Below are 118,355 nucleotides of genomic sequence, written 5' to 3'. Positions count from 1 at the left end.
TCTTACTGTGCCTAATATATAAATTAGATTTTATCATAGGTATGTACGTATAGGAAAAAACATAGTATGTATAGGGTTCAGTACTACCTAAGGTTTCAGGCATCCACTGGGGGTCTTGGAATGTGTCCCCCATGGATAAGGGGGGAATACTGTACAAACTAAACTTTGATGATAATATCTACCTGGAAGATGTAGGAATTGAATGAAATAATATACTATTATTGGAATACATATATTGTATATATGACTGGAATCACTGACATATAGATGCAAATCCAATTCTATATACTCTTGGGTTTAGCTCCTATGAGACACTCAAGTGGAGATGTAGATTAGGCTGTTGAAGATATATAGATATATAGATATATATAGTGCTCAGAAGAAAGGTCTTGGAAAAGGCAAAATTTTGAGATAGCAGCATACACACAAAGTAGCATATGAAATTACTTTGGGAGAGAGTGAGGTACAATGAGTGCTAAAAGGGAATCCTAAGACTAAACCTTGAAGGCAGGACATTTGGCCTTAAATTATGGTAAACTAGATAATTTGTACCTACCTTCCCACTGAAGATAACTGAAACAGCTAGATAAACTATAAATGTCTTCTTAAAATCATGAAACAGCTAATAATTTAGTGAGGAATTACAAGGCAAGATATGGGAGAGGACTGGGGCCCAGAGAGGTGAGCCATTTAGGGGAAATTTTTTTTTAATTAAAGTGTGATTGACATATAAAATTGTATTAGTTTCAGGAGCACTTTTGTCCTAGGTATGTATGCCAATCCTAAAATGGCAAATCAGAGACTAAGCTTCACTTTTAGAAGCCTTGCTGAGCTGAAGGAATGAGGATTGATGGATGGTGCTCACCAAGGGTGGTGACCCAGCCTCAGCTTTGGGCTAGGGCTATGATGGCCGATTCTCTAGAAGAAAGGATATGGACTGGGCCCTTTCTTCACATATCTGGTGGAGCAGCAAACTACACACCTTGGTCCTGCTCTGCTCACCACCTTAAGCACCTGACAGAGACAAACAAAAACCCCTTGTGGAGAAAGTTAACATCAATAACAGGTTTCAGATGATTTTTATAATAAAATTTCAAGCACAATGTCCTGAATACAAAGATAAAGAGGCACACAAAGAGACAAGATGCCGTAAGTTAGAACCAGCAGAAAAAACAATTAGCAGAAAAAGATTCACAGGGACTCAAGAAATTGGAATTACCAGGCACAGACTTTGTAAACCAACTGTGATTATTGTGTTCAAGGAACAAAATCAAGCTTCAAAATTTTAGCAGAGGACTGTAAACTATAAAAAAAGAGACATAGCAGATGTGGGGGAAAAAACAGAAATCCAGACATGAAAAGACAATACCAAATTTAAAAAAACTTGATTAGTAGATTAGTCACAACAGAAGAGTGAATTAGGTGACAGGAATAAATTTCAGAAGAAACTATTCAGGATGAAGCAAGGAGTAATTTAAAAATAGGTAATACACTGGCCGGCCCGGTGGTGTAGTGGTTAAGTTCACTCAATCTGCTTCTGTGTGCAGGGGTTTGCAGGTTCAAATCCCTGGTGCAGACCTAGACCACTTGTCATGCCATGCTGTGGTGGCATCCCACATAAAATAGAGGAATATTGGCACAGATGTTAGCTCAGCAACAATCTTCCTCAAGCAAAAAGAAGATTGGCAACAGCTGTTAGCTCAGGGCCAATCTTCCTCACACACACAAAAATAGGTAATACAGTGTAAAGGGCAAAAGATGTATCAGATTCAGTGAGGGAATCTAACACGTTTAATTGAAGTCCCAAAAGAAAAAGAGAAAGAATGGATCTGAGGCAATATTTTGAAGAGATGATTGTTGATAATCCACTGACTCAAGAAGCCCTACAAAACCTAAGCAGAATAAATAAAAATAAACCCTCAACTAAACACATGAAAATGAAACTTTAGTAAATCAGGACAAAGAGAAAAATCTTAAAACAGCCAGAAAAAAAGACAGATTAACTTTGAAGAAACTGCAGTGAAACATCATTGACGTCTCAATGACAAGAGCTTCAGAAGACAGTGACATATCTCCAAGGTGCTGTGTGAAAATAGCTACCACCCTAGAAATATTTCAATATTGAAGACAAAATTAATACACTTTTGAGAAAAATAAAAGATATTGCCAACAGCAGATAAGCATTAAAGAATATTCTCTAAGTTGTTATTATGTAGAAAGAAAACCTTGCATGAAAGGTCAGATGCAGAAATTGATGGAGACCAAAGAAAACAATAATTATGAGGATAAATCTACATCACATTGACTGTGAAAGTAAGGGATGTGAAAAACAATATTAATGTCTTGTGGCATTTAAGCGATGTAGAATTACAGTACATACATGACAAAGATGTTGTAAGTGATGTGTGTGTGTGGGGGGGCGGTGTATTGGTAAATGTGGTTAAACCCTTTATAGATTCTTCCCCAGGAGAAGAATAAAGTTAACAATATTAGGTTTTGTTAAGTAAGGATGACTGTGGGAATTTCTAAGGTAACCACTAAGACAATAAAAGAGTGTGACCATAATGAGATGCCACTTTATACCCACTAGGATGACTATGACCAAAAAAGGCAGATAATCACAAGTGTTGACGAGGATATGGAGAAATTGGAATCTCATATATTGCTGATAGGAATGCAAAATTGTGCAGGCACTGTGGAGAACAGTTTGATGGTTCCTCAAAAAGCTAATCACAGAATTACCATATGACCCAGCAATTCCACCCTTCTTTTGGGTGTATACCCAGAAGAATTGAAAACAGGGACTGAAACAGATACTTGTACATGAATGCTCATAACAGCATTATTCACAATAGCCAAAAGGTGAAAACACCCTGAGAGTCCATCAAGAGAGGAATGAATAAACCATTTTAGAATTTTAGAACTCTTCTTCAGTTCTGGGAATTTCTTATCTCTTTCATAATTTCTTCTCTCCATATTCTTTGTTCTCCCTTTCTGGAACTTCTTTTTTTTTTTTTTTTAAGATTTTATTTTTCCTTTTTCTCCCCAATGCCCCCCAGTACATAGTTGTATATTCTTAGTTGTGGGTCCTTCTAGTTGTGGCATGTGGGACACCACCTCAGCGTGGTCTGATGAGCAGTGCCATGTCCGTGCCCAGGATTCAAACCGACGAAACACTGGGCTGCCTGCAGCAGAACTCACGAACTTAACCACTCAGCCACAGGGCCAGCCCTGGAACTTCTATTAGATATTTTACCTCTAGCATTGGTCCTCTACAACTTTTACCTTTTCTCTCATATTCCTTTTTGTCTTACATCCTGGAAGATTTTCTTGCTTTTATCTTTCAACTTTTCTGTTGAATTTTAACTTCAGAAATCATAATTTTAATTTCTAAGCAGTCTCTCTTGCTTTTTTCGTAATGTCCTTTTCCTGATACAAGGATGCAGGATCATTTTTTTAATTTCTGAGCATATTAGAGGGTATAAAATATTTTTCCCCTTCTGTTTGTTAAATTAGCTCTACTCTCTGTAGTCATTTTTAAAAAATGTTTATCTTGGTCTCATTGATGTTACAGTTTCCCACAAAGGTCTGGCATATCTTCCTTGTCAGTAAATATTTTTAAATGATGTAGTATAAAAACTAAATGTGAAGTCTGTGTGAAAGGGTGATGCCTACTGCCAGGCAGCAGTGGGCAGGTGGGGCCTGTAAGTATCTAGCATGGATTGTCACACAGCTGCTCTGGATCTCAACTAGTTCAATCTGTTTCTTTATGAACTCCTGCCCTTGTTTTCTGCCTAGGACTTCAAAGCCTAGATGCCATGTTTTCCTTATGCAGGGAAGAGAGGCAGGGAAAGGTTTGACTACGCTACATATAAACTCACAATTAACCTCTTCTTCTTTCATTTCTACATTTTTTTCTCGGCCTCCCTTGCCTTTGGCCTGAGTCCCTAGCCTCTGGTGAATTCTGCAGGGCATATGAGCTCTTTCACTGGTGCAGCCCCTCTGGTAGTATTTTCTGGTGTACCTTTTTTTCACTCTGCTACGGCAGTCACTAGTTCTCTATCTGATTTCTATCTTTCAGATACTTGGTGGATTAACTCGCTTGCTGAAGACCTACTCCCATTTTCTTATTGTTTTGGGTTCATACCTTTTTGATTCCTTTATTATCTTCAGGGTGATGTTGGGGATGATAAAACACATGTGGCCAGTCTGTTATTTTTCTCCTAGCAGGGAGCACTTAGTTGAATAATTTTTTAAAGAAAATTTTCTGTATGAAGATCCTCTTAAATGCACATCTTTGAGGAAAAAAAAGCTAGAACTTTACGTGTTCTGAAAAAGGAACTTACTGTTGAGCTGTTTAAGTAATTTTGATTCAGTAGGTGGCACTCTTTCCTAGTTTAACTCAATCCTAAATTAGTGTTGGAAGGGCTCAGAGTGGAAAGATCTTATTTATCCTTATAATCCAAACAAGTAAGGTTTCAGAGTTTGGTCATCATCGACTTTGACACATTTATGTTTTCAAAACCAAAATTTTGAGTAAATATCAAAATAAAGATATTAAACTAAAATCTCTAAACGATCTTTCCAAATTTCTGAAAGAGTAATGTAATAGTGACTTATGCTCTATCAAAAGTTAAAAATAATTAAAATCTTACCAGAAGCCCTAAGTATTAAAGGCATTCAGATTCAAGTTGTTAAATATTTTTAAATCTTGTTTTATTACATGGGCAGTTTCATTTCATTTTCTTCCTTCTTCTATATCCTTGTTTTTGAATATTCCCCAAATATATCAATATTTTAACTGTACCATATAACCTATAAACTAAGTAAAGCATAGTCTTTGTTTATGATCCTGTAACCCAAAATGGTAGTCAAGATACACATTAGGCAACTAAAGAAATACTAACATAGTTTAGGAAAATATTTAATGTTTTTGGAAAACTTTACACGATCTATAAATAACAAGCAAGTATATAGAAACATCTTTACTTTCTGTTCTGAATTTGCAAATAGTTTACTAGTATGTAAATCACACTTGAAATTGTAATATCCACAGGGTTCACATAAATCTTGTTAGATCTGAAGCAAACCATGAAATGTCCGAGCTCTAAGGGACTTCACACATTATACAGCCTAACTTTTTAATGATCGGAAACTTGTGAATTTTTTATATTGCTAACAGAAGTGAATCCTTTAGAAATTGTGGATTTTAAAAATAGCATTGCAAAAAACATTCTAAAAAGAGTTAAAACACCTTAGTATAAAAGTTCAGTGGTAAACCTATGACTAACTTTGACCAAGTGTATAAAAATACTGGTAATTAACAGACTAAACTATTTCTGAGAACAATTATCAATCAATTCAGACACCACTTACACTGAGGTGACACGAGGCTTACATGGGTGGATGATGGCTTTGTCTTTCATTTTTGTACAGTTTTGCTTTAAAAATATACTTTCAAGAACAAGATGGCCTCAAGCATACCCAGAGTTTGGTCAGATAGCCAGAAATATTTCCAGATACTTGAAATTTCAAATGCTTGTCTACAAAATTCCAGGCATTCTATATCTCCTTGTTAGTCCATGATTTGTTCCCTCAGTCTTTCAGAAACTGAGCCATGCTGATAGTATTAGACTAGATAATTCAAATATGTCTTAAAGGTTGCATTCCAAAGACAATCAGAGGAACTTAAAAAACAATAAATACCTATTAAAATTGTACTGTCTTTTGAGGTTATCCTTCCACGAAATAGCACCTCAATTTTTCAAAATCTATGATTCCATTGACTTCAAAAGAGTTTAGTAGTAGGAAATAAGTGCTGTGTCTAATGATACTTCTCTCTTTCTGTTTCTCTGTCTCTGTCTCTGTGTGTATAATAAAGATTATGATCTCAAATTAAACACAATCTGTTTGCAATCTTATAACCCGAAATCAAATTTTTTATATAAAATTTTAATGAGGACCTGTACTGCCTCAGCTAAGCCAGCAGTGTTGTGGAATCTATAAAATTTTCCTTCTGGCTTCAAGTTCCAGTGATATCTTGGTACATCAATAAGAAAGTAAAATGTTGTGAATCACTAAGTGTTCTGACTAGTGCACCTCTTACATCCTTTTAATTGTTCCCCCAAATTTTCATCTGAGGTAAATATTTTCAACAAGTTCCCCAAATCTCCCTATCTCCTTGCATTAAATCTCCAACCTTTGCTCATTTTCCTCCAAAGAGCTCACAAAGCTGACCACATAATCAGTTACTCTCACTTGTAAACTTTGTTCCATTTTGAAGTATGCAATGGATGGTGGGTGTACCAGTCTTTCCCTCTGATTCTTGTAATTTTTAGAAATTTTCCTTTTCTCCACTTATTGCAGGTAACCCAGTAATTCAGCTCAGTATTTCCAGGTTTAGAGCAAGCTCCTCAAATTCCTGCCTACCAGATAGTTAGGCACTGCTGGCCCATGTGTGCAGGCTAATTTGGTAAATATCACTTTACTGCTGTTTCAGGCAGGCTGAATTTGGTTTGGACTATATGTTGGATAGTCCTGATCTTTCCAAGGGTGAGTCAAATTAATTTTTGAAAGAGTTCAAGGGACTTGATTAAGATTAAGGATTTCTGGTTTCTTAGTGGCAAAACCGAGACTAGAACCCCAATCTCCTTATTCAGTAAGTTTAGTAAACATTTACTGAGTAATATTTTTCAACTAAAGGGAGAAGGACATTATATATATATTTTTTTTATTTTAGTTTTTTGGAGAAGATATGTATTATAATTATATATAATTAATAATATATTTGTACTATTGTATTAATTTTGTATATAATATATTATATATAATTTATAGTACTTAGAAGTATATACAAAGATTGAAGAGAATACAAAAGTGGGAGTGATTATTAGTTCTATTGCAGGAGCTGGGGAGAGAGGTAAGAAAATGCTTCATGAAAGAGGGCTTTGAAGAATGGATAAGAGTTTGCTAAGCAGATAAAGCAGGAGTGAGGGCTGTTGGGGAGAGAGGGAGGGTATTTTGAGACAAGGAATAGTAGGTGCAAAGGCAGGAAGATATTGGAACAGTATTTTTTTCTGGAGAACTATAAGAAGTTTGAGAAGTTTGCTGAAGTCTAAGCAGGGGAAGGGAGCAGAATGGTGGGAAAGGGTGGCGTGAAATGGCACTGGAGAATCTGGATGTTGAAGAGCCTTATTTGCTAAGCTAAGAACTTAGGACTTGATCCTGAAGGTGATGGAGGGTCATTGAAGGATTTTAAGCAACCTGGTGTCTCCATCAGTTTCTGCCATACTCTGATAGTGCTTTAAGCTTGAATTGGGAGTGGTGTGATGATGGTGTTGGGAGCAGAAGCGCAGAAATCAGGAAACTAGTGTATGTAATTCAGGTGAGGGATATTTCCCACCCCTATAATCTATCATTATTCCCCTAAATACAACCTCATGGCACCTGTCTTCTCTGTCTCATCCCTTTTCTGCTCTGGGCTTCCTACCTTTGATTTCTTGTCCATCTACTCTCCACCATCATGTTAGTGACTATGCTGATCTTTTCTCTCTCTCTTCTAATTACTCTCCACCGAACCATTTCCCAACCTGATATCTTAGTAGATGGCCTTACCTCATGTTTCACAGAGAAACCAAGGTCATGCACTAAGCAAACCCTCAATTTGACCCCTGAAACTAACAATTTATTTGTACAATCCCTTCCTCCTCCTCCTCACCTGTTTCAGTGAAAGGACTATCCCTTCTACTATCCAAGGCTAATTCTTCCATCTGAGCTTTGAATCCCATTTCCTCTGCCTCCATTGGGCATCCCTTTATTTCCACTATCTTTTGCTTCTCATTTTCTGCTGGTTCTTTTCCCTTCAGCATACCAAACAGGATTCAAGTCTCCCTTTTCTTGACTCCATATCCTGCTACATATGTCTGTCTTTTCATTTACTATGAATTTCATGAAAAAGTACTGGTCCTTTTCTAACTACACTGTTCAGTCTTTTCTAGACCAGGACTTCTCAACTGGAATATTATTGGCATTTCAGGCCAGATAATTCTTTGTTGTGGGGGCTGTCCTGTGCATTGTAGGATGTTTAGCAGCATCCCTGGCCTCTTGTTAGTAGATGCCAGTAGCCACCCCCCCCCTTCAAGTTGTGACCATCAAAAATGTCTCCAGATATTGTTAAATGTCCCCAGGGTAGGTGGGGGGGCGGGGGGAGAAAATCATCCACTTGAGAATTACTGATTTAACTCAATATATCCAAAATATTATTTGAGCATGCAATCAATATTAAAAAATTTTAAGGTTTTTACAATTTTTTTGTATTGTATCTTTGAAATTTGGTGCATATTTTTCACTTACAGCACTACTCAATTTGTATTAGCCACATTTCAAGTGCTCAACAGCTACATGTGGCTAGTGTCTATGGAAGAGCTTAGGTCAAGAGCTTTAGAAAACAGGTTAGGTCTGGAAATACATGACTTTGAGAAGTCGTGAGTCCATAACAGTTTTAACTGTTATGGCAGTAGATAAGATAGTCCAGGTAGAATTTTATATTTAGGGTGAGAAAATAGGAGGACTGAGGAAAAATCCTACTCTAATGCTCTTCCAGTTTCCCCAAACAATCTGCTACATTTTCTTATTTATTATTATTTTTAAATATTTTCTTTACTGAACAGTATGGAGAACATGAGTGCACAAAAGAAAGGGTATTGAGAAAGATAAGTTGATGACAAAGGGAGGGAATTAATATTTATTAGACACTTGATTGGTAAGTAATGTTTGAAGCATTATATAAACTGCCTTATTTAATCCCACAAGAACGCTTTCAGGCAAATAATATTATCTCAATTTTTAGAGGAGGAAACAGATGTTTTTTGGGGGGGCTTTAGATATGCTTTTCTTTTCTTATTGGGATGTAATTGACATTTTATTTCTTTTCTCTTTTTTTTGGAAACTGAGATTTATAAAGGTCTAATAAGTAAGGCAACTGTTAATTGGCATCACTAGGATTTGGAAAGGAAGTCTGTCTGACTGATTCTAAAGCCTACATCCTCTTTCCCTACATCCTCCTAATGCACATAATGAAGCGTTTGCTATCTACTGATTTTTATAAAATAGTTAAGAAGTCGTTATGTGATCGTACAGTCAGTTCCCAGGATATCTTATTACCACTTTTGATCTGATTCTGGAAGCAAATTCACCTTAACAATGAGGTGCCATTATCTTTTTGTCATTAGCGAGTATCATTTGGTATCATTTGTTGTGCAAGACACTAAAACCATGATGTTTTTGTTTAATTGTACCGTTAAGAATAGTCAATTATTTTGTGGTTAGTTGTAATTTTTAGTTACCAAAAAATTAGCCAAAACGTAGTCAGTATTTTGGTTAATTATTGAACGCGTAACCACCAACGCAAATAAAATAGCGAGCTTTATGACACCATTCGGCTCCGCCGGGCGACTGATAAAGCGAGTACAAAAGGGGAGGGCCGGCGAAGAGGGGGCGGGACAGGGAGAAACCAGAATCTGAGCAAGCGCAGAAACAAACCGATGTTAATGGAGGCGTGAAGGCTGCTGCGCTCTCGCTTTCCGGACTGTCGTAAAGGCCCGAGTGTCGTGCTCGCTCGGTAGAAGAGGGATTGGTTAGGCGGCGGCAGCGCCGGCGGCGGCAGGAGAGCAGCGGCAGTGGCGGCGACGGTGGCGAGGTGTTCGGTCTGCGCAGCATAGAAACGCCCGCAGCGTCGGGGAAGGAGTTCCTGTGGGGCCAAATTAGGCATTCTGAACCTAAGCCGGGTGAGCTGGGCCGAACCAGGCGCTGCCGCTCGTACAGTTTTGGTGGCGGTGACAGACGCTGCTCTTGACTATAGGGGCCTATTAGGCCGAGATCTGAGGCGCCGATCACTGGCCCTCGACGCATCCTCGTCCCCCCCTTGTATCTCCTGTCTTCCTTCCCGGGCCAGTGGTTCCGGGACCCTGGGAAGAGGGTGGCTAATGATTAAGGTGAGGGGCCAGGGGGGAGGGGATCGATTGGAGGCCGCGCGTGCGCGCAACGGGGGAGGGGCCGGCCCGGAGGGGAGAAAGAGGAAGGGCTGCGGCCGCGGAAGGCTAGGGTCCGCGACCCGCCGGTTAGTGCTGGCTCCGCAGTGACTTAGGGTCTGGGTCTCCGCGGAAGGCTTAATTGTGTTTGAGCGAAGCGTTTCTCTACAGACACACCCACACCCCACAGTAGGGGAGTGTGGGTGCGGGGATTTCTTTCCCCTTTTCGACTCTGCCTAGAGTCTTAGGATGGGGGCTGAGGACTGAGGCGTGGGAGTGCGATTTGACAATGGAGTGCTGAAGGTAACGCGCTCCGGGGTGTTGGGGGGCGCTGGGTCAGCTCCCCCGGGTAGGGAGTTGCCTTCGTCTGGGCTCAAGGAAGCGTAGTCCGCGGAGCGGCAGAAATAACAGGCGCGTCGGATTTGCTATAGGGTTGGCTTGTTGGGTCATTCAGAGGAGCTTGATATTTCTATTATCCGTAGGTGATTTATCAGAGTCAGTGATAATGCGGTAGTGGAAATGTCTGTTCTATACTGCAGAAATAGAGGTTTGTCACAGTAGTTCTTAAATAGGTTGTTGTAGATCTGTACAGATACTTCTTAACCCAAATCTAAGTTTTTAACGTTTAAAAAAATACCAGGAAGTGTAGAGTATTCATTTAGTTTGTTCATGTTTGTAGCGTGGGGTGACTCCATTGTATTGTATGCTTTCCTGTTTCTTGATTTATGTGCAGTATGAATTTAGAACTCTGGAGTGGTGAGATGCCAGCTGACATGGACTTCGTTTTATAGTTCTTACAGCTTTTGAACCCGACTTAATCCTAACTTTACTTCATTTGATATTTTATGTTTAATTTTCTTGTTTTAGGGACCTCTTCAACCAAAAAGAACAGACTGTGGAAAAGATAAGCTAAGGTTCCATTTCTTTTCCCTTTTTTGTTTTTTTGTGTGTGTCATTGCTTTCAAATGTTAGAATGTGATTTCAGTATTACATAGAAGTTCTATAATACTGATTTTACTAGCCCTATTAGGGTGAGGATCTACACTTTGTTTTTTAGTAAAAATTTTCATATCAATATAAACCATGTTGTTTTTCATATACAGTAGTCTTTGGTTGTGTTTGTGAGACAAAATAGATAGGATGAGAGAAGCCCCATTACTCTGAAAATAATCTTAAATTGTTTTGTGCTTTTTTTGTCTTGAATTATTTTGCTTTTGTCCATCTCTTGCCTCTTAACCTTGGACAAATGACATCTCTCTCGTCTGTTTGCTGCCCAACATTCAGAGTAGTATTCTCAAAACTGGTGAGGGTGTTTATGAATTGGTCTAAACAATATTGTAGGAAAAACTAGGAAGAGTTGAGTCTCTCCTGCTCTCTCAGGGATGCTGTATCTGTGTGGATTCTTCTGTCACTTTTCCCCTTTTGTTTGGTGTCTTTTGGTCACTTGCATGTTAGTTCTTTCACTAGAGTTGGTTTTTGAAGAAAGATATAATCAGAATTTCATTTTAGTGAAAAAGGCATTATAGTGGAGGTTACAGCTTGACAAATTTCACTTTGATACTCTATTTCTACAGATAATTGAAAAATAGCTACACTGATGTTTAAGAGAACAGCAATTTACACATCCAAAGCAAAGGAATAGTCGGCAAATTTTCTTAAATAGTTATTTTTACTTAATTTAAAATGTGGAATAAAAACTATTGAATCAAGCCAATTAGATTTTTTTATACATTTCTTTTATTATTTTGTCAAAGAGGGATTCTGTAACGTGTTTTACTTAGAGCATAATTATATTTGGCCCTGTTTTGACTTTTCCCTCTGTGGGCTAGAACTTCAATAGGTGAAAAAAAAAAAGTGACTACTCAAAATGATCGTCATTAAAGTATATTGTAACTTGACATTAACATTCTATGTGACATTATCTTACGAGACAGTATAGGACTAGAGACAGGAGACCTGGATTTTAGATCTAGCATCGCTTGCTGTTCATTAGATCTTTGACTTTATTGATAACCATCCTGGGCTTCAGATCTCTCTCAACTGTTAAATGAGAAGTGTGGGATAGATAACTCTAGTTTTCTCTAGGTCTCAAATGTAATGGTTTGTATTTTGAGTTAGGTGTTTTTGGTATTCAGTGTTGTATTCATCATGATCCGATCCCCAGAAGGAAATGTTATACTGAGAGTATAAATTCCTTCATGATATGTATATATTAGGGAAGAAAACTATGATGACTCCATGTTTGTTGTTGCAGATACTACTGCTGCCCCATTGTAGATATTACTCATGATTTAATAGCTCTCATATGATCCTAAAAAAATGAAACTTTTGTTTTACTCCTGGTAATGCTCTTTAAATCATCCTGAATAATTTTTCTTTCAGAAAACTAATCATTGTTCAGTAAAGGCATTTGATACCTTACATCTCTGTTCTTTCTTTCCTTCATCCCACAGATTCTTAGTACCAGCTGGCCCAGGTTTCTACAGGTAGTCGATTTGTATCGTTACATGAGGAGTGAGCTATAAATGTTTAAAACAAATACTAAGTGGAGCTTACATTTTAAATAGAGGTACTGCATTATTATTTAGTCACTCAGTAAGTATTTATTGAATGTCTTGTTCTCGGTCTTCAGTGAAGAACGCACTCTGCCTGCACGGAGTGGACATTTTACTGGGGAAACAGATAATAAACAGAATAGTTTTAGGTAGTGGTCAGTGCCATGAAGAAAATAGCACCATGTAATGGAGAATGAATGGAAGTGGGGCCCTATTATGGGTTGAGTGGTTAGGGTGAGCCTCTTTGCAGAGGTAAAACATGGCTTGTGATCAATAACTAGAAAGAATCAGCCGGAGTAAGGATATGGAGGAAGAGTGCTACAGACAAAGGGAACAACAAATGTGTTAGATTAGATTGGGTTTGATTCTGGAGAATCTACAAGTGTAAATTAATTGTTTAGTTTGTTAGACTTTTTTGTGATTGCTGATAAACAGTGTAAAAATAAAGGTCAAACACATTTTATGTGTAGTAACCAAATGTAACATGTTGACCTTGTTTAAATCCTGACTCAAACCAATTGTGGGAAGTCATTTTGAAACACTTTGGAGGAAATTTGAATGTGGATGGGTATTAGGTGATATCAAGGAATCATCAGTAATTTTGTTAGGGATGATAATGGCTTTATGTTTATGTAAGAAAATACCCATATTTTTCAGAGACAGAGACTGAAGAATGAGGAAGAGAAATAAGATGTCTGGTATTTGTTTAAAAATACTTCAGAGCGAAAAAAAGGGGGGTGGTGATGAGTTAGATGAAGCAAGCGTGGCATAATCTTCATAGTTGTTGGGTTGGGGTAGTAGGTATGTGGGTATTAATAATATTGTGGTCTGCTTTTTTGAGGTTTGAAAATGTTCATATTTTAAAAAAATTATTCTGTATTTAGATGTCTTCTCCCTTTCTCCCTCTTCCTCCCAATTTTGATAAAATGCAGTATTTTGTTCCTCTTTCTAAACATTCAGCATTTATTCAACAAATGTGAGTTCTGTATTTCAGGCACTGTGTCAGTGCTTAAGTAACGACAAAGAGCAGGACCTGAAGGCCTGCCTATGAGGAGCTTATGGTTTGCTGGAGGAAGGGAGAGTCCCTCAGTGCGGGCTGTGTTACATGAAATCATAGATTTCTGTGTTTCCCTGAGGGTATACAGGATCAGCATTTTACTGTTTATATGGTTACTTAAAAAATATTTTTCTTTTTCTAGAGAATTGAAAATTTAAGAAGTTCACTGTGGGTCTATGTGCCAGTCTGCGTCACTGTTGTAGTCATTTCCCTTATTCATATGTGAATAAATCACTTGTTTTCACCACCTTTTGACATCCCAATTTGCCTTTATTTTAATTTTTTAAGTAGTTTCAAACTTACAGAAAAATTAAAAAAATAGTACTGAGAACTCTTAAATACCCTTTACTCAGATTTACCAGTTTTTAACATTTTGTCACATTTGCTTTCTCTTTCTCTCTTTTCTGAATCACTTGAGAGTAAATTGCATGTATTATGCCCATTTGTCTCTAAAGATTCACTTTTATTGTATTCTCTTGCATTATTACAGTACAGTTACTAAATTCAGAAAAATTTAACGTTGATAATAGTATATCTTTATCTGATCTATAGCCCCTATTCCAGCTTTGTCAGTTCATTCCAATAATATTTGTACCTTTATAGCATTTTTTTCCCATAGCATACAATCCAGGATTGCAAATTGCATTTAGTTGTCATATCTCCTTAGTCTCCTTTAATTTGGAACCAGTGCCTTAGCCTCTCTGTTTTTTTTTTTTTTTTTTTTTTGGGGGGGAAGATTAGCCCTGAGCTAAGATTGGCTGCCAATCCTTGTCTTTTTGCTGAGGAAGACTGGCCCTGAGATAACATCCATGCCCATCTTCCTCTATTGATATGTGGGACGCCTACCACAGCATGGCTTGCCAACCAATGCCATGTCCACACCTGGGTTCCAAACTGGTGAACCCCAGGCTGCCGAAGCAGAATGTGTGAACTTAACCACTGTGACACTAGGCCGGCCCTAGCCTCTCTGTTTTAATACATTGACATTTTTGAAGAATACAAGCTATATATTTTATGGAATATTCCTCAATTTGGATTTGTCTGATGTTTTCTCATAATTAGATTCAGGTTATGCATCCCTAGCCAGGGATTTTATATCCTCCTTAGAGTATGATATGGAAGGAAGCAGGTGTCATTGGTCTGCCCTTCATTGGCGATGTTAATTTTTAATTACCTGGTCATGGTGTTGTCTGGTTTCTTCACAATATAGTTATTATTTTTCCCTTGTACCTACTAAGCAATCTGTAGGGATAACTTTGAGGTAATGCAGATATCCTGCTTCTAAATAAATATTCTGAATCCTCATCAAGTTCCTCTCCTGGATTTAGCATCCATTGATGATTCTTGCCTGTATTGATTTTTACTTTAATGATTGCGGAATGGTTATTTTCTGAGTCTTCCACTTTATCAATAGGCATTCTGTTGTAAGGAAGAAGCATCCTTCCATCTATTATCAATATGGACTTATGTACTCCCTTTTTTATTCAATAGGTTATAATCCATTACTGCCTTTATTTATTTTGATGCTCAGATTGTCCCAGATTTGTCCAGTGGGAGCCTGTCCACCCTGGCTTCTGTGTCTTCATAATTTTTTTTGAGTATTTCCTTCTTTTCTGGCACAACAAGGTGTTCCAAGCTCATCTTGTATCTTTCCTTTCTCAGTCCTGGAATCAGTCATTCCCCAAAGAGCCCTGGTTCCTTTTAGTTGGGAGTCCAATTTGCTTTTGAGTTGTCTATTTATATATAGAAATAATCTCTTCTTTCCTGGATCAGGACATCCTCTGAGAAACTAAATTTAAATTAGATTTTGGTAGTGGGTTTATATTTCTGTGAAGATTTTGATTATGAAATAATTACATAAGATTTAGCAATTTATTACATTTACCATAAAAGAGCTATTTTATTCTTGTTTTCTTTTTTAGGTAAGTTCTGATTTGATCTTAATTATGTCCAAACAAAATAGAAGAAAAAATAAAAAGTTATTTTACTTTGTGTTACTTTGTATGTCTGTATGTAAGGTTTAAACTCAAAAACAACTTAGGATTTTAGGGTTTTTTATGTACTTAATTGTTTTTAACTAAGTCATCAGATATTCTAGTCTGAAGGAAATTGTTGCTTTTTAGCTAGCTTTTTAAGTGAAATTTTAAAATTATAATACAGAATATTTCATATATGAGTGAAAACTCAGAGACACATTATTCCAGGCAGTTACTGTTACATCTTGGTATATTTCACAGTCGTTTTCTCCCCGTGCCTGGGTATTTGCTTTATTTGTTTATCTTTAAAACCTAACTTATAAGTGTTTTTCTAGGAAATATTTTGAATGATTTTTATTTTTAAACCAATTAGTATCTATATGATTTTAAAAGTCAGTTCCAAAAGGCTTACAATGAAAGACAGCAGTTCTCTATGCCACCCCTCTTTATCCCCTAGTTTCACTTCCTAAGTGGAAGCACTTTCAGCTCTTAAAAATTATTTTCTGGTATTTACCTTTATATTTCTAAATAGTGTGCTTATATGTCTACTTAGCCATATACTTAGCCACTTTTGATGTCAGTTTGCATTTTTTGTTTTTTAAAAAATTATTTTTTAAGATAAAAGTAATACAGATGGTACCAAATTCACAAGCTACAAAGGGTGTACAGGGAAAAATAAGTCTGCTTGCCATCCCTCTCTTCATGCTACCCAATACTTTTCCCTAAAGAAATGGCTCCTTAAGAGGAAGAGGATATGTTTTATATATCTCTCCAGAGCAGCTTTCTCAAAGTGTGGTCTGTAGACTCTTGAGGGGGTCTTCAAGAGTTTGAGAAAGTCTGCTAGGTTGAAACTATTTCATAATAATACTAAATTCTTTGCTACTTAACTATGTTGACATTTGCACTGTGGTGCAAACTGCTGGTCCTGCAGTGCATAGCAAGACAGTGGCAAAAACTGTACTAATAATCATTATGTTCTTCATCACTATACATTTACAGTAAAAACCAAAAACCAAAAAAAAAAAAACACCCCAGTTTCATTTAAGAATGTCCTTTATGAAGCAATAAAACTTGTTAATTTTATTTATCTTGACCCTTGAGTACATGTCTTTTTAGTATTTCATGTCACAAAATGGGAAGAATGTTACAAGGTGCTTCTGCTGCATAGCAGAGTATGGTGCTTGTCTAGAAGAAAAATACTTGTGTAATTGAGTTGTGAGATGAACTAGCAAACTATTTAGTTGCTTTTTTCATGGAACACTATTTTTACTTGAAAGAGTGAACTATAGTTATTTAAACTTGGGTATTTGTACATACTTTCTCAAAAATAAATGAAGTGAGCCTGTCACTTCAGGCAAAACAACTGACAGAATTTATTGCCAAGATAAAATTCAGGCTTTCAAGCAAAAAAGTAGAATTTTGGAAAATGTATCTGCCAGTGTGAGCTTGGCAGCTTCTTAGGACTTTTCTGATGAAATTGATGTTGATAGTAACAAATGTGGTTTGTGTTTTTTTTTGTTGTTATTGTATAATGAAATATATCAGTGTTTGGAAGATGTATGTAACTCAGTGGACCAACTTTTTTCAAATGACCTATGCCTGATATTACAAAATCATGTTGTAGGTGAAAGATCACTGAAGTGCAAGAAAGAAGAATGTGTTTTTAGTGAAATGGTATGAAAAGTTTCACTGATAGGGGTTTAGATTCCACATTGCAACTTACCTTTATAAAATTACACTTAAGTTTTGGTATAGTTTCAGAGGATAATATCCACACTTATCTGAAAAGGTTATTAAAAAATACTCCTCCCTTTTTGAACTACATATTCATATGAAGCTGGATTTTCTTATTAGATTGAATACAGAAACAGATATAAGAATCCAGGTTTCTTCTGTTAAGGCAGACATTAAAAAGATATGCAAAAATGTATAACAGTGCCACTCTTCTCAATTTTTTGGGAAAATATATTCATAAACATTACTTATATTAGCATGTAATGGTTTTACTGTTGCTGTTTATAAATAAGCATTTATCAACTTTATTTTCTAATATTGTATCGATATCTATAACCCATATAATAAAAACTTTTTCAGTTATTTTTCAGGGTGTAAAGGGGTTCAGAAATCAGAAAGTTTGAGAACTGCTGTGTCAACTGGAGGACCAACCAGTTTTAGGCATTATCTTTTGAGTGCTTGTGGAAAAATGAGTCCTTTCTTCTCCCTTCACTCTTTCTCCCGATATATTTTTGTCACAATTTTAGATTATTTTGAATAACAATTCAGCATATATTTATTGAATGCCAACTGTGTGTTCTAAGCTTTGGGTTTTCATAATGAGGAAAAGAAAAAATCGGCTCTTGTGGGAAAACAAATTTTACAGATGAAGATTATGGAAATAACTGAGCTGGAAAAAGAAGATGGGGGTGGGGTTAGCTTTTTAAATATAAGGTGGTCAGGGATGGTCTCAAAGATAAGGAAACATTTGAGCACAGACCTAAAGGAAGTGAGTGAGAGAGCCTTATGGACATTTGGGGGACAAGCACTCCAGGCAGATTGAATAGCAATAGCATGCTTGGCCTGCTCAAGGAATAACCAGGAAGCTGTTGTGGCTGGAGTGGAGTGGATGAGGAGAATGGTAGTCTCTGAGGACAAAGGTAGCAAGGGCTTATGCTCTTCAGTTTTAGGAAGTATTCTTGTATTAGCTTTGATAACTTCTTAGTTGTTTTATCCTTTGTTCTCTTTTTGTAGTTGCTATCATTCAGATGATAGGATTTTGTTGTTATCTCTTATTTGCTATTCCCTTTTTTTGTTTTTGGTGGCTTTTATAAAATTTTCTTTTACAGTCACTTTGGTGGAGATTGGAAGGGAATTCGAGATAAAGATATGTGTATAATTCACCATGTTTAGACAAAATGAGAACTTCTACTTTTGATAATTATGAGAATTTTACCAGGAGCAAGTTACATTATTGATATGGAACTAGGCGCTCTTCCCAACTCTTAGTGGTAAAATCATATTTAAATATGTGAATGAGTACACTTTTCATGTATGCAGTGAATAGGTTCACTTTACTGTTCTTTAATGCAAAGTAGTCATATTAAGTGAAGAAAATCATGTGATATAAGATTTTTATTACAGAACATCTATGGAATGTGATTTGTCTTGAATTTGGTTGTATTTTCTTTTTCTTTTTTTTTAAGATTTTATTTTTCCTTTTTCTCCAAAAGCCCTCCAGTACATAGTTGTGTATTTTTAGTTGTGGGTCCTTCTAGTTGTGGCCTGGGGGATGCCACATCAGCATGGCTTGATGAGCAGTGCCATGTCTGTGCCCAGGATTCGAACCAGTGAAACCCTGGGCCGCCGAAGCAGAGCGCGTGAACTTAACCACTTGGCTGCGGGGCTGCGCCCCTAATTGTATTTTCTATGAAATCACATTTCTTTAAAGAACTACATATAGTACTGGATGCAACTGGCCATTTTATTTTTGTAACCATCTTCCTGCCTGCCATTCCTCTGATAGGCTCTTGTCCTTGTTCTCCACTTGCGGAAATCCTACTTTTAAGGACCAGCTTGTAAACTTCTGTGAGATTTCTCCTCCTGAATCAATAGCTCTTCTTTCTGTTTTCCCATAGTATTTGGTCCTTATCTTGCAGCACTTATTACAGTTTACTAGAACCTTAGCATTCTCTCACTGTGGAGGCTAAGTTCTGAAAATCTCTGTGGTAAATAGAAGAAAGTGTGGTTGAGTAACATAATAATCTTATGTAAAAATAAAGTCGTGGGAACTGAAGTTGTGAGTGATCATGTAAAAGCCCTCATAACTATACATTTAGTTTAAAAAAAGAGAGAGACCAAAACCAGTAATTTATATAAGAATTAAGATCCAGATATTTGTGTCAGACCTTAGGCGCTTCACTTAGCTTCTGTAATGCTCAGTTCCCTGGAGATAATAGTTTTTAGTGAGGATAAGATGAAATAAAAACATGGCACCCAGTTCCTTGCAGGTCTTACCTGACCTAGTCCTTGACTGCCTCTGATCCCGTTGTGTGCTCTCTCCCTTTCCTCCCACTCCTCTTATTTCTGTTCTTTGCATCTGTTAGGCCTGTTCCTGCCACATGATCTTTCCTTACTGTTTCCTCTGCTGGGAATGCTCTTCCTCCAGAACTGTGTGGCTTGGCTGACTGGTGGCTGGTTCCTTCTCATGAGTCAGGTCTTTAGCTTCTTAGCGAGGATCCCACTGATGGTCAACATTTACCATTTGTTGTGTTTCCTCAATAGCACATATTTCTCTCTAAAATGATCTCAATTGTCTATCTGTGTCTTGTTTGTCCTCATTTGTATGTAACTTCCATAAAAGCAAAGACTTTCTCTATCCTGTTCATGACTGATCCCAGTACCTAGAACAGTGCCCAGCTTATAAAAGACTCTCAATAAATATTTATTGAATGAAAACAATAAGTGAATAAATGGTAGCTAATGTATTATCAGTGATACTGTATCTTCTGAAATATTAATGAACTACTGTAAAATTAATTTCTATTACCTGAGTGGCATTTCCAGATCCTGGTCTGATCCCAGATGCTTGGGATGGAAAAAGTTTGAAAACCTAACTTGTACTTATCCTGTTTGCCATAGCTGAGTTGATCTTTCTGAAACTCTCTTCCTAGACTCTTGGGTTTATCCATTTTTTTCCAGTAAGAATGAATATTTTCCTTCACTGATAGCAGTTCTAAGGCCTCTACTTACTTTCTAGTTATTTTCCTTTATCTTGAAAAAACTTCAATTTAAAATACTTTTTCTTTTCTCTCTCATCATCTTTACTAAGCCTCAGTTGCCTCTTTTTCTAATTATCCCTAAAAGGAAGAACTCACAGTTTATGTGTACTGAAATCAAAATTCTGAAGATTGCCCAAAAAAGTATATTAGTAAATGTGTGTAGCCTAGACTTACATGTATGGGATTCCCCATTAGGGTTAGGATTACTATATTGATCTAGAATATGAAATTCTTTGGGTCAGAGTAGCATCTTAATTATCTTCTTAATTATCACTTTGAGTAGTGACTGATAGCAAAAAAAATTAAAAAAGCTTTTTGAATAAAGTGGCTGACATGAGCATACAGGATAATAAATCCTTGGTTTCCCCAAACCAGTATCCTAGAATTGTTTAACAGCTTGCTATTTTTGTTTTTTGCCACAAGGATTTTCACTTTGCTGTGCGAATACACAGATCCAAGGAAGACAGAAATGTCATTTGTCAGAATAATCTTGGAAATCCCTAAAGTTGTCCATAAAATAGAAAATGCAGACACAGTCTCTCAAAGTCCAACACAGACTGTTTTTCCTTCAGTATTGGAACAAATCACGTTTCATTGTTAAACACCAGATGAAGTAGTAAGCTGTGTTTATGGTCCATGTTGTGGGAAAAATAAATGCTTTAAACATTAGAATCTGACAGCACAATGAGATGCTCGTATCCTGAGAGGCACATGGGAAGTGAGACCAACTAGAGGATAGTAAAATTTTATCTTTTTGTGTTCATTCTGGGCATACAATCATTGAGTAGAATGGCAAACATAATCTACATAGTTTAAATGATTTTTTTCTTGTCTTTATTCAGTTGAATTCACATTTTGGGTGTGCTTTTTATCCAGAGGTGTTCTCCCTGATCCAATTTTCACATGCCTTTACCTGCAGTCATTAAAATGTCAGTGCCTCTTCCTGGTTTTTCTCTTGTGACTCTTGTTCTCATTCTTTAATTAATATCCTCCAGGTTACATATTTTGACCTGAATCACTTAGGTAGAGCAAAACAACTTTTATCTAAATAAACTTGTTGGACTTCATTCAAGGAGAAATTGTTTCCTTGGGCAGTTTTGCTCACCACATTAGATCTTATATTCTCAGGGCAGCTGCCATATTTCCTAATCTGGTTTTCCATTTTATTTTTATTTATTTTGTTACCCCAACCTTTGCTTCATGGCTATAAAAAGTCAGGGTTTTGGTCTGATCTTCAAGAGGAATTTGAGGTTCACTCGAATAAGATAGAGTACCTGGGGTGGGTGTACTAGAGAGTTGAAGGCCTGCAAGAAATAAAAAGGAAGAGCTCAGGGGGAAAGCTTGTGGACTTTTTTGCCAGGATGATTTCTAAAAGCTGCTTAACTCTTCAACTTTAAAAACAATAATAAAAGCCAGAATGTGCATACATTATTTTGATAACAACTCTTTGAGGTAGATATTTCCATTTTTCAGATGAGGAAATTTAGGCACAGAAGGGTTAATAACTTGCTAAAGACGTGCAGTAGTGATGGGGCTGAAGGGATTTAAGTCAGTAGATTTTGAGTCACGTGAGAAAGGAATTCCAGGTTTCAGGGGCATAACCCGTATTTCTGTATTGCCTTTAAGGAAAACAGTGAGTGTTTTTACCTCCAAAGGGCATGGCCTTTGTCACAAGAGAAGGAAGGATGGTGATATTTTATTTGGATGGTGTAATTAGGGAAGGGGGACTTAATTTCTCTCTGCTTTTTCTGTCTATTCCAGATTTTCTATAGTAAACGTATTTAAAATATCAATTTAATTGAGGAATAATTTATGTACAATATAAGACACACATTTTACTGTCCAGTTCAATGAGTTGTGGTGAACGTATATGTCCATGTAACCAGCACCCCAATCAGGACGTAAAACATTCTCTCACCCTGGAAAGTTCTTTCCTGCTTGTTTGCCAGCTCTCACCCCCATCTCCTGCCTCAGGCAACCACTGATCTGATTTTTTTTTTTTTTTAAAGATTTTATTTTTTTCCTTTTTCTCCCCAAAGCCCCCCAGTACATAGTTGTATATTCTTCATTGTGGGTCCTTCTAGTTGTGGCATGTGGGACGCTGCCTCAGTGTGGTTTGATGAGCAGTGCCATGTCCTCGCCCAGGATTCGAACCAACGAAACACTGGGCCACCTGCAGCGGAGTGCGTGAACTTAACCATTCGGCCACGGGGCCAGCCCCCACTGATCTGATTTTTGACGTTATGGATTAGTTTTGTTTGTTCTAGAACTTCATATAAATAATATCATATAGTAATATACTTTGTGTCTGACTTCTTTTGCTCATCAAATCTTTTCCCTCAAGCCTTTTGTTGTGAAAATTTCAAACATATATAGGTTGAAAGAATTGTACGTTGAACACGCATCTCCCCATCACCTAAATTCTACAATTAATATTTTACTATTTTTGCTTTATCACCTATCCATCTATTCGTGGTTCCTCTAAAGCATCTTGGTCAGTTGTTTGTTTGTTTTCATTTTAAAGTAGGTTGCAGGCATTAGTTCATTTTACCCCTGAGCAAATTCAGCTTCCATATCATTAACTAGAGTTGAGTATTTGTTTACAGTTTTCTATTTTTAAAGTAAAATTTACATATAGTGAAATGCACAAATCTTGTGTACCATTTATTGTTTTCCCAAATGTATACATTTGTGTAACCCTATTTCTTATGGAGAAAAAGAACATTACCATCACCTCAGAAAGCTCCCTCATGCACTTCCTATTCAGTCCTTTCCCCTGTCCTTTGTAGAATACCGCCACTGTTTTGATTTTTTTCCATCTTAGATTAGGTTTCCCTGTTCTAGAACTTCTTATAAATGGAATCATATAGATACTACGTATCTGATTTCTTTCCCTCAGCAGGATGTTTTTGAGATTCATCTATAGTGTTATGTGTATCAGTAGTTCCTATTTTGTCGTTGTTGCTGTTTGGTATCCCATTGTATCTATATATCGTAACTTTTTGTCCATTCACTTGTTGGAGATTTGTGTTCCTTCAATTTTTGGTTATTATGAGTAACACTGTGAATATTAACATGCAAATCTTTTCGTATACCTATGTTTTCAAACCTAGGCATGGAATTACTGAATCACAGGTTAGATGTATGTATAATTTTATTAGAAGCTGCCAAAGAGTTGTGTGTAGAGTTCCAGTTGTGCCACATCCTTGTTAACATTTGGTGGTTTTGGTCTTTTTACTTTTAGCCTTTTATTGGGTTTGCAGTTGTAGCTCATTGTGGTTTTAATTTGCATTTCCCTAATGACTAAAGGTAGTGAGCATTTCTTTGTGTACTTACTGGCCATTTGTATATGTTTTGAGAAATGTTAAAAATTGTTTTTCTGGGACAGCCTGGTCGTGTAGTGGTTAAGTTCGCGTGCTCTGCATCGGTGGCCTGGGGTTTGCAGGTTTGGATCCCGGGTGTGGACTTAGCGCTGCTGGTCAAGCCATGCTGTGGCGGCATCCCACATAAGGTAGAGGAAGATTGGCACAGATGTTAGCTCAGTGATAATCTTCCTCAAGCAAAAAGAGGAAGATTGGCTACAGATGTTAGGGCCAATCTTCCTCCCCACACACACACACACACACACACAAATAGTTTGCCTATTTTTGGGCTGGGGTGGATGGGGGTTGGCTTATTAAGGTCTAAGAGTTTTACATATATTCTGGATTCAAGTTATGTGTGTGTGTGTTTATATATACATATACACTACATATATATACATGTAATTTTCTTTGTGTTTAGCTTGCTAGCTTGCCTTTTTGTTTTCTTAATGGTATCTCTGAAGAACAGAAGGTTTTCATTTTGATAAAGTTTTATGAATTTTTAAAAAATGTTTTTTGTGTTCTACAAAATCTTTGCCCATGGTGTGATCACATAAATTTTCTGCTATGTTTCTTTTAGAAGCTTAATGGTTTTAGCTTTTAGATTTAAGTCTGTGATCCATTTTGACTTAATTTGTGTCCAGTGTGAGGTAGGGATTGAGATTTTCTTTGCACATGGTTCACTAGTTCCACCACCATTTGTTGAAAATACTATTCCTTCCCTCTTATCTTGGCACTCTTATTGAAAGCATTTGATGATATGTATGAGTCTATTTCTGGACTCTCCAGTTTATCCTTTTGCCAGCAGCACCCTGTTACGATATGGTTGAGTTTTAATCTCTCATCTTACTTTTTGTATTTTATTTGTCCCATCTGTTCTCTGTTCCTTTTCTTTTCTTCTCCTGCCCCCTTTAGGCTTGAGTTTTTTTAGGTTTTGTTTTGTTTTGTCGTGTTACAGTTTACTTCCACTGTTGGCTTATTGGCTATACTTGTTTTGCTTTTTTATAAAATAAAGGGTTTACGCTATGCATCTTTAACTTTTCACAGTCTGCCTTCAAGGAATAATAGACTATTTCATGTATAATGTAAGAAACTTGGAACAATCTACATCTATTTGTTCCCCTTCTGTTCTTTGTATGATTATTGTCATACATTTTACTTTTCCATTTTATTAGTGTGGGGGGATTTCTTTGTTCAGATTTTAGGGTTATAGCTAGAGAATAATCCTTGATTTATGAGGGGAGATGCTAGTAGAACTCTTTTTTATTCCATTCTGCTTTTACAAAAATGACCAGATGGTGGTGATTTATTAAAAAGTCTTTAAAACGTGATATAAATTCAGACCAGAAATTTTTGATATTTGAGTCTGGAAAAAGATGGTTGTATCATATGCTCCCTTTTTATAGACCAAAATTAGAACTTGGAGCATTGGTGAGTGAACGTCTCTGAATATTACCCAGTTACTGACTTTGGGCAAATTATTCAGTGAAAAATAGTTTTAAAAATTCCTCCCCTATGTCTTTATCTGTATATAAGGTAAATTTAGTTGTAGTACTTTATATTAAAAAGTGTTTATTTTTAAGTGATTTTCCTAATCATTCTAAGGTTTTATTTTCAGGTCCTGATTTTGTCATTCAGTTTATATGTTATTCCTTTTCAGCTTTGTGTCATTTGAGAATATGGTGAACATTCCATTTATGCCTTCACATGAAATCATGGCTAAAAACAGATTTTGGAATGCCTATTGTAGGCTAATTTTTAATTATACAGCTTGTTTTATGTTACTGATCATTTATGCATTTCTAGACAAGTTTTAGGATTGATCTTTATTCTGTTTTAACTTTCAAGTGTATTATAGCTTATAATTCTTCTCTTTGTCCTGAAGGGTAATGAAGTTGGCACTGTGCTGCCTGAGAGAGGTCGGGAGGTTAGTGTTAATGTTGAGGATTAAGAGAGAAGATAGGGTTTTAGTTCTTGTAAAGTAGATTTCTCCCTCTATTATTAAGCTGAAACAAATTCTGGGGGAAATTTTGTTAATTCTGTAGACCTTTGTCTAGTCTTTTCCCCTTTTCTTCCTAATAAGAATTCAAACAAATAGTTGTTTGAAGTGTAATGGTATGTTTGAAAATTATATATTGTCTATCAGAAGATCATATGTTATCTTTCAGTCTTTCAGATAATTGGCTTTATATATTTGTAGATGTACTTCATCATTAAATATGTAGTTCAGAGAACCTCTATCATGGAAAATAGGGTAATCAGGTCTCATTTTTTAGTCATTTCACTCTTTTTCCTTTTTTTTTTTTTTTTTTTTTGCCAAGGAAGATTCGCCCAGAGCTAACTTCTGCTGCCAGTTCTCCTCTTTTTTGCTTGAGGAAGATTAGCCCTGAGCTAACATCTGCACCAGTCTTCCTCTGTTTTTTTGTATGTGGGACACTGCCACAGCATGGCTGGTGAGTGGAGTAGGTCCATGCCTGGGATCCAAACCTGCGAACCTGGACTGCCGAAGCAGAGCATGCGGAACTTTAACCACTAGGCCATGGGGCAGACCTCCTTTTATCCTTCTTGGAAAACCTTCCCTGGTACACTCCTTTTCAGAATCAAATTAGGTTGTACTCTAAATTTGTTTTTGTGCGTGCCTCTATCATAACACTTACTGTATTTCCATTACCTACCGATATGTCCCCTAACTTCTAGATTGTAGCTTGTTAAGGACAGATCTTTGCCGTGTTCACCTTTGTATGTACAATATTTGGGACAGTCTAGCACATTTAAGATACTCAGGAAATGTTTATTGCACATGTATTAGTTTGCTAGAGCTACCATAGCAAAATACCACAGACTGGCTGGCTTAAACAGCAAAAAGCTATTTTCTCACAGTTTTGGTGACTAGAAATCCAAGAATAAGATGTGTCCAGGTTTGGTTTCTCCTGAGGCCTGTCTCCTTGGTTTGCAGATGGCCACCTTCCTGCTGTATCCTCACATGGTCTTTTCTCTGTGTCTGTGTGTGTGTTCAGATTTCCTCTTTTTATAAGGGACGCCAGTGGGATGGGATTAGGGCCCACCAATATGACCTCATTTAACCGTAATTACCTTTTTAAAGGCCCTATATGTAGTCACATTCTGAGATATTTGGGGTTAGGATTTCACCATATGACACAGTTCAGTCCATAACACTTGGATACTTTGATTTGGCATATGTTCCAGGTGAAGGTGATTTCCTTTTTTTTTTTTTTTCTTCTTCTTCTCCCCAAAGCCACCCCTGCCCCCAGTACATAGTTGTATATTTTAGTTGTGAGTGTTTCTGGTTGTGCTCTGTGGAACGCTTCCTCAGTGTGGCCTGATGAGCAGCGCCATATCCACGCCCAGGATCCGAACCAGCAAAACCCTGGGCTGCCGAAGCGGAGCTCACAAACTCAACCACTCAGTCACGGGGCCGGCCCCATGAAGGTGATTTCTTAAGGTCCAACACTAAACCAAGGTTGTCAAAGTTGGGACGAAAGATTTCCCAGCTTGTATAAGCACAAGTGGTTTAATTTTGGTGTTTTGTCTTAATTCCCACTTAGGTAATTGTAGCATTTAATAATTAAGACCCTGTAGCCCTTAGTGCTTTGAAGTATTACCTAGCTGTTCTCATTTAATAATTGGTTTTTTCCTTTACTCTTTATGTCACAAAAAATTGGTAAAACACACACACAGTCACACTCTCTTGGGCACATGTATGCTTTGTGTACATATTGGCTTTTAATGCATGATTGCTGAACATTTCAACCCAAGTAAAACATGTTTATTTGCCAAATTCTTGGTGGTAATTTGGAAAGGTGACACCATTCAATAAATTCTCTATATAAATTTCATAAATTACACATAATTTCCCAGTGCATACAGATAGATGCCTTGTTATCCCGGTGGAGCAACCAGATGGTTTTAGGCCCTTTCTTTTCCCATAGTAATCCCAGCTTTAGATTCCCACTCCTGCCTTCCCTTAAGGGTCCACTGTAAGATTTTTGAAGATATTATTGGCGGTAGTGAGGGGATGGTGATCAGGGTAAGCTCCATTGTCGCTCATTTGTCTCCTCCCTTTCCTAGGGATTGGGGGAAATTTGCAAATAATACCCTAGAGCCCCCTTCCCTTTTTTTTTTTTTAAATCTTTTATTTTATAATAGTTTTACATTTACAGAAAAGTTGCAAAGATGGTACACGGACTTCCCATATACCCCTCACCCAGTTCCCCTGTTGTTAATATCTTATCTATTGTACAACTGTCACAACTAAGAAACCAACATTGCTACATTGCTATTAACTACAGATATTTTTTGATCTCCTCTGGTCTCAACAGTTTCTCAGTCTTTCCTTGTTTTCATCACCTTAATGGTTTAGAGGTGTGTTTGTCAGGTATTTTGTAGAACCCCCAATTTGAGTTTGCCTAATGTTTTTCTCATTGTTTTAACTGGGAGTTGTGAGTTTTGGGGAAGAATACCACAGAGGTGAAGTTCCCTTATTAGCAACATGACTTATGATTGATAATATTAACCTTGATCACCCGGCCAAGGTAGTGTTTGCCAGGGTTCTCCACTGTGAAGTTACTCTTCTTTCACCCTTAAGTCTTTTCTTTGGAAGCAAGTCACTAAAGAGGGACAAGTTGTTAAGCTCCACCTCCTGGAAGGGATGTATCTACATAAATCATTTGGAATTTTTCTATAAGGAAATTTGTCTCTTCTTTCCCACTAATTTATTTTTTCAATCATTTATTTATATCAGTATGGACTAATGGATATTTATTTTATACTTTGGGTTAGAATCCAATACTATGTTATTTATTTATTTATTTATTTAATTTTTCTTTTAAAGATTGGCCCTGAGTGAACATCTGTTGCCAATCTTTTTTTTTTTTCCCTTCTTCTCCCCAAAGCCTTCCAGTACATAGTTGTATATTCTAGTGATAGGTCCTTCTAGTTCTCAGTGGTGCTAGGTCCACGCCCAGGATCCGAACTGCCGAAACCCTGGGCCACTGAAGCAGAGCGTTGGAACTTAACCACTTAGCCGTGGGGCCCGCCCCTATGTTATGTATTTTGTTGCTACAATTGTTCTAGCTGTAGCCATTGGAAGCTCTTTCAGATTGGCTCCAGTGTCCCTTTGACATGCCTCTATCCTTCTGTTTTCTGTGTTCCTTACTTTCTGACATTGCAGGATGCTCCAGGCTCATCTTGTATTTTCCTTGCCACAGCCCTAGAATGAGCCATTCCTCCAAGGAGCGCTGATTCCTTTTATTGGTATTAATAGTATTAAAAATCAGAATCTGAGTGCTGAGTCCCTGTGCCCTGTTTACTTGACTCTTCAGTTCCTATGCAGAGTGCCTGGTAAGTCTGAACCTGGCTATTTGGATGAGTGGTGAAGGGGTTTCAGCATCACATGTTGTATCATAGTACTTGGTAGTATCTATGTGTGTTCACTCCGTCTTCTGCTGTGGAGTCATAAGAAGTAGCAATGTAAAAGCACTTCTAAGTGTTTAATATAGAAAAGTTAAGTTAGAAAGCTTTAGAAGGAATGTATGCTTGTTTTAGGGGCAGGCAAGTAGGAAAACATCATTAGATTTTTCTGTTTTTTTCTGAGCCTCAGAAAAAATGAGCTCTTTGGATGCAAGAAGAAAGGGTGTCATCAGGAAACCTGCCACAGACAAAGGGGTATATTTGAGAACTTCCGCTAACGGGAATTGCAGACTTCCTAGAGCCTGTTTCTCTCCCTCATCATCGTCATCATCATTGATATTGTCATCGATAATGTTAGTATTATTTTGCCATACTGCTGTTATTCCAGCTTTACCTCTCTTTTCCCATAATGCTGGCTTTTTTTTTTTTTTTAAATCGTATAAGTCACCTACAGGTGATTGTAGACTGTCAGGGCAGGTGAAGGTTGAGAGAGAGTGGAGTTCCTTTCCAATTGCTTTGGCTGGAGGTTGGGTGTTAGTAATGGAAATTGGAGCTTTTAAATGTATTTCTGCCTTGAAACTTTATTAAACATGTTAGAAAATGAATGGAGTTGGATCTAAGAAAGAGTTTATTGCTGAATTCTCTTCCAAAACCTGATTTGAAATAGCGGTTGCAGCTCTAAGAAAAGGTTTTAGTCAGAACAGCAGAATTTGTTTTTGTCACAACAGTTTGAAGGAAGAGCCAGTGATATTCACAAGGTTTTCTGAATTTCCAAATATCTTTTTTTTTTCCTGCTTTTTCTCCCCAAATCCCCCCAGTACATAGTTGCACATTTTAGTTGTGGGTCCTTCTAGTTGTGGCATGTGGGGCGCCGCCTCAGCATGCCCTGATGAGTGGTGCCATGTCGGCTCCCAGGATCCGAACCAGCAAAATCCTGGGCCGGCAAAACCCTGGGCCACCAAAGAGGAGTGTGCAAACTTAACCATTCGGCCACGGGGCCGGCCCCGTGAATGTCCCAATTTCTTATCTTTTAAAAATTCTATGGTTCAGGGCCAGCCTGGTGGCGCAGCGGTTAAGTTCGCACGTTCTGCTTCTCGGAGGCCCGGGGTGTGCCGGTTCGGATCCCGGGTGTGGACTTGGCACCGCTTGGCACACCATGCTGTGGTAGGCTCCCCACGTATAAAGTAGAGGAAGATGGGAACGATGTTAGCTCAGGGCCGGGCTTCCTCAGCAAAAAAGAGGAGGACTGGCAGTAGTTAGCTCAGGGCTAATCTTCCTCAAAAAAAAAAAAAAAAATTCTATGGTTCAGCCTTTGTCCTCCTTATATTTAGCTTATTTATTTTATTTATACTTAGATTTTGGGATTGGCACCCACTGGGCACCAAAGTTTTTACATAACAAACCTGAGTCTCTCTTTTTTCCCCCCATTTGGTTATTTTACTTTATAAATTTCTCAAAATACAAAGAACATAAAGAATAAAAATACATTATAGATGAGAGAAGTCACCTATGTTTTTCTTCTTATCAGTTTGAAGAAGCTCTTTGCGTATTAGGAATATAGTTTCATATTTTTCAATATGTGTATATTTTCAAGTGTGCCTATTTTCAAATTTTCTTTTACCATTTTTATGAATCTATATGCAGTTTTTTGCACTGTTGAAATTTTCATCTTATTTTGTACATTTCAATAAAAACAGATAATATTGTCAGTCACATTTGGCATGTTACCATGTTAACCTAGTAAGTAACTAAAAATTATTAACCATATTATTGTAAATATACCTGAAACATTCTATATGCACATTTATTTTACTGAGAACAGTGTTTTCTGGATGGCTCAGAATTGTGATTCTGAATATCAGCTTTTATTCATTGTTGTATTACAGTGTTGCCCTCAGAATCTTTTCACATAAATAATGTTTAAGCAAACTGCCTTCTTTTTAGTTATTGGGATGAGTGACTTAGTTGTTCTCTCTTAATTGTTATTAGGTGCTACCACTAATATTCTGTTCTGCTTGGAATCCAGAAAACTAAGCTTATTAGAATTATTTGTAAAATAAAATAATCTCTTGAGTATTGAATTGCATGTGGCCTTTCTGACAATTATTTTGACGCTTCAGAGAATCATTTTCCTTTAGGCTGTGTTCCCAAGAGGTGAAGTTACTGGAAATCTGGCTTCCAAAGAAATGGAGTATCTATTACTTCCTTTCAGAATGAGAAAAGGGGAGTTATTTGAACAACATGATAAGACTGAAGAGTATTTTATGCAAGGGAATTATAAGTAACTGAACTATGAAAGATACCATATTTTAACATGAATATTTGCTTGGGTGGGAGTATGAGATTTAAAGCCAAGTGTTATACCAGCAAAAAATAGCATTTATTCCAGAACGGCATACTGCTGTAGTGTTCTGCAGTTTGTTGTTCTAGTTTCTTGTTGAGCATTGCTCTGAAAAATCGTTGAAGGCTTCAAGATCATATTTTGATATTTTGGCTCACGTTTGGTCTATTCTGGGGATGTAGCCCTTGACTTGGTAAACCAGTCCTCCCTCCTCCCTTCCTTCTTCCATGTTGGGAGAGTAGGTACAAAAGAATATGAAGTTATGCTAATCCAATAAGTAACTGATTATAGTGGCTTTTTGTTGGGCTGCTTTAACAGCATAAAGTTGCCAATTTAAGTCCTTTTTTGAGTAGAGAGATGCTTTTATCTATCTTTTCCAATACAGGATGGCATATTTGATAAGGTGTGGGTCCTGATATAAATAGAAAAGTTAGAGATTGGGTAAAGAGAAGAAAGATGTTAGAATTTATTCTTAATAGTCTCTATTTTCTCTGGAGTAAGAAAGTCATTTGCTTAAAATGAGAGGATGTAAAAAGAGTATAGGGCTTCAGGAAATAAGTAAATATTTGGGTCCTTTACTATGGGGAATGGGGAAGTAGGTATAAAGAAGAATTGCCGGGTAGTTATTGGTCTAGTTGAGAATTTAAAAAAAAAAAACTTTCAATTAAAAATATTTGATACTGGTCAGGATGATTTAAAAAACATAGCAGTAGCCTAAAAGCAAAGGCAAGTGGTTTGATTGGTATAAAATTAATGATTGTTTGGAAGAGTGTTTACAGAAGAAAGGGATTAGGAATTTAGAGCAGAGCTCTTCAGCTAGTGTACCATGATCACCTCAGCGCTCAAGGAGTCAAGGGAGGGCCCTCAGTGGCTGGAGCCCCAGGGCTGGCATCTTGTAGTGAGCTGCCTTATCTACTTAGGGTAGATATCCCAACAAATGTAATATTCTAGGTGTATCATGACAGAAAAATATTTGGGAAGCACTGATTCATACAGCTGGTGAGAGCAGTTCTGAGATGTTTTACTGAGATTTGCTGGTTAGTCAAAATGTAAAAGTCAGGAGAGAATTAATAAATAGGGAGAAAGGCTTCCCGGGCTTTGTCTTCTCAGAGTTTCTCTTCTCAGACTTTGTTAGCTGTTTTCTAGGTTTTTTTGTTTTTGTTTTTTTCTTGCTGCATTCTATTAGATACCCTCCAGTGCTTTTAGCTGTTTGTTCTCTATATTCACAACTTCACTTTTATGAAAGTAATTTATTGACTCTAGTGATTTTTATCTTCCTCCGAGAAGATAATGCTAAAATCTGTATTTTTTAGATCTGATATAGGCATATTTCCATCTGGTTGTCTTACTATTATTTCAAAATCAAATTATCCAAAACTGAATGACTGTGACTTACATTTCTTCCAGATAGCCAATCAAGAGGCCTCAGAATTGTCATTGGCTTTTCATTTCCTGTTTCCGTATCTTAGTTCTTTGTCTTAAATGACTCTCACGTTTGCCTGCCCTGCCTCAGACTTCACTTCACCCTTCACCCCTAAAACCGCCTTTTGCCCCTATCGCTGCAAGACTTTCTCCCTGGTCTCTGGCTTTCCCTCCAGCCTACTCCTGCCAGAAGCTCCTCAGTTAAATCTTTCTAAATTGTGTTAAGCAGAGGCATCACTTCTTGATGATTTGACTGCATCTTATTCTCTCCCATTAAGAAAACAAACACCAAAAACCCACATTCTAAACATTGTTTAGATACTGCTATTTCTTGCCATGTTTCAGCATTGTTTGAAATGAAGGGTTTTCTCTGCCTGCCATCACCTTGTGCATCCTTCATAGTTTGACTTGGATGTCACTTTTTCTGTGAAGCCTTCACCAGAGATATCAATTGCTTTCTCCTTTGTGTTCCTATAGAGTGCTTTTATTTATATCATTTTTTATAGCATTCTATATTTTGGTTAGTTATTTTCTTTCTGTTGTAGTAAGTTATGAGCTTCTTGAAGGATAGGACCCTATATCTTATTTAAATCTCTGCCCACAGATCCAGCATACGAAGTAGTTATTCTGTAATTATTTGAATAACTGGTCATGTACCAAATTAGTCAAAATTTTTCATCTTGACTTTTGTAGCCCACCGTAATTTGATTCCATACTACCGTTTTTGAATATTGTTTCCTGCTTCTCACGAGGATATGCTCACTGCTTCAGTGAGGATGTTCTCTTTGAAGAGTCTTGTGTAAGCCCTAATAATTTTTATTTTTGTATTTTTGATTTTGATTTCTTCTTACTTCTTTAGCCTCATTCAACATATGTGACTGCTCATTCATAAGAAAAGGATCATCATTTTAAGTTATTGGCAACAATTAGTTAAAAATATTAAATGTCCTCCTGTCAAGATTTAAAATTTTATTTGGCACTATGGTTTAATTTCTACATTTAGCTCTTACAGATTGTTAAATTTTGATAAGGTATTAGGCATGTTAAAACAGATGTCTTTCCACATATAAAAATATTAATCCTGGGGCCGGCCTGGTGGCACAGCAGTTAAGTTTGCACGTTCCACTTCTCAGCGGCCTGGGGTTCGCCGGTTCGGATCCTGGGTGCAGACATGGCACCGCTTGGCAAAAGCCGTGCTGTGGTAGGTGTCCCACGTATAAAATAGAGGAAGATGGGCATAGATGTTAGCTCAGGGCCAGGCTTCCTCAGCAAAAAGAGGAGGATTGGCAGTAGTTAGCTCAGGGCAAATCTTCCTCAAAAAAAAAAAAAATTTAATATTCTTTAAGTTGGCTTCTGTCACTTTAAAAAAGAGAGAACTCTCAATTCACCAAGTTCCAATTTCCAAGGAAACCTGGAGGCCCCTTGAAGTTCAGTTTTAGAAACTAGAAATTTAAATAACAGTAATGTCTAAGAGTAGTTTCTAGATTTGAAGCTTTGAAAGTTGGCAGATTGATTACTTGAAGTATCAAGAACGAAAGATTGTAGAGGTTTGTTTTCCTTGCACATTTTTTTAAACTTCTAATTGACACTTTTTCAGTTAACCCAACGATAATTATTACTGTACTTTTGATGATGAATGATCTGATGATAAATGATTACTTTCCAAGCATTAAAATTTCTTTATAGAGGTAAGTCAGAAACAACATGCCTAGAACCTTAGACTACTATCAGTAACTGAAAAGCATAATCAACTCTCAGATTTGACATCTCCATTCAGATTTGTCAGTGATCAGGTGCTATCTGTCAGTTTCTGCCTAATTCTCTCATTAAACTGTCCAGGATTGGTGGTCATTTCTAATCACTAAGGATGAATTTTATGCCTAGTCAATGTTTCTGTAAAAATCATGCTATCATATATTTAATTTATTTAATAACCTGCTATTAACAAAGTTGCATCCTGATCCAGTGGAAAAATAAAATATATTCTGTTCTCATTATTTTTTATTCCTTTAAAAAATCCTGTATCTTGATTTCAAAAGTAGCAAATGATTGTTTTATAAAAAATTTAAACCATACAGAAACTTGTAACACAAAAGGTGAGGGCTCCCAGCCCAGTGATGTAAATCTTCACCCTACAATTTCAATCCCAAATTAAGCGTATATTTTTCTGTATTTTCCCCATGCATATATAAATATAAGTTGTTTTACAAAAAAGGACCATATTTATAACAGACTTATTTGCAACCTGCTTTTAAAAAAATGATCTTTCTATATCAGTTTGTACAAAACCTACCTCATTTTTAAAGGCTGCTTCGCAGTTTATGGATAGACCCTAGTTTTTTCTTGGTTGTAAAAATTAAAGCTTGGTAAAAAAGGGGAAAAAAACCACTTGAGTTCATATTTTCCCTTTTACTTCTGCCCTCCTCACTTGTACATGTACCTCTGTACAGTTGTTACTATTTTAGTTAAATGTTGATTATTTGAAAGTTCCAGTGAACAAAATGATGAGAAACTAAATGCAAACAATATAAATTTGAATTAATCTTGAGATTTATATATTCAGACTATTCAAAAAACTACAGTGTTTTCAAAGGCCTAACATATCCATGGTGATGGTATTTATGTTTTATATTAAAAAAAAAATGACTTTCTTCCAATTTGTAACAGAGCCAGTTTGGAGTCTTTGCTCATCCAGAAATGAGGTGTGTCTCCTCTTGTGAGGATTGTCTTTTATGTTGTACAGTTTTGCAGTTTTTTGCATATAGGTCTTTTTTGGTCGATTCTTTTAGATTTTCCTGATAGAATATATTTTATGTAATAGATAATTAGCAGTTTCCTTATAGCTCTTATTTCATGTTGCAATGTAAATTCCAGAGTCCAGGCTTCCATGCCAGAAATGTTAGATGTTTGTGTGGTGTACCGTATGATTTGTAGTGCTACCTTCCTAACTAGTTGAAACTGATTACCCAGTACTCTGTAGGCTTGCCAGAATAGGTACACCCTTCATTTTGCTACTGGCCAAGATAAAACATAATCGTGGCTAGACAGTAAACTGTCTATAATATATTGAACTCCACCCAGTTTATCCTGATAGGAGACCTAAATAGATATTAGACATGTTTTTCTTTCATGACTAATACTTAGGAATTTTAGGATACTTTAGACAAGACAAACAAGAAAATCATTAAGTTCATTGAGTAATAGAAACCTGTTATTTAAGAGATATTTATCTTTTTCCAAAAGTAGAATTAAGCTGAAACATCCAGCTCCCCAAACTCCAATACTCCATAGTAGAGGAGAGTCTGTGGAATTATTTGCTTTCATAGGTTTTATGCCAAAGAAACTTAGTCCTTTATTTCTATCCTTTAAGGTTCCATAGGAAGAGGTGATTTTATGCCCTTCTTTGACTCTAAGGATTTCATTTATTTCTTGGTATTAAGGGAAGGTCTTAAACATTATATACCTTATGTATGTAACTGTGCCTCTAGAAAAGGAATTAATAATAACAGCCATTATGCCAATTACTCTGCTAAGTAGGTACGCTCATTAAACCCTCAAAGGAATTTTATAAGGTAGATAGCATTATTACCCCACTTTTGTAGACAAGAAACAGAGAGTTTAAGTAATCTCAAGGTTATATAGCTGGTCGGGGCAGAGTCAAGACTTGAACCCAGATCTTTTTAGTACACAAATAGATGGCACCTTTGCTTGACTGTTTACTCCTTTTTGTCAGTGATCCCATTTAAACGTGGAAAATCACCTTTCCTGTTTATCACTTGGTATCCTTTGAACATGTCATTTTCCATAATGTTTTCCCATAGTTCTTAGATTTGCTATAGCTTTTTTGGTTATTATTGAAATGTCTTCATTTTCTCTAGCTTCCTAGAATATTTTGAAAATATTTTATGACTTCTAATCTTGAAATCTTCCTCTTTGTGGTTTGGTCTATCAGCTAGGTCCTCACCCTAAGTCATTTGAGGTCAAGTTTGTACTTAGGCGGGGACAAGGACTCTTCACAGAATAAGCTTTAGCTGAGATAGTCAACCCATGGGAAAGTCTCTAAATGTAAACATGGTGCTATCTATGCTTCTCAGGTCCCCTTTACCCTTTCAGAGGAGATAGTGATCCCAGGCAGACCTCTCAAGGCAGCGTTCAGAGTCTGACAGTTCTAACCTCCGTTGTACTATACCTTCATTCTTTTTAATACCATAAACAATAATATCCAGAGCAACATGGAATGGAAGATGTTTCTGAATCTCCTCACATGGGTATCCCATGTCCACTTCCTCTCAAGTCATTGTCTCAAGTCATTGTGTCTATGATGTCTGTTTAGGTTAAGGAGTAGAGTGAACATCTTTGGATTTAGGTCTCTTAATCCGATCTTCACTCTCCGTGTAAATCATTATTAATGCATTGACTTTTAAATGCAACCATAAGACTGACCGTGTGACTCTAGGAAATAATAGGACACTCCCCATACTATCAGCATAGAGCCATCCACTGAGACTCCTTGTCCTTCCTCCTCTCTACCCAGAGGGTATTAAGCTTTACTTTGATTCTAAGAAAGGTAAGAAGAAATTGTGAGCTGTGTTAGAACACATCCACAGTGTTCTGGAGGACTATGGATGACAGAGAATCTTTAAAGGTGAAGAGAACTAGAATGCTGATTTCCTGTTTTATAATTGAAAAAGTTTGCTAGTATTTTTTCAGAAAATTCTCAATTTTTTAAATTTAAATCTTTTTTTTTTTTTTGAGATTGCCGCCTGAGCTAATATCTCTTGCCAATCTTTTTTTTTCCCATCTTCTTCTCCCCAAAGCTGCCCAGTACATAGTTGTATATTCTAATTGCAGGTCCTTCTAGTTGTGCTGTGTGGAACACTGCCTCACCATGGCTTGGTGAGTGGTGGTAGGTCCACGCCCAGGATCTGAACCAGCGAAAATCTAGGCCGCCAAAGCGGAGTGCATGAACTTTACCACTTGGCCATGGGTCTGACCCCAGCATTTGCTAGTATTTTGGGGTCACATTAAATTTCCCATTGATTTTTGCTTAATTGGCATAATAATAGTTGTTTTCATATAGGTCCTGTGTGTCTCTTGTTAAATTTGATACTTTGTATTAAATCTTTTCACCCCTATTGTGAGTGGTATATTTTTGTTATTCTGTAATATTTTCTAACTAGCTGTTGTTTGTTTAAAGGAAACTCGTTGACTTTGGAGTATTGTTGTGGTATATGTATGTATAAGCATACATATAACTGGACTGTCTTAACTGTTTCCAGCAGTTTTCTTGTCGATCTCATCTGCTGATGTTATCTGCAAATAATGACTAAAACCTCCTTCTGTTTAATATTTATGTCCCTTCTCTTGTTTGAATGACTTAACTGTCCTTTCCGGAACAATGATATAGCGATGAAAACCCTTTTGTCTTCTTGATTTTAATGAGAATGCCTATAGTGTTTCACCATTAACCATCCGTTTTGTTTTGTTCTTCTAAATTTTGCAGGCCAGAGAAAACATGTCTGTAAGCTGAATCCAGCCAGTTCTCTGGTTTGAAGATTTATTTTTTAACTTTGGACCTGGATACCCTCAAAGACATGATACGTGATCTCTGTAGACTTTCTGGAAGATGCAATCACTTTCCTATTTGATACTTATTGTGAATCAAGAAGCAGCATGTAGATCAGGTTACCAGTTTTATAGAGGAAAAAATCTGTTGATTCTCTACTGTTCTCTTTTGTGATCAGTTTCTCTATTTTAAGGGCTTGTGGGACCCCCAAATATATGATAAATGTCTTCTATGGTTCTAGAGCTCCTGTAACTGAAAACTGGGCCATGGTAAATGTTCAAGAAGTCTTAGACATTATTATTACATAATTTCGTTATTACTATTATTCTCATTCTTCATATTCTACTCTCTTTCCTATGTTAGTGATTGGCATCACCATATTCTTAGTTACCCAAGCCAGAAATACAGCAGTTTTTCTTTTTTCCATTCATTCTTTTACTGATTAATGGGATTAAAATTATGCATTGGTGCCTTCTGTGTGCCAGTCAACTCTTTTAGTTCCTAGAGATCAGGCAGTGAATAGGGCAGACCAGGTTCCTGCTTTCTTGAAACTTGCAGTCTAGTGAGGAGATTTGTACAATATACAATAAATAGGCTAAGGAGATAATTTCACTTGCTGGCAAGTCAAGTACTTTACAAAAATCAGGATGTGATACTGAGTGATGGGGGAAAGAAGTTGGTTCTTTACATGGAGCGTGTGTTATTCCAGGTCCTCTGAGAAACAGAGGCCACAACAGGATTAAATGTGCAAGGATTTTTTTTTTTTTGGTGGTAAAACATACATAGTATAAAATTTACTCTTCTAACCATTTTTTGGTGTACAGTTTGGCGTTAAATACGTGCACATTGTTGTGCAGCCATCACCACCATCCATGTCCAGAACTTTTTCATCTTCCCCAGCTGAAACTCTGGACCCATTTAACACTAATTCCCATTCTCCCCTCCTTCTAGCCTCAAAGCAACTGCTATTCCACTTTCTGTCTCTATAAATTTGACTATTCTGGGTACCTCATATAAGTGGAATCATGCAGTATTTGTCCTTTTGTGACTGGCTTATTTCACTTAGCATAATGTCATCAAGGTTTATTCATGTTGTAGCATGTGTCAGAACTTTATTCCTTATTTTTTTTTAAGATTTTATTTTTGTTCAGAGCAGTTTTAGGTTTACAACAAAATTGGGGGAGAACTAGAGAGATTTTTCATACACACACTCCCTTCCCCCACACATGCATAGCCTTCCCCATTATCAACATCAGTCACCAGAATGGTACATTTTTTTACCAAGGATGACCCCAAATTGACCCATCATAATCATTCGGGCATTGGCCAGGAGCAGCCTGTGGGAAGTGTGACTTTGGGCAAATGTAGTGGTGGATTTCAGAGCACAGCAGCTGGGACTCTCCATCAGGTAAGCTCTCTAGTTGGAAGTCTGCAAGTCACATTCTCATGGCTGCTACAGAGCAATTAGAGAAGATCTCTCCCAAGAGGTGACATTTAAGCCAAGAACTGAATAGTGAGCAGAAGCTAGTTAGCATTTCAAAAATCTTTGGGAAAAGCATTGTAGGCATGGAGAACATGAAGTGCAGAGGCCCTGAGGCAGAGAAAGCTTGCCAGGTTCAGGGAACAGGAAGAAGACTAATTTGGCTGCAATCCAGGGACCAAAGAGGTGAGGTGGTAAGAGATGTAGATAGACATGAGATCATAAAGGGTCTTGTAAGAGTTAGATTTTACTTTTGAGACATTTGGGAACCACTGGGAAATTTTGAGCAGAGGTATAATATCTGATTTATATTCTTAGGGTATACCTAAATTACTGTATGAATTGTTGGTAGAAATAAGAAAACCAGTTAGGAGTCTGTTGGAATAGTACAGGCAAAAGATTATGATAATTTGGACTAGGATGGTAACCATGGATATTGCCTCTCCAAAGATTATCAAAATCATGATAGTTCGTTTCTTATCTCTGGATTTTGTGCTTTCCTTGTTCCAGTTCCTAATCCCATATTGTCTATCCTTGTATTTTCTCATCTTTAGCAGTGGCCTCTTAACTGTTTTTTTCTGCCTCCTGTTTTGGCCCACTTCAGTTCATTTTTCACAGATATTACCAGATGATCCAACTAAATTGCAGCCGTAATGATATAACTTTATAGTTAAAGATTTTTTCAAGGTGTGCCCATTGTCTTACATTTTAGAATAGCCTGCCTCTTTTGCTTCATCTTCACCTGCACTGTTATCCCTGTTCTGACTCTTATTTATCCTTCAAATTATAAATTCCTTCCTGAAATCTTCCATCGTCACTATCCCTAGTATCCAGGTTAAGTATCCTTGTAGCGTCTTCCTTTTGGTGCCTTGTAATCTGTTTTAGTCTGTCTTCTCAATCTGTGAATTCTCCGAGGATGAGGACTGTGAGGCTGTTTTGTGATTTTGCTCTTAGAATGTTGGTTTGCTGATCAGTGTCTTATGCAGTCTCTGATACGCACCATAGCAGACCTGCTGGAACTGTTGATTCAACAAGTACAGTTTTTAGTGTTTTTTTTTTTTTTGTCCTGCAAGTCCCTTACACTATCCTGTTTTTTTCTGTGCTCTAATAACGTTGTATCTATACTTGCCTCTTTAGAACTTTTAGTGAATTATCTGTAATTATTTGTTTATTTCATCTTGATTCCCTTGGTCAACAAGAATTCAAATGTCTTTTGATAATAGCTAACAGTCTTTCTCCTGAACTTTATTGTCTATTCGGGGTAGGTTGTCTGATCATTGGTCTTTTTTTCATGTTTTTATTTTACATCTAGCATCCTAAAAGAAATTGAGTTTAAGTCATGGCAGTTTCACAGTAGTTATTCTGAATATAACTTCTTTCTTTCTACTGGGTATCAATCTGTAAGTTAATTATTTGCTAGTAAGTTTATCAAGGTGCCCTCCCTCCTTTTCATAATTGAGTATATTATTAGATTGTGTGCTCCTACTACATATAAGAGCAGAAATTTCTCTTTAAGAAATTGAATTTATTTTGGGCACTTTGCTAATGTAGTTATAAGCCCAGAATAATGCTTACTGGGGGGAACTATCTTCCTTGCTAATGAAATTTCGACTATTCAGAATATGTAACAAAGCATATTGTCCATACTGTCTGGCTATAAGTGGTAGTTACAAAGCACTTAGGTAGTAGGGGAGAATATTCTGTCTGTTAAGGTACTTGATTTAATCTTCTTATAAGAATTTAAACATAAAATAAATATCAGTGAAAGAACTAAAAGTTTAAAACATGCCCGAAGTAATATCCCTATGGTACAAATATTAATTTTTCCACTTAATTAAATGAAAAATTAAATGAAAAAATATAAACAGTGGACATATTTCTAGTTTATTTTCTGACCATCTAAAAACTAATAGAAAAATGCAAAATTATCTTATTGATTTCTTTTAAAATCTTGTTCCTTTAGAGTTCTGTGAAATTAATCATCAAAGTTTTATTTAAACTTAAGTACTTATATTTATCATTGGTGGTGAAGATTCATACCAATAATAATGACTTTCTAAACCGTATTACAGTTCAGAAGTAGAGTTCCTCAAAGTTGTTTCGTAATCTTAATGTTTCTACCCCACTTATGCTCACATAAGCTTAATTTATAATGTAAATTGCCAAATCCTAACCCTAATTTTTAGTTTTGAAAGTTAGCATTTTTTGCTGTTGTGTTCCTTTCATGCAAAGTTTACTCCTAGCGATGTATCCTATGCTAATATCAGTAGTAATTGGTGTGCGACTGTTGTGACATAGCAATAAAATGATTGGATCAAACCAGTACAAAGAGTGACTAGTACTCTGATTTTGGTTTTGAAACAATGTATAATAGCAAACTGTTCATAATGTGACCAAGGAGATAGATAGCTCTAGTACATCCTTGCCTCTTTTGTAAATGAGATCAGCCAATAATTTTTACAGAAATGAAAGATTAGATTATGATTTTACCAAATAGCAAATGGTTCAGAAGATTCTTTGTTGATCCTTTATGTTAGTTTTACTGCTTTTTTAGTTAAAAAATGTAGTGCTGGTATTTATTTCTTTTTTATGAACTTACTCTACTTCTTGTTCTCAGTTCAAAATAGAGCATGAATTTTGACTTCCATGGTGGGAACATCTCAGGTAATATGGGATGTTAATTTTGCATTTAATGACTGCATGACGTGATAACTCAGTTACTGGTATACAGACACCACACACCACATGCCATGTCTCCCACTTTCTCCCTCCCCCTCTTCGATTGGACAGACAAAATTCACCAAAAACCAGAGCGGAGTTAACCATAAAGAGTTCATTGTTTTGGGGCATAAACTGATGGAAAAGAAATTGAGTTTAGTAAATTATACTGTGAATCACTTCTTTGTAAATTCACTTATCTGTCCTTTTGGCAAGTTTTACTGCCTCTCAGGATCTCCATTACCAAGACCCAGAGGGTGACTTAGTAATTAAGGATGAGTGTAAATTTTTTTTCTTCAGCATGTAAAGACTGTTTTCCTTAGAGATCCAACTCAGCACAACTCCTGGGAGATGTGGACTTCTGGAAGAACTCCAGATCTTTCCAAATGACATGCCTCTTTTGATGCTGATCAGAAGAGGAGTCTGTAGTTATCTGATGCCCAGAAATCCTGATACTTTCTGTCTTGACTTTTGGCAACAGCTTTATTGAGATATAATTCACATTACATATAATTCTCCCTTTTTAAGTATACAATTCAGTAGTCTTTAGAATATTCACAGAATTGAACACCATCACCGCAATCAATTTTAAAACATTTTCAGTTCACCAAAAATAAACCGTATTCTCTTTGGCCATCACAACTCATTCCTCCTATTATCCCCAGCCCTAGGCAATTGCTGATCTACTTTCTCTCTCTGTAGAGTTGCCTAATCTGAACATTTCTTATAAAAGGAGTCATACAGTATGTAGTCTTTTGTGACTGGTTTCTTTGACTTAGCATAGTATTTTTGAGGTTCTTATTTTGTAGCATGAATGAGTACTTCGTTTCTTTTGGTAACTGAGTTATATATAATCCATTGTATGGATTTATTTATTGATCAGTTGGACGTTTGTGTTGTTTACACTTTTTGGCTTTTATGACTGAATATTTTATGTGAATATTTGTGTATAAGTTTTTGTGTGGATGTATGTTTTCGTTTCTCTTGGATGTATACTTAGGAGTGGAATTGCTGGATCAGATGGTTACTCTGTTTAATCTTTTGAAGAACTGCCAAACTGCTTTCCAAAGTGGCTACACCAGTTGACATTCCCACCCTCAATGTATGAGGGTTCCAATTTCTTTACATTCCTTGCCAACACTTTTTATTACCTGTATTTTTTATTATAGCCATCCTGCTGGCCTCCCCCATCTTGAATCTTGAATCGTGTATACCTGTACCTTATTGCTATGACTTATATTTTCTTGCATTTAGTTATGGTGATCCTTGTCTGAATGACTGCCTCTTGTAATTTGCTCATTGATGTGCCCATGTGTTCACCCATCTCTGTATTCTTCTTTTACTACTGATCCTGCTGAACTCCAGACAGGGCTTGATGGCTGATCTCTGATACAGCACCTCCTGCCCTTATAAATAAGAATAATAGATGATAGAGGTTTTGATAGCTCTGTATAGAAATCGGCTGTTTAATTCACTGTTATCTATTCTGATAATAGTTATATACTAAAATAAAAGAGACCTGTGAGGGTGTACATTCCTATAACTGTCATTTGTGGAGAAGGAAAAAACTTGCTACTAAGTATCTTTTTTCTTCTCCCTTTAAAAGGAAGTGGTTTAAAAGTGCATGTTAGGTACACAACTAATTTATGGTGTTAAAAGTTAGAATAGTGGTTACAACTCTTGGTGGGTAGAGTGACTGGGAGGAGATTCTAAGGTGCTGTTTATCTTACGTTTCTTGATCTTGGAACTAGTTACATAAATGTGTTCACTTTGTGAGAATTCATCAAGCTATAAACTTAGAATATGTGTGTCTGTGTTATACTTCAATGAAAAAATATTTTTTAAAGTCTTTTTTTTTTTAAGATTTTATTTTTCCTTTTTCTCTCCAAAGCCTCCTGGTATGTAGTTGCGTATTTTTAGTTGTGGGTCCTTCTAGTTGTGCTATGTGGGATGCCACCTCAGCATGGCTTGATGAGCAGTGCCGTGTCCGTGCCCAGGATCCAAACCGCTGAAACCCTGGGCTGCCGAAGCGGAGCACACGAACTTAACCACTTGGCCATGAGGCCAGCCCCCATTATTAACTTTCTTGTATGTACATTGCATTGATGTAGATGTTTTAATTTCAAGTCTCCTTTTTCAGCAGCTCATAATTTCAGAGGTTGAATGATTTAGATACATTTAGATTAGCCATAGGAAGTTTGATTTTATGTTCTGATGTACTGCTTTAACTCAATGATCTTCAGCAACTCATAGTGTTGTTGACTTGAGCCTTCCTGTATGTATCAAAAACTTTCTGAAATGCAGTAGTTGTGCCTGCTGTCATATCAGTGAGTTTGAATTCTCATTAGAGAATAGAGTGGTATGAAGGAAAGAGCCATGGGAAAGAGAAGCCGTATTCATGCTAATCCATTATCTGTAGTAGCCTTTCTAATATAGTAACTATCTAGATGTGCAGAAAATATTTAATATAATTACCGCTTTAAAATGTGATATACCAGGATGAAACATTGTTGACTGATCAGTCTTTTGAATTCTAATCCTTTAATCTATTTCTACTGTAATAGGTTTTGAAGAAATTGTTTGATTTTGACCAAATATGTTATGTTCCTGAAGATAGGAAGATATACAGTAAGATCAGCTTTTGGTTACTAGAAGTTTTCAAGTAGGCTTATGTTCTGTCATCTTTACTGTATTTCTAGAAATTGGATATATGGGTAGATGTATCAGAGAAAAATGTTTTCTAAGAACAGTAAAATGACTCGCTTTATATCTTGATGAGGAAAAGGCAGCTCTGGCCTATTACAGGAATGTTCTCAGTGGAATCTGAGACCTCTTCAATTAAATAGTGTAATAAAACACATTAACAATCTTTTTAATATCTAATTGTGTCTTCTAGGCCTTCCTTAAAGTTTCCCATGTCTCAATGGACTCCTGAATATAAGAAGCTCTATACCTTAGAAGTGGATATGAAGAGTGAGATTCCTGCTGATGCGCCCAAGACACAGGAGAGTCTGAAAGGGATCCTCTTGCATCCAGAGCCCATTGGGGCAGCCAAAAATTTTCCTGCAGGAGTTGAGATGATTAATAGTAAAGTGGGGAATGACTTCTCTCATTTGTGTGATGATTCTCAAAAACAAGAAAAGGACATGAATGGTAACCAACAAGAGCAAGAAAAAAGTGTTGTTGTGAGAAAAAAACGCAAAAGCCAGCAGGCTGGCCCTTCATACACGCAAAATTGTGTTAAAGAGAACCAGGGAATATTAGGATTGAGGCAACACCTAGAAACACCAAGCGATGAAGATAATGATTCGTCTTTTAGTGATTGTCTTTCTTCTCCTTCATCTAGTCTGCATTTTGGAGATTCTGATACGGTGACTTCGGAGGAGGATAAGGAAGTCTCTGTAAGACATTCCCAGGCAACTTTGAGTGCTAAAGGTAGGACTCACAGTGCACGGTCCCAAAAGTGGCCTCGGCCTGAGACAGAATCTGTGTCAGGATTGTTAATGAAAAGACCCTGTTTTCATAGCAGTCCATTAAGGAGACTTCCATGTAGAAAGAGGTTTGTAAAGAATAATTCCTCACAGAGGACACAGAAACAAAAGGAGAGGATATTAATGCAGAGGAAAAAACGAGAAGTGTTAGCCCGAAGAAAATATGCCTTGCTCCCCAGTTCTAGTAGTTCCAGTGAGAACGACCTCAGCAGTGAATCCTCTTCCAGCTCCTCCACTGAAGGAGAAGAAGATTTGTTTGTTTCTGCCAGCGAAAACCACCCAAACAATCCCGCTGTTCCCTCAGGTAAAAATGTTTCTTAAGTTGAGTAAAACAAGGAAGCTATTGCATTGTGTTCGTGCTTGTCTTCGTCTATATTTCAGTGATTTCATTGTATTTAGAAGGAATATGAGACTCTTATTAGCTTTTATTTTTAAGCTGTATAAATAACAAACTGTAGTATTAAACCATGACTCCAATTCTGAAATAGAAATTTTAAAATTTTCTAAAATCTTAAATAGAAAATTTTAAAATTTCTGTTTTTTGATAAAAATAAAGCAAGCAGTTTTTTTTAAAGAAAAAACAATTTTCACTGTTTAATATATATTAGATTATATTTTATGAGTTGTTGATTTATGGTAGTTTTTTTTCCTGTAGTGTTTCTTTAGTATGTTTAACTTTTATGAATACTTTTTCAGATAGCTGTGTGATGGATTTCTTTCACATTCAACCACAGTAAGAACAATTCTAGTCATTAAAAAGACTACTTAATATTATTTTTCCTTTATGTACTCTGTTCTTATTGTTTACTGTTACCTTGTCATGTTCTTTATAACTGAAAAATAATTTTAAGTATTTGAGAGGTAACTCATATTCTGATACTGGAACACAAACTTTTGGTCCTAACAGTGCTCAGTAGAGCATATGACTAATCAGTTAATAGTGAATTGATAGAGTGTTAGCTTTAGTGCACTCTCCTCCCTCACAGTAGATGTTATATTTAACTAGAATAAGTTTATGGACAGTCTCTGAAGAATAAGTATGTTTCATATATGCCATTTTTACAGTTTGTTGTAATTTAAAGGAAGTTGATGAAGTGAGCATTGAGGAGTAAAGTCTGAACTGAGGGAAAAGATAAATGTCTTGTGAAAGTATAAGGAAATGGGGAATAGGGAGAGCTTTTTAGAAGGCTAAGATCATGGTTTCTGATACTGACACAAAGCTTTCCCAGTCTGTGCCTGATGGCCTGCCTGGTAAGGGCAGAGCCTGCTAGGCTTCTGTGCAGATATGCCATTTCCCCCTCTTCTCTTCTTCTATATGGGTCCCTTCTTTTTTCAAGACTCTTTTTCCTCTTCCTTTTCTGTTTTTCTCTCCTTTCCAGAACCTGGAACATGTAACTTTGTTCTTAATTTTAGTCTTAGCCATGTTCACTTAGTTTTTTTTAACCTACTCAAATATTTGTTTTAAAAAAAGCTCACTGAGAGCACCTACAGCTGGGAGGAGGTTACAGCAACCATTCTCTGAGGTCTCTTGAGAATGAGGGAGATGAGAAGAGGAATTGTCTTGCTTCATAGTCATATTTCACATTTTCCTCGGGTGGTTAGAATGCGAAGACATTAGTTTTGAGAGAGGGAGCCGCAGAGCCCAGTTTCTGCTTGAAATTAGGGAGGCAAGATGGTTGGTGAGGTGAAGCAGAAGTTCCAAGGAGCTGATATTTGTAGGAGGCATGAGAATAGAGTAAATGTAAGTCAGTATCAGTGTCTGTTTCTAGGAAGAAAGGAATTCTTATGTTCTCAAGTATTTAAGATAAATGCAAACTCTGTAATTCATTTTTAAATCTTGTTTAATACTTATTGTAGCATGTGGTTTTTTTACTATCTTGGAAGAATTACGTTATTTCAATTACATTATTTTCAGACATTATCCTTTAATATTTGTCTCTGGAAACACAAATCCAAAAGTTGAAACCATGTACTCTTGGTGTTTTCTTGATTCTAGACCAGTGTTTTGCTTTAAACTAGTTGTGGGTTTTTGGTTTTTGTTTTTTTTTTAATGATGCTTTAATAATAACATTCACATGGTGTGGAATTTTAGAAGTACCAAAAAGTGTAAAATAACAAATAAATGTTTACTTCGTCTTCTTGGATCCCAGTCTTATTACCCAGAAGTAATCAGCAGTTTCTTATTCCTTCAAAAAACGTGAAACCATATGTAAGGATAAATAAACAGTGTGGGGTTTTTAAATATCAGTATGTATAGTTATCTCTTTTTTTTGTGTGTGAAGAAGATTGACCCTGAGCTAACATTTGTGCCAACCTTCCCCTGTTTTATGTGGGATGCTGCCACAGCATCGCTTAACGAGTGTGCTGTGTCTGTGCCTAGGATCTGAACCTGTGAACCCCAGGCTGCCAAAGTGGAGTGAGTGAACTTAACCACTACGCCACCAGGCTGGCCTCATAGTTATCTCTTTTTTTTTTTTTTTTTTTGAGGAAGATTAGCCCTGAGCCAACATCTGCCACCAATCCTCCTCTTTTTGCTAACGAAGCCTGGCCCTGAGCTAACATCCATGCCCATCTTCCTCTACTTTATATGTGGGACACCTGTCACAGCATGGCTTGACAAGAGGTGCATAGGTCCGTACCCAGGATCAGAACTGGCGAACCCCAGGCCGCCGAAGTGAAACATGCAAACTTACCTGCTGCACCACCGGGCTGGCCCCAATTATCTCATTTTTAAAAACAGTTGCATACTATTCCCTTTGTATGAAGATTCCGTAATTTATTTAACCAGCTTTTGTTGATGAATGTTGGCTGCATTGAACAGCTTTGTACAAACATTTTTGCACATCTGTGCAAGTGTATCTTGAGGAGGAATACTTTCTAAAAGTATATATCAGAGGATATATACATTTAAAAATTCGCTAGCTCTTGTTACCAGAATGTCCTGCAAGGAGTTTGTATCAAGTTCCTTTACCACCCAACAGTGGATGATGTCATTATGATAATAAAAATACCTAGCATTTGTTGGATATTTACTCTGTGCTGGTAATGCACTAAGTGTTTTATATGTCCTAATGAAGTGGATTCTGTTATCACCCTCATGTTACAGATGAAACATCTGGAAAACCATTTTAGAATGATGTATATTCAGAATAGTTAAACTGAATTATTGATGAGACCTAGCTCTGTTACCAGGAAATATCAGCTCTCAAAAAATTGGCTTCCTTAGGTTCTTAAGAGAGAGTTTCTTCTAGATATATTTTTAATGCTGGCTTTCTGACTCCAAGTCCATTACATTTTACTGTTAGGAATTGGGAGAGGGTTGGAATATCTCAAATTTTAATTAGATTTATCTACTAAACTTTAATAATATGATTTGTATGCATGGGTATTAGTTACTCTGGAGCTACTGGGACAACTTTTCATACACTGTCCATCAACACTTATTGGCTATTGCCGTAGTGAACTGACAGAATGTTTTACATGTTAAGTATTGTTATATCGTCAAACTCACTAAGGCACAACAGTTGTAGATAATTAACTGGTTTTACCAAATCACCTAAGAATGAGTTATTTAAGTCAGTACTTTACATTGTATAACAAACATTAGTTCATTTGTTGGAATTAGTAGATTTCTAGGAAGTCCCTGTTTTCTTCTTGCTTCATCATTAATTGTCTTTTAGATTTATTAGGGCTCTCTATTCAAGCCTGGAAAGCCAAGATGGTATGTCATTTGGGTTGTTAGACATTGAGTTATTCCCAGTTAGCAATCAGGTTGAGAATTTGTACATCCTGTTTTGTTCCTGATAATATTTGCAAAACACTTAAGATATTTTAAAATAACCTAATAGAAGCTAAGTTTGAGAGTAGATGTTGATTTTAGTGACATATTTCTGTGATCTCTTCAGTGAGCCTTATCTGAACTGCTGCTTACGTTTTTATTTTTCAGTGCTGAAGGCTTGGGTTTTCTAATTAAGTGTGAATATGGTGTTAGTGCTGTCGAGTCTATTCTGACTTCTAGTGACCCTGTGTACAGCAGAACAGAACCCTTCCCAGTCTTTTTTCTGCCATCCTCTCACCTCCTGGTGCTGTATCAGACAATGCTCTGCTGCTATTCATAGGGTTTTCATGGCCAATGTTGTTGTGAGTGGGTGGCTAGGTCCTCCTCCTTAGTCTAGAAGCTCTGCTAAAACCTCTCCACCATGGGTGACCTTCAGGTATTTGAAATACTGGTGGCATAGCTTTTCAGCATCACAGCAACATGTAGCCACCACAGTATGACAACCGACACTGGGTGGTCTGGTTTCCCGACCAGGAAACGAACCCAGGCTGCAGCAGTGAGAATGCTGAATCTTAACCACTAGACCACAGGCTGGCCAGTTGTGGATATGAGGACCTTCTTATTTATTAACTTTTTAATTAGTTAAGTATTTGTAGATCATATGTCCTCCAGACTTGAAGGAAATGTAAATACCATATATGCTCCCAAGTAAGAGAGCCTGAATATGCCAGTCCCATTTTCCTATTGAGGAGAAAAAAAGTTTTGGTTATTTTGAAGTATACACTTCTAGGGCTGTAGTTAAAATAGTCAGATGTCTTATAACTAAATTACTTATTTATTTGCATATATAAAATATTGAGTAAATGTTAACTTAGAAATATTGCCTATTAGTACTCATATTTCCTGATAATAGTTTTATTCACCCAGGCATCTTAGACATCAGTAACTTGACATTGCTGGAACCATTTTTTTTTTTAAGGCAGTCTGACTTTTGCTTCTCCAAAGACAAATCTTTTTTTTTTTTTCTTTTTACTGAGGAAGAGTCACCTTGAGCTAACATCCACTGCCAATCTTCCTTCTTTTGTATATGAGCTGCCACCACAGCATGACCAATGACAGATGAGTGGTGTAGGTCCCTGCCTGGGAACCAAGCCCAGGCTGCCGAAGCAGAGCGTGCCGAACTTAACCACTAGGCCACTAGGGCTGGCCCTAGAACCATTTTTTAAGTCATCCAACACAGTTTTCAAGAGCATATCATCCTCGTTTACTTTGTGTGAGATATAGTACTTACTGACTCCAGGAGTGATGCTGTCACTAGAGATTTTATCCCAAAATATAGATACCATTTTACCTTATATTAGGACTGGGAAAATCCCTATTTCCCAGTTTGGTTTTTTTAATCCAATAGCTGTATATTTTTGTTTATAGCTTTAAAAATATATATATCCAACATATGTATATTCATATTTTCAAAGTACACTCCATACTGTACTGACTTAACTGTTTCAAAGCTTTGCTTAAGAAGATAAACCTTGGAATTGTGAAGTCCTAATACTAGGAATTTTATCTAAATCTGTGAATGTATCATTCATAGAGGATTTTTTGGTTTTTTTTATAATGGAAATTTTCGCACGCAAAAATAGAGGTATACAATGAACTCTCACGTATTCATAATTTAGCTTCAGTTTTCAACGTTCTGCCAATCACCTCTCACTTTTTTCAAGAGAGAGAATTCAGAACAATTTCTAGACATGATACCATTTAGTTCATTTTTATATACTACGTATTTCCTGCAAACTGGTAGTTAGATAGCTAGAAGCTTGATTACATTCAGGTTCAGTTCAGCAACTCTTTTTCAGTGGTGCTGTGTTCTTTCTGTTGCATTACATGTTAAAATTGATCGATGGTTCAGATGACATCATCCTGATCCTTCTACTATAAAGTTCCCCAATCAACATTTCACGTAATATTTTTAGCAGCTTTGGTGATTTTACCTAGATCCATTATTTCATTAGAGGTTGCAAAATGTTGACTTTCTAATTCTATTGTTCTGCTTAGATTTGTTAACTGAGATTCTTCTTTAAGGAAGAATTCTTCCTTCATCAACTGGTTGGTTACTCTGAAATACAGTCAATACAGGAAAGGTAGGATGAATGCTTGATTCTTTGTCTTCGTTTACCACTTTTCAGAATAAATTGGTACTCTAGCAATATCCAAAGAGGTTTTTCATTTTCAAGTATTGTTATGAATTTGTGGGGTTTAGCATAGTTGATGTGTTGCAATCTTTTTTATTATTTTTGATGCTCAAATAGTTTCATCTTTGGTCAGTGGGAGCATCCAAGTTGGATGTGTGTACTTTTGCTACCACCCCAGTAGTCTTTGATAACTTCCTTACTCTCCGATATAGCAGGATGGTCCAGAGTCATCCATTACATTCCCTGCCCTAAACCTGGAAACAATCATTTCTTTACTCCTGATGTCCTTTGATTGAGAAGTGATATTTAGAGGCTATAAACTGGAAATTAAGGTATTCATTGCTCTGTTGGGTTATCAGTGCTTTTTGGTTGTTTTAATGGACAAAATTAGGAATGTAAAGATTTTAGAAAGGGATCAATCATTAATTTTTTTTTTTTGAGATTGGCACCTGGGCTAACAACTGTTGCTAGTCTTTTTTTTTTCTGCTTTATCTCCCCAAACTCCTCCTGTACATAGTTCTATATCTTAGTTGCAGGTCCTTCCAGTTGTGGGATGTGGGACGCCGCCTCAACGTGGCCTGACGAGCGGTGCCATGTCCGCGCCCAGGATTCGAACCCTGAGCCGCCGCAGCGGAGTGCGCGAACTTAACCACTCGGCCACGGAGCCAGCCCCAATCATTAATTTTTTTTTTTTTTAATTAATGTTATGATAGATTACAACCTTGTGAGATTTCAGTTGTACATTTTTGTTAGTCATGTTGTGGGTACACCACTTCCCCCTTTGTGCCCTCCCCCCACCCCCCCTTTTCCCTGGTAACCACCGATCTGATCTCCTTATCAATATACTAACTTCCACCTATGAGTGGAGTCATATAGAGTTCGTCTTTCTCTGACTGGCTTATTTCGCTTAACATAATACCCTCGAGGTCCATCCACGTTGTTGTGAATGGGCCAATTTTGTCTTTTTTTATGGCTGAGTAGTATTCCATTGTGTATATATACCACATCTTCTTTATCCAATTATCAGTTTCTGGACATGTAGGCTGGTTCCACGTCTTGGCTATTGTAAATAATGCTTCGATGAACATAGGGGTGCAACGGACTCTTGAGATTTCTGATATCAGGTTCTTAGGATAGATACCCAGTAATGGGATGGCTGGGTCATAGGGTATTTCTATTTTTAACTTTTTGAGAAATCTCCATACTGTTTTCCATAGTGGCTGTACCACTTTGCATTCCCACCAACAGTGTATGAGGGTTCCTTTTTCTCCACAACCTCTCCAACATTTGTCACTCTTGGTTTTGGATGTTTTTGCCAATCTAACGGGTATAAGGTGATATCTTAGTGTAGTTTTGATTTGCATTTCCCTGATGATTAGTGATGATGAACATCTTTTCATGTGTCTATTGGCCATATTCATATCTTCTTTTGAGAAATGTCTGTTCATGTCCTCTGCCCATTTTTTGATCGGGTTGTTTGTTTTTTTGTTGTTAAGCAGTGTGAGTTCTTTGTATATTATGGAGATTAACCCTTTGTCGGATAAGTGGCTTGTAAATATTTTTTCCCAATTAGTGAGCTGTTTTTTTGTTTCAATCCTGTTTTCTCTTGCCTTGAAGAAGCTCTTTAGTCTGATGAAGTCCCATTTGTTTATTCTTTCTATTGTTTCCCTCAACTGAGGAGTTATAGTGTCCGAAAAGATTCTTTTGAAACTGATGTCAAAGAGTGTACTGCCTATATTCTCTTCCAAAAGACATATTGTCTCAGGCCTTATCTTTAGGTCTTTGATCCATTTTGAGTTTATTTTGGTGTGTCGTGAAAAAGAATGGTCAATTTTCAATCTTTTGCATGTGGCTGTCCAGTTTTCCCAGCACTGTTTGTTGAAGAGACTTTCTTTTCTCCATTGTAGGCCCCCTGCTCCTTTGTCGAAGATTAGCTGTCCATAGATGTGTGGTTTTATCTCTGGGCTTTCAATTCTGTTCCATTGATCTGTGGACCTGTTTTTGTACCAGTACCATGCTGTTTTGATCACTGTAGCTTTGTAGTATGTTTTGAAATCAGGGATTGTGATTCCACCGGCTTTGTTTTTCTTGCTCAGGATTGCTTTAGCAATTCGCTGTCTTTTGTTGCCCCATATGAATTTTAGGATTGTTTGTTCAATTTCTGTGAAGAATGTTCTTGGGATTCTGCCAATCATTAATTTTTATGAATATTTCCATGGAAAGTTTAGGGTTAGGGTTTTTATGTAAGCTTGTGTTTTATATTTGGATCTTTACTCTTACATTGAAAATCTTGATTCTTTTTTTTTTCTTTTCTGCTTTGTCTTCCCAAATCCCCCCTGTACATAGTTGTATATCTTAGTTGCAGGTCCTGCTAGTTTTGGGATGTGGGACGCCGCCTCAAAGTGGCCTGATGAGCAGTGCCATGTCCGTGCCCAGGATCCAAACCCTGGGCTGCCGCAGTGGAGCGCGCAAACCTAACCACTTGACCGCAGAGCCGGCCCCGAAAATCTTGATTCTTAATAATAACTTTTTTGCTTTATCCTGTATATACTATAAATACATACACGTAAATGAACATTCATAAATGAATGTAAATGAAATTATTTACAATTCTTACAACAATAATTCTAATGAGTATAATGTATTTTTTGTGTGTGGTTCCTTTTTGCCCTTGGCCAGTTTTATTTGTGGTTATGCCACTAATTTAATATGCATTTAGCTTCATTTGTTTTATAGTTGTTTTAAGATTTTTTTTTAAAGTGCTTTGTTAAAAATTTTAATTTTGCTTTTTAATTATGTAAAACATTTACCTGGTTTCAAAGTCAAAACTTTTAAACAAGATATATATTCAGCGAGGTCTAGTTTTCCACCTCCGCCCCCTCTTCCTATCTTTCTCTCCCCTATAGATAACCATTTTATTAGTTTTTTGTTTTTATTTGTTATTCCATTTTTTTCTCTTCAAAAATATAAGCAAATATGTATATATATTCTTATCCTTCCCCTTCTCATACTCAAAAAGTGTCTTTTGCTTTTTTCACTTAATAATATATATAATTGTTAGGGTATAGAGATATTATAGAGGAATAAAAGTGTGTAATGAGATATAAAGCATATAATACATACACTTTTATTCATCTATTCATTTTTTTCATTTCTCTTCTTTTTTACAGCTTCGTAGTACTCCATTGTATAGTTACACCATGGTTTGTTCTGCCAGTCTCCTGTTGATGAACAGTCTGTAGACTTTTGCTGTTATGAATAGCACGGCAGTGCATATTTTTTGTATATATCATTTAATATTTTTTGCCATTGCGTCTTTGGGGTGGAATTTTAGGAGGGGATTGGTGAATCAAAGATCAATGCATATGTTTTTTTAAAAATATACTCAAATCTCTCTCTATGGGGATCATAACCATTTTGGATACATACCAGCAGCGTATGAGAGTGCCTGTTTTCCCAATGCTTTTCCAACAGAAATTGTTGTAAAACTTTAGTTTTTTGGGTTCATCTGATAGGTAAGAAATAGTATGTCAGTATATTTTTAATTTATATTTTCTTTTTTTATGAGTAATGTTGCATTTTTTCCATATGTTTAAAAGTTATTTACATTTCTTGTGATCAATCTTTTCATACATTTTGCCTGTTTTTCTGTCAGGATGTTGATCTTCATTCTTCCATCCATTTTTAGAAGCTTTTTATGTATTAGAGCTATAAATCCTATATAATAACATTTTCCCCAAATTTGTCATTAGTCTTTTTGACTTTGCTATAATTTTTCACCATGCTAAAATTTCTTTTGCTTAGTCATGTTTGTCGACCTTTATCTTTACTGTTTCTGGGTTTTCAATCATAGCTAGGAAAGTTTTTCCCACTCCAAGTCTATAGGGGAATTAACCTATTGTTCCCCTAGCCCTTATATTGTTTACTTCTTTTGTACATTGAAAGCATGGATCTATTTAATATTTATCCTCATGTACAATATGAAGACTGGATCCAATTTTTTTTGTGCCTGCAGCTGTTCAATTGTCCCAAAACGCATCATTAAAAATTTTCTTTTTCCTATTGACTTGAGATGCCACCTTTGTCATATATTAAATTTATAGGCATTTGGATCTATTTATGGAATTTTCATTCTGTTCCATTGGTCTGTCTATCCATGCACTAGAAGCACACTTTTAATTATAGACCCTTTTATAATTTCTTGGTTATTCCTGCTTGTTTGTTCTTCTAAGTGAACTTATAATCAACTTGTTTATCTGAGGATGGTAGTAGTATAGTAGGGAGACACATGATGGTATTTTTATTGTGGTTGTATTTGTAGGCTAAATTAGGGTGAACTGACATCTTTAGGATTTTGGATATTCCTATCCCAGAATATGGCATGTCTTTTCCTTTACTGAAGGCTAGTTTTGCATCTTGCAGGGAATGTTTTGTAACTGAAAAAAGAAACCCCAACAGCAGCTTTATTGAGGTATAATTTACCTACCATAAAATTCATATATTTTAAGTGTACAATTCACTGATTTTTTAGTAAATTTAGGGTTGTGTAACCATCCCCACAATACAGTTTTAGAACATTTCCATTAATCCCGAAAGATCTCTCCTGCTTGTTTGTAGTTAATGCCTGTCCTGCCCTCAGTCCTACACAACTGCTAATCTGTTGCTGTCTCTATAAACTTGCTTTTTCTGGACATTTCATAGAAATGAAATCATACAATATGTAGTCTTTGGTGTCTGGCTTCTTTCACTTACCATAATGTTTTTGAGGTTTATCCATGTTGTAGCAGCTATCAGTAATCAATTTCTATTTATTTTATTATTTAATTTCTTTATAGTGTTTCATTGTACAGATATACCACATTTTGTTTACCCATTTATCAGATGATAGAAATCAAATTGTTTCCAGTATTTGGCTATTGTAAATAATGCTGCTCTGAACATTTGGGTACAAACCTTTGTGTGTGTGTGTATGTGTATATATATAGTATATGTATGTATATACCTGTGTTTTTTTCATTTCTGTTGGATGGATACCCAACAGAAGAGTCCAAAGAAGAGTCACAGCTGCTACAAACTTCAGTAACTTTGTGACCACAAAAGACAGAGAAGCAGTAGCAAAAGCAACTGGTAGCAGGAAGATGCTTTTGATCGTGACCAGCATTGACATGTTGGGTAGTTATGGCACTGTGATGTAGTTTATGTGAAGAGTATGAGCCTTGGAACTGGAATTGGGTTTGAGTTTCAAGTATTGCTTACTCTTTGCTTGAAAAATCATTTAAACTTTCCAAGTTTCAGTTTCTTGATGGAGCTAGAATGTTGTACATGGCACAAAGGTACATGTTCACAAATTGGAAGCTATTCTTATCATTAGCATCATGCTAGACTTAAGGCACAGAGGGACCAGGGTAGTCAGTGATTACGGTGGCTGACATTGCTTGTAGCTGCTGCAGAGAGAATCTCTGACCCCTTATCAGGGATTGGAAATGGATGTTGAGTTCATGAAGAGCTCTGTCAGAGAAACCGCTGTTTTTGTTACCATCGTTACACTACCACATTCTTTCCAGGGTGTTACATTTTTCTCTCATGATGTTTTAAAAGGTACAAACAACATAAGTAATCTTAAAAGAAATAGTTAGAAGAAAATCACCTAGAGTCCCACCACCCTAATGTCTTAGCTGTACTGAAATTTCTTATCCTTTAATATTTCTAAATGTGAAAGACAACATGAAAATAAAATTGGCCCAATAAAAACTGACCTATTCTCCTGAGTTTTTAAAATCTGTATTAAGGTTAACTTCATAATTTTAGGAATGTTTCCTTTAAATTTTGTTTTAAATAATTGTCATCCTAGAGAAGACACTAGATTGTAGATGCCAAAATCTTGCCTATTGTGATTGTTATTTAGTTACATAATTTTTATGTATTATGTTCAAGTTATGCTTGTAAAGGTCCTTTTTAGAAATATAATGGTGTTAAGTAATAGAGTAAGAGTGCCTAAGTGAGTTATTTATATACCCTTTAGTTACACAATCTGTTTGATCATAAAAAATTATATAAATTGGGGGCTAGTCCCATGGCCTAGTGGTTAAGTTCAGCACCCTCTGCTTCAGTGGGCTGGTGTCACAGGTTTGGATCCTGGGCACAGACCTATACCAGTTGTCAGCCATGCTGTTGTGGTGACCCACATATAAAATAGAGGAACATTGGCACAGATGTAGCTCAGGGCTAATCTTCCTCAAGCAGGCAAAGAGGAAGATTGGCAACAGGTGTTAGTTCAGGGCTAATCTTCCTCAACAAAACAAAAGAAAGGAAAAGTATATATAAATTCAATTTTAATGAATTAGCAGAGCTAGCTTTGTATCATTTATCATTGGAACTTCAAAATGTTACATTTATATTTGACTTTGCTTAACTGTGTAAGAGATGTTTAATAATGTTATTTTTTTACAGACTTTTAAAGAAATTTAATGTACACATACATGGAGAGAAATCGCTAATTAAGTTGATATGTTGATGTAGCTTTCTCCATGTAGAATGGTAATATCCAGTTGGTAGGTTAAAATAAGGGAAGTTTTAAAAAATCCATGGCATTTTATTTATAATGCTTATAGTTTTAAATATACAGTTCTTTTTGTACTCTTATGTTAAGCTACCTCGTGTACATGATTATGAAGCAAGAATTGGAAAAGTAATTTGGAAATTGAATCTAGAATATTATTTTAAATGGCCACTTGAGTGCTGCTATTTTTCCTCTGCCTATAAGATAAAAATATGATGTTAAAAATACATTCTCCCTCAATATGTCTGTGCGTAATCTTTAGAACTCAGAAACTACTTTAAAAATGTGCACATTTCAGAATTCTTAAATCTTAATTTTTTTCTACTTAATATAACAATTTTCAAATTTTCCAAAATGTAAATACAATATTATGAAATATTCAGAAAAATAGCTTTCTCCAAATCAGATCATTTTGCATTGCTTCTGTGATTTACTTAGTGCCTGCTTTGTTCTCCTCTTTGGAGTATCAGAGTGTGTGTTGTAGATCTTTGTCATGGACTTGTACTTCCTCCAGATACTGGCCAGCTTTGGAAGTAGTGCAGATGTTTGATGGTGTAGAGATGTATTAGAGATGAAATTCCAGGTTGCCAAGGAATGGCACCTTGGGTGAAGGAATGTTGACTGTATAAATTCCAGTGGCAAGAAGGTTGAACCGTTTGTTGTCATTGTGATAAGCAAGAGTTATAGGAGTTGGATAAAAATGAATATAGTATATCAGTGTTATTCCTACGTACTAGTAGGAAATATGGTGAAAAAACAGCTCAGTTATAAGAGCAACGAAAAAAATAAAGTGTCTAGAATAATTTTAATAGGAGTATATTTGGCTTCTATGAAGAAAATTATATAGTTTTATAGAGAGTTGCATTTATGATCAAACCAAACTGTAATTTTTCTAAAGATGGCAAGATATATTCTTAGATGAAAAAAATATACATTATGGAGATGTTGGGGCTTCATTAGTGTTGCTTAATGTCAGTCTAGTTCAAATCTCAGGAATTTTTCTTTCCCCTTGATTTTATGGTCCTGAAGAATAATTGGGAAAACCTCAAACTATGAGGTTTCAGAATAGAATTATTCTAGTCTTTTCAAAACATGGTGTTGGGACAATTGTAGATCCACATGCAAAAAATATGAATTTAGACCTTATACATCATGTCAGACACAAAAACTTAAAAAAATGGATCATAGACCTAAATGTAAGAGCTAAACTATACAACTTGTAGAAGAAACAGGAGAAATTCTCAGTGACCTTTGGTTAGGCAGAGATTTCTCAAATATGTCACCAAAAGCATGACCTATAAAAGAAATTGCTAATTTGGACTTCATCAGAATTAAAGGCTTTTATGCTTTAAAAGACGCCCCTAAGAAAATGAAGACATGCTACTGACTGGGAGAAAATATTTATAAATAATATATCTGATAAAATACTTGTATTCCAAATATATAAATAACTCTTAGACAACTCAACAGTAAGACCAAAGTTCAAGTTAAACATGGGCAAAAGGTTTGAGTAGACATTTCATCAAAGTGGCTAATCGCTTGAAAAAATGCTCAGCATCATTAGTTGTTATAGAAATGAAAATCGAAACCACAGTGAGATACCACTGTATATCCACCAGAATAGCTATAATAAAAAAGAGACAATAACAGTTATTGGAGAGGATGTGGAAAAACTGGAGCCCTCATTTTCCTCTTGGGAATGTAAAATTGTACAGCCACTTAGGAAAGGAATTTGGTAGTTCCTTAAAAGGTTAAACGTAAATTTACTGTAGTACCCAGAAATTACATTCCTAAGTATTTACCCAAGAGAAATGAAAGTACGTGTATGTATGAAGCCTTACAGACGAATGTTCATAGCAGGTTTGTTTGTAACAGCCAAAAGTGAGGAAAATCCAGATGCCCGTCAACAGAAGAATGGGTAAACAAATTATGGTATATTCATATGCTAGGATACTACTCAGCAATAAAAAAGAATGAATACTGATATACACAACAACATGAATAAATCTCAAGATAAGTACACTGAGTGAAAGAAGCCAGACATGAAAGTATATGTAATGCATGACTCCATTCATATAGAACCCTTGAAAATACAAACCAATCCATAATGACAGAAAGCAGATCAGTTGTCGTAGGGGTATAGGGATGGTCATGGAGGGATAATGGTTGACTGAAATGGCATGAGGGATCTTTTTAGGTTGGTGGAAATGTTCTAAAACTGGATTGAGGTGATGGTTACCCTGTATAAATTTACTAAAATCAGTGAAATGTACAATTAAAATGGGTGAAATTTTTAACTCTTACTGTTCTCATTATGAGAAAATTCTTATCACAAATATAGCTTATAAAATGTTGGCTGATCTTGTTGGCTGACATTGACAGGTGATAGTAATGAAGAGGGAGGAATGTTTAAAAAAAGAAGACATTCAGCACGAGGTTTGTGAAAAGTACAGCAAGAGAAGAAATGCAGCATAACTTTTTTTTTTTTACCATCTTAGCTATTTTTAAATGTACAGTTTAGTAGTGTTAAGTGTATTCACGTTGTTTTGAAACAGATCTCCAGAACTTTTTCTTCTTGCAATCTGAAACTCTATACTCATTAAACAACTCCTTTTCCTCTACTCCCCCCAGCCCTGGTAACCACCATTCTGCTTTCTATCTATGAATTTGACTATTTTAGATATAAGTGGAATCCATATGGTATTTTTGTGTGGGTAACTGGGTTTTTTCACTTAGTGTAATATCCTCAGGATTCATTCATGTTATAGGATATGATATGATTTCCTTCCTTTTTAAGGCTGAATGATATTCCATTGTTTGTGTATACCACATTTTGTTTATCCATTGATGGACATTTAGGTTGCTTTCACTCTTGGCTGTGAGTGTGGGTGTGTGAATATCTTGTTGAGGCAAAATGTGAATTTTTAAAGTATGAAAGTTATACCTCAGAAAAGCTGTTTAAAAAAACAAATGCTCTGACACAGGAATCTATATCAAAGGGGTTAAATAGATGACTTCAAATGTAACCTAAAACAAGTAAAAATATTAAGGGAGTTATCAAGATTTAATGCGGGAAAAGAGAGAATTTCTCAGTAAGTGGTCTGGTGATAGCCAGTTAGCGATGGAAGGACAGGGCTGGATTCTATTTATAATCTTTTCTAATGCCATAGACAAGAATTAGTTCTAGATGAAGTAAATAACTGAAGGAAAGACCTTGAACCAAATATAATGTGTATCCATCCTCCAAATAAGAAAACACTTTCCAAACTTAGAATAATTTAGAAAAGTGCATGTACAAAAAAAATTACAGATTGATAGCATAAAACTAAAAAAGCTGTGTGTTCTTAAAAGAGTGTCATATCGTGTGAATAGAAACAACCTTGGAGAAAACATACAGCAAATGTATTATCTTTAGTTGTTAAAGGGTTAATATCTATAGAATGTGGCTATCTTATGTAAGATCTTAATACCTTTGGGGGTTAATATCTCTATATAAGATCAAAAAAATTCATATGAAAACCACTAAGTTTGTAAGGAACAAACAAAAATCATAAAAGAGGAAATAACATGAAGATGTACAGATTAAGAGAGTAAGTACTGTTTTCACTATGTGTGTTTAGATCTGTTTTTTAAGAAAAACCTTTCATTTTGACATATTATTTTTACTTTTGTAATGAATTTCATAGTTTTCAAAGTCAGAATAAAAATTTTTGTCTATCAATTAGCTGACGGGCAGATTCCTTTTCAGTGTTTTTTCTTTTTGTTTCCAGGAAGTATCGATGAAGATGTTGTTGTGATAGAAGCTTCCTCCACTCCCCAGGTCACTGCCAATGAAGAAATTAATGTTACCTCAACTGACAGTGAAGTAGAGATTGTGACAGTTGGAGAAAGCTATCGGTAAGATTTTAATTGAATATTTGAAGTTTTCAATAGAAATAGTTAAACATACTTGTGCTGCAGATATTTGTGTTCTTTTACTTTTTTGTTTCTGTGTTTTTGAGACCTAGTTTGAGTATGCATATACCAGAGCAGTGTTTTTCAAACCAAGTTGCATCAGATTCACCTGGAAAGATTATAAAATAAAGATAGTTGTTGCCTGGATCATATCCCAGACCAGCTGAGCCAGAAGCTCAGGGGTCATTATTTTTTAAGCACCCGAAGTATACCATGAGAGCTAAGAGTCATTGCTCAAGATAAACAGTAGTTTTACTTAGTGTTTGACAAAACTTAGTTTGTTCTATGAGTCATAGAATTCGTGAACTCCTTTGAAATTTAGATGTGACTAATACATAAGTATTGGGGATGGTACCAATATGAAAGGTGAAAAAAATAATATTGAGGAAAAATAATGATGTTGAACTATTCCTTTTTAATTTTTTTTTTTTAAAGATTGGCACCTGAGCTAACATCTGTTGCCAATCTTCTTTTTTTCTTCTTTTCCCCAAAGCCCTCCAGTACATAGCTGTGTATTCTAGTTGTAGGTCCTGGTTCTGCTATGTGGGACGCCACCTCAGCGTGGCCTGATGGGTGGTACTAGGTCCACGCCCAGTATCTGAACCAGCGAAACCTTGGGCTGCCCAAGCGGAAGTGCGAACTTAATCACTCAGCCACGGAGTTGGCCCCTAAACTATTCCTTTTTGTTATGATCTACTTATTTCAAGATTTCATTGGTACCAGTGAAGTTTGTGCTCTTATATTAGGGCACCATAGTATAAAACATATTTTTTGAAATTTTTTGTCTCAGTAATTTCATCTAATCCCTATACTAAAAGATGAATGAAAATCCTCATTTGTTTTGATAAATAACTGGAAATGACATTGCCGTTTTGGGAATCCCTTTGACCAAAAGAAAAGAAAAAAAGAAATCCTAACACTGTATTCATCTTGTGCTTTAGATGATGACAAATATTGGTAAGAGAAACAGTAAAGCATTCCTGTCTTCCGTTTGATGCACCAAACTAATCTATGGATGAATCTTAATTTTTGTATTTGAATGAATTTAGAAATGCATTTACTCATTGTATTTTAACTTGTGTTGTTATCGATTAACAAAAAAAAAAGATTCTTATTTAGGAAGCATGTCACATGTACCTAGAATGTGCTTTTCCACTTGCCACTTTTCCATTGGAGTGCTACTTCTAATGGCGTGCAAGAGAGCACTCTATAATATATCGCTGTTTAAGTTTTAAATGATTTTCCCAGGCTGTGGGGAAATTGATCCTCCATGGTGTGTGCCACAGTTATCCTATGACTGCTTAGTGCTTGGTACAACACTGACTCAATTTTTATGAGCTACAAGGATTGCCGAAATTAAGGACCTATTTTTATTTGTGGAATTGGAGATCTTTCTTTGTCATGGAGATGCTTAATGTTCAAACAGATGCATTTACCATGGTAATGTAAAAAGACACAGTGCTCATTACCCATATTTATTTTTCTTATTGTTACCTGGGATATTAACTTTATCACTGTTTAGCTGGCTCTTGGCCCTTCCTCTTCAGGAGAACGCATCTGTGTTTCAGATTCTTTTGTGTCAGGATTTGACAATTGCCACTAATCGTAGGGGCCACTAAGGCCTGGTGAAACAGTTCCTCATACATTGTTTTTTGCTGGTGTTCCATTTAGCATAATATTTGGAGTTAGGACATTCTGTGCAGTTTTCACAAAAGTACTACAAAGTGGACCTGGAACTTTCTATAGCTATTAACAGCTTCCCAGAAATAATAGACTACTCAGTATCATCACAGACTCTTGATTTCTCAAGAATTTTAAGTAGTGATCTGTCTCCTCATCCAAAACCATTTCATCCTGAGATGTTTGTTTACTATGATGCTCAGTCAGTACCGTTCTTGCTGGATGTGCTGTCCTTTTTTTCTTTTTTTTTACTGTGTCTCAGGAATTAACCTTTATACTCCTGTTACTTGAGAATTTTATTTTAGAATTTGAACTTTTTTCTAAACTCTTAGGCTCTACAGTTGCTGAGGCCGTTTTCAGCCCAGTTTGAACTTTTGGAGTTCTTCTCTGAGGGGTCAAGCTCACACCCCTGATGACTGCATGCATATTAATGGATCTGGCTCACCCTTTCCATACACGCTGACAATGAATAGTTTTACATTCACTTTGGGCAGGAGAAAAACCAACTTCATAAGTCTCACTTTTCTAAAACATTTATTTTTCTCCTGGAGGTTTAGGGCTGTATATCACTCTGTACCCTCAGTCTAGATCATTACAGTGAATCCTTAAAAAAAAATTTTAATGCAATATATACCTATAAGTAATTTAGCACAGTACAATGCCACACACATAATTAAACAATGATAAAAGTGTTAGGTATTGAGGGTTTGTGGTTACATACTTTAAAAGCATAAAGTGGCTCAAACAAAAGATGTTTCTAGGCTACCCAATTAGTAAATTAACTGGAACTATCTTGACCTCTCTGTATCCCAGGAAATCTCTTTGGTGCCTTGAATCTCTTTTAGGACAGTACCAGAAACTGAGTTTGGTTTAGGACTACCAAAGCCATGTTTTGCAAGTCCACTCTGGACTAAACATACAAGATCATGTGGATGTTATTAAATGTAGGCTGTTGATATTTTTGTTGCTTTACCCATGGTGAATAATTTTAGGTATTAACGTAAAATGTAAATAATTCATTATAACCCAGTTGAATATTCAAAATGACCGTTGAAAATAGAGCAGCATTCTTGAGATTTTAATTCTGTTATTTTTTTTTTGGAGAAGTATTGCATGAAGAACTTCACAGCTTATTTTCTAAGAAAGGCTTATGATTTCTTGGGTAACTAAAAATTTTGTTCATTTTTTTTATATTTACTAATTTAATATTGATGTCATTAAAGGTCTCGTTCAACCCTTGGTCACTCCAGATCTCACTGGAGCCAAGGTTCAAGTTCTCATACAAGTCGGCCACAGGAGCCGCGAAACCGCAGTAGGATTTCTACTGTTATACAGCCCTTGAGGCAGAATGCAGCAGAAGTTGTGGACCTTACTGTTGATGAAGATGGTAAGTCGGAGTAGTAACAGTGTAGAATTATGAAGAAAATTTGGTAAAATGAGATATCTTAATATGCTAAAACTCCTACTACTACTTAATGATAATATATTATTAAGCTACAGGGAAGTTGCCAGATTTCTTAATCCTATTTTTCAATTGATATAATAACCTCGATTTGTAAATTGTGTGTAAAATTCTTTCTGGTTACTGCTTCATTGCTTGGTAGTTATTCTCTTAGAAAAAAATATTTTGGGGCCTGAGCCAGTGGCATAGTGGTTAGGTTGGTGCACTCTGCTTCGGTGGCCCAGGGTTCGGATCCTGAATGTGGACCTGCACACCACTCAGCAAGCCATGCTGTGGCAGTGTCCCACATGCACAATAGAGAGGAAGGCTGGCACAGATTTTAGCTCAGTGACAATCTTCATCAAGCAAAAAGAAGAGGATTGGCAACAGATATTAGGACGAATCTTCCTGACCAAAAAGAAAAAAGAACGAAAAAGGAAAAAAAATCTAGTAGTAGTTTGATCTGTCCTCATTATTATATGTCAAGCATCAGACAGAGTGCTTGGTATATGTGATCTCAGTTCATCCTCACAACAGTTCTATGAAGAAAATTCTGTACTTTCCCAGTTCTACAGATGAAGCAGTGGAGAGTGGTTAAGTAACTTATCCATGATCATACTGTCAGTGGTGAAATCAGAATAGTTTTCCAAGTAGTCTGACTCTAGAATCCATACTGTACCAGAGAAAGTGCAATTTGTAACACTGTTCTGACAGCCTTGACAACGTGTATGAACATAACAGAGGGACTTTTACTTTCCTTCCCTCTTTTCTTCTTTGTGATAGATCAGAAAAGGTACGTAGTTGTTACCCCAAAAACAGTGTTAGTCATCTGAATTAATGGAATATGCTTATATGTGTTGGACTTGTTAAATGCAGTAATCGTATTTTAGTAACATGTCCCTTTAATATTGCAGTTTGGTTTATGAAAGTTTTTTTTTTTTACTGTAAATTATACTTATTAGAGAGTTCATATTTTTTAAGTTTGCTTTAATAATTATCATAAAAATGTTAGCTTGGATTAAAATATAATTTTTACCTGATTTGTTTTGAAATGCTAAATAAATACTTTGTATTTTGTAGAACCTACTGTAGTACCAACCACTTCTGCGAGAATGGAATCACAAACCACAAGCGCTTCCATTAACAATTCAAATCCGTCTACCTCTGAGCAGGCCTCTGATACTGCTTCAGCTGTCACTAGTAGCCAACCCTCCACAGTATCAGAGACCTCAGCTACCCTTACAAGCAATAGTATGACTGGTACTTCTGTAGGAGGTAAGTAAAAAAGGGAGGGAGGAGGGACTCTTTTAAGTATCATAGCTTAGCTGAAAGAGATTGGGGAAAATTAAATGGCTGACACCAAAAATATGAGCAACAAAAGACAAAATAGGTAAATTGGACTTCATCAAAATTTAAAACTTTTGTACATCAGAGGACATTATCAAAAAAGTGAAAAGGCAACCTACAGCATGGGAGAAAAATATTTGAAAATCATGTATCTGATAAGGGTCTAGTATCCAGTCTAAATAAAGAACTCACACACAACTCAACAAAAAAAGACAAACAACTGAGTTTAAAAATGAACAGTAGATTTGCATAGATAGTTTTCCAAAGAATATATGTAAATGACCAAAAAGCACATGAAGACATCATTAATTATTAGGGAAATACAAATGAAAACCACAGTGAAATACCACTAGGATGTCTATAATTTAAAAAAAGAAAAGAAAAAACACCAAAGAACAGGATATCAGAAAATAACCAGTGTTGACAAGAATGTAAAAAAATTGGAACCCTTCTGAATAACTAGTGGGAATGTAAAATGGTGCAATCACTGTGGAAAACACTTTGGCAGTTCCTCGAAAAGGTAAACATAGAGTTACCACATGACCCACAATTCTGCTTCTAGAGAATACCCAAAATAATTGAAAATGGGGATGGGAGTTTTAAAAAGTTTGAAGATGTCCATTTCTCAGTATTTTTTTTTTTTGTTTGTTCTTGGTGTTGATTCTAAGAAAACATTGCCTAACGCAAAGTTACAAAAATTTACTCCTATGTTTTCTTTTCAGAGTTTTATAGTTTTAGTTTTTATCTTAGATTATTTCTTATGTTTCAATTAGCAGTAGCATCTCTGGTTCTTTCTCCCATCAGCTGAGTAACTGAGCCTTAAAATAGCCTTCTTTCTCTTTTGAACGATGACACAGAGACAGGAACTTGTTGTTTACTAATAGGGAGACCATAGACCCTGTAGCTCGTAGATTGACTATATCACCATAATAATGAAACCACTTTATATTTTCTATATTTTTTTTCTTTTACTAGTATCTCATTTAATTCTTATACTATTCATATATCTTACATTGAACAGATTGGAAAACTCTTGTTGGCTGTTTGTTGGATTAGGTTTTCCTTTCCTGGAAAATTGAGGGCAGAATCCAAGGAGATTTCCCAGGAGTATCTTTTAAATACTATATTCTTTGAAAAAAATGTAAGCAGAAATGAAATAGGCTAACTTTTATTTCACTTATTGAGTGCATACTTTACCCAGTACTTTACTGAATGTCTTATATGTTATTTTATATATTGTGATTTAATCCTTAACAGCTTTCTTGATGTTGATGTTACTCTTCCCATTTCAAAAATGAAGAAATATGAAAAGTTAAATACTTTCAAGGTCAATAATAACCTTTGAGGCAAAAGATTTGAACTCTTCTCACTCATTCCTCTCTCCTGGTAGCTTTATGTATCCTTATTCTCATCTAGATTTTATGTAACACAGTTCCAACTTCATTTCAAGACAGTCTCACCTGAAGATTAGGCCTGAAACAGTAAGTTTTCTAGAAGAGAATACAGGCAGTACACTCTTTGACATCAGTTTCAAGACAGTCTCAAAGCTTTTATTTACTTACTTTATTTTTTTTTGATGAGGTAGATTCACTCTAAGCTAACATCCATTGCCAATCTTCCTTTTTTTGCTGGAGGAAGACTACCCTTGAGCTAACATCTGTGCCAGTTTTCCTCTATTTTGTATGTGAGGCACCGCCATGACATGGCTTGATGAGCGGTGTAGGTCCACACCTGGGATCCAAACCCACAAACCCAGGCTGCCACAGTGGAGCATGCCAGACTCAACCACCACGCCCTGGGGCTGGTCCCTTTACTTATTTATTTTCCAAGACCCTTGTTCACTCAGAATTCATATTTAATCTCTTAGGTAGCAGCTTGACTACCTGAATGCCTTCTTGTGATAATAGTCTGCTGTACTGATGACTACCTTTGGGATAGATGTGCACTTGTATTTCTCTAGACTAGGAGAACCTTGTTCCAGGCCAAATTGTTCCTCTGTATAAACCTTGATAGAAGCACATACAGATATTGAGATAACATTAGGGGCACTCAGTTCTGGTGGCTTCATTTCCTTCCAAGACTGTAGAACATCAGTCACCTATTTTCTTCACTTCTTGTCCTTTCTTTGCATCTTCTTGCACATTTGCAACCTTGAATCAGTCAAGCCATCTAGCTTTGCTCTTATCCAGGTTCCTGACGGGGGCTGGTGAAAATCATAGAACCAAGCAGATTGGCGCCTGATGAATTTATGGTATCTAATTTTGGGCTTTTGGTAATAAGTTGCCATAGTGTGATGTATGTCAGTCAGTTCCCTTTTCTTCCCTTCAGTGGCTATTTCAAAATTCTCATTCTCCTCAAGACTTTCATTCTCCCAGGGAGAAATAAATGAAAAATAAATGAAAGTTCTCAAGCATGAACACCCATAACTTCCAACCCCTCCATAAAAATTTTTCTCTATCTATATCTATCCTGCCCTCCTAAGTCCTGGTCTCTTAACTCCTTCCTGTCCCTTCCAGTCCCTTTCTCTGTGCTCTTCCTCCTGTCCCTTCTTGTGTCCTTGACCTTGCCCCAACAGTTATCTTCCCTATGTCTTCAGGATCCTTGCTGGTTCCATTCCCCTTAGTACGTGCACGTGTACATTTGTTTTAAGTCTGTGTACATGTAATTGGATCCTCTTCATCTTAAAGTCCTTTAACTTGATTCTGACTCCTTTCAAAACAAACATGCTGTTAAAACAATCTGGCAGTAATTTTCTCATCTTTGTTTTCTCTCAGGACTCTTTTCTTATCCCGTTTCTCACAGGCCCACCTCATAACTGTAGATGTTTTTCACCTACAAACAGTACCCTGGTGACTCCCCATTTTGTGTTTTCAGAGCCCTTTCCTTGTTTTAAACTTTTATATCCAACTGCCTATTGGACATCTTCATTGGACCATTCTGCAGTCACTTCAAACTCAGCATGCCCCAGTCAGCTCATCATCTGTCTGACTTTTCCATGTGTTCCTTGTTTTATTCATACATGGTATCTTATATGTTTGTTTATTCAACAAATATTTATTGATTGCATACTATGTATTAGGCACTGTTCTAGGCACTGGGAATAAAACGTAAGTTTTCTGCCCTAACAGAGCTAATGTTCTAGTGCATAATAATAGCTAAGATCTATTGAGCCCATGATATTAGTCAATGATTTATCTATATTAACTGATTTTTGCAGTAACCTATGAGGCAGATTCTATTACTCTTTTCATGTTACAGATGACATAACTTGCCCGAGGGTATATGACAGTGTAGCAAGAATTCAAACCTAGGAAGTCTAGCTTAGAGCATATACACTTCCTTTTTGCCAGGATTTCTCAACCTTGGCACTGTTGTCTTTGGGCTGGACAGTTCTTCGTTGGGGGGCTGTCCTGTGCACTGTAGGATATTTAGAAACATGCTTGGCCTCTACCCTCTAAATATAGCACCATATCCCCTCCAGTTGTGACAACCAAAAATGTCCCCAGGTGTTCCCTGGGAGGCAACATTGCTCTATACTATACTAGAACCCAGAGCTTCTGTTATAGTACTAATTGATTTATGTCTTATACTGTCTCTGTACTTGATGATGAGCTCCTTGAGGACTAAAGATCAAGTCTTTCTCTTAGCACTTAGCTGCACTCGTGAGGTTAACTTAGGTTTAGCAAGTGCTTATTGAGCCACCTACATTGTGCAGGCATGTTTCTAGTTGCTCAAGATAAAGCAACAAAGACAAAATCATGTTATTTTAAAGGCCAGGACTTTCATTTTCATCATTGTATTTTCCAGTGCCTTTTGTAGACTCTTTACAATGCCATTATTATGTGTAAGACTTGCCAAATGAACGAGTAAATGCGTGAGTACCTCTCAGTAATCCTCCTAGAATTACAAAGAAAGTGCTTTAGCCAGCTTGATGTCATTGGGCCGTGGAGTTAATTTCCCTGGTGCAAGTTTGCGATTATCTCATTTTTAGTGGACACTCTGTAGGCTAATTTTAATAAAAAGGAAGTGTTTTACTTACTTAATCAGATATCTTTGTATTTCACTTCTAATTTGTGGCAGTGTTCTTTTGGTCAGTACTTTTGGACAAGAGATTCAGTTGTCTTTACTTTGGGGTTGCTACCCTGTTTGAGCAATAAAGAGGTTCTGGACTGTAGGAAAATATACTGCTAATTTAATTAGAAGCCAAAACTGTACCCTCAGAAGTAGAGCTGTAAGATCAGTCTTCGTGTTTTTTTTTTTTAAAGATTGGCCCTCAGCTAACATCTGTTAGCAATCTTTTCTTTTTTTATTTCCTCCTTCTCCCCAAAATCCTGCAGTACATAGTTGTATATTCTAGTTGCAGGTCCTTCTAGTTCTGCTATATGGGACGCTGCCTCAGCATGGCTTGATGAGTGGTGCTAGGTCCGTGTCCAGGATCCGAACTGGCAAAACCCTGGGCCACCGTAGTGGAGTGTGTAAACTTAACTGCTCCAGACTAGCCCCTATCAGTCTTCTTTTTGAGGCACAGTGTTACTGATCTGACCCCTTAACTATGTATTCAGCCTTAAATATAGCTATTGTGCTTCCTCTTCTCTCACTCTAATTTTTGTATTTGAAATATCCGAAGACAAAGAGGGCAGATTTTTCTGAACAGCTAAGTGTCCTATCTGTCACTTCAGTCACAGCCCTAGCAACCTGTAGATCTCTCGCTCTGGTTATGAACTCATCTCCTAAGTCTTAGAGTTACATATAATCCTCAAATAACTGGATTTTTAAAATTAAAGCATCAGAGTTGGAAGGAACCATGAAGGTCATTTAGTCCATCCACTGAATGGATTAGTGTCCCAAAGGTTTTCATTCTTTTTTTTTCTGAAGTAACGCAATAAATGACATTCACTTTTATAACACTTTGACATGGGGGCTGAGATAAAACCCTGAAGATGTTGCAGGAAGTAAAGCTACAGTAATAATGAGTTATTGCTATAAATATTACAGCATATAGAAAATAGTTACTTAATGTTTGATTTGATTTAGCATAGCTAAGATAGGCTGTTGCTCATGGTCAGTTCCTGATAATTCTAGTTATAATTCTGTCCATGTTATTCAAGAAACTTGGAATGCAAATGAATGAGACAATTGTAGAAGTGACTTTGAATCTGCTATAATTTATGTTTTAAAGGTAAACATCTTGTCAACTCGCCTTGCTTTTTGTAACAAATTACTTGTAATATTTAACCTCTCAACTGATGCTAACAAGGTAGTACTAATTCCAGGAAGTAATTAGAGGTTAGTAAAAATTTGTAGTTTTTTTTCCATCCAAGTTTGCAGACTCCTGAATTCTAGTTCCCAGGATAAAAACCTTTACAAAAGGGTTCAGGAAATTAGCCCAAATAGGCTAGACTGGGAGCTTGGAAAAAACCAGTATACAGAGATTTGGAATACAGATACTGCATGGTGGGGTTTAGATCGCAGACCTTGCCCAAAAGGGAATCAGCAAAGGCAGGATAGGACGTGTTTGGAAGGGCAGACCCAGGAGAATGACAGGGTGGTTTATGCAATCAGACCTCTCAACCAGAGCCTGAAGCGCCCCCACCTAGATTCGTTCATGTGAGCCTGCACATTCCCTGTATTGTTTTAGGCAGTTCTGGTTCGAGTTTTGCATTATTTCTAAGTAACCAGAAGATTCCTAATTAGTACACTGGCCCAGGAGAGATTAGCTAGGTGCTGTGAACCAAGTAAGAACAGAGTATCCCTCGTATCGGTTACTCTAGAAATAAGGCTAGAACAGGAGGAGATGCCTCAGGAGTCACGTGGAGGAGGGAAGAAGGTGATGGGAAGGGAAGGACAGGGTTCTGGGCTCTCTACTCTTCTAATTTTTAGTTTTTAAGTAAAAAATTTTATCTCCATTTTTATCTGTTTTATATAGTTTCCATAATATGTAGGAAAGGGTGCTGTCTTTTAGATGAGTTTGAAACACTGGGATAGACCTTCTGGGGGCACTTTTGCAGTTTTTCTGACATGGAAGAACATACTTTCAAAATAACTTCTGGCGTGTGGTAGAGAGCATCATCAGGACTCAGATGTTTCAAAGCTAGAAGATTATCATCTTTTCTAACGACAACCCTGGAAGGCAATTATTGTTCCATTGAGTAGGTGGGGAAAAGGTTAAATAACTTTCCTAAGGTCACATTATCATTTGTTATATTCTATTGGGACTGAGTTTAGAGGCCAGAGGATGGGAAAAGACATTGGAGGTTAGTGAGACTTAGCCAGATATGCTCTGAGTTGGGTGGTTATGTCTTAAGAAGATAAGATTTTAAAAAGTACATGGTAGTCTGCCTTATGTAAAAATGACGTATGGTATTAGGAATTCCTGGAACTCAGGAGAAGAACCTTTGCTTTGTTGCATATAGTGGAAGAACTCACATGATATTTTAAAGTTTTTAAATGCAGTTTAAAACCATTTGTTATGCACAGGGATGGTTCAACATCTGCAAGTCAATCAGCGTGATTCACTACATTAACAAAATGAGAAACAAAAACCACATGATCATCTCAATAGATGCAGAGAAAGCATTCAACAAGATCCAACATCCATTTATGATAAAAACCCTCAATAAAATAGGTATAGAAGGAAAGTACCTCAACATAATAAAGGCCATATATGACAAACCCACAGCCAACATCATACTGAACGGACAAAAACTGAAACCCATCCCTCTCAGAACAGGAACAAGACAAGGGTGCCCACTTTCACCACTCTTATTCAACATAGTACTGGAGGTTTTGGCTAGAGCAATTCGGCAGGAAAAAGAAATAAAAGGAATCCAAATAGGCAACGAAGAAGTAACACCATTTATTATGACCTAGGAAAAGATGATCTATTGCCCTGTTAAAACATCATGGTAAACATGAGCCTCCTGAAGCATTTAGGCTTTCAGGAAAATCCCAGTGAACACCAGTGCCTGAAATTCTCTGATGTGTATGTTAAGAATATGGCACTATCACATTCTTATTTACAGAGATTTGAATTTAGTAAGCATTTCTTAATTCTTTATTTACTTATTTATGTATAGTACCTATTTTTTACACAGTGATATTTGATCATTTGATCTACAAATTTTGTTTGTTTCAAGATGACTCGAGGAGAACTGCGTCTAGTGCTGTAACAGAAACTGGCCCTCCTGCAATGCCAAGGTTACCCTCCTGCTGTCCCCAGCACTCACCATGTGGAGGGTCGTCACAGAATCACCATGCATTAGGACATCCACATACAAGTTGCTTTCAGCAGCATGGCCACCATTTTCAACATCATCACCACCATCATCATACTCCCCACCCAGCTGTCCCAGTTTCTCCCTCCTTTAGTGACCCTACTTGCCCTGTGGAAAGACCTCCACAAGTACAAGCACCTTGTGGAGCAAATAGTAGTTCTGGTACCAGCTACCATGACCAGGTATGTGGAATTTGATGAGTTTTTCTTTCTTTCTTTCTTTTTGTTAATTTTTTAAAATTGTAGTTCCTTCAGGAGGGGGAAAAAATCCTAATAAATTTTATATACTAGATAAGTGAGTATTCTTATTGCTCATGCAAAAGTGGCTTAATTTAGTGATCTGTGATTTTCTTAAAAAAATTAAGTCTCTAGGATTTTTTGATGGTCTAAATTATTGCAACTAATTGAGGGGCCAGGGATAAGGAAAATCAGAAGTGATACTATTTTTTATTCTGGAATAAATTTTGGTATTTTAGTTAAATACAAGTGAATCTGAACCTTTGGGACTTTATTTCAAACAAAGTGTTAAAACTGTACTGTCAGCGTAATTCATGAGGAATTGGGAAATTCTCCCAGTTTTTTCTTTTCTACCTCCTACTCTGGAGCCTCTCTGTGATCTCCCCTCATCTAGAAATAAACAGCCTTCTCAGGTGCAAACTTGTGACATAGTTTATCAGGAGCAGATGAGGTATTGAAATGTCAGCCAAAAATTATAATTAAATAAATTAGTTGATATTATTAGTGAGTGTTTGAAGAGTCAGATCATATTAAATTAGTATTGGTGATCCCATGGAGTAAACGAAGTCAGGTATTACATGCTTTTGCTATGTCGTCTCTGTGTGTAATTCTGATATAACCCTGGGCGATGCATATTTTAAAAAACAAAACATATAATTTTAAGTAAAACTGTAACTGACATGTATGCTAGAAAAAAGTCAAAAAGAAAATTCAGAGCAACTGCTTTTTGTATCCCCTGACCTTTCCTGAAGTACTTGTTTCGTCTTATTAAATTGTGATGATTATCTCTTCTGGATCTGACAAATTAAAAATAATAATGAGGGATATTCCCTTAAAAAAAAAATCGGCAAACTAGCTGCTGTTATCAAGAGGAAATCTGAAAGGGTTTAATAGGAAATATGGTTAAAGAAATTTTCGGTGATGTTTTGGTTCTGGTAACAGTTATAAGTATTAACATCTACTGATCATCTAGATCTGTTCTGCCTCTTGGGAATGAGGAAGCATCAAGGAAAACTTTAAAATTTTAAATTTAAAATTTAAAAGCAAAATTTCCCTTTACTAGAAATGTGAGCTGAAGGAGTGTTTCTAAGTATAGTAGGAAAATGGTGAAGAAGTATATCTACCAACTTCTCTCACATTCATTCAAGAGCTGCCAAAAGGTGGGCCTTTTGTTCACGGAATATTGGTGTTGAAGAAATATTATTAATACAGTTGGTTTGAGAGGTCACTTGTGTATGCAGCATTTTCTTTCAACCTGAGTGAGTTAATTACAGGTAGAATCTCTCTTACAATTCTGTTCAGTGTAAAATGAATGTAACCTATCCACCTATCTCTAAGTAGAGGTATTTGGACTGCACACAAAACTTGAGGAAATCAGTAGGATCAGGCATTCGGTGGTGATAATGGGTCTGAAGGAGAAGAGAGAGTGAGGTTTTGAAAATATGAATAGTTTGAGACTTATATAGGTCTTTGGAGGACTCTGAAGTTAGCCACATGTTCATCAGATAACCTCATGTGGTCTCCAGTTGAGACCCGTGTGGGCACAGCAGGAAGTTTAGGAGTGGGAGAAGCAAACTGATACGAGGATTTGTGATTGTGTAGATGTCTTATGAATGAGTTCCAGATTGTGGATAGGCAGAGAAAGATTGGGAGGATTAGGCCTGATGACAGAGAAGTTGCAGTAGTCACTTCACTCTCTGTTGCCCTTACTACTCCTTTGGGTGTAGCTTTCTCTTTAGAGAGAATAGTTTAATTAGTGTTATGCATTACTTATAATCGGTGTAAAGTAATATTGACATTTCTGTTCCCATCTTGCTTACCCTCCCTTTTCCTTCTAGAATAAGAATTGAATGAACTATTGGAATTGTGAAGAAGAGAGTTCTCTTTGTTGGTTTTTCCCCTTTTCTTTTTATTCTTTACTTTTAACTTTACCCTTGGTTCCTTCTAGGAGGATCTTCACCCTTCTTTACTTACTCTCTGGGAGTGTTCTGACTAGAGAAGAAGATAGGAAATTTGCCCACCTTCATAGTATGTTGATACTCCAGTCCATTTGCCAAATTTTAGCCTAAATAGGAAAATAGGGAAAGGATTTAAACTGTAAATATAAATTTACAATCTCACAATGTTATTGTTAAACCTTATTTACCCAAATTGAGGGCGTACGTTGTATTTGCCAACTCAAAAGGAGGTGGCCAGACATTTACTTTATTGTAGACACATCATGTAGAGGAAGGAAGGCGCTCTTTTCACCTTGCCACAACTTCTCCTGTACCATCATCCACCTTCCCTACTAGCACCCAGAGTTCCTTTTGTTTCTGTTATCTCCTGAGGCTGGAGCCCATTGAGAATACAGACCACTGTGGTTCCTCACTGGACTGCTGGGTGACCTGGGTTTCTGGTACATGCATTATCCTAGCTTTCTTCATCTCCAACCCCTCAGCTTCCAGTATTGAACAGTTCCTTTATGTAATACTATATATAACATCAAATCTTTATTTTCTTTAATCACATTTTTTAAATCACAGCTATTCTGAACTCTGAGCAAAGGCTTATATTACTTCAGAATACAAAGAAGCAGTTCTGTTTCTGAAATCTGCTCTAGAGTAAAAGACAAAGTATTTTGCTTAGGGCTTTTCAAAATGCCTTTTGGGGAAAAAACTTAATTACTGACGAGTAGAGATGGAATCTGGACTCTTTGGTTTATTTTCCAACCTAGTAAATGGGCCTTCCCTAAAATCATATTCCTATTAAAAAGAATCAATGGTTTATTGTTGTTAGGTTTTTTTGGCAATTGAAAAAGGTTATGAGACAAAGCTAGCTCATGGTTTAGCTTGAATGATCTTATGCCCTTTGTTATTTTAGATAATGTCCCACTGTTAGAGTGTCAGTTGAATGCTTGCTATGTGCAGTTTAGAAACAAGACAGATAAGTTTTTACCTGGAACCTTAATGTTTTCAGTGGTGTGATTATATGTTTTTCAAAGGAGTCCTAAATTACTAATCAGAATTTTGGAGTAAAGGAGAATATGGAAGTATGATTTTAAAGTTTCTTTCTCTCTAAGATCTAGATAGTAGAAGAGAAATAGACCTTAAAATAACACATTAATTAACTTTTGTTCACCTCGTAGCATGATCTTGTACTTAATTTTTAAAAATTGATTATACATTTTAAGTATATAATCATTACAATTTTTACAATCCAAGATATGCATAGTATTTTCTTGGTGCTCAGTAGGTCTTTGCACTAAAAATTTTACCATTTTCAAATTATTATTTCAAAGATTCTATTTTTCAAGATTGCATTAGGAGTACTTTTATAATATAACGTGAAACAATGTTTTTACCAAACCTTAGAAAGATAAAATATAGTTCCTCTTTATACAGCAGGCATTGCCAGTAGACCTGAGCAACAGTGGTATCAGAAGTCATGGAAATGGTGGTTTTCATGGAGCATCTGCATTTGACCCCTGCTGTCCTGTTTCTTCTTCCCGAGCTGCAATCTTTGGCCATCAGGCTGCTGCTGCTGCCCCGAGTCAGCCGTTATCAATAGATGGTTATGGATCCAGCATGGTTGCGCAGCCTCAGCCCCAGCCCCCTCCACAAGCCTCACTTTCATCATGTCGACATTATATGCCACCTCCTTGTAAGTATAAATTAACAGGCAGAGAGCTTAGAGGCATATGAATGACGCATTGTACATTCCTTCAAGAAATAGCCTTTCAATAATCCTAATTCGTAAGTTTTTAGTATTTCTTTGACCTAAGAGTGGTATGACTTTTTCCCATTTCATCCTCCCTTCACCTGTATCCCCCAAACAGTCTTCTAAGGTAAAAAGGGCAGATGCTGTTTAAAAGAGTCAGGAAAATAAAAAGTATATTTTGTCTCTTTTACATTTTAACATTTATATTTTAATATCTATGAAATTGAAGTACATTGAATGGCACCTTTGATTCCTATAAAAGGAAGTTTTAGGGAATTTAGATTTATCCTTTAGGAGTAACAGGAAATTTGAAAGTTTAGTTAGTAGTTGTTTCTAGGTACAGGAAAGTAAATTTTGACTAAGAATTCTGAAGCTTAACTGAGGCATAAGACAATTCCTTAACAGAAAGTTTTGCCAATTGCAGGAAGGTTTCTATATACATTTGATGCAGGCAATTAAAATACATCAGACATGGCTTTTCTAAAGAAATTGAAATCTATGAGATATGGTAAGAAATGAGAAATACCCTTAGGCTATGTAAAATATATTTATTACTTTGTTAAATCACAAGCTAATAATCCAATGGAAACTTGATAAACGATACTGAAAATTCATGCCAGGAATAAATCAGAAAGTTGGCAAGGAACTTTGCTTTTGTTCTGATTCCATGCAAGGGATAATTTTCAGTTATATATCTCCTTAGATTTCTTCTTCCGCTCCTATAAGTTTTTAAATGTGGGTCATGCAGACACAACTGGAGTCAACTCAGAATTTGTACAGTGAAACTTGGTGGTATGTCATTTACCTTTTCAGTAATGCAACTTAAAACTGTAAGTTAGAAAATAGGTTTTGAAACAAGAGTTAGTTTTTGCAAAGCACCTGCCAATGGGCAAATTCTTTGTATGAACACTGGTATGATGTACAGGCTGTTTTGTAATACTTGTTGATACTTATCTTTACTTGATATTTGTTAGGAACTCAAAATGTGTGGTTTTCTGCCCCTCTCCTTTCAAAATAATACACTGAAGCCATTTACAAGTGAATCCATTCCTTTTTTAATGTCCTGATAAAGAAATAAATATTTTAGACTTAAACTTGTTTTACTTCTATCCTGGAAGTAACTTGTGTACATCTTAAGAAATTCAAACTGCAGAATGATATAAAATGAGAAGTTAAAAGCCCTTGTCCCCACATCCCCACTATCTTAATATCTCAGAGGTAGCAGGCTTATTGTAAAACCTTTCAGAAATTTTCTTTGTATACCCAAAAGTGTATATATACCTCTCTCCTTTATTTATTTATTTATTTATTTATTTATTTATTTAATTTATTTATTTTTTGAGGAAGATTAGCCCTGAGCTAACTACTGCCAATCCTCCTCTTTTTTGCTGAGGAAGCCTGGCCCTGAGCTAACATCCGTGCTCATCTTCCGTGCTCATCTTCCTCTACTTTATATGTGGGACGCCTACCACAGCATGGCGTGCCAAGCAGTGCCATGTCCGCATCCGGGATCCAAACCGGCAAATCCCAGGCCGCTGAAGCGGAACGTGCGAACTTAACCACTGTGCCACCAGGCTGGCCCCAATATCTCTCTCTCCTTTAAAAAAGGGGAATAATATCAAACATATTATTTGCCTCTTGCTTTTTGATTTTGGAGTTTTTTAAAAAATTTAACAATACATCTTAGACTTTTCCCATATTAGTATATAAAAATCTATCTTGTTTTTCATACCCTCATAACATTCTGTTGCATATTAAATTAATCCTTTGTTGTAGACATTTAAATTGTTGGTAGTTTTTAAGTCTGTCTGTAGGATAACTTCCTAGGAGTGAAGTTGCTGGGTCAAAGTGACATGTTGAACTTTTCCAAGCAATATCAAGAGGTTTTTTTTTTTTTTTACTGGCAAGAACACATAAAATGGAGAAGAAAGGGAAATGCTCTACAGGAATGCAGAATATGTCACCTTTCTACAGTGGTTAGCAATCTGTTTTGTTTAGATAAACGGTGAATTATAATGATAGCTGAAGTTCTCACCACACACACAAAAAATGGTGGTAACTGTGTGAGGTGATGAATATGTTAATTAGCCCGGTTGTGGAAATCATTTCATGAACTATACATATGTCAAATCATCATATTGTATACTTTAAATATATAGTTATATTTGTTAATTATATTTCAGTAAGGCTGAAAAAAATGACTAGAAGAGTTAAACTTAAATAAATTGATTCATTTTGAAGCAAAACTTTAAAATTTTACAATATTTGTGAATATTATTGCGTAATGATTATAGAAATAGAAAACTTTGAAGTGAAACTGGAAAAAATACTCTTGAGTTTGAGGAAAGATAGTTAACGATGGTAAAACATAGTGCCTTCTCTTTTATGACCAAGAAGTACTAAGATTTGTGACTTCTTGGAGTAAAGCATTGATTTGAAAACATAACTTTTAGAAAACTTGTTTAAAAGTTTATCTCACAGTTTACGTTGAGCTTAGCAGAAATTTCCTTTAAATTCATGGTAGCAAGATTTCCTTTGAAAATATGGCTGAATTGAGTTCATGGTTACCTAACTTTCACCCTTGCTGAATGAATCAAAAGAATTCAAAATTGAAGGAAATCCTTCTGTAATGAAACTGAGAATGGCCGTAGCTCCATACCAGACTACCACGAAAATCTTTCAAATAAAATGAAATTCAGACTGAAATCCATGGAAGAGACAAACATATTTTTAGACCTTAAAACAGATGCACATCTCGTGTGTGTGTGTGTGTGTGTGTTTCCTTCCAGTCATTATTTTAAAAAATTATTTTATTGAGGCCATACTGGTTTATCACGTTGTGTAATTTTAAGTGTACGTTATTATATATCAGTTTCTGTATAGACTGCATCGTGCTCACACCCAATAGTCTAGTTTTTAATCTGTCACCATACATATGTGCTCCTTTGCCCCTTTCGCCCTCCCCCACTCCCTTCCCCTCTGGTAACCCTAATCTGTTCTCCTTATCTATGTGTTTATCTTCCACACCAGTGAAATCCTAAGGCACATCTGTTAGAGTAAAGAGAGATGTGTATTCCTCAATGGACCTTTCAACAGTTACTTTCAAACATAAAGATTCAGGAAGAAGAAATGGGGGAAATCGTGTGTTAATAAGGGCTGATTTCCATGGCAGCTTCCTGGCAGATATGCCCTATGCCCCCTTCATCTTCTTAATGTAGTACAGGAAAAAATGGCAGGCAGAGAGAAGAACAGCAATAAAAGAATATCTTTGCAGTCTTGCCCGGAAGGACTCCCAAGTTTCTTTCCTCTCTATGGTGCTCTGTAACTAGTAAATCATAAAAGAAAACAAGATATATATATATATGTCAAACAGAGATATATATATGTATATACATATATAATGTATATGTTTGACTACACAAAAGCAAAACACTTGGGAATAGCAACGTAAAATTAACAAAAAAATTTGGAAACATATGTATACCTTATTATGACAGCTTCCATGTAAACAAAGAATACTTATAAGTCGAGAAGAAAAAGGTGAACAGTAGGTTAAGAATATGAATAGACAATTCTGGGAAGAAATATAAATGGTTTATAAATACAAGATTTTTCTCAGATTCACATTTAAAAGATTTAGGAGTAATCAGGCACTCCTGTGTGCTGTTGATGGAAATATTAATTATGGTAACTTTTTGGAAAGAGTAATTTGTCAACTGGTATCTGGGTTTAAATTATTCTTGTAGACTCAGAACTGCTTCTAAGAATTTATGGTGTAAAAACTGTAAGTAATATGTGTGTGTGTGTACATTCATGCACATGCATGTATGAAAGAGTGAGCACAAGAGGAATCATACACACAGATGTTCATTGCAGCATTTGAGTTGCTTCCAATTTAGTTGAATGGCAATATCTTTAATAAATTTTGGTACATTCCTGTAATAGAATGCTGTGAAGCTGTGAATGAGGTAAAGCTGTATGTATTGCCATGAGAATACATCTAAGATTATTCAAAGAAGAAACAGGTTGCAAAGCAAAATTGAGCAGACTCAAGCATTAATGAAGTATTCATAAAAATTAAATATTTGCTAACATGTTTGTAAAATACAATAGGAATGTATAATAGCAATATATATTCAACTGCATGGTGCCTGTGTTTTTCTTCCAGATGCTTCTTTGACAAGACCACTTCATCATCAAGCCTCTGCTTGCCCTCACTCTCATGGAAACCCTCCTCCTCAGACTCAGCCGCCACCTCAAGTGGATTATGTTATTCCTCATCCTGTACATGCTTTCCATTCTCAAATATCTTCTCATGCAACGTCTCACCCTGTGGCACCCCCGCCTCCAACTCATTTAGCCAGTACAGCTGCACCAATCCCTCAGCATCTTCCTCCCACACACCAGCCAATTTCACACCATATTCCAGCCACAGCACCTCCAGCACAGAGACTGCATCCTCATGACATGATGCAGAGGATGGAAGTTCAGAGGAGGAGGATGATGCAGCATCCAACGTATGTTTTATGTTTTTTAAAAGATAATCACACTTTATTCCTTTTTCCTCTATTTCCATTGGTCTTTAAAACTATAAAATCTTTAGAAGTGATATAACTATCAAATCCTCAGCTCACTAATAAATTAATTCTTTACTAACTAGAACCTTCCTCTGTCTTATCCTGAGTTGTAAGTGTTAACAAAACAAGTTTATGTCTGGTTGTTTAGTGAAATTAAACCACGTTCAGGGTATGACCCAGGGTCATTTATTTTTACAAATCAATCCCCTTTGTCTTTTTCTGCAGTATTCCGTAGTAAAGATTAGTGTTAAAATTGATGATCTTGAGGGCCATCATATAAAGTTATCAAAGATTTGATTTATTATATTTATGAACAAGAGGGAAGAAGAGTATTAGTAAAATTTTCAACAACTGCCATTGAGAAAACAGTCTTCTTGGAGCCGGCCCAGCGGCACAGCAATTAAGTTTGCATGTTCCTCTTTGGCAGCCCGAGGTTGTGGTTCAGATCCACGGTATGGATCTATGCACCACTTGTCAAGCCATGCTGTGGCAGGCGTCCCACGTATAAAGTAGAGGAAGATGGGCACAGATGTTAGCTCAGGGCCAGCCTTCCTCAGCAAAAAGAGGAAGATTGGTGGCAGATGTTAGCTCAGGGCTAATCTTCCTCGGAAAAAAAAGGAAAAACAATTTCTTAACTTTATTTATAAGTTTACATATTAAAATATTGTACTTCCCAATCACTATGAAAAGACTATCATTGAACTTTTTGTTTTCTTTGGGAAGTTAAGATATGATTTTCTAATTCAGGACAGCAAACTCTGTTGGTCTAATTCTGCCTGCCTGTTTTTGTAAATAAAGTTTTATAGAAAAATAGCTACATTTGTTCATTTATGTATTGTCTATGGTTTCTTTCATACTATGAAGACTAAGTTATGTAGTTGCAGTGGAGACCATATGGCCTAATATTGCAGCCAACAATATTCACTATTTGGCCCTTACAGAATATGTTTGTAAAACTCTTGATCTAATTAATGATCTAGCACTTGTGTAACTTTTTCCTTTAGTTATAATTTAAGGCTAGATCCAGAATCTGGCTACTGCTGCCATTCTAATATAGCAACTCTTTATATAGAAAGTTACCAATTTAACATTTGTATCTTCAGTATCTGGTGAACTACTTGTCCTAAATCGTCAAGATTAAACATGCAAAATCTAAATGTGTTAGAAATTAATAGAACATAAGAATTAGACTATAAAAGTGAATCCCTGGAACTGTTTTTAAATGCCATTTGTTTAGAACTCTATGACCATTTATATTTGTAAATTTGACTGACTTTAGACTAGACAGAAAAAATATAATAAGCTGGGATGCACAATAAAGAATGTGAATGGAGCTAATATCAGTTTCTGAGATGTGTTACCATGTGCTTGCATGTGTTTGAAAAAAACTGCAGAAGGCTGAAAAGTTTTTCTCTTAAAAGTTTTATTCATTAAAATAGGTGAATATTTTATAGTATAAAAGTGAAGTAAAATAAAATAGTTTCCATTTTCCTGCCTTATATGTTTATATAAAATAACTTTGTGCCTGCAGCATTTTCTGGGGTATTTAATTTTTAAAAGTTTGTTTCCATTCAATTCCTATTATTCTATTTTAAATATCTGCTGTAAAGAAGGTATACAAGATAATGTTAAAATTGCCTTTTTTCTTGGATGATTTTTGAATTGGAGACGTAATAAATGAGCAGTGAGAATTTGTGAGGTTATGGCTTCTTGATTTATTATTAATTATTAAATAATTTATTTTATATTTTTATAATTTGTTTAGAATTAATTTCATGACTAATTTATAGATATTTATATATTAATACTAGATTGTTTTTTCTACATTAAGAAATAACCAATTATTCAATTATTTCCAGTGGTCTTTTTGTGTTCTGTGTTTCCAGGCGGGCACATGAACGCCCCCCACCCCATCCACATAGGATGCACCCAAACTATGGTCATGGGCATCATATTCATGTGCCTCAGACTATGTCCTCACATCCTCGACAGGCTCCAGAGAGATCTGCCTGGTTAGTATCTTGTTTATTTCAAAGCTCTGCTCAGCAGTTTATGGTAAAACTACTAGAAGAGATGCTTTTTAGTGAAAACTGAATTCCCTCTTAGCTGTGAGTCACTGCCTCTGGGCAAGTTATAGAGACCTAGAGAAGAGTAGGAGCTTGAGTTCTGGGGCAGGGAACCGTGTCAAACAGGAGGAGAGCTTTGGTGTTGTTTTTCAGAGGCGTCTACTATCCAAGTTAACTACCTAAGTGGGGATCCTACTTTACACAACTTTTTTCTCCACCCCCCACCTTTGTTCTCAGATTTGCTTTACCGCTCCTAATCCCTTCTTTTGATAAGGGAAATCCAGCCTGCATCGTCCTAGGCTTGTGGTCTTTCCTAGAGAGATGGAAGCAGATTTGCAGTAATTTTCTTTCTGAATCCATTGTCTGTAGGCAGTCATTGAGATCTTGATCCACAGTGACTTTTGAGGCAAAACATAAAATGAGAATAAATAAATGAAGATTTGGCATTTACCAATTATACTCTTTCTAAAACTTTGTTTACCCTTGCTTTATAAGGTATAAAAGTGTTTGCTTTTCTAAGTACACTCTCCCATTTCTGTTGGTAATAAGGACAACTAAAAGTTAAACCATTCTCATCCTTTGCCAGGGAACTGGGAATTGAAGCTGGAGTGACTGCAGCTACTTACACACCTGGAGCGTTGCATCCTCACTTGGCCCACTACCACGCACCACCTCGACTTCATCACTTACAGTTAGGAGCCCTTCCTTTAATGGTAAAACAGGAAGTTTTCACAATTCTCATTTATTCTCCGTCTAAAAATATTCTTCCTTTTCTAAATTAAATTTTTACTGGAGTTATTTTTTAATATATTAGTTACAGGTGTTTTAATAGAATTTTAGAATTATTATTAAGTGGAAATGGTGCTATAAAAAGGTATTAAATATATTAAAGTCTGTATGTGTATTTGCATTGTAAAATGTACACTTCTTAATGAAAAAAGTGGCAAAGTTTTTCTTTTATACCAAGAGGACGGTCTTGATGCACTGTCACTAGGACATATGCTTTCATAAGTGGTGATGGGTCTGTTCTGATGTATTCATACTTTATTTTCTCATCTGCAGAATGACTGTACTAATTCTCTATATCTGATTTCAACAGATTCAGATTTTGTTGATACTAATTTGAGTTCTAAAGAACAAGTTCAAAATTTATTGTTTGCTTTTCATAATACATACTAGTTATAAAACTAGTACAGAGAAGGGCGTAGTTTTGTCTTGTGGAGGTAGAGGCACTGCAGAGAAGGGTTCCAACATGTATGATTATACACGTGACTTCTGAGCAGGCTTTGGAATTGAGAATGGTGCTCTTCAAGTGGCTGCAGCTTGTAAAGAGCTATCAAATAGCATAAGCACAAGGAACTGCAAGTTAGCTGGTATTTCTAGGTCTTAGGGGTGAGGGTCATTCAGCAATAAGGAATAAAGCTACCTTGCCAAGAAACTTGGACTCAGGAACCATTGAAAGGGGGATGTTCTGATCATATTTATGTTTTTAGAGTGATTTAATCAGATTGTAGTTAGAAAGACCACCTCCTCGGTTGTATGGAAAATAGATTTCAGGGTGGGAGGAAGGAAACTAGTTAGGGCATTATAATAAAAGAGGTAAAAGTTGATGAATGCCTGGACACAGGCAGTGGCATTTGGCATAAAAATGATGGGACACATTCAAGTAATATTAGGATGACTCCCAGATTTCTAGTGTGGGTTATCAGGTGTATAGTGGTGCTGTTCACTAAGTTGGAAAATATTAGATGAGGGTTTAGGGAAGGGGTTAGGTGAGTTAGATTTTAGATGTATTAATTCTGAGATAACTGTGTGTATCAAGGTGGAATCTCCAGTAGGAAGTTAAGTTTATGATCTGAACCTCCAAACTGTAAACTGATATCTGAGTTAAGGATATGTCGTGATCTGTCAATATGTAGTACATACGTGTCACATATCTGTCATAATATATGAATCCATGGAAGTGGATTAGATTTCTAGGAAAAATGTGTAGACTGACAAGAGATTGGAAAAACCTTGGAGAGTGATATTACTGTATTTAAATGATAATACTGTACTTCAAACAAAGGATTCTGGGAACTGCCTAGAGAAGTTGAGGAGAAACAAAGTTAGAATAATGTCAAATTAATGCGGTCAGTAGTGTCTTACCACAAAAAAATAAAGTTTGACAAATGTTGAATGCATTTGGCATTGGAGTGGTTATTGGTGGCTTTTGTCAGAATGATTTCAGTAATGGTGAGGGATGGAGATGGGGTGCTTCTCAGATTACAGTAAGGAGGATGAAAATGTGGAGACAGTGGATATAAACTATGTGCTTTATAAGCTTGGCTGTGAAGGCAAAGTGGGAAATGATTCCAGGTTTAAGGAGATAACTTAGCTTTGGAGACACTTGAAGGTATTTTTAGGTTTAAGACAGAACAACATTAGAGAGGATTTGTTTGAAGATATAGAAGACAAGGATGGGTAGTAGTTAATTAAAGATGGCCTGGGGTAGAGAAATAGGAGAAGATGGTGGCAGATGATAGAGAGTAGCTTTGCATAGGAGAAAGAGGAAGCTCATCCATAAAAGCCAGAGGAAGAGAGACTAGAGAGGGTTACAGGACAAATGCAGGTTTAAGTAACTTTGGGGGCAGGAGTTCCTGTCTGATTTTTTGTTTTCCTTGGAAATGTGTAGGAGGTGGGTAATCTGCTGAGACTTGGATAGTATTGATCTTAATTATAACAAAAATTGTAGATATTTAAATAATAGGCTCTTTGAAGGTTAAAAGTTATTACTTATTTCAAATTCTTTTCCACATACGAATTGTCTTTTAAAGCTATAGTATGTTGGATTCAATGAAAACTGATTAAAAAATAATTTTGGAGATGTGTTTATAAAGATGGAAGAATGGTGATCTATCCCAGAATTTCTGTTTCCTAATACAGTCAACTCTTATATTCACAGTAGTTATGTTCTATAAAGTTGCTGCAAACTCTGAGTAAGCCAGTACTGAGCCATTATTCCTAGGGTAAACACAGGGTTGTTACTATATGCCTCTGGTCACGACCACCAATTAATACATAACCTTATTTTAATGTGTATTTCTGTTTAAAGACACCCGATTTGGTATATGTTAGTGATTCATTAACATTGAGCTCATGGCCAACACCACCATAATTCATGCCTGAATGAAGCTTATCTACACATAGTTGCGCTTCACAGCCTTCTTGAACTTAGGAACGCTAGCCAGCACTTAAACATTATGCTTGGGCGCTATTTTAAAGAATAAAATCACCAATTAAAAATACAAAAATGTGAAAAACATGGTACTGCAAATAAGACACTTGTTTATAGTATAAGAGCTGAAAGAAGGAGGCAGAACCTTCTGCCTCAGCTACAAACACACATGTCGGCAGCTCAAATTTTTTGCTGCTCTGTGCATGTCCACGAATGACTGTGACAGAACAAGTATTGATTTTGGAGTTACAAATAAATGTTATCAAATAGGCAGATTCACAATAAGGGATCCATGAATAATGAGGATTGACTATACCTAACAAAAAATTAGAAAACGCTGTTAAAACTTTCACTAACAGAACCAAAGAAAGAAAGGAGTAGGGTACCTTTGGCTATTAAGGAGTTATAGGAAAGGAAATAAAACTTTTATCTTGAAGTTAAGTTTTGTTGGGAAATTTTGTGCATTTCTTTTTCTTAATACTTTTTAATAAAGCTCTCTGAAATTGACAAGATCTTATGAAAATTTTACGCCTTATACATTTCCGCCACTAAGAGCATCGTTCTTAAGTTTAGGTATTTTCTGCTTAGGATTCTTTGTGCAAAATAAATCAAGTAGAAGAAACCTGTTATCTCATAGAACAGCTATTCTTTTTCTTGTGATTATATTTTAAGTTATTATATAAAAGATTGTATTTGATGAGGACCTTGTTACAGAATGCTTGTTTGGCGTTATGTATACTTACTGAAGTTGGATTTTGTGAGTAGCTGATGGGAGAGAATTGAGTGTCTGAATTATTCACTGTTAACAGTAAAACTCCACCTCTTCTTAATTGATTTAGCCCATCTCTTCTATTAAAATAGGTTCCTGACATGGCAGGCTATCCTCACATCCGTTACATTTCATCAGGATTGGATGGAACATCATTCAGAGGTCCTTTCAGGGGCAATTTTGAGGTATGTAATAAAGTTGATGAAGATATTTGCCACAGTATCTTTAATGCAGAAAGAGAATGTATGTATTATTAGTATACACAGTTGTATAGGGTTGCCACAGTGGCTGGAGATGAGAAGGCAGTAAAATGTCTGAATTTCTGATTTGCTTCTGGAGGTTATTACAGAAAAGTTTAAAAGCAGTATTAATCTTAGTGTTAAAAGTTACCCAAGTATTTAAAGAAGAGTAATTGAAAATATCTAATATAAAAGAATGTAGAAATTTATTAAATCAATATAAATATCAGATAAAGAACCATACCATTAAATGTGGGAGGGGGGACCTTAATGGTTTTGACTAAGCTTAATTTTTAGAGAAACATTGCTGGAGAAAAAGAAACCTGGGTAATTCTGTTTGTAGCTAAATATCTTCTTATTTGAATTTTCAGGAAGAACAAATCATTTGAATATGACAAAGTTTTGTTTCTTCCTACCAATTTGGAAGTTGAGTCAGTGGGACTTAGGACAGTCGTTTGATTTGTTCCTTGCTTAACTACAATGATTTCATCCTACACGTGCATACATACTTAGTGACTTAAATAGTACCATGTGGTAATATGTTGCCCTGATTTGTAAGGATAACTTTGCCATACCACTTTAGTTGGCTGAGAAAAAAATGATAAACAACCATTTGCCTTACCATATATGGCTTTTTCAACACTTTATTTATATTGCAGGTTTATAAATATGGAACTTTATTGTTTTTACAATATTGACAGTGCTGTTCAAGGAATAATCATCCTGGCTTTTAATACTAGTTATTCTTCACCTTCAGGAACTGATTCATTTGGAAGAAAGATTAGGAAATGTCAATCGTGGAGCATCCCAGGGGACAATTGAAAGATGTACATATCCACATAAATACAAAAAGGTAAGAATTTATTCTATGAAACGTCTACATTATTATTGAAATGCATAAAAGTTTAATATTATGGACCTTCTTTGAGTTTGTGGAGTCTGGCGACTACATTATTTATTGTTAAAACAATACATGCATATGGTTTTAAAAAATTATAAGTATAAAAAACATAGATACTCTGATGTTTCTTACTCTGCTGACCCCGATCTTCCTTCCCAGAAGAAAACTCATGGTTAAGGCTTTCTTAGGTAATCTTCCAAATATTTTTATGCATTTATAATAATGTGCATATGTATATTTTTTTCTTCCATTTTTAAAAATAACACAAAGGGAGTGATATGCACACAGTTTTGCACATTTTCTTTTCATTCTTTATCAGCACCCACAGAGCACCCATATTCTTTTTAATAGCTTACACAGAATTCCACCATATGGCAGTACCATAATTTAGCCACTTACTTTGATAGACATTTAGTTGATCTACATTTCTTATATTCTACCCTCAATTCTTTATGCAGTATTATGTCTAGAAGTTATGGAGTAGACATGTTAAATAAGTTTCTTTCAACAAATAACAATGTTCTGTGATATACAGAGAATAATAAAGTGTGAAAATTACTGTTCTTTCTACTTTTTATCTGTTTTCTGAGTATTAATGAGGTATTACCACTGAATTTAAGTTATTTCACCTGTCTAATACTACACTTAACATTAATTTATTTGAATGTTATTTGAAACATTAATAAAATAAAGTTTATTTAGCTATGCTCATAATAGGGCAAAAATAGAGTTTATATTGTGTATCATCCGAATTGTGGATTAAAAATAGTTTCAAACTAATGAATTTTTTTACATTTTGCTTTTGATGCTGATTATGTAAGGGTCTTAAAAGAACACTTAGTGGATGATAGTCACTTAATTCATCCATTAGTTTATGAAACTTGTACCTGAGATTTAAGTTGTGGGTGAATATGTGGTTTTGTTTTGTTTTGTTTTTCAAATAAACACAGATTTTACTCAGTTGTTCAATAATGTCATCTCTACTAATAAGGTAACAACTGATTGGTTCTCACAGAGGAAACTGCACTGCAAACAAGATGGGGAAGAAGGGACTGAGGAAGACACAGAGGAAAAATGTACTATCTGTTTGTCTATTTTAGAGGAAGGTGAAGATGTGAGGTAACTAGACATTAATTATCTAGAATCCATTGTCAGAACTAATATGAGAGATTTTATTTGAAACTAGACTAGAAACCAAATAAAGATTACTCTTGGCTTTGCCTGTTGCCATTCTCTGACATGTAGAATTGCCTTCTTATAGTGAGTGAAAGAATAAAAAGATTGAAGTCTTTGTATTACCAACACAGGGGTGGGGATGGGAAGTATACTGTCTGTTTTAGGGCCACACCAAGACTTGGCCATGGAAATTTTGTAGTCAAAATTGTCTAATATAAATCTTTCAGAAAAGAGAATTCGAGAGGCTTTAGTGGCCAAGACAGTTACATATATGTATTCTTCAAAGGTAAGGGAGGATCCAGATTAGCTCATGCAATTTGTTTTACAGCATCTTTTATAAATCAATTTTGTCCTAAAATTGCCTCTCAAATTATAGTACTATTCTTTTCTTGCAACTGTGTGATTTAGAAAATGTTACTATGCTAACCCAGTATTCATTTTTTTTAGGCATTTTCTTTTTATCTCTCTTAAGTAACTGTTTTGTTCCTATTCTGTTTTTTCTTGTATAACATAATCCCATGTGAAACAGGTTCTATAACTTATATAACAGAAGTATATGGTAATTTTGCTGCCCTAATTTATAAGGATAAATGTTAGCATATTTCTTCAATTGGCTGAGAGGAAAAAAATTATAAACAGTTGTCTCCCATACCACATAAAAGGTTATTTGAACACTGTATTTCCAATGAAGGTTTATAAGTATGGTAGATAACTATTTTTACAGTATTGACAATACTGTTCAAGGAGTAATTAGAACACTTCTTTTTAGCTACTATTTTTATAAAATATTAGGAAGTCTGAAAATGTATGACATCTCTTAATAGTGGATGACAGTAGAAATGGACATTTAAGTCATAACTTTTATCCCACTGTTACACCTAGATTTAGTGTTACCCTGTATTGCTTGGAAGCTTTCTTTATTTCTCAGTTTCTAATTGATAACTTAGTGAAGTGTACTAAAGTAAACATCTCCTTTTAAGTTACTTTTAAAAGTGTTAGCATAGTGTTAAGTGGCTATAACAATTTTCCCATGAAAACATTATTATTAACCATTAATCAGTCATGTACTTAAGTTTAATATATAAAGATTCTCTAGACAGAAAATAATATTGCATATAAGCCATCCCTTAGTTAGTATGACATGGCTGCTATATATTTACAACATGAGTTCTAATGTTTTTGAGAGAGAATTAAATGAGATATATTTTTTAAAGTGCTTCACAAGTGCAATGATTTGGTATTAAATATTTGCAGTATTATATAACAGAGAACATATTGCCAACTTCAGTGCATTGGCAGCTCATATATAGAAACAAAACTGGAATAATTGCCAGTGTAATTGTTGTTCTTAAAATTCTTGAGATTTTATATAGTTTGGTTCCATAGCTGTGACACTTAATTATCTTGGTCATTTATACATCATAGTGCCCAGACTGTTAATGTAGTATAGGTGTAACTTTCACTAAAGAGGTGGTTATTTATTTATTTTTTTTACAGAAGAGAAAGATGTCTAGTAACTTCAAAACACTAGTGAATCACTACGTGTATCATTTGTTTAAAAATAAATGCCATGTGTGGTTGTCATAAAATTAACTTTTGCTTTTTGTTTTCTTTGCCTATAATAGACGCCTTCCCTGTATGCACCTTTTCCACCAAGTGTGTGTTGACCAGTGGTTAATTACCAATAAGAAGTGCCCCATATGCAGAGTGGACATTGAGGCCCAGCTGCCAAGTGAAAGTTGACACCATGTTTCAGAACTCTTGCCCTCCCTCTCCTTCCCATCCTCCTGGTACTGCAGTCAACCAAAGATGGCATGACTTACCTGCGCAGATTTGGAAGCCCTGAACTTAGAGTGCTGGCTCTGCTATATGGTACAACTAATGCTAGACCTACAGTTTATGTAAACAGTTGATTTTGATGTATTTATAAAAGCTTTTTTTTCTAGATTTGACATTTTCCCTGTATCATTTTACTGTATTTTTGCATGGTTCCTTGTATTGCATTTCTTTGCACATATTATGGGCTTGTGACCCTAAACTTGCAGGCAAGATTAGCTGCTTTAGTAAGTAGGATTTTGTGGTCTTTTTGTTTTTTACATAGTACCAGGTCTTGAGAATTATGAATTTTTTTATCCATTACTAACCTTTAATTTAATCAATCATGTACTTTAGTTTAATGTATAAAGATCCTCTAGAACATAATATTGTGTATTAAGACATTCCTTAATTAGGACAAAATGGCTGCTGTATATTTACAATATGGAGTTCTGAGTTAAATACCATCCTTAATACTGGGAACAGAATACAAATCATATTCAATCAGATGCAGGTGGTATTCACATCACCAGAGTGATCAATAGAAATTTTCTTGGTGTATCTTTTTCCTTCAGCACAATGCAGATAGAGTTGAATATTGATATACATTTAGACTGCTGTTCTGATTGTATTTATCTTTTTCCTACATCATTTAGAACTTTATTTCCCTGATTAAATTTTTGCTGCTGTGAAACAGCTCTGATGAACACTAAATATTAATTTCAATTAGCTGGATTGTACATACTTGCAGATTTAACAAAACTTTAGGGAAATTGAAGAAGACATGTAGAATTTTGTTCAGTCTTCTGCTAAGCACGTATAGAAAAGATATCTGCTTATATTGATTTTGTAAACACAGTCAGGATTTAGAATTGCAGTCATTGGCAGGTATCTATGCATTCATAGAACTTCTGAAGGTCTTAGGATCACTTTTAAGGGATTTTTATTAGTTTAAAGATAAATAAAGTCAGCCGAATCTACATGTCTCTTGTTTTATTTCTCTTTAAACTTGAAAACAGTAAATCTGCAGATACTGTGAGGCACAAATTATACTGTCAACCTACTGTTGCTCTGGTTTTAGACTCCCACTTCATACATTACCAAGAGTCGATCACTGATTTAAAATTTTTAATTTCTATAGTTAAGATTTACTGCATAATATAGAATATAAAGATAAGTTAACGTACTAACATTTCTCCTTTGGAGAAAGTTTTAATCCACTTGAGGATGCATATTATCAAGATACTTTCATATACAGGATAGCCTAATTTTATTTGTCTAAATATGCTTAATATGCCCCAGATTGCAAATGCATCAGTCAGTAATATCACTGTCTGTATGTGGAAGACATGTTCCCATGGGTCATATGTGAAGATGTCAATAAGCTTGCATTAAGCCACCTGCTTTGTAAGTGGATTGATTAATAAATAACTTATATTTCTATTGTCTTTGTGTTTCATAATTAGTTTTTATAAAACAGTTTACATAAAACATCTTGGAATTCAAAAATAGTGATCTCACCCAGGTTGATATTTGCATAATTTGGTGTTTGTATTCACTCAGTTATGGCTGCTTGTCCTTTTTTTGTATTAGTACATGTTATACTGTAGTAATTGTCAGTATCAACATGCTTCAACATAATATGAGTAGAGGTGGAGGATGAGCTATGGTTAAGAAATTTGGATATAAAATTTTTAAAAAGCATACTTGATGATTAAGCTGCAGTTGTAGAAAGGCAGGGGGCAGAGAGAGAGAGAGTGTGTGTGACCCATGTCTGCTGTCTTACTGGGGAAAAGAGCAAGTAGACTGTCTTCAAGTCACCTGTGATGAATGTAGGACGGTGCCACTGGAAAACCCAGGGTCTGTGCCAAGGGACTGAAGAAGTACAGATAGATTTCTCTATTTTTTAATATTACATCAGATTTAGATGCATGACTACCTGTTGACCTGTTTAATAATTGCTACTAGGGTTTTTTATGTAGATACAGCATCATTACTTTAAAATTTATTTAATGCAAGTATTTGTGGTATAAACCTGAATTGTTAATACAGGAGCTTATTAAGCTACTGCAGTTAGTTACAGAAAAATATAATTAGTAATGAAACAAGTAAGGAAGAAAATAGTTTTTAATATTTTAACTTTTGTGCTTTGTTTCGATGTGTTCCATATCCTGCTGTATCTTATGTCAAAATGAAAATTTCGGTAGCTGTCCAAATACTTTAAAACTAAGATTCTCTTGTCAGCAAATCCTTATTTTTATTGTTGTTAATATGCAAGTGATAAACTGATACTTGAAAGAGTTTTCTTACTTTGGTAACTTTATTTTAGCTGCTAGCACACTTCATTTGAACCATAACAATTTGACATACAGAAAACTAGCTCTGTTTTAAAATGGTATTTGTAACACTGAAATTAAAATATAAACTCTGTGGACATTTCATTGTTTTTCACAAATGGGAATAGTTTAATTCTGTAGAAAATGCGTCTTGATTTCTAGCTTACCTTCCATACCCTGTGAAAACAGTAAATTTTCTTGCTTATTCAAGACTTCATGTGTTACAGTATTGGATATATCAAGGTTGAAATATCTTCTTTCAGTTATAGATTTCAATAGTTTTCTTGAATTAAAAATTATGTCCAGGGCCGGCCTGGTGGCACATTCCGCTTCTGCAGCCCAGGGTTCGCCAGTTGGGATCCCGGGTGCGGCCACGGCACCGCTTGGCAAGCCATGCTGTGGTAGGTGTCCCATACATAAAGTAGAGGAAGATGGGCACGGATGTTAGCTCAGGGCTAGTCTTCCTCAGCAAAAAGAGGAGGATTGGCAGCAGCTTAGGGCTAATCTTCCTCAAAAAATAAAATAAAATAATATAAATTCTATTAAAAAAAAAACTATGTTGAAAAAACCACCTCTTACTAAGAAAAATTAACGTTACCAATTTTGTGGTTGGGCCTGCTGGGGACAATCTTCTTTTTCTCCTGTGTATTCTGTACAAATTCGTAGGCCACACCGAAGATTTTTTGGAGTTGTGAGAAGAATATAGGCTTTGGTATCAGACTTGGGCTTTGAATTGTGCAGCTTTGAACAACTTAAGCCTTAGATTCTCAAGAGCCTTTGTAGGAAGAATGTTTTGACAGGGGAAGTGGAAGAGATGTGGTCAGTCTCCCATCACTGCATCCCAACGTGCTATTAAAAAGAAATGGATGCCTTTCACCGCACTGCTATCTAGACTGCCACACTGTTAGTATTTGCTCCGAGAATAAGTTGTCGTGGTGTGCCTGGGTTCCTTGAGCGTCACTGTTAGCCACACACTCCCTAAAGTTCTGTGTTATCCGTTGCTGTGAAATAGTTATCTGCTGCTTTGTAATCCCAAAACTTAGTGGCTTAAACATCACAGTCTGTTTCTGTGGGTCAGGAATTTGGGAGCAGCTTATAGAAGGCATATAAAAACAAAAACATGGATAATCACAAATGAGGTCCAGCTTGTAAAGAATTGTTTGAGTGGAGGCTCGTGAAGGCACAAGAAAGGTTTCTTTCCACCTCTCTGGGTCTCCCTGCTTCTGAGCAAGCTTATAGGCCCTAGAGTGAGACAGACCCATGCATCCTGCCCAGCCAGCAACAAATTACCTGGTTACCCATATAGGATAGATAATGTTGACCTGTTGGTCAAGGTGAATGCAAGCAAAGCCAAGGAAAAGGCTTTCCTTTTGTAAGAAAATGACCTGCCCCTGCCCCCAAAGAAATCAGCAATGATAGTTACTATTTTTATTTATAACTTAGTTTGGGTAACTTGAGAGAAAATTTTATCCTAACCACTCAAACCTTTTAAGTTACCTTACAATTGTTTTTCCTTGCCATCGAATTCAGTCATTTGCCAAGGTTCTGTCATTTCCCCAAAGATGCCTCTACAACCTGTTTCCATTTTTTCATTCTCCACACTCATCCAAGTCAGAGTTTTGTTACATCTTGCCTGGGAAACCTTTAGCTTTCCAACCCACTATAATCCATCCTTCGTGCTGCCCCCAGGGGTCAGCTTTCTGAAGCAAAGTTTTGACCAAGTCATTATCCTTAAAAACTTTCCATGGTGCCTCACTTTCTGAATCTGTTGCAGCTTTAACATGTCTGTGATTCAAAGGCCTGAGATTACTTTGTTTTCTCATTGTTCCTTCTTGAGTGCCTTTGCCATCTCTGCCTGCTAAAGTCTAACCCTTTCTTCAAAGCTCAGCTCAAATGACCCCTTCTAGAAAGCCTTCCCTCATCCACCCCCACTTTGAACTCATCTCCATAGTGCTCAGTATTGTATACGTTCTGCCTCTTAATAATAATTTTGTTCCTGTGTTTCTCCCCTTCCTTGTTCTGAACTTGAGAGTATGGCTCATACTTTATTCTTCTCTCTGTTCCCTGCAGTGCCTTGCACACACTGACATTTTAATTTTAATAGAACAAATATATTTTATCTTCTAGCTAGTTAAGAGAGAAAAGAAGAAATCAGAGGTAGGCAGAAATGGGTAGGAGTGGGGAACAGAAATGGGATAAGACCAACTGGAAGGGTGGCAACATGGTAGTATATTAGGAAGATAGCTGGGTTCTCATAAAAATCAGCTGGTGAAATGGTCATTTGCCCATTGTCTCAGTCACAACTTAATGATATATAAATCCCACTGGGCCCTTGATGCCCTCACTGTGATACTGAACAATGGCTGCTGAAAGTCACCATGGACAGAAGTGGACAAGCATACTTCAAGGATATAGAAACCACCTACATGAGCTGAGCTTTTAGACTTGTCCTATATGATACATTAGTACATAACCCAAATGAATCTTAATAAAAATTCAATAACAAATAAGTACCTTTTTTGTTCGATGCACTAGAGACAGAATTGGTGCACAAAACCAAACACTTGCCCTCATGGAGTTTATGTTCTAGTGCACTCATTAAATTAAGCAGCTTCCAGGAGTGAAGTTGAGATGGTCCTAGTGGCCTGCCATTGGGATTTCTAGGAGGGCTGTGAGGTTTCTAGCCCTGACTTAACCCGGGGCAATTTTTGCTTCTTGAAGTTCTTGAGTTCTCCATCAACAGTGGCTATCTGATTGTGAAGTATTCCCAAAGGAGGAAGGTCCTGGAAATCTAAGAAAACCCCAAGACCAGGAGAAAGAGGTGGGTATCTGAATATGAAATTGAAAGTGAGGAGAGTCTGACAAACAGCAAACAAATCTTCGGTGATTTAGAAGGGTAGTCCTGACAGCCAAGAGTCTACCCAAACTGGGGGATTTGGTGTCAGAAAAGAAGAGTTCTCATTTGGCACTCCAAGACCTAAACATTTGTGTAAGAGTCCCAGAATCTCTGTCTTTCTGTCTCTGACTCCCTTTCATCAAGTTGGAAGACACCAGGCAACAGCTACCTTGAAGCCCAATAGCTCCTGCCAAACCAAGCCACTCCCCTTGTCTCCAGTCATGTCAGTCCAGTACTGGTGGTCTGTGCTTTTGCTTGGGGGGTTTCTCTGCCTGCAATATTTTCCCTTCACGCCCTAGCCGCTGAAGTTCATACGTACACCTTTTTGAAGCAGTTAACCAAGAAATGAAAATAAAGTGAATTGCTCATGTAGAATTTTACCATACTGTAAAGGGCCATTGGCCTTCAAGAAATTTATCCTTGGTTAATTTTCTATTTGATTTCCTTGATAACTGTCAAATTTTTCCCATTCTTTCTGCCAAATGTAAACAGAGTGGACAATGGTAAATATAGCGGAAAGAGCACAAGCTTTGGAATCTGATATGAGTACAAATCTTAGCTCTGAATCTCCTAAGTACTACGATTGTAGCTAAGACATTTAACTGCTCTGAGCCTAGTTTCTTCATCTGTTAAATTGGGATAATACGTGAAGGATAACCAGACTTATTGTGGTGATCATTTTACAATATATACAAATATAGATTCATTATGTTGTACACCTGAAACTAATATATGTCAATTATACTTCAATAAAAAACGACAAAAAATTGAGATACTACTACCTACTTTATAAGGATTGTTATGAGGATTCAATGAGAAACTTTATATATAGGAAGAGTAATCAATAAATGTTACTTAACACAGGAGGGAACAGGAATAAAAATATAGGAGAACTACAATGCATTAAACAAGAGGTTGACTCAAATAAGTTTATTTGTAAGGTTCTAGGTTAGTTGCAGTGAGGTATACAAAAGAAGTATTACTTCCATTTTTAGTGGAAATCCAATCTAACATGGATTAAATTATTTGATTTGACAATGTCAAGTCAGTTAATAAAAGCACTTTACCAGTCATAACATTTCTGTTTACAAAGCCCTGTGTCAGTGAGGATTGTTACTTTTGTAGTTGTAGCTTCTGATTACACCACAATATTATAACAATAAAAATATAATTTTACTCACAACCCCAATGCACTACACATCTGTTTTTCCTCCCCAAGACTGTTTCATTGGATACCTAATTTTTAGTTATAGGACAATGGATACACTAACATCTTCCCCTGCCACAGTAGCCACAATGATTTGTATTTTACAGAAGAGGAAACAGGTTTAGAAATGTCAGATGCAGGGGCAAGGGCAGGAATTTAATCCAGATCATTCCACTACCTTTACTGCCGGCACTGGACCTTTCCTTTGCTCTTTCCTCTCCCCTTTCCCGTTCCTCTCACTTTTTCCTTTCCTCTTTTCCTGTCTTGTCCTGATCCTCCCACCCTTCTGCCCAAGGCTGGATCACACCTTTCTCATTTTAAAATCTTCTGCACATCATATAGTCATAAATATTCGACAAATATTTATTGAGCACTGACCATAACACATACCAAACTGTGCTAGGTGCTGGCAAAACGATGGAGAGCTTACATGAATCACGAATCACACAAATCACATTTACCTTTTTTTTTCGTTCGCTTCTCCCGAGAATCTTAGCTTTTGAGTAAACGCCACAATTCCCACTCCTTTAGCACATGTTTGAGTCTCAACCACAAAACACAGGGCGGCTCTGAGCCACCCAGAAGCGCCTATTCCGCGACCCAGGCCAACTGAACCTAAACTCCAACTCGAAATTTCCGGAAGAGGAATATAGGTCAGAAATGGCATTTCCAGGTTGTTCTTAGAACCAACTTCCGCCCACCCAGCACAAACGTAGAGAGACATCCATACGTGACGTCTTGTCGACATTCACAGAAGGCGTCCTTCGTCTGCTTTATTTTTGTTTACCGTAGGGGCCGAGATTTTTAAAAAGGAGAGTAGGCAGAAAAAAACAACCGGTTGTTATGACAACCAAACATGTCTGGAAAATTCAGCCAATCAGCGTGCGGGAATGCTTCCGGCTTAGCCAATGGGAAGGCGCACTGTACGTAGGGCCGCCCAATGGGGGCGCGAGCGGCGCGGTATTTGAATCCTGGAACAAGGCGACATCGGGAAGAACCCCGGCGGTGCGGGCCCGCAGTGCAGATCCAGCAGTGTGGCTGAGGCTTGTGCCCTCCGGCTCCAGACCTCGTTCCTCCTGGCGCCCGGCCGGCACTCTTGCCTGCCCCGACCCTCATGGCGCTGCTCCGACGCCCGACGGTGAGTGGGCCCGGCGACCCCCTACACCGGCCGGGGGCTGCAGCCCCGCAGCCCCCGCAGACGCCTCTCGCTTCTCCCTCTTCTGCTCAGAGCTTCTTGGTCCCAACCGGCGCCGCTTTCCCCTTCTTCCGGCTGCCTGCTTCCCCCGCGCCCGGGCCCTGCGGCCTGGCCTCTCTGGCTGGCCTCTCTCTGCCAGGGTTCCGCTCTCCCTTACCCGCTCCCGCCCCGGCCCCTCCCTGCCCTCGGGTGGGGGAAGTGCGGGAGTGCGCCTCGGAGGCGGCGTTTGTCAAGGGAGCCTCCGGAGCACGGGGCCCAGTCCTCAGCGAGCGATCCCTGAATGCTCTTTGTTGTTAGAGAGCTGTGCAAATACAGGTTCTTAGGATTTCCTTCCTCTCTTCTCAAACTCCTTGCCAGCAAAGGGATCCGTGGTGGGGCTGCGGAGCAGAAGGACTGGAAGAAATTCCATAGGCAGGCAAGTGTTCTGAATGTTTGATCAGGCCACAGCCGTGGCTGTTTTTCAGATTTTTCGCATTTTGCTTTGCGTGAGTTTCCCATTGATTTCTGCACACGAAGTCTTCCAGGCTAAGTTCACTAATGTATGGGCTTGTCCCTTTAAAAAAATTTCGTTTCTTTACTCAAGTGTAATAGACATTTTGCACATAATTTGAAGCAATATGGCAGACTGAGAGAGAAGGATCCAAATTCGTTTATTTCATCTTTGCAGAAGTCAAAGTGTTAATGGTGTTTTGGACTTTTCTTTTTTTGTGGGCTTGAATTGTACCTGGATCTGCTTTTCCTTTGCTGAAAAAAAGAGGGCCCTGACACACCTGAGGTCCATCCTCCTGGCTGCGGCCTAGTAAAAGCTGCCAATCCTCCCTTCCAGATGGAAGTAAACTTAGTCAGACTACCAGGCTTCAACCCATAAGCGTTAAACTTTCAAATACTTATTAAAATTGGCAATTACTGCTGGAAAAATTGAACAGTGTGTCTTTTGAGAATCTTAGTAAGTTGGATACATTCAGTATTTAATTCCTATCCTTCTGCAGATTTAAGTCAAACTGACAAGCAATATGTCTACTCTATCGCATAACGTTCTTTCATAGTCCAATTCTTTCTATTGAGGGAAGGCTTGAGTTTTTCCCTGCTCCTCTGTCTGTCCTGGTAAGTTCATTCAAACCCCCTGTTGGGAGATTTTTTTTTAGGATTAGGACCCCCAATTCTTGGGGATAGGACATGCTGGTTTTTTTCTCATGAAATGTTTATCACTTCTATAATAAAATTAACTTTTCTGTTGAATTGCTTTTTCTAGCAAGTTTTGTTTCTGAGCACATTCTGTCTAAAGCAGGTTAAGGTCAACTAAGGATTTTTATTCATGCAATTCCAACTTTCTCTGACTTTGAAAGTAAAACTGTTTTACCCACAAAAACTATTTTCTTTCTAAGTATTCTTAGTATAAGAGTCCATGCTATGGCAACCTCATTTTAAAAGGCTGCATCTCTGAAGATATGTCTACAGAAGTACCTCTTATGTCCAGAATGGCATGAGAATCAAAGCTAGTTTAGGTTTTAAAGGTGAATGAGTGATTTGTCTAATTGATAGTGATGTTGTCAATTACAGATAGCATTTTTAGATTTCCTAAAATGTACCTTTTTCCTCTGGCAAATAGATCTCAGCATATCCACCGTTACCTAATAAATTCTAAATTTGGGCATCTGACATTAGCAAAGTATTGTAAATTGTCTCAACTGAATTTGTTTTTTTAGGTGTCCACTGATTTGGAGAATATTGACACAGGAGTTAATTCTAAAGCTAAGAGTCATGTGACTCTCCGGCGGGCAGTTTTAGAAGAAATTGGAAACAGAGTTACAACCAGAGCCCCACAAGTAGCTAAGGTAATAAGCTTGAGGCGTGTACACATGCGCCCTGGGCTGATTCTGTACAGCGTTGAGGGCCTGCTCTGGCTGTCTTACCCTATTCACATTTCTTTTTCTTTGTAGAAAGCTCAGCACACCAAAGTACCTGTTCAACCCACCAAAGCAACCAATGCCACCAAACAATTGAAACCTACTGCTTCTGTGAAACCAGTGCAGATGGAAATATTGGCTCCGAAGGTAGGAAGTTCTGAACTTACAAACATACTTAATGATGTAGGCTGGTTTTGGCTGGACTGCAAGGGTGCCTTTATCATCACGGCAACTTTCGAAGAATATTCGTAGCTGGGGCTCTCCTTTATTTATTTTTTGGGAGAAGACTTGCCCTGAGCTAACATCTGTTGCCAATCTTCCTCTCTCTTTTTTTTTTTTTTTTTTCTCCCCAAAGCCCCAGTACATAGTTGTGTATCCTAGTTGTAAGTCATTCTTGTTTTTCTGTGTGGGATGCCACCACAACATGGTATGATGAGCGGTGTGTAGGTCTGCACCCAGGATCTGAGCTGGCGAACCCTGGGCCACCAAAATGGAGCATGCGAGCTTAACCACTCTGCCATGGGGCTGGCCCCTGGAGCTCTCCTTCAAATGAACATATATGTTTTTTTAGTAATGGTCCCTTAATATGATGTTTTGACCTTGAATAACAAAGTTAGTTACCTTAATACCCAAATAAATGTAGTGATCTCAGAGTGAAATTTGGTAGGTTTTGTTAAAAGAATCCACTATTAGAATGAACTTGCCCATGGAGGCTGTGGAAGCCCTCAGTTCTGAGACTCAAACTCATGTAAGAACAAGGTAATGCCAAAATTCTGTGTGTCGCAGTCTGTGACTGGTTAGCTGAGTTGAAGTTAGAACGCTGATGGACCCATTGCCCTGTTCACTTTCCACCATGTTCAAGTTCATGCATGCTCTCATCCACAGGTTACGTACATTTGTGTAATTAATGAGACAAGCACTGTTGTAGGTGCTGACAATACAAGAGTAACTACTTCACTCTTTCCAGCTCAAAAAAATATGTATATTAGTGTATGTTTGAAATTTTTCAAAGTAAAACATTGGCTATGTTTGAGAAATATATATATTGAGCACTTGCTATACATATCCGATTGTATTAAGGCTGATGGAGACGTTTTCCCTTGAGGAGACTTATCCAGAAGGGGCATATGTACCTACAAATTAAATTAGTGATCCTAGGGAATGACGCTGGGCCATGGATGACCGAATGTCAAATGACTGCCGTAGATGGAAGGGCCATCCTACAGAAAGTGCATCTAAAGGAGGGCGAGAACACCGCGGGAAACTTCACGGAATAAGCGTGATTTGTAAGGACAGGGAGAAGCTGATAGAAAAGAGCACCTTTTTAGAGAACGAAGCAGCAATAGGAATCAGGGCACCAAAGTGGAAATAGGCCTATAATCACGTCCTTTGGGCAAGGAGTCAGCAAGTCTAAATTGATCAGAAGATTCATGTGAGGAAGCAGAAGTTTCAAGGTGGGAAGAAGGTTGTGGTTGGATTTGAAGGCCTTGGAATTTGGATTTTGTCTCGTTGGGCAGTGAGGAACCTCTGAAAAGTTTTGAGGAGGCGAGAAGTGATCAAGTGTAGGGTGGCCATGGAAGGGACGTAAATTAGGAGGATTGCAATTGTCCGAGCAAGAGCTGATGAGGGGCTTCAACCAGCCCAGATCTCCCCTAAGTGTTCACACATAGACCACATCAAATGTGTTAGCATGTGCCCAAACTCCCTTCAGGGACGGCATCCTGCATTTAGGAGGAACTCTTTGAATGTGTTGCTTGGAGTGAAGGAGTGAGACCCTTAAGCATTTGACTATTTAAGACCCCCTTTATGGAATAAATTAATAAAAAACAGGAAAGTGAGGAGAGGGGGTAGCTTTGGGGGGAAGGTGTCTCGTTTGGCTTTAGATTTGTTGAGATAATGGACATCCACCTGGAAATGCAGCTGGAAATGTGCCAGCAACACCTGAAGGACAGGAACAGACTTGTGAGCCTTCTACTTAGAGGCAATGGTTGCAAGCATGTTGCTGTTAATAAGACAGGAAAAAAAGGTTCAAGAACTAAAGGTCAGAACAGATAGTCAAGGTGAACCTTCTGTTAATAGGCCTTTCCTGGGAGGTTTCTAGTGACCTCCTAAATGCCAAACCCAAAGCAGCTTTTTAGACCTTGACCTCTTGACCTTTATGCAGCATTTCCTAAGGGTGACTGAATGTGGTTCCTCCCACGTTTCAGAAGGGCGATTTAGCAATATACTACAAATGGTTTTTCTCCGTATCCACTATGTCTGTTTTTAAAATTTATCCTAAGAACATGATCAGAGAGACAGACGAAGACTTTTAAATAATGTTAAATGAAAATCTCTTATATAATGGAGAAATATTCTATAATACAAGATCAATTAAATCCATTTAATGAAGAACTATGAAACCACGAATAGCATGTTTTAGTAGAATATTTAAAGATATCAAAATGCACATTATATTAGTGAAAAAATCAGATTATAACACAATATAATGCAGTGCAACCCTGGATTTGCTTTTTTTTAAAAGATTTTATTTTTCCTTTTTCACCCCAAAGCCCCCCCCCAGTACATAGTTGTATAGTCTTAGTTGTAGGTCCTTATAGTTGTGGCATGTGGGACACCGCCTCAGCGTGGGCTGATGAGCGGCACCATGTCCGCGCCCAGGATCCGAACCGGCAAAACCCTGGGCAGCCGAAGCAGAGCACACGAACTTAACCACTTGGCCACGGAGTCAGCCCCCCAGAGTTGCTTTTTAATAGTGTTCATTTATATTCAAAATACTGATGTAGTTATTTTTGAACATTATGTTGAGCTTAAAATTGACTTTTATTTTCTTCCTTAAAGTTTTCAGACTTTTCGCCATAGGTACATATTACTTTTCAAATCAGAGAAGAAGGAAAAAAGGCAAATTAAAAAAAAAAAAAGCAGGGGGTGACCCGATGGCCGAGTGGTTGAGTTCATGCGCCTGCTTGGGTGGCCCAGGGTTTCACTGGTTCGGATGCTGGGTGCGGACATGGCACCGCTCGTCAGGCCATGCTGAGGCGGCGTGCCACATAGCACAACCAAAGGCACTCACAACTAGAGTGTACAACTATGTACTGGGGGGCTTTGGGGAGAAGAAAAAGGCAAATAAAGAAGATTGGCAACAGTTGTTAGCTCAGGTGCCAATCTTTAAAAAAAAAAAAAAAAGGAGAAAAGCAAAGAACCAAAAAATGTTATGAACAAAACAAAGGAGAAATTTCCTCCTGTGACCTCCACAACTCCACTCTTTCTGAGTTCCCTTTACTCCACGTCTCCTCGGCTGACTCCTTTTTCTCTAGCTCCCTGGCAAAATGGAGGCCACTGCGTTTCAGATAAAGAATTATGGACCTGTGGCTCAGTTCATATAAAAATCACTTCTGTGGTTGAAAAGTGCTTCTCGTTTTAGAAGACATCAAGCATTAATGAACAATAATTGTTTCCAATTCAAACACACTTTCCTCTGGGCAACTGAGTACAGAAGAGACTGTTAAGTCTGTAATTTACGGGGAGCCCCTCGCCTGGCCTGTCTCTGGTCAGCCGTCTGGCCTTTGCTTTGTCGCCATCCTCTCTATCTGCAGTCATTGCTGCCCGTTTAAGCCCTTCCCCGAGGTGAGGAAATGCCAGTTGAGCACAGGGTTTCTGGCAGCAGGAAGCCCTGGAAAGCTTCTAACATAAGCCATGTGTTCATGAAAGCAGAAGCCCCGGACTTCTAACCGAATTCGTACCAGCCTCCCTGAAAAACTGGAGAGCAGGGTCTTCCTTTATAGCAGACGGAGCAACTGAATCGCAGAGGGCCCTCCTGAGGCCTGGAGGGGGCCCTGCAAGAGGGGTTTGCCGCAGCTTAGCATCCTGCAGTAACTGGAGGAACCTGTGTTTTTTGCTGACTAATGAGGTTTGGCAAACGCAGAGCAGCTTGAAAGGAAGGAGAAGGCTCTTCTAGCCCCTTGGTTGATGGACACTGGGGAGACCAGTTGAATGAAGCCCCTTCTCTGTCCCTGGGTAGCTCCCCATCCAGTCGGGGATGGAAGGAGTGAAAACATGAGTTACAATCCCCGTTGCCGGAGGTGCGGCAAGCTTAGGAGCTGTCCTGGGTCACAGCCGGAAATTCGAATGACCTTTTAGAATTTACAGATTTGATGTAAACACTAAATTCAGTGATAGTCATTGTTCAAGTGTAAAGATGTTTTATAGCCTAACTTCCCCTGATACAAAAACTATCCATAAAAAAGAACTAAGCACAACTGTTCACATTAAAAAAAAGAATGCCTTTTATTTTCAATTACACAAGAAACACAGGCTTAAGAAAACAAAACAATGCAGAAATCCATAAAGTACATAGAATAAAAGGTCAGTTCATTTTTACTACTCTCCCTACCCCGCAAATGCCATTCCGTTGCGTTCTCTGAAGCCCGTCAGTGACTGATTTTCCCTTCCTCTCATCGCGTGTGCCTTTGTGTGCACGAGGACACGCTCACTGCCACAAATCCTGAACTGGCTGATCAGAATGGGCAGTTTTTCTTGGAGTCCTTCCTTGCTGCGCTTAATTGACATTATCTATCATAAATTTGGTAAATAGAGGAACTCTGTGCTTTACCACAGCTTGTGTAAATACCTATATATTTGCATGTTAATCTCCATCTGTTCCCTCAACACACCCAGCTCAGTGACTATCAGTCCTGGGAAAACTTCAGCAGCCTTTGCTCAACTCCACCTGGCTCCTTGCCAAACAGGATGTTTCGAGTTCAGCAAAATCTCACATCTTTATTGTTTCATCTGATAAGAATTTTCACTTGTCTCTGACAACCCACAGATGTCATTCGTTAATCTAATTTGAAGGTTTTTATTCTCAGACCACTCTTGTCATTCAAAAGTTTGTGACGTTAACTAGCCAATACTTTTTTGTTTTGTTTTGTTTTTTTGAGGAAGATCAGCCTTGAGCTAACTGCTGCCAGTCCTCCTCTTTTTGCTGAGGAAGACTGGCCCTGAGCTAACATCCATGCCCATCTTCCTCTACTTTATATGTGGGACACCTGCCACAGCATGGCTTTTGCCAAGTCGTGCCATGTCTGCACCCGGGATCAGAACCGGCGAACCCCGGGCTGTCAAAGCGGAATGTGAAAATTTAACCGCTGCACCATCGGGCTGACCCTGCCAATACGGTTTTTAACTTTGCTTGGCGCAGGTGCTGGACCGAGGACTGCACAGTTGGCCCACGGGGCTCAGGCTACTGCCTGCAGAATGAGTGGGATCTTAGAGAAGGTTTGAGCATAATTAAATCATGCTGGAGTCCAAAAGGACTGCTTTCAAGCAATTCTAAATTAAGGGCCGCAACAATCTCATCCTGGTGGCTTTTGGATATGGCTAAAGTCAGGTGACCTTCTGAGTAGACCCAGGTAAACATTGCAGGCTGCTGAGGCAGCATGTGGGGTACGGGGCGATAACCTCTGCCTCCTTAAACCAGGCTTCCTGGTACTGCCTGCCCTTCCTGGCGAGAGTGATGATGCTCATCCCTGGAAAAGGTAACCTTACACTGAAGCGACATGTGCTTATTAAAGTGCACATCTGATTCTAGTCACTCTTGGTCAATTCCTTGAGTGTGTTCACTTACCTTTGGATAAAATCTAAACTCTTTAGCCAGGCTCTTGCTCACCTTTCCAGCTCATCATCTTCTTCTTTTTTTTTTTTTTTGGTGAGGAAGATTGGCCCTGAGCTAACATCTGTTGCCAATCTTCCACTATTTTGTATGTGGGACCCTGCCACAGCATGGCTCAAGGAGGGGGTGTGTTGGTCTACACCTGGGATCTGAATCCTCTAACCCCAGCCTGTGAAGCTGATAATGCCAACTTGACCACTAGGCTGCCACCGGGCCAGCCCCTCCAGCCCATCTTCTCACACCTCATGTGCCACCTCCCACCATCCCAAATCAAAGTGCAGTTCGCAGACTTGCCTTTACTTCTTGGCTCCCCCTGGGACTTCGTACTTGCTTACCTTTTGCTCACTCATTTTCCCTGAGGTCCTACCCTCCCTGGTACCCTTGTCTAGGTTCCCCCCGGTACCTCGAGTAGCTCTTCTTGTTCTTTCTAGTCCCTGGAGGTCCTTAAATTCTCGCATAAATGGTATGCCCATCTGCATACCCCTTGCTCACCCGGCTCTTCCTCAGTTAAGACCTTTGCTTAAGCGGGAGGGACATGTTCTGAAATGCTATATATATTTTGTTATTGTTATTGTTTTATCGTTCTCTAAGACTGGAAACTATAATCACTGAACGTTAATGTAAATTAAAGTTGTCTGTTTATTATTCAGTCGTCTCTTTCTTTCTATATTTTATTACTTTAATATATATTCTTTATAGCCTAGCAGCCCCGTTAGGTTTTACTTTCAGAAGTATCTCTTACTCTTTTCAAAAGTAATGGTTTATTTATGCTTCATTATTAAACACTTGTTTTAACTTACTTTATAAATGTTTCATTTGCGTGATTTTTATAAATAATCGCCCAGTCAGCATAAGAAAATAAAACACTGGGTGTGAACTGGCTCAGTGTTTCCTTCCTCCTCCTCTTTTATTCATAGGCTGGGATGTGCCTTTGTGCTTTGTAGTTGCCAAACAATTTCTCGATTTAGAATAAATTAGTTGATGAAAAAAACATTACACTTGCAGAAGAGGCTGCTGCTAAAGTGAGCTGTCAGCTCTGGCGTCTAAGTTTCTTTTGCTCTGTAAGTATTTATGAGCACCTGCTGTGTCAGGGGTGATACAGGTGTGTGAGATGCCTCAGTGGACAAAGCCAACTTAAATAAAGGTAAGCTTATAGAGCTCTCATTCTAGCAGAGGTCACAGAGAGTAACGCACATCGTGCCTAAGTAAACTCCATAATCTATTAGAAGATTATGGTTCTACGGGGAAAAACACAGTAAGAGAGGTGAAATGTATGCGTAGGGGAACAGGAGCAGGTGGTGGTGTTAAATAGGAGTCAGGGTAGACCTCCCTGAGAAGGTGACATGTGAGCAAAACGTGAAGACGGTGAGGGAATTACCCACGAGATTCAGGGACAAGAGCATTCTGGGAAGAGGGAGCCGGCTTGCAGTGAGGGAGGCCCAGCCGGGAGGCTGGAGTGAAGCAAGCCACGGGGAGAGAAGCGGGAGTGGGATCAGGAGGGGAAGGGAGGGCCAGATCACGCAGGGCCCAGAGGCCCCTCTGACAACTTAGGTTCTCACTTGGAGTGAAAATAGAGAGGTTTAAACAGAGGAGTGTATCTCTGAAACCTTCATCTACTGCATCTTGAATTATTCACCTGACTCTGGAATTTATTTGTTTTAGCTTTAACATATTTCAAAAATGCCCATGATACTTTTAAACTGGTTGGCTCTGCACGTATCTGTGGCTAAGCCTCCTCCTAAGGTGCTAATAGCCGTGTTTTCATTTGTCGACGTAGGCTCCTTCTCCCACACCCGAGGATGTCTCCATGAAGGAGGAGAACCTCTGCCAAGCTTTCTCTGATGCCCTGCTCTGCAAAGTCGAGGATATTGATAATGAAGATTGGGAGAACCCTCAGCTCTGCAGCGACTACGTTAAGGATATCTACCAGTACCTAAGGCAGCTGGAGGCGAGTGGGCCTTTGTGGTTTGGTTGTACAAGCAATACAGAATTGACCACACAGCTGGGAAGGAAACGAGGTCAGCTTGTTAAACTTTTAATTCCACCGACAGGTTCTGCAATCCATAAATCCACATTTCTTAGATGGAAGAGATATAAACGGACGTATGCGTGCCATCCTGGTGGACTGGCTGGTACAAGTCCACTCAAAGTTTAGGCTGCTGCAGGAAACCCTGTACATGTGCATCGCCATTATGGATCGGTTTTTACAGGTGAGTGCGGCTGCCGGGACTTTGTACCGGTGGCTCACTGAACATCGCGTTTATGCAGTGCCAAGCCGTGGTCCCTCTGAAGAAAAGACTAAAAGGCAGTTTCTGAGAAGCCAAAGAGCTTCAGGTGCTAGAAACGGAAGGCGTCCAAGTGTCGAATCTCTGATGATGCTGACCATGCTGACCGTTGCTGGACATTTCTGTTAGGTCAGCCCGCTGAAAATGCTCAGGGGAAATACTGCATTGCCACAATCTGTCATCAAAGGAAATATAGGACGTCAGTGTGAAGCCTGTGGTGCCTTGGATTCTGGTTTTCCAGGCCCACTTGTGCAATTTCCGTAGTTCAGCACTCTTTGGTATTGTTTTCTCATGTGAAAAATGAGGAGTTTGGTTAGAGAACTTCACGGTTTCCAGCCAGCTGTGGCAGTGAATCTCTGTAGACGAGGGAGGAGGCAGAATATTTTAAAAAGGAGCCAGGGGTATGTGTGGGGAGTGTACTGAGGTTGCGAGGTCTCAAAAAAGTAAAGAGGAATGTAAGAAACTATGCTGAGATGCAGAGGTGATCATCAAAATATTTATCAGCTGCTAATGCAAAAACACGGACCAGTGAGAAGAAATGCCAGACATAAACCACTAGTGTGTTATCTACCAAAAGGTCACCCTGTGGATGAGGATTTGTTTATTTAAAGTCAACATTTATGATAGAGGTTTAGGTCACGTACAAATTCTGCCCGAGCAATACAGTAATAACTGTGTTTATAATAATGACCCCAAGATACTGCAAAATCCTAAGTAATCATAGACTCAGTGGTTCTCCTTATACAGTCCTCTCGGGTAGGAAAGCACAGTTATATTTAGATTCTCAATAATGAAAATTATTGAAGCAAGAAAAGCAAAGTTTCAGTTTGAAAAAAAAAGGGAACACTTATACCCTAGACTGAGTCATTTTCCCTGACTCTGAAGCGTCTTTGAAAGATTCTTCAGGCTGAATAACGAGTGTACTTTGGTGAGGATGAAGGAAACGTCTGAGACACCCCCTTCCTCGTCCCTGGGCATCCATGGAATTCCTGCTGTTTTGTTTGGCCTCGTCTTGATTCAGACCATGTTGATGGCGTGTGGGGGCCGCCCCAGACCCTCAAGCTGGGATGATGTGGGGGGAGCAGCGACTAGGAGATGGTCGCCAGATGTAACTCTTCCCTGCTCAGCAGTCGAGTGATCTTGGACTGGTGTCTGAATCTCTTCTCAGGCCATCTATGTGTAAGTGGGGAAAAAATAGCGTATTGCCGAGGATTTTTGTGAGGATTCAATGAGATGGTTGTTAGAATCTTAGCACCGTGCCTGGCACACAGTGGGTCCTCAGTAACCGACAGCTGCTATGAGCAGTGGTGGTACCTGCTATTACCATTCAGGTTTCTTGTGCCCTTAAGAGGAGTACGAGCAGAGATGACGAGCACTTCTCCAGAACTTGGTTCCCTGTCACTTTCTTCTACCCAGAACCCCAGTCCTCTTGTTAGATGTGACTTCTGACACATTCCTCTTCAATTAGGTTCAGCCAGTCTCTCGGAAGAAGCTTCAACTGGTTGGGATTACGGCTCTGCTTTTGGCTTCCAAGTATGAGGAGATGTTTTCTCCAAATATTGAAGACTTCGTTTACATCACAGACAATGCTTATACCAGTTCCCAAATCCGAGAAATGGAAACTCTAATTTTGAAAGAACTGAAATTTGAGTTGGGTCGACCTCTGCCACTACATTTCTTAAGGCGGGCCTCGAAAGCCGGGGAGGTGAGTGCCTCTGGGTCTGGGGCAGACTTTATTTTGCTGCTTCTCTCATCCTAGAAACATTGATCCAATTACAGGAAAGCTTATGAATTTATAGGAAGCCTCTTTTAGATAAGTCCTAATGCTTGTCTCATCCGTTCTTCAGAGAAAAGACCTCCCGTTCTGTGTTTGTCATATTGTGGAATAGAGCTGGCTGTTCCTGGGAGGGAAAAGTGACTTAAGTGGATTTGCGTTCCTAGGCCTTCACCCAGAATTTTGCAGGAGAGGAGTAACAGCTGTGCTTTTTACTGTCCTTGGCTGTTCTTTCATAGGTGGATGTTGCACAGCACACTCTAGCCAAATATTTGATGGAGCTGACTCTCATTGACTACGACATGGTGCATTACCACCCTTCTAAGGTGGCAGCGGCTGCTTCCTGCCTGTCCCAGAAGGTTCTAGGCCAAGGAAAATGGGTGAGTGTTGCATTTAAGAAGAAATTAGTTTGGTTATATTTTAGGCTTTCTTGACATGAAAGGCCTTAGCATTTTCACAACACTATCCTTGAAGCAATTGTTAAAAGTCCAAAGGCCTAGAAGAAAGCTGCTTGGAAAGACTCAGTTGGAGTCTGAGGGACTACACCGTGGTACCCAAGTGTATTGTAGAGTTATAAAGAATGAGGAAGGCCAGTGAGAACTGATAGGCTAAGATTTCTGGGATATTTTGTTAAGTGAAACAAGCAAGTTGTCAAGCACACAAGACAAAGCAAGGCCAAGGCCTGACTGATGTAGCCGGTAAAGACAGAATGAGCCACTTGTACGTTCATACAAAGAGCCGAAGATGCCAGCTCCCTGGGTGCTCGACTCACACTGAAAAGGACAATGCCGAGACAAAAGGGGCCGGATGACTGCAAGGCGAGTCATGGGATACCCTGCTGTAGATGAGCTGATTGTAGACTGCCGCTAAGCGGCTTTATAGTCTGTAGCTGTCCGCTGAGAGCAGCAGAGCGGCAGCCTCACCAGAACCCAGGAGGGAATAAGAAATGGCCTCCTGACAGCCTCCCAGGGGAGAGAGGGAGGCGAGCGGGAGATGGCTTGGAGGCAGCTCCTCCCAAGCTTGCCACCCCCTCCTGCTCCAGGAGGATCACAAGGCCTTTTGCCAAGACAGGTCAGCCGTGGCTCAAGCCTTTGTCAGCTGGTCTATGTGGATCCGTGCAAGATTGCCAGGGCACCGTGGCGGAGTTGTGCCTCCACACGAGAGTGTACAGTTTACATTTTATGTAAGAAAGAAGGGAGATGAGAGAGAGTATATGTATATGTGTTTATGTATTTGCTAATTTCTAAAAAAATACAGGAAGAATAGACCAGAAACTAATGAAAATGGAGATCTATGGGGCTGAGTGGGATCAGAGTAGAAGGTGAAGGATGGGAGCAGGACTTCTGGTTGTAACTTTTTATTAACCTGTATACAATATAAGGTGACTTTTGAACAATATGAATATTTTATGCACATCCTAAAGTGGAATTAAACAAACAAACAATGTCACTGTATATCAAATTGGTAAAGACCACAGATGGAAGAATTAATTGAAATAACTTTTGAACACAGCATTCTGACTGTGCATCTTTAGTGGGGTGTGAAGTTAGACAAAACAAAGGACCAACAAAGGAAACACACTTAAAGTTTACTTAGGAGGTTGATTGTTAATAGTAATCTGTTATTGTAATTCTGAAACTACTCATGTATACTGTAGGATAAAGCAAATAAACATTCATGTTACTAAGGATTAAAATTTTCACTGTAAGAAGAAAGATAAAATATTGTTAACAATTGAAAACAAAAGGGAAAATCCAGTAGTATTAAATCTGTTTTGAAAACATTAGTAAATTCATAATAAAAGGGCCCAGAAACAATGATAACCCGGTAGCAATGGATATACCTAGGGCCCACGTCTTGGATACTGAATACCATTACCCACTAGGAACTAGTTCTCTTTTGAGAAATAGCTGATTTCAGGGCCGTGGCATGGGCACTATAAGGTGAGCCTGGATCAGTTTGTAGCAGATAACAAGCAAATTCTCAAAGATCAGTGGGTCACATCAAAAGGACATAGGAACTGACTTGAGAGCTCTTACTGACTAAATTTGAGCATTACGAAGAATAGTGGCAGTAATAGATTATAACACATTAAAAAACATCCATGAGTCCTTAATGATACAAAAGAAAGAAAGGGAAAAGACAAGAAAGGAATGAAAGACTTTTTTTCCCTTTTTTTAATCAGTTAGAATGCTAGCTAATTGAAGTAGAAAAAATTGTAGAGTTAGAAATCCACCAATTTTTAATCCCCAATCTAATAATTGATTCAAGCGAGGATCATCAATTGATGTTTATATCATTAGGTGACATAATTTTGGGGAACAAGATTCCCATGGTCTCAAAATATCCGCACACACAAACAGTAATTCTGAAGAAAAACTGTGCTTTTGTGGAGACATCTGGCCCTTAGCACCTTGACCCGGTGATCAAGCTCGACGTCGCCAGTGGTGGGATCCCCTGATTTGACCTGCCTCCTGGTGCAGGAGGAAGAATACAGTATCACCTGCACAGGATTTGTGGCCAAGACATTTAACACAAATCCAATCATCAGGAGACACTCAGACAAATCCACAGTATGGGGCATTCCAAAAGTGACTGGCGTGAATCCTTCAAAAAAGTCACTGTCATTTAAAGCTAAGAAAATGGGAGTTGTTTTAAATTAAAAAAGACTAAAGACACAACAACCAAATGTACTGCATGTACCTTGATTGGACCCTGGACCTAAAGAAAAATCTATAAAAGATATTTTTGGAACAATTGGAGAAATTTGAGTATTGACTATACATTAGGTGATATTATGGAATTGTTGATAATGTTTCTTATGTGATAATGGTATTTTGTGGCTATGTAGGAAAATACTTTTTAGGTGTTTAGGTATCTAAACGCTTCTGAAACATTTAGAAGTGATGTGTCAATGTGTCATGAAGATATATATATTCACACACAATTTTTCCTGAACCATTTGCAAGTGTGTTGCAGACACCATGAGAGAGAGAAAGTGGCAAAATGTTAATAATTGATGAATCTACACAAAGGATATCCAGATGTTCATTATATTATTCTTTGAATTTTTCTGTAGATTTGAAATTTTTTAAATAAATAGCTTGAGGCCAAAAAGCCACTGGTACGTGAATGGTACATGGTCCTGGTACCAATGCTCATTTTAGCCAAATTACTTCACTCTTAGACACGCTTCCTTGGGCTCTAAAGCAATTAACTATAGGTCTCCCTGTTTTCTGGGAACTGATTTCAAGTTACCAGTAGTTGTGTGTTATTTCAGGATTCACTCCTGCTTAGTTCTTTCTTTCTTTGAACGATTTTAGGATTAAGATTAAATTGTGGTTTGTTTTCCCATCATATTGTGCATGTGAAAGAGATGTATCTTTGCTTTTAGAATGTTATCACAGAACTGAAATAAAGTCAGGGTATGTGTCTTCATGCACAATAAGCCTTATTATCAGTCAGCAACTGTCCTTTTGCTTGACTTTGGTCTCCGGGCGGCTGGGTCACAGGCTGGCGTGGCGGCTGCGCCGCGTGCTCTCTTCTTCAGGGCTTAGCTGTGTAGGGCCCAACGAGGGAGTCTGGGGTGGTCTTAGTGCTTCTGGACTGGTAGATTAGATAGCTGCCTATGGCCCAGTTTCTTTCTTAATTCTGAACCTCTTTCCCTGGCTGACGATACTGATACCGGGGTTCTCGAGCTCTCCCCCAGCCACTGACTGGCAGGGCTTTGATCGGGGGACATGTGACAGGTGCTGGGCCAGGTCTCTGCTCTTACCGTAGAGGGAGCATTCTTTTGTTGGGTTTTGTTTTCACTCTGTCCTCCTTCCATCCCCTTTCAGTGTAGCGATAGAGGTACGCGTGGGAGCTTTATTAATTGTGGAACCCCACTTCCCTGCACAACTGTCTTTAAAAGATAATCACATGGGACCTTTGACACTTGCTTTAGCTGGGAGCTGAAGTCCTGCTCAGAGCCACATCGTCCTGCTTTTACTGGCTGCTTTGCTGTACATGGTGGTGGTTAGGGCTGTGACTGAATGTTCTCCTGTAGCTTTTCCTTAAGTAGTGCCAGCATGTATAAGATGTGCTCTTCCAGAGAAGTGGAGGTTCATCTTGCCCCTTTCCTTTGTATTTGTTCCAGAACTTAAAGCAGCAGTATTACACTGGATACACAGAAAATGAAGTGTTGGAAGTCATGCAGCACATGGCCAAAAATGTAGTGAAAGTAAATGGAAACTTAACGAAATTCATCGTGAGTACTCATTCCTAAGCTGTGGAAGGCATTGGATGACAAGTTTTGTGTATGAGAGTATGTGCACGTATGTATGCGTGTTTGTTTTCACGTGAATAGATTTTTGGTATATGTGAGAGTCTGTCTTAGCACAGACTCTTTCTATTTTTCTAGTGCAGCAGGGGATGGAGCATACTGATACACCCTGAGAGCAGACTTTCTTTAAAACAAGGTAGATAGGCTATGTCCAGGCCCTGGGTAGCAGCCAGGCAGCTGCGCACTGTCTTTATCCACTTGTGTCCCAGCATCCTCAGTAGGGCACTCGGCAAGCAGGAAGGTCTGGTCAACATGAGGTCTGGGACAGCAAGGGCCCACCTCCCATGGCCCTGTGGAAGCCTTGGGTATTCTGGTGATATTTCTCAGGGTCTTTGTCCAGAATCTTTAGGGACACTGACTGGAAGGCACCTGAATAGCAAGCATGGTGGAGAAGGAGGGGCAAGCAGCCCAATCGGGAAGTGTCCTGGGGGCCTGATGTCTGGCTCTGTGCGGGCCTCCTGAGAGGAGGAGCCAGAGGAGATCGGGTGCTGTCCTGCACTTGGGTGATGCCAAATATCAGAGCTGACCAGGGGTCTGGGACAAAGGGCAAGGTGTCTGTACCAAGTACCCTTCACCCTGCTCTGCCTCCTTCCGTAGGGTTTCAGCGTGATTTAGCACACTGTGGAAGCATAATGGGTTTCCAGTCCTGAGGGTATCATCTGGGATCTGCCAAGCACTGGTTGCCACGCACTTTTATTGCCAGTATTGCTGCCGTTCCTGGCAAAGCTGTCATGTCCTGATGGCACTTACATATAATAAGCAGCTCCCATCTCCCTCCCCTCTGGTGCCTGATGAGAGAAAGCCTGCTCCTTGGACCTTGAAATAATTTGTTCCCTCCTCACCTATGCTACCAGCTGGGCTCTGTCCATTACTAGGCGTGGAAGGAAATCGCCATGCACAACACATGACCTCAGAGCACTGGCTGGCTTCAGTGATCCAGCAGCATCCTACCGTCTGGAGATTGTGGGTCTGGCCCTTTCATACTTGTCAGTGAGCCCAGGAACAAGGCGTGGGTGGGGGGTGGCTGATGTGTGCTTAATCTGAGATGACTTCTGCAGGCCGTCAAGAGCAAGTATGCAAGCAGCAAACTCCTGAAGATCAGCACCATTCCTCAGCTCAACTCAAAAGCCGTCCAGGAGCTGGCCTCACCTCTGCTGGGCCGGTCCTAGGCTGCCATGGCCTCTGCGGGACAGCTTCCTCCGTCTGTGCGGATCTGGAACACTTGACTTTGTAGATAGCCCTCTGCTCTATTCCGTGGAACCTTTTCTCCAATCTCTTTTCTAAATAGATAGTGAGGAAAAATAAAGCTCTTGATTTTTCTTAAGGTATCCTGTGTGTATTTATTTGTGTGGTCTACACTGAAGACGTCAGGAGAAGCTTGCTTTGACTAATTTCTTTTTGAGCTTTTACGAATAGCACATAAATCATTGCCGTTATGGCTCTGGGAAAGCCCTCCCTGCTATTTTGTCAAATGGAAAAAACTAGAACTTGGCTTCAGTGAATGCTAACCCATTCCTAAACTTCTTGAATATAAAAAGATTGATTGATGATGAAAATTTAAAATAGGAGGATAGGGGCCAGCCCCATGGCCGAGTGGTCAAGTTGGCACGCTCCACTTCAGCGGCCCAGGGTTTCG

The 118,355-nt window shown here is 37.5% G+C and overlaps 2 protein-coding genes across 32 annotated transcripts; both read left to right on the top strand.

Moving 5' to 3' along the window:
- The first annotated feature begins 9,530 nt into the window (after nucleotides 1-9,530).
- Nucleotides 9,531-94,572, top strand: RNF111 (ring finger protein 111). Of its 30 annotated transcripts, none has more exons than XM_070578844.1 (14): nucleotides 9,531-9,992; nucleotides 45,607-46,505; nucleotides 62,504-62,630; nucleotides 65,591-65,754; nucleotides 66,889-67,083; nucleotides 74,292-74,611; nucleotides 78,049-78,307; nucleotides 82,533-82,881; nucleotides 84,828-84,953; nucleotides 85,594-85,720; nucleotides 89,086-89,178; nucleotides 89,990-90,085; nucleotides 91,149-91,252; nucleotides 92,935-94,572. In XM_070578844.1, the coding sequence occupies exons 2-14, from the start codon at nucleotides 45,626-45,628 to the stop codon at nucleotides 93,050-93,052; spliced, it is 2,958 nt and encodes a 985-aa protein (XP_070434945.1). In that variant the 5' UTR covers nucleotides 9,531-9,992; nucleotides 45,607-45,625; the 3' UTR covers nucleotides 93,053-94,572. The 30 variants fall into 30 exon arrangements, 27 of the variants coding, with proteins under 27 accessions (XP_070434945.1, XP_070434893.1, XP_070434900.1 ...); XM_070578792.1 differs by having other exon boundaries at nucleotides 9,622-9,785; nucleotides 91,125-91,252; XM_070578799.1 differs by having other exon boundaries at nucleotides 9,633-9,992; nucleotides 91,125-91,252.
- A 5,419-nt stretch (nucleotides 94,573-99,991) lies between these two features.
- On the top strand, nucleotides 99,992-118,047 carry CCNB2 (cyclin B2). 2 transcript variants are annotated; one of them, XM_008526763.2, is made up of 9 exons: nucleotides 99,992-100,701; nucleotides 102,465-102,593; nucleotides 102,699-102,812; nucleotides 110,114-110,284; nucleotides 110,388-110,546; nucleotides 112,090-112,326; nucleotides 112,635-112,775; nucleotides 116,534-116,644; nucleotides 117,778-118,047. In XM_008526763.2, exons 1-9 carry the CDS (start codon nucleotides 100,678-100,680, stop codon nucleotides 117,886-117,888), a joined length of 1,197 nt encoding a protein of 398 aa, XP_008524985.2. In that variant the 5' UTR covers nucleotides 99,992-100,677; the 3' UTR covers nucleotides 117,889-118,047. The 2 variants fall into 2 exon arrangements, with proteins under 2 accessions (XP_008524985.2, XP_070434971.1); XM_070578870.1 differs by having other exon boundaries at nucleotides 100,521-100,701; nucleotides 110,114-110,278; nucleotides 110,382-110,546.
- The last annotated feature ends 308 nt before the right edge of the window (nucleotides 118,048-118,355 follow it).

Source organism: Equus przewalskii, chromosome 1 (assembly GCF_037783145.1).
Source record: "Equus przewalskii isolate Varuska chromosome 1, EquPr2, whole genome shotgun sequence".
Lineage (NCBI taxonomy): Eukaryota > Metazoa > Chordata > Mammalia > Perissodactyla > Equidae > Equus > Equus przewalskii.
This window is presented reverse-complemented; position numbering and strand designations above follow the sequence as displayed.

Bases quoted from the DNA above. Each gene is read 5' to 3' on its own strand.
- RNF111 (XM_070578709.1), top strand. From the start codon at position 29,379: ATGAGCTCTTTGGATGCAAGAAGAAAGGGTGTCATCAGGAAACCTGCC. The intron at 46,506-62,503 runs GTAAAAATGTTT...TTTTGTTTCCAG, and splicing joins CAATCCCGCTGTTCCCTCAG to GAAGTATCGATGAAGATGTT. The intron at 90,086-91,124 runs GTAAGAATTTAT...TCTACTAATAAG, and splicing joins ATCCACATAAATACAAAAAG to GTAACAACTGATTGGTTCTC.
- CCNB2 (XM_008526763.2), top strand. From the start codon at position 100,678: ATGGCGCTGCTCCGACGCCCGACG. The intron at 112,776-116,533 runs GTGAGTGTTGCA...TATTTGTTCCAG, and splicing joins TTCTAGGCCAAGGAAAATGG to AACTTAAAGCAGCAGTATTA. The intron at 116,645-117,777 runs GTGAGTACTCAT...TGACTTCTGCAG, and splicing joins GAAACTTAACGAAATTCATC to GCCGTCAAGAGCAAGTATGC.